Consider the following 115324-nt stretch of genomic DNA (forward strand, 5'->3'; position numbering starts at 1 on the left):
AATAGGGGATAGGGGTGATGTCAGAGGAGGGGCGGGACCACGACAGAGGAAACAGCTCCGAAGAAGTACAAAGATTGCTAGCACCACGATCTTGTTTGCAGGCTGTTCCTGGAAGGTAAACAGTGCGGGGAGGCCAGGGGGGTGGAAACTGGATGCCAGGGGGAGCCGACAGCAGCACTTCCGACTGACCATCCCCCTTGCTCTCTAAAGCAGGCGCGGCAGCTGCTGGCCAGCAAGGGCAGCGCTGCCGCTCCTGCTTTAGGGGGCGAGGGTCAGGTGAATCGGGAAGCTGATTTTTATTTTTAACTGATTCGAATCGATTCACCCGGTGAATCGATTTGAATCGTGAATCGGGCAGCACTAGTAAAAAGTGGCCTTTACATGGGCCTTTCCCACGTGCTAAGGCTATTTTTACTGCTACAGTAAAATGGTCGATTTTCCTATTTTTTTCTATTAATGGCCATGGACTAATTTTGTCATCAGTGCATGAGCCTTTACTGCCATTATTTTGTAGGAGGTAAGAGTTCACTCACTAATCTCTGTGTGGCAATCCAGGTATGCTGATTAGTGTAAACATGACCATTCTCAGATGCCCCCCTGCACAAAAATATTACTAGTACTACTATTAATCATTTCTATAGTGTTGAAAGGCTTTTGCAGTGCTGTATATGTGGAGGGGCATAATCAATAGTGTGCCTAAGTCTGAGGTGGAATGTTTCTGCAAGACATCCACAAACCCAGTAGGAAAATGTCCATTTTCAAAGCTGTGAAACATCTATCTTTTATTTTTGAAAATTAGCTAGGTATAAGTTTTGGTCCTTAGGATGTCTTCTTTTTTTGCCCATTTTCAAAATTAAAAATGTCCATGTGAAAAACGCACAAAAGCAAGTTTTGTAGACGTATCCAGCTGAGTTGGTTTTAGGGATTCCTGGTGGCTCAGCTGATGAGGATTCCTCCTGCGAGAATCAGCTGAGCCGCAGAGCCCTCCCCCCATTCCCCAACATTCTTAGGCCCACTTCCCAGACCCCTCCTTACTTTCAGATGAAAAAACAGGAGGGAATCACATTCCCTCCTGCCTACAGACCACGTGCTGCAAATGATGGGCCTTCGGCCCCTCCCACTGCATCCCAAGATGTTTTGGGAAGGGGAAGCCATCATGCAGTCCTGTAGGCAGGAGGGATTGGGCTTCCCTCCTGCTGATTTCTCATACAAAGGTACAGGGTTCCGGGGATGTGGGAGGGGGACCCAGGAATGTTGGGGAGATGTCAGGGGAGGTCCAGGATGTCAGGAGGATTTTGGAGATCTGGAAGGTCTGGAGATGTCAGGGGGAGGGGTTAGGGCGCCACAGCTCAGCTGATCCCGGCAGGAAGAATTCCCATCAGCTGAGCTGCCAGGAATCCCCGAAATTGGCTCAGCTGATGGGAAACCTACGGGTTTTTTTTGGGGGGGAGGGTTGCTCTTTGGGTGGTGGAAGGGGGTCATGACCACTAGGGAAGTAAGGGGGAGGGTTATGCCTTAAATCCTCCAGTGGTCTTGTCAATTTTGGCACTTTTGTAGAACTTACATGCAACTCTAAGTTCTAAGGTCTAAGTTCCCTCTAGGAAAACTTTGATTATAGCTGCAGTATATCCAGGTTGAAGCCTGCCCGATTCCTGCCCATAACATACCTCTCAACACACCCCTTTGATCTCTGGATGCACAGCAGCTTAGAAGTGCTGCTGCATGTCCAGAAAGTTGGTTTTTATTATCAGCACATGGACATCCCTGCTATTAGGACGTGCTGACTTAGGCTGGTTTTTGGGTGTTTAAGTTTTATGAGCTTCTTAATATATAATGATCCCTGCTCAATAGAGCTTACAATCTAATATGGACAGAGAGAACATATAGGGGTTAGGGAGTTTCTAGCAGAAAGAATGAAAGGATTAGCACACATGTCATACAGTGAGTGAGAAGAGTTGAAAGCTGCCTTGAACAATTGGGCTTTTAGCTTGGATTTAAATATTGCTAGAGACGGAGCCTGATGTAGTGACTCAGGCAGTGTATTCCAGGCATACTGAGGCTGCCTTAAAACCCAAGGCTAAGGCTTAAAACTGAAGTTTGAGGACTACATCCACTCTGCAGTCCTGCGCATCCTTCAAGACTACACCTCCCTCACTAGGGAGAGAAATCCACAGAATAACATATAAAACTTTACTCCTGATGTTGAAGATACGTAATTCTAACCTCCCAGAATTCTTTAATAGTGTCCAAATCCCTTATATTCTGTCTATAACTTTCAGCTTGCATTCCCAACACCTAACTGTTCCATCAATCCATCTTCTAAGCATAACATGAACATCAATTTTTCCTGTTATAGCACCTACATTTTGGAACACAATGCCCCTAGAACTAAGAAAAGAAACATTAGCACATTTCAAAGGCAAATTAAGAACATTTTTACTCAAGGATACCTTTAATCTCTAATAATATTTTTCCTTCCTTCAAATGTAGACACAGGATCCTCCCTTTTGTTCAACCCCTTAATGGCTTCCTATCCTATTTGACTTGCATTCCTTATTCCTATCGTTACTATACATTAGTTTATCATATTGTCTGTCACCCAGATTTATAGTTTTTAAATATGTACAAAATCTGATGAGCGTATATCAAATTTTAATGAAACTTGAGCTACCAGCAAGTCCACCTTAGGCTGGACAAATAACTGTTGAAACTCAGGAGCCATGGGATACATCCTAGTCATTGGCTTGGTCTCCTTTAAGGAGAACCTCACAATGCTCCGTAATTAGAGAAGATCTGGATGCAAAGGAAAAAATGAATTCTTTGCCTGGTAAACACATAATCGAGCACTGCACTGTCGCAGCCTGTGGAGATTCCAGGTTTAACTTTGGACTCTGGAATAAGCTCAAGCAATGCTGTCACTTCAAATAGGCAACGTTCGGAGTGTGTAAATCTATATGTGTTGGAGCTCTTCAGGATTACCTCAAGACACCAGCTCTTATTTCTCAATTCTTCCAGTCAATACACTCTAACAAACTAAGGCACCCAGTGTCTAAGCAGTCTCTTTCCACTTGGTTAGCAAACTGTATATAATATTCCTATACTTCTCCAAATTCTTCGACACCTTGAGTGACGGCTCATAAAATCAGGTCTACTGCAGTCTACCTTGTGTATTTATGTTCCGTACCTTTAATACATATTTCTGGGGTACCCACCCAGAGGCGTAGTAAGGGTGAGTGGCGCCCCTCCCCCTTCCCTTTTTAGCTTCTCTGGTGTGAGCAGCACGCTGCCCACATCGATGTCGGCTCACCCTTTGACGTTACTTCCTAGGTGTGGGTCACAAAAGTGACATCAAAGAGCGCTGATGCTGACGCAGGCAGCAACCTCGTGCCAGGGAAAGGTATGGGGGAAGGCAATGAGAGGAGCGGGTAGCGGGCGGGGGCAGAAAGGAGGTGTGCCGCCATGCCCTTAGGAAGACCGTGCCCAGGGCGAAGCACATCCCCTTTTTTTATGCCACTGCACCCACCTAGAGCTCCCCTCCCACATTTACCCATCATTATTGTGTTGATTACCAATGCCATACTATTTCCTTATCAAGTATTAATTAATAGGAACAACCTCCTCGTGTATCAGGTTGCTCCCAGTCAGGATTCAGCAGCCCTTAGCTGGGGAGTCTCCATATGGGTGGCTGTTAAAAAAAATCCTGTTTGTCCATGGAGAAAGCAAACACTGCACACCTATGTCAACCACAGGCACACCGTCCCGCCCTACCCCTCCCTTGGTTGAAGTTAGCTTTCCAATGACTGTAGCTCTCTTTAGTCTGAACATATTTTCAACTGACAGGAATGGAACGTTCGAATGGTTATGTTTAGGCGGGAACCTACTGCGCATGCTCGGAAACCTTTCCTAACGGTCCATCTGAGTTGTTCGACAAGGGCCGCTCGGCGCCTGTGACGTCACCCACGTGTGGCTGTGGTACCCTGCTGGCCAGGGAGAACGGCTGTTACAGGTGTGCAACGTTCGCTTTCTTCGTCCTGGCCGCCTCCAGAGTGGGATTTCCAGCCCTGGCTCCTTCTCTCCCTGGCCAATGAGTGCCAGAAAGTGCTGGAAATCCTCCCCTCCCCCCCTCTCTCTCAGTGCTAGGGGGCGGAATCTTCCGCTACTCTTCCAACCCCCATCAATTTTCCGACCAATCGGCATTGAAACGGGTGGAGCCAAGAAGAAAAGTCCTTCAGAAGGCGGAGCGCTGACTGAAACTCCGCCTCCCTTTCGTGATGTCATCGTTGGTGACCAACAGGAAACGCGTCTTTTCTTCTTCCTGCAATTGAGCCGAAACTTCCGGTTCCCGATCACTGCAGGAGGCCGAAGAAAAGCCTCACCTTCATTTGTGATCCTGGGAAATGGCTGCAGGAGCTTCTGCCCAGGTGGGTCTTGTTGAAAGGAGAGAGATTTGGGCTGGGACCAACCCAGAAACCCTTCAGTGCCCAGAACCCTCCTCTGGGATTGAAATCCTCTCTATCCACCCCTAAGCATCTCCCTCTGCCTCACTCAGCCCCAGCACTGGCAGCTCTTCTCAAACAGAACTACCCTGGGACTGTAAAATTAAATACATCTGGTACATTTCCCTCCACCCTAATGAGCATCAATCCTGGGAGGCCTCTCTCTGGAAGTGCTGGAAGAGGCTGAATGTGTTTCTGGTTTCTATTTCAGATGCAGGTGACATTTGAGGACATCGCTATCTCTTTCTCCCAGGAGGAGTGGGAGTATTTAAATGAAGAGCAGAAGGAGCTCTACAGGGAGGTGATGGAGGAGAACTATCAGACCCTGCTCTCACTGGGTAACAGATAAGTAGCGCTACACAGTATATTTTTATGCAAAGGTCTTTTCAGTTAGGCAGGAAACTGCTCTTTTGTTTGGTTTCCTTTCAGTTAAACAATAGTCCCAATTAAAGGGAAAAGTTAAGAGCAGTATCGGTGCAGGGTGACTCATCCAGGGGGTGTAGCTGACATCAGTTCACTTTAGAAGCACAGCTAACAAAAAAGTAATCAAGACCTTAACTGTTTCTTGTCTTGAAGAGATGCTGAGTGAGGATCAGCTAATAGGCACAGGCAGCTTCAGTTTGAACTTAGGGATAGATTCACTAAGGGCACGGATCCAATCCGTGTCTAGGGTGCTGATTCACAAATTGCCCTCATTCAAATGAGGGCAATCAGAACCGACTGCCAGGATCGTTCTCTAGCGATCCCGACACATGCGCAGACCATTTGCATTAGAGAATGACATGGGGAAAAAAATCTATCCCCGTCACCGCCCTACCGTCCCCTTCACCACCCCGTCCCCGCAGCATCCATCCTTCCCTTTCGCCAACTCACCGCCCTTCAGCAGCCTGAGAATCTCCAACCCTCCCCCTTACCTTCATGGCGCGTTAGTAAAGAAACTTAAGGAAGGAAAGACGTGCAGTCACTGATCGCACGCACAGCTCCCTCCCTATCTACCTACGGCAAAATCTATCTCCCTCTCTCCCCCTTATCTTCACGGCGCTTTCGCCTGCAGTTGTGTGTGTGTGGGGGGGGAGGAAGCTTCTCCTCTGACACAAGATCACCTGATCACCGGACTTGATGGATCCAGGGTCTGATCCGGAGATGGCAATTCTTAAGTTCTTATGTTAAGAATGCATTTTAGATCACTGATAACCAAGTCCAGTTGCCAAGTAGGCGGCATAGAGACATGTTATTGGTCAAAAGCGTCCTCAAATAAGATGATTTTGAGACCTCATTCGAATCTAATGTGCATTCCATGAGTAGGGCCAGTTACGGTGAAGATTCACGACCGAATAGAGTCATCATAGATGTTGCAGAATTAGGGTATAAGAACTAGATTTGAGTTAGCCGAGCAAAGAGCCTTAGAAGGAGTGTAGGGAATCAGCAGTCAAGAAAGTTACGACCAAGTGAGAGTGTCTTGTCTGGGTAGGAGCTGTTTTACCATTAGGAACAGACACTTTAACCAGATTGTCTGACACCAGTCATATGTGTCCATACTCCATTCACGGCTGTTCTCCCATCTGTCAGTCAGAGTGGAGACAAATATGACCCGATAGTGGCCATGTTTCAATAGGGCTCTGGATCAGGGGTTATTACTTCATGGTTGTAAAAGAAATTCCAGAGAAAACCCAAAAAACTCTGTGGAGTGACGATGTTAAGAGAAAACCCAAAAAACTCTGTGGAGTGACAATGTTGGGGTCAATTCTTTTTGTTTTTTTGTAAAAGAAATTCCCCAGTAAGAACAGATTATAATGTATTCTCATTCTTCAGAGCTCTTCCCTCTAATTCAATGCAGTCTATCAAACATTAATTGCCACTTTGGCATGTAACGTTCGTGCTAAAACGGCAGTTATGTGCCACAACAGAGGTGAAAAGGCAGATCTGCTCGTAAATAAGACAGTGCCTAAGAGCTATACCCCGTGAGAGCGAATGGGTGGTACACAAATAGGTGGGGCATGAGAGGGCTATAGGCAATTCCTAAACCTATATGCAAAACCTATAGATCACTGTCAGCGCACTCAGACGTTTGGCACCTGTGAGAGAATTGACTCCCTTTACTTTACACACTACCATTTCAAAGGAACAGCTCACAAACTCGCACTGTCTAGAGCAGTGGTCTCCAACTCCAACCCTTTGCAGGGCCACATTTTGGATTTGTAGGTACTTGGAGGGCCTCAGAAAAAAAATAGTTAATGTCTTATTAAAGAAATGCTACAACCAAATGGGGAAAGCTTACTTAGCTCTGTGATGAAATTCTTCAATCTCTTAAACAATCACAGCTCTTGTAAGGATATACATTTATAAATTAGTAAAAGTGCTCAGACCACCTAACCTTATGTTTAGTGATGACACCAAACTGCGGGTAGAATCAGGACCATCATAGCATTTTTACTGTCCCTGAGCCAACCTTTAACTTTAATTATATTCACTTTATTCTAAAAAAATATAGTCACTTATCTGTATGTCAGCAGGTTGGGTACTTTATTCACCGCAGTATTATCGTGCAAACGTGCAACTGTGCATTAAAGTGCTTTTCTACTACTGTGTCAGCTCCATGACCCCCCCCCCCTCTGAGCCAGAGCTTTTATCAGATTAATTTATGCATTTAAAGTTAAAGGAAATATTATAGAAGCTATATTGAGATTAGTGATGACCAAAAGAGAATAATGGTAAAGAGTGTTTTTAAAAATATCAAATCGTTTAAATTATGTTTTAAGAGTGCCCCCTCCTGATGAAGAGCCGAAACTCGAGTCAGGGGGTCATGGAGTTTTACCAGAGCTGACACAGTAGTAGAAAAGCACTTTAATGCACAGTTTACACAGTTGCACGTTTGCATGATAATACTGCGGTGAATAAAGTACCCAGGATACAAAATTACTTCCTATTAGTAATGCACCAAATTAGCCGTGCCTCAGTGACCGTATCATCCAATACAATGTTGCTGTACATTTGTTGCAAGTCAACGGTCTGGTCTCAATCATAGGCCACTGGCTGTTGGAAATTTAAATATAATTTTTTATAAACTTTTTTTTAAGACTTATTTTTATAAGAAATACTGTCTTTTGCTCAATTTAAATGCAAAAAAACATTAATAAGATAGTGCAAAACTGAAATAGCACTTATCTTTCTGTGGAGCACTGTGAATCCCAACGGGGCCACCGTTTCACCCGCTGTGGCTTCGTCAGGGGATCATATGACAGTGCGTTGTACTTTTGTCTATGCTCCTCACATGCTGTGCTGCTTACTGCTTACTAATTTGTATCCAGTGTATTTATCTGATACTTCCAGCAGTATTTGTTTGTTGAATAAAGTACCCAACCTGCTGACATACGTGACTATATTTTTTTTAGAATAAAGTGAATATAATTAAAGTTAAAGGTTGGCTCAGGGACAGTAAAAATGCTATGATGGTCCTGATTCTACCCGCAGTTTGGTGTCATCACTAAACATAGGGTTAGGTGGTCTGAGCACTTTTACTAATTTATAAATATATATCCTTACAAGAGCTGTGAATGTTTAAGAGATTATTAAAGAAATGACAATTTTGCATGAGATAAAACTCTTTATAGTTTATAAATCTTTCCTTTTGGCTAAGTCTTAATAATAATATTGTCATTTATAGCTAAAGAGACATATGATCAAGAAACGCTTTTATTTTACTTTTGTGATTTTGATAAACATAACGAGGGCCTCAAAATAGTACCTGGTGAGCCGCATATGGCCCCCGGGCCGTGAGTTTGAGACCACTGGTCTAGAGATAAATGCTTGAAAAATTGCTTCGCAAATAAGAAACTGACCAATTCTCAAGCCACACTTGGAAAATCCTGGTACGACATAATCTGTCCTTTCTCTTATTGTATACATGTTACATCTTAGAAACCACTGCTATTTTCTGACTCATGAATAGGACCTTCTGTTTATATCCAGCAGATCAGCAGAACTCACAAGAATGGAAGAGAGTAAAGAATGAAGAAGATCTTGAAGAAATGATACAAATCCAAACACAGTCAGAAAATGTCTATGATAATATTTCCCAGGGATCCGAGAGGATTAACACAAAAAATTGTAAGAAGAAATCAAAGGAACAGAGAGACCTTGCAAGAGACTTAATGGATGGAGTCACTAAGTGTGAGAGAAATGATAGCGAGCCCAGTAACATCCCTGAGGACAAGAGACACCTAGCAGAAAGACCCTTCCAAATTATTAATAGTGATAAAGTGACTTTTGAATTCCACCATTGCAAAAGGAAAGGAAAAAAACACCAGAAAGAACTCCAAATGCACAAAAAGGATCATAAAAATGAGAGACCATTTACATCTACAGAGCATAATAAAAATTTCATGCAGCTTTCAACTTTAAAAATCCACCAACAGACACACACAGCAGTCAAACCATTTATTTGTACTGAGTGTAATAAAAGCTTCAGTTGGCTTTCAGATCTAAAAAGACACGAAATGAGCCACACAGGGCACAAACCATTTACATGTACTGAGTGTAACAAAAGCTTCACTCAGCTTCCACATCTAAAAAGACACAAAATGGTCCACACAGGGTACAAACCATTTACATGTACTGAGTGTAATAAAAGCTTCACTCAGCTTTCAGCTCTAAAAAGACACATAATGATCCACACAGGGCACAAACCATATACATGTACTGAGTGTAATAAAAGCTTCACTCGGCTTTCACATCTAAAAAGTCACAAAATGATCCACACAGAGCACAAACTATATACATGTACTGAGTGTAACAAAAGCTTCACTCAGCTTTCAACTTTTAAAAATCACAAGATGATCCACACAGGGCACAAACGATATACATGTACTGAGTGTAATAAAAGCTTCACTCGGTTTTCAACTCTAAAAAATCACAAATTGATCCACACAGGGCACAAACCATATATATGTACTGAGTGTAATAAAAGCTTCACTCAGCTTTCAACTCTAAAAAGACACAAAATGATCCACATAGGGCATAAACCATATACATGTACTGAGTGTAATAAAAGCTTCACTCGGCATTCACATCTAAAAAGACACAAAATGATCCATACAGGGCACAAAATATATACATGTACTGAGTGTAATAAAAGCTTCACTCAGCTTTCACATCTAAAAAAACACTTAATGATGCACTCAGGGCAACCATTTACATGTACTGAGTGTAATAAAAGCTTCACTCGGCTTCCATATCTAAAAAAACACTTAATGATACATTCAGGGCAACGATTTACATGTATTGAGTGTAATAAAAGCTTCACTCGGCTTTCAGATCTAAAAAGACACAAAATGATCCACATAGGGCACAAGCCATATATGTGTACCGAGTGTAATAAAAGCTTCACTCAGCTTCCACATCTAAAAAGACACAAAATAGTCCACACAGGGCACAAACCATATACGTGTACTGAGTGTAATAAAAGCTTCACTCAGCTTTCAACTCTAAAAAGACACAAAATGATCCACACAGGGCACAAACCATATACGTGTACTGAGTGTAATAAAAGCTTCACTCGGATTTCACATCTAAAAAGACACATAATGATTCACACAGGGCACAAACCATATATGTGTACTGAGTGTAATCAAAGCTTCACTCGGCTTCTATATCTAAAAAAACACAAAATGATCCACACAGAGCAACTATTTATATGTACTGAGTGTAATAAAAGCTTCACTCTGCTTTCAGATCTAAAAAAACACAAAATGATCCACACAGAGCAACTATTTATATGTACTGAGTGTAATAAAAGCTTCACTCAGCTTCCAGATCTAAAAAAACACAAAATGATCCACACAGGGCAACCATTTACATGTACTGAGTGTAATAAAAGCTTCACTCGACTTTCAGATCTACAAAGACACAAAATGATCCACATAGGGCACAAACCATATACGTGTACTGAGTGTAATAAAAGCTTCACTCAGCTTCCACATCTAAAAAGGCACAAAATAGTCCACACAGGGCACAAACCATATACGTGTACTGAGTGTAATAAAAGCTTCACTCAGCTTTCAACTCTAAAAAGACACATAATGATCCACACAGGGCTCAAACCATATACATGTATTGAGTGTAATAAAAGCTTCACTCGGCTTTCACATCTAAAAAGACACATAATGACCCACACAGGGTACAAACCATATACGTGTACTGAGTGTAATAAAAGCTTCACTCAGCTTTCAACTCTAAAAATCCACCATCAGATCCATAAAGCAGTCGAACCATTTATGTGTATTGAGTTTAATAATATCTTCACTGAGCTTTTAACTGTTAAAAATCACAAAATGATCCACACAGGGCACAAACCATTTACATGTAGTGAATAATAAAAGCTTCACTCAGCTTTCAACTCTAAAATTCCACCAACAGACCCACACAACAGTCAAACCATTTATCTGTATTGAGTGTAATAATAGCTTCACTTGGCATTCACAAATAAAAATGCAGAAAATGATCCACACAGGGTACAAACCATTTACATGTGCTGAATATAATAATAGCTTCACTCAGCTTTCATATCTAAAATGTCACAAAATGATCCACACAGGTCACAAACCTCAAACCGTTTACATGTACAAACCGTTTACATGTACTGAGTGTAATTAAAGCTTCAATCAGCATTCAGTGTAAAAATTCACCAAAACATTCATATCAACAGATATTTCCTGCACTCTCAAATAGCTGCATTAAATCCCAAAATTGCTGCTGGAGGCCATGGCAGCCATCTTGTGAGACTGCCTCTGAAAGTCATAGCAGCCATTTTGACTTGTGACACAGGCTGGGCAGAAGCGATTGGGGATTGAGCTGGTCCGCAACATGCCACTAGATCACCAGAGCAGTTAGGTAAACTGAGGAGCAGTTTCAGCATTTGGAGAGCGCTTATGTTTGGAGAGAAGAGAGGAGGATACTCGCAGACCAGAAAAAAAAATTTGTTTTCATCTGGAAATGCTCTGTCATTTTTGATTGAAACCAAAACAAAGCCAAATGTGCATTTCGGCAGGGGTTTGGTGACAAAGCCAAACCCAAAATTCAGTCGGCCTCTAGTTGGCCTCGGTCTGAACCACCTTTATTTCTACGTATTAGGCCAGAAGAATCAAACCATCATTAATGCTTTGCAGCAGAACCATAGACCTGTCACTTCTGCCAAGGTCATGCTGTTACAGTAGAAGTATGAATATGGACATTATTCTTTTAAACTCTTTATCTATTTATAAACTTTCTCACCTGCTTAAACCTAAGCGGTTTACAAAATACAATCATAAATATGACAAGTACATAATCAGACAGTACATTAGTAAGGTTCTCTCGTAACATAATTACTCAGTTAGTGAATGCTTCCAAAAATACCGTTTTTCCCTGAAAATAAGAGTGTCTTATATTCATTTTGGGCTCAAAAAATGCATTAGGTCTTATTTTCAAGTAAGGCTTATTTTTTTCATGTATATGTTCCATCTCTCCCTCTCCTTCATCCTAATTCTTCCTCTTTCCTTTCTCTCCCCCACATGTGCAACATTTTTCCTCCTCTCACCCATCCCGTTGTGCCTTCCCTCTGCAGCATTTTTCTATCCCCCCCATCCCCCTGTGCAGAACCCTTTCCCAGCTTCCATCCCTTGTGCGGCAGAACCCTTAAGCATCCACCCCCGCCACCCAGCCATACCCCACTGACCCTCCATCCTTCCGTCCCATCTGAACCTCGCCGACTAGCCATAAATACCTTCCTCCACAGCAGTGTCAGGCTGGAATCACTTTAAACAAGCTGCTTCCTGGCATTCTCGCTGGGGAATTCCCTCTGCCGCATTACTGATGATGTCATCTGTAACGCGGCACACAGAAGGCCCTGGCGAGAAGGCCACAAAGCAGCCTGTTTAGAGTGCTGCTGGCCCGACACTGCTCTGGAGGAAGGTATTTATGACTCGCAGTCAGCATGGTTCATATGGGAGGGAAGGATGGAGGGTTAGCGGGGGTCCGATTGTTCGGCGCGGAGTCGGTGGGGGAAGTGCTGCTGCCGGCGAATCCAGGGCCTAGGGCTTATTTTTGGGGTAGGTTTTATTTTCGGGGAAACGTAGTTTTAAGTATCTTCTATGTACTATCTTCTAAGTACATGCTACAGTCCTGTTACTAGGGACTTTCTCAGTATCAAATTTAGCTATGAAGACCTCAAACGTGACAGAGTTTCCCTTATGTACAGTCAGTCATGGTAGCATTCCTCATCTGCCTTCTGTCTCCCATCACTGAGAACACGATTCATCTAACTGTCACGTGATAGTGAATGTCTGATTGGCTCTACCAGTGTTAGTGTACTTTGATTCTTCCAATCGGACAGTTTAAAGTGTACAGAGATTTGCATATTGGTTACTTGACCAATTATTTTTGTTCAGGGCTTGGTTAAGCGATATTTACAATTTGCTATTTTAAAAAATTATCACGCCATCTGAGTTAATGCTTTTTCAGTTTGGGACTCTTTAACCTGCTTTCCATCTGTCTATTTATTGGGATTTATTAATAGCATTTATGAAGAGATTCACTAGGTGCAGTTTAACATAAAACTTATAACTTTGTTAATCTAATATAATCTATTTGTGTGTCACGCATACCTAGGCAGGCTCAAGGCGATTTACAGTGAGAAGAAGGAGAAAGCAGAATATAAATTGGTGAGAAAAAAGAGAGGGGAGAAGATGAGAGAGTGACATCTAGCTAGGGGGGAACTAAGAGAAATATTAAAAATTAGGTATCAAAGAGAAGGGTTTTCAGGGGATTTTTTTCAGAATGTAGTGTGGCTAGGCTCTGTTCTGATTGTTTCTGCGAAGTCATTCCAAATTTTCACTCCTAGGAAGGTTAGCATGGCATGATAGATATGCTTGTATTGGAGATTTTTTGTAATTGGGAGATTAAGTTGTATCCTGGGAGATTACATTGTATCCTGGTTTTAAGAAAGATTTGGACAAGTTCCTGGAGGAAAAGTCCATAGTCTGTTATTGAGAAAGACATGGGGGAACCACTGCTTGCCCTGGATCGGTAGTATGGAATATTGCTACTCCTTGGATTTGGCCAGGTACTAGTGACCTGGATTGGCCACCGTGAGATCGGGCTACTGGGCTTGATGGACTATTGGTCTTGCCCAGCAAGGCTGTTCTTATATAAGAAATTCAAAGAAGAAAGCATAATTTCCTACGCAGATGACATTTTTTCCATATTCCCACAAACAAAAATCAATCGGACTTATCCAACAAAATCTCACACAATATAGAAAGAATCCAAAATTGGGCAACAACCAACAAACTGAAACTAAACACAACTAAAACCAAAGTTCTATGCTTCCACACGGCCCTGCAAACGGAACCAACAAGCATCACCCTTCGATCAGGCGAAACCCTCTCCATAGACAAGTCCTCCAAAATCCTAAGTTGCATACTGGACCACTCTAACCATGGAACCTCAAATATCTAGTCTCCGAAATAAATCCCTCTACACCCTGGGACAACTAAGACTAATCAGACTGTACGTTCACCAACACCACTTTGCCTTAATCGTACAACTGATGATCCTACCACAATTGGACTACTGCAACTCCATCTACATGGGAATCAACACTGCTCTAATTCACAAAATGCAACTCATCCAAAACACTGCCATAAGACTTATCTTCAACCTGAGAAAATACGACTCAGTCACAACCTTCATCAAACAATTGCACTGGCTACCCATCCCATCACGAATAACATTCAAAATATCTTTCATCATTCACTGCATACTTTATGGAAATTCTGCGGCCCCACTCATCCAGCTCTTCTCAATAGTGTGGTCTACTTCTCGCAGAACCCTCAACTGGATGCTACTAAATCTCCCATTCACAAAAAATCTTCACTACAAACGAGTTTTCCACTCCATGCTTACCTTTCTAGGAGTAAAAACTTAGAATGGCCTTACAGAAATGACCAGAACTGAATCTTGATACATCATCTTCCGAAGAAAACTGAAAACCCATCTGTTCAACACTTAATCTCCTTTCCCCTCTCCTCTCCTTTCCCCTCCCACCTCCATTCCCCCTCTTTTCTCTCCCCTTCCTATCCCTACCTATCCACCTCCCCTCTCTCCCCCTCCCTCCCCATCCTCTCCTCTCTTGCCTCTCTTTACAGTCGCCTTGAGCCTGTATAGGTATGAGCGACGCACAAATAGAAGATTAGATTATTCTGTTGAAGATTCTCTGAGAAGTTGACCCTGCCATTGTGAAGAGATGGATAAGCGGAGCTACTGAATGTCCATGGAGTAGGTGATGAATGATGCATGATATTTTGAATTTTATTCATGATGTGATGGGAAGCCAGTGTAGCTGTTTGATGAAGACTGTCACCGAGTCGTATTTTTTCAGGCTGAAAATGAGTCTTACTGCAGTGTTTTGAATAAGCTGCATTTTGTGAATTAATGCAGTATTAATTCCCATGTAGGCAAAGTTACAGTAGTCCAGTTGTGGTAGAATCATCATCTGTACTGTCGGGGCATAGTGATGCTGATTAAAGTACGGTCTGATGAGTCTTAATTGTCTCATGGTGTACAGGGATTTTTTCTGGAGGTTGGAGATTTGTGGTTCCATAGTAAGCGTGGAGTCTAGAATGCAGCCTAGAATTGTGGAAGTTTTATCTACTGTGAGAACGTTGCTCGACTGAAGGGTGATACTTGTCGGTGCCCTCTGTTGAGCAGTGTGGAAATAAAGAACTTTGGTTTTGGCGGCATTTAACTTTAACTTGTTGATTGTTGCCCAATTTTGGATTCTTTCAATGTTGACTGAGATTTTGTCGGCAATGTTTGATTGGTTGTTGGTTGCATGAAAGAGAAGAAGAATATCGTCAGCATAGAGCATTATGCTTTCGTCTTCGAATTTAACGTTTCCCAGGGATCTCATGAAATATTGAAATAGAATGGGGGATAGTGGAGAGCCAAATAGAAACAGAAATACAATAAATAAGGTAAACCTGAAATCAGCAAATTGAAACCTAAAAATAGGATTACCATGAAACAGTATAAAAAATATACACATTTTACGGCACTGAAATTCAAATAACCAATATAATACTAATTAAACACCTAGTAAGCACACATTAGAACATTCATGTAACTTAGATATGATGTTTTCTACAACAGAGCTGAACATATAGCCGAGAGACCAAGCGCAGATAAATAAATGAGGACAAGATGAGATAAACAGATGGGTGGCTAAACTCGAGGCAAGTTCTTTGTATAGTTAAACAAGATAAGAGGACCTGGTCTAAGTTACAGTGTGTTAAAAGCTAGTCTAGGTGCAGAATGAGGGTAAAGTCAGTCACCCTCTGTATTAAGACTTGGGAGGAGAGCCAGGCTTTCACCTGCTTCCTGAAGTAGAGTTAGTCTCGAGTTAGACGTAGTGTGGGCCTGGATTAATTGGAAATAATTAGGCTAATGTATGTATCTGTCACCCCACAGTGATAGTTTATTGTGCATCTGCAGAATTGAGGAAGTGGGAGACGGTTGAGACAACTTGGATGTAGGGCTAGTCATGGACACATCAAAATAAAGGGAATGGGACTTGCATACTGCTTTGTTTGGTTACACATTCAAAGTGGTTTACATGTCTATAGGTACTTATTCTGTACCTAAGGCAATGGAGGAGTAGGTGATTTGCCCGGGGTCACAAGAAGCAGCACTGGGTTTTGAACCCACAGTCTCTGGGAGCAGAGGCAGCTGCTCTACCACTAGGCCATTCCTCACCTAGGCTTTTGAAGGGTTATGACTATGCTTTGCTTACCTACAGCAGAATTTGCAATATGGAAGTAGGCCTAATTAGGGCTTGCAAGAAAAGGAAATATAAGCTGAGACATCTGTCATAGGGGGTTCACCCCTGTCCCCTTCTCTTTGTAACTTTATGCTCTGAAAGGTGTATGATTGTTAGTGGTGGGGGTCAGACCATTTATGTACAGTGTTCCCCCAGTCGTTTGCAGTCGGCGGTTCGCGGTCCTGGTCATTCACGATATTTTCCAACCGCGAACCGCCACAAGGAGAGGGCAGGAGAGAGCAGCCGGAGCGCCGGCGAGTGCAGGAAATCACTCACAGTATACTCCGACCACCTCTTCCTGCACTAAGCTTTGACACGCAGCTCCTGATTGGATAAGCCCTGACTTAGTGCAGGAAGAGGCGGTCAGAGCATACTATGAGTGATTTCCTGCACTCGCGGCGCTCCGGCTGCTCTCCTGCTGCCCTCTTCAGTCTCCCTCATGAAAAACCATATTTGCGTTTTATCAAGATTCTGGGGGGTTCCTCTAACGGAATATCGGGGGAGTACTGTACTTAGTTGGCCCAGAAATAGCTAAGAAGAAAAAACAAATTTAAATTGAATTAGGCTGGGCAGACTGGATGGACCATTCGGGTCTTTATCTGCTGTCATCTACTATGTTACTATGTTAGTTTGCTTGTATACTAAATAAAGAAGAAGAAGAAAAAAGGATATGTGTGTGAGTGATTATCTATAGTTATCTTTTGTGTTTCTACCCTGAGAGATTGGTAAGTTATCTTGATGTAGGCGAGTTGTAGCTTCTTGCTGGCACAATGAGAGACGCTCCCTATATCTTGGTGAGCCAGCCAGGAGAGGATTTCACAGCAGCGGTGGAAGGACCCCTAGCTATCCTCTGCAACTTGTCTCACACTAACTCTACTTTCCATCTCTGAAGATTTTACAAGGTAAGTTTAAGGCTTTTCGTATATGATGTCTACTCTCTTAGAACATCTCATGACTATCCTCCAGACTGCATAGGTTCCAAAAGAAGTCTGTTTAAAATGGCACAGAGGGTCTCATCATTGGCCCCTTATTGGGTCCTTCAATATGACTGACTTAGATACCCTTAATGTCAGCTTGAAGCTGTTAAGGTAAAAAGTAGGCAATTCCATCAGAAATGGAGTACTTTAAGAGCAAGATGACTTTACCAGCCTAAAAGATTGTTGCGCTCTGAAAATTCTGCTTTGTTGAAGGCCAATGTTAATTCAAAATACAGTCAAACCTTGGTTTACGAGTGTTTTGCAAGACGAGTGTTGACTCGATAAACGAGTTCTCCAAACCACCATCGCCAGTGCTACCTGAATAGCTTCTCTGAAAGACGTATGCACCGAATTTCCCAACATGGTCAACTTGTAACCAAGGAAACCCTGAAAGATGATGATCTGCAAAAGAAAACTTTCCTGTCACCCTCCCTTCGAAACCCACCTCCAAATTCTCGTACCCTTCTTTTCGGCAATCTCCAATTGGTGGAGAGCGAGAGCTGGCGTCCGTACCCAGATGTTGGCTCTGCAGGTGCATGCACAGGCGAGGCATACCGGATAGCGGTGCAGGTTGAAAGTGGCACTCCAAGTTAAGCGGGAGGGTGACGCGGTCATTTACAACACAGCACGTGTAGGGGGAGTGAGTTGCACCAGTGGGCGTCAAGGAGGTTTGCAAGACAATCCTGTGCATGTCATAGAAGGAGGTTGGACCCATGAGCCACTTTCTCTCCTGCTGCTTTGGAATCCATGTCAGCTGCTTTTACGGTCCTATGCTTGGCTTCTTGCTGTTGCCATCTTATGGGTCCTGGGAACGGGCCTGGCAGGGTGCTCTAACCTGCGAGGATGTGTGGGCTTGCCAGCGAAAGATGAGGACACAGACGCCGTGGGCTGCTAATGCTTTTTCATCATCAAGGTGGATTGTGGAACAAATTATGTAAACATAGTAGATGACGGCAGATAAAGACCCGAATGATCCATCCAGTCTGCCCAACCTGATTCAATTAAAATTTTTTTTTTTTTTCTTCTTCTTAGCTATTTCTGGGCAAGAATCCAAAGCTTTACCCGGTACTGTGCTTTGGTTCCAACTGCCGAAATCTCTGTTAAGACTTACTCCAGCCCATCTACACCCTCCCAGCCATTGAAGCCCTCCCCTGCCCATCCTCCACCAAACGGCCATACACAGACACGTAAACCAAGGTACCACTGTAAGTTGAAACTTGTGCAGTGACCTTTTGTTGCGCTGGGGTGAAATGGAACTCGCTGGTAGAGCAGCTGAGAAAATGTGCTGTCGGAGAGACTTTAAGAAAACTCTTCAAAACTCAATTGTTTGTTAATGCTTTTTTATAGGGTCTGATTTGTCCTGATCGAGAATTAACCGTGAACTTAACTTAAATTTTGATGATTTGTCTCTCTTTTGTACTGTTTTTAGGGATTATGTATGTGGATATACTGTAAACCAGTGGTTCCCAATCCTGTCCTGGAGGACCACCAGGCCAATCGGGTTTTCAGGCTAGCCCTAATGAATATGCATGAGAGAGTTTTGCATATAATGGAAGTGACAGGCATGCAAATCTGCTCCATGCATATTCATTAGGGCTATCCGACTGGTCTGGTGGTCCTCCAGGACAGGGTTGGAAACTAGACCAGACATGGGCAACTCCAGTCCTCGAAGGCCGGAATCCAGTCGGGTTTTCAGGATTTCCCCAATGAATATGCATTGAAAGCACTGCATGCAAATAGATAGAAACATAGAAAGATGACGGCAGATAAGGGCTACAGCCCATCAAGTCTGCCCACACTATTGACCCACCCTTTTAAGTCTACTGACCCTCTTAAGTATAATTGTAATTATACTGCCACTCTACTGACCCTCTCTTTCAAGTCTATACCCTAGTGACCCTATCCCTTGGCATGACCCTCGTAGGGATCCCACATAGGTATCCCATTTGTTCTTGAAGTCTGGGATGCTGCGTGCCTCAATCACCTGCACTGGAAGCTTGTTCCAATGCTCAATCACTCTCTCCGTGAAGAAGTACTTCCTGGCGTCTCCACAAAACTTCCCTCCCCTGAGTTTGAGCGGATGTCCTCTTATGGTCGAGGGTCCCTTGAGAAGAAAGACATCATCTTCCACCTCGACCCGTCCCGTGATGTACTTAAATGTCTCAATCATGTCTCCCCTCTCCCTACGCTCCTGGAGAGTATAGAGCTGCAGTTTGCTCAGTCTTTCTTCGTACGGGAGACCCTTTAGTCCGGATCTCATGCATATTCATTGGGGAAATCCTGAAAACCCAATTGGGTTCCGGCCCTCGAGGACCGGAGTTGCTAGTGTCTGAACTAGACGGTATAGAAATTTTAAAAATAAATAAATTTAGAAACTGTGGGAGGCAGTGGCTAAACAGTATGATATCAATAATAATAATAATAACTTTATTTCTTCTATATTGCCATAATCTTACGACTTCTAGGCGGTTCACAGTGAAGAGAGCTGAACAGTCAGCGAATTACAGAATACAAATGGCGAGGATGATACAGTTCAGTCAGTGAATTACAGATTACAATTAGTAAAATACAATACAGTTAGTACAGTATACGTATTTCTCAAGTTTATCAGCATGGAGTTAATCGTTTAGAACTGATAACTGATTAGGAGATAACTCTGTTGAATAGTGCTGTCTTAATTTCTTTCCGAAATGCGACATAGGTCAGCCTAGCTCTGTTGATGGAGTTGCCTAGCCAGGTCTGCTGTTTGCTAGCTTGAGACTTCAAAGTTCTGTCCATAAAGGACCTGTATTTGCAATCAGTGATCCTTGGGTAGGCAAAAAGATTGGACTTTCTGGTTGTCCTACTGGGAATGTGTAGCTCGAAATGTGGTAAGAGATAGGCAGGGGCCATTCCCCACACCAGTTTAAAGCATAAGCAAGAAAACTTGAACGTTATTCATAGAAACATAGAAGATAACGGCAGAAAAGGGCTATAGCCCATCAAGTCTGCCCACTCTGCTTACCCACCCCCTGTCTATGCCCTAATGACCCAATTTCCTTATCTTGACCCTCGTTGGGATCCCACATGGGTATCCCATTTATTCTTAAAGTCTGGCACGCTGTCTGCCTCGATCACCTGCACTGGAAGCTTGTTCCAATGATCAACCACTCTCTCTGTGAAGAAATACTTTCTGGTGTCGCCATGAAATTTTCCGCCCCTGAGTTTGAGCGGGTGCCCTCTTGTGGCCGAGGGTCCCTTGAGAAAGAAAATATCATCTTCCACTTCGACACGTCCCGTGAGGTACTTAAATGTTTCGATCATGTCTCCCCTCTCCCTACATTCCTCGAGAGTGTAGAGCTGCAATTTGTTCACTCTCTCTTCGTACGAGAGACCCTTGAGCCCCGAGATCATCCTGGTGGCCGTCCGCTGAACCAATTCAATTCTGCGCACATCTTTACTGTAATGTGGCCTCCAGAGTTGCACACAGTACTCCAGATGAGGTCTCACCATGGCCCTGTACAACGGCATTATGACTTCAGGCTTTCGGCTGACGAAACTTCTATTGATACAACCCAATATCTGCCTTGCCTTAGATGAAGCCTTCTCCACTTGATTGGCAGTTTTCATGTCTGCACTAATGATTACTCCTAAATCTCGTTCTGCTGAAGTCCTAGTTAAAGTTTCTCCGTTCAAGAAGTACGTCCTGCATGGACGCGCCTTCATTGGTAACCAGTGTAGCAGTTTGTAGTAGGGGCTAACATGCTCGCTTTTCTTTAGTCCGAATATTAAGCGGACAGCATGTTCTGCACTATTCTTAATTTTTTTACATTTTTTTTAGGTAAACCCACATAAATGATGTTGCAGTAGTCCAATGACTGAACCAGAAGTTTAAAAGATAGAGGGTCAAAATATATATATATATTTTTTTTTAATTTGTTTATTGAAAATTTTTCAGAAAACAATACAAAATCTCAGAGGAATTTCTTTGTGCTGTATCCTTTTCTGACTCCTGATTGGTGTTCACTGAGGATGTTGAATATGTCTAGATAATTCACTAGTTCCATATTGACCAGTCCTTCCAGTAGTTTTGTGAATCAGGGGATACTTGCTATGGGTCTGTAATTGGACTTCAGTGCGATAGAGTTTTTCTGGTCTTTAAGGATGGGTGTGATCAGGATGTGTCCCATTTTCTCATGTTATGTCCCTCTGATGAGAGTGGTTGTTATCCAGTTAAATACATCCCTTTTAAACTCAGGTACTGCCACTTTCATGATCTTAGAAGGGCATTCGTCTAGCAAGCAGTTTGATTTGGTGTATTTGTGATCAGGCAGAGTACGGTACAAGGATTCAAACAGGGATTGGATGGATTCCTGAGGGATAAAGGGATCGTGGGATACTGAGGGAGGAGCTGGGATGTAACACAAGTATAGGAAGTTAACCAGGTAATGAGTATAAACCAACCTGGTCGTGCATGTGCAAGACCGGAGGGCTAGGACTTTGATAGGAAGGCAGGACTTAAATGAGAAACCAAGGTGGCAAGGGAGCCCCTTCTGATGATTCAGACAAGTCTTGACCTGTTTTTGGGCCACCGCGGGAGCGGACTGCTGGGCAGGATGGACCTGTGGTCTGACCCGGCAGAGGCACTGCTTATGTTCTTATGTTCTAAAGTGAGGAATTGATGCCAATTAGGGAGCTCAAAATGATCCCAGAGCATGTCCCACTCTTTCATGTGGTCTGAACTGGAATTCGAATTCGGGTGTGGGTGTAGGTATTGTTGCTCTTAAGTCTAAGATTTTGTTGTTGAAGTAGCTGGCCAGGGTATCAACCGATGGGATGCGTTCATTATTCTTTTTCAGAACCTGCGTTGTGTCTGTTAACCTATTTACCAGTTTAAACAGTTCTCTGCTATTTATTTTAGTTGTTCCTATTTTCTGAGCGGAGTGTTTTGAACGCTTTTCTTTTATCAGAGTTTTGTATTTTTTCATTTTTTCTTTCATCTTCCTGTTTATTTGTTTTAAGCCATGTTCTTTCTAGTTTTCTCAATTCCCGTTTAATAACTAGTAGTTCGGAATCGAACCACTCTTTTGATACCCTCTCTTTCTTTTCGTATGTTTGAATAGGTGCTATTTGGTTTAATACTTCCTTGCTAAACTTTCCGCATTCAGCAGGGAAGTCTTGTTCTTCCTCAATTTTGGGATGTAATTCGTAATGTGCCCAGAATTCAATTGGATTTATAATGTCTCTACTGGTGACTGTTTTCTTCTTTGTGTTTTTGCATATGTGTTTTGCGAAAGATTGTTTCTTTTTTCAGCGTAAATCAAAATTGCAAATATAATGGTCTGACCATATGCATTTCTCCCATGCTCCTATACAATATTGGATCTTTGGTTCAGGGATGTCTTTGTGTGAAAAAGTGACTATGTCTAGTTGATGTCCCTTTTCATGCGTTTCCTCCGTATCTGCTATTATAAAACCGAGGGTTGTTAGGAACGTATTAATTTCTGTCACTTCTGGTTTCCCCACTTGCTCTAGATGTATGTTTATGTCGCCCAGTAGCAGATTATACGGGCCCCTTAAGGTGTTAGCCGTGAGGAATTCAAATAATTTTTCTTTGGCTCTTGTCCATTTTTTTTTTTTGGGGGGGGGATATAAAAAAGTGTCATTGCTAATGATTCTTCCAATTCGGTGTTAGTGATTTTACAAGTTAGGATTTCCAATTCTTCTGTAGTTTTAAAATCGAAGCATTCTTTTAAGATTATTGTTAGACCTCCCCCTTTTTTCCAACTTCTAGCTAGTGGAATTATTTTATAACCCTGCGGTAACATTTCTTTCATTATAACATCTGTATCAGATACCATCCATGTTTCAGTTAGGAATAGGAGGTCTGGGTTCTTTTGTTCGATCCAATCATATATCACCTGTGCCTTGTTTCTCACGAACGGGCGTTCAGATAATATTCCTTGAAATTCTGATAGTGTGTTATGGTAGGAGTTTCTGTGTATTCTAACTTTTTTAAAATTATATTCTTGGTCTTGTTTCTGTGTGCTTTGGAAGGTTTGTGGGTGGTATTTGCCACGGGGATTTGTAGCTGACCTAGTTCAGAACAATCATATAAGAATTGGTGAGCACCCGATGGTTTGTTCGTCTTAGTTGTCCTATATCAAGAAAGGTGAACTGGTATTGGTTCAGGGGGCCTTTCATCGTTGCACCAGCATCTATAACAAATTAAATAAACCAGTGGTTCCCAACCCTGTCCTGGAGGACCACCAGGCCTGTCGGGTTTTCAGGATAGCCCTAATGAATATGCATGGAACAGATTTGCATGCCTGGCACTTCCATTATATGCAAATCCCTCTCATGCATATTCATTAGGGCTACCCTGAAAACCCGATTGGCCTGGTGGTCCTCCAGGACAGAGTTGGGAACCACTGAAATAAACTATTCCCAGTATTATCTTCAATTTGGTTACAGCTAGAGAATGACACGGTGGCGGTATACCCGCGGCCACCGTGTTTAGCCGCGGGTGACCCGCCGAAACGGGGAATGAAAACTAGCAGTCACTGCGGGGACGGGGACAAGGCCATTCACTGCCCCGTGGAGCGGTGAATGGTCTTGTCCCCACAGTGAGGCATGAAGGATCGCGTGGTCCCCGCAGCCACCACCCGCCTGCCCAATCGATCCTAGTGTTTAGCCAGCTCTCTCCCTTCTCCTCACCTTAGTTTGTAGGCTTTCTTTTTTGGCGATTCGCACACAATCAAAGAGCCGCGCACCCGCTGCTGCTCAGTTTCAATCTTCTGCTCTGACGCAACCGGAAACAGGAAGTTGCAGCAGAGCAGAAGATTGAACACTAAGCAGCCGCGGGTGCAGGTCGCTGAAAAAGAAAACCTACAAACTAAGGTGAGGAGAAGGGAGAGAGCTGGCTAAACACTAGGATCGATTGGGCAGGCGGGTGGTGGCTGCGGGGACCGTGCGATCGCTCGTGTTCCCGGCTCAAACTGGAAGGAGGGAGTGAAAGGGAAAAGGAGTCTGGGCCAAGGGGATGAAGACGGAAAGAAAAACCCACAGCAGGAAAGAAAGGGAAGGACAGGCAGGTGAGCCAGATACTAGAAGCAGGGGAGGGGGAAGAAAGAGGGAAAAAAGCTAGATGGGGTTAAAAAGAAGAGACACACTGGTATGGAAGAGGAAGATAGGGGAAACCTGGACACAGGAAGGTAACAGAAAGAGGGGAAATTATGTGCATGGGGCATAGGGACAGAGACATAAAGGGGACATGCCATGGGGATGGTATATGGACACGGGGGGGGGGCAATGGCAGATACATAGGGGAGATATTAGAAATGGGGAAAATAGGAGCACAGAAGCGAGATGGTTTGTGGGGATGGGACAGGGACCGAGCTCGCAGGCTCCAGTGGCTTGCACAAATTACATTGTAACGTGCCATGAAAATAAGAGGGAGGAAGGTAGATAGATAGGCCACGCGAGAGGAGCTGAAGGGTGGTAGAAAGGAACAGATGGTAAAGGAGGGAGGGAAGGGTGGTGGTGGAAAGGAATAGGACAGACATTGAAGGAGGGTGGAGAGGAACAGACCCTGAAGGGAAATGTGGAAGACAGAGTGGGAAGAAGACAGATGCCAGACTATGGGGGAGCGGAGGGAAGAAGATGGGTACTAGACCAATTGGGGGGGGGTGAAGGGAGAGGCACAGTAACAGCAAATAGAAGACGCAGAGAGAAGACATACAGTGGATGGAAGGAATTGAATGAGAAGATGTGGAAACCAGACAACAAAGGTAGAAAAAAAATTCAATTTATTTATTTATTTTTTGCTTTAGGATAAAGTAGTATATTAGTTGTGTTGATAAAAATTTATAAACAAAGCCCTGCCAGCTGAACATCTCTTTCTCTAGTTCAGCAGCAGGAACTTTGATTTATAAGAAAGGAATAAGCTAAATATTACAGTACTAAGGCTTATATGGATAAGAACATAAGAAGTTGCCTCCACTGGGTCAGACCAGAGGTCCATCCCGCCCAGCGGTCCGCTCCCGCGGTGGCCCATCAGGTCTGCGACCTGTGAAGTGGTTTCTGACCACTTCTATAACCTACCTCAAGTTCTATCTATACCCCTCTATCCCCTTATCCTCCAGGAACCTATCCAAACCTACTTTGAACCCCTGTACAGAGTTCTGGCTTATCACCTCCTCCGGAAGCTTGTTCCATGTGTCCACCACCCTCTGCGTAAAAAAGAATTTTCTAGCATTTGTTCTAAACCTGTCCCTTTTCAACTTCTCCGAGTGACCCCTAGTGCTTGTGGCTCCCCACAGTTTGAAGAATCTGTCCTTGTTCACTTTCTCTATGCCCTTTAGGATTTTGAAGGTTTCTATCATGTCCCCTCTAAGTCTCCTCTTCTCCAGGGAGAACAGCCCCAGCATTTTTAACCTGTCAGCGTATGAAAAATTTTCCATACCTTTTATCAGTTTAGTCGGGGGACGGTGACGGGGCGGTGAATGGGATGGCAGGGGCGGTGAAAGGGATGGCGGTGACGGGGCGGTGCAGAGGATGGTGGGCCGGGGACGGGGCGGTGACGGGGACAGATTTTTTCCCCGTGTCATTCTCTAGTTACAGCTGCCATTTTGGTTGAATCTGAAAATGCCTGTGAAGTTCAGCAGGAAGATTGAATTTCTATTCTACTAGATTCTACCCGTTATTGGTCTTTATGTTAGTTAGATGTTTAGTGTTACTTTGTATTAGTTCACTTTTTTGAGTAGGAGTTGTTATGCTGCCATTTTGGCTAAGACGTTGATGCACATAATAATTCAGTATGGATTTGAAATTCTGATCAAATCTAGTACATTCTGTCAACTAATAATAGTTCTAATCTAGAACATTCTGTCAATCAATAGAAGTTCACATTAATCTAACTTTCAAAGTTCTGCTGCCATATTTCTAATCGAGTACATTCTGTCAACTAGTAGAATTTCTGAACCTAGTACATTCTGTTGACTAATAGAAGTTCATTTTAGTCAGACTTTCAAAGTTCATTACAATTCTTCTGTCGTATTTGGCTAAAAGCGTAACTGCACATGTAATCCGGTATCGAGTTTGAATTTCTAGTCTAGTACGTTCTGCCTGTTAATAGTATTTCATATTGTTAGACTTATAAAATTAAGATAATTGTACTTATCAAGTGGACTCGGTTGCGCTGAACAGCAGCGCGCCGTTCACGCTGCAGGCTTTTATCTGTTCCCCGGCTGGTTCGGGGGAAGACGGGCTCAGAGTTACATAACTTGTCCCATTGTCTTCAACCCTCACCCCCCCCAATAACTCTTAGTTTGTCTCGCTCATGAAGAGAGGGGTGGGAGTGCTAATTGTTCTTAACTATCAGATTTGTCCAGCAAATTAATCTAACCATGTGATGGGCTTCCCAGTCTTGTGAATTGGCCAGGCTTCTGTCAAGCTGGCTTGGTCTGTCGAGACAAGGGGAGGTTTTCCTGAACGATGTCGGCCATGAACTCATTCAAAGTATTAGCATCTAAAGCAAGAGTGTCAAATTTCGGTCCTCGAGGGCCGCAATCCAGTCAGGTTTTTCAGGATTTCCCCAATGAATATGCATGAGATCTATTAGCATACAATGAAAGCAGTGCATGCAAATAGATCTGCATATTCATTAAGGAAATCCTGAAAACCCGACTGGATTGCGGCCCTGGAGGACCGACATTTGACACCCCTGATCTAAAGAGTGAATATAATGCGAGACTTAACAATGAGAGAGCCAATCCAGCTCCTGCAAATAGCCAGCAAGTTGCAGATCCTGAGCTACTGAGCTAGTAGCTTATACAAGTGGGAACCCCAAGAAATTCAACTCAGCAAGGGGTCCTGGGCCCAGAATCTCCTAAAATTAGCCACCTCCCTTGCTGGTGAGGATCCGATAGCACTTCCAGTTGAAGGCCACCTTCTCTGGTCTGGCATCCAGAAATCTCCAAGCCCTGCAACCAGCAGCAGTGTCCCCGAGCTGCCACCAGCTGCAGAGCTTAGAGAGTTCTAGCTAATGGACTGAAGGAAGAAGTCTTCAGCTGCCAGGGCTTTGGGATACCCCATCTGCTTAGTTATTTCTATTTTGCAGAGAGAACATAAGAATTGCTGCTGCTGGGTCAGACCAGTGGTCCATCGTGCCCAGCAGTCCGCTTATGCGGCGGCCCCGAGGTCAAAGACTATAGCCTGCTCCTCTTCCTCTTGATCAGCGGGTTACTCAGCCCCTTTCTCTTTAATTCCTCTGTTTACTCCCAGGGCCATCATGACCGATTTCACAGGAAAGCTTGTAGCCCTCCTCCTTCTCTACCTATTAGGCACGAGAAACTGGATCTCCAAAGCCTTATCATTTTAACTTATCCCAACCTACTTCACATGAGGTAGAATCACTGGGCCTGAAAAATTACTTCGCCCCCCCCCCATATCCTCCATGACTGCATGGAAACAGGTCCATTCCCAATCGCCGTGGTCAATGCCACCCGACACTCCTCTAGACCACTGCACAAAAGAAAATGACTCCTAAAAAACTTACAATGTTCTGAACCCTCAACACCCTCAGAACACCTCACTATTTCTGGTGCATACCTGAACATTCGCTTGGTCAGGAACAAAGCTCAATTGGTCAAAGATTGGCTAGAAGAAACCCACCTAGACATCCTACTTTTAACTGAAACATGGCTTATTTCCAATCAGGACGCTATCATAGGTGATTTACTACCTTCAAATTACAAAATAATTCCTCTATCAAGAAACTCTAAAAGAGGAGGTGGTTTAGCAATAATCCTCCGAGACCACTTTCAATTTCAAACACTCGACTCTAAACTTACCAATGAATTGGAAATTCTCACCTGCAAAATATCCAAAGAGGACTGTAAAGATAACTTGTTCCTTACAGTATTCTACACCCCCCCCTCTAACAAATGGAACCTAGCTAAAGAAGATCTCTACGAATTCCTCCTCACTAACTCAGTAGCCAGGCACCTACAATCTCCTCGCCGACAATGTCAACCTACACCTCGAACAGGAAGAAAATTCTAATGTCGCAGATCTGCTTTCCTTCCTCTCATCTCTACGCTTCTCCAAACCACCTCCGACAAAAACCCACAAGAAAGGTCACCACTTAGATCTGATCACATTTTTTTCCAATGCCCCAACTAGCCCCAGTGTAAGTCTTAAAGGTGAAACCTGGGCTAACACCACCTGGTCAGACCACCTTCTATGTAATTTTAAATTACACTGGCTAAAAACAAAACAAAAAGGAAACCAAGGAACAATCACAAAGACAAAATGATATAGACAAGAGGACAACTAAACCCAGTGGAATTCTGGGTACACTATAGCTTAACATCCATCCCTGACTTAAACCCAGATTTCATCCCAGGATGGACAAATTTCAGCAATCAGGTACTGGATGAAATCGCGCCATTAAAAATACGTTAAAAAAGCCACCGATCATCAGCCAGCTGGTATGATGCCAACCTATCAGCATTAAAATGAGAAGTACGTAAATTAGAAAGAATTTGGTGCAAAACAGGTAAAGATAAAGACAGATATACTTGGCGATTAAAAGTTAAAGAGTACAAAAGAATGATTAAAGAAAAGTGTTTCAACTATTACTCTCAAACAATCAACTCTCCTTCACTGAACAGGAAAGAACTCTTCAGAATAGTCAATTCCCTATTTGACATTGAACTACATAAACGTTCCCATGCAGATCTCCCACCCTCTGCTGCAAACCTAGCCAACTACTTCGCTAAAAAAATTTGTAATTTGAAAACGTGAAAAGACAGGCTGAACATAATAAGAGAACTGGAATTTAATCAGTGAAGTCCCCCATGGGAGGGGCCTTGGGATGACAGAGTGTCTGCAGCCACTTGAGCCTTCAAAAAAGAATTGCCGAAAGCTTTTACCCCGGAGAAAGATGAAGGCAGAGAGACAGGGAGCCGGTAAGATAAGAGATGCTTTTGCAGAGTGAAAGTTGGATAACTTTTGGGAGTAGAAGGTGAATTGCTCTGGACACTTTACAAGTAAGTGGGAGTTAGGAGTAAAAGGAGTCCTAAGAGCTTTAGTGAATCCAATGCAAAATTTGGACTTCTGTGACAGATAATACGAATGTTCAAATTAGCTTTAACATACTTTACTAAAAAGTATGGTTAAAAAAAATATAAAAAAATACTTCGACCCACTATCCTTCAGAATATTGGTACAATCACTGATTTTATCCACCCTGGACTACTGTAACATTGTCTACTTGGGAATACCTAAAAAAAATGTGAGAAAACTGAGAATAGTTCAAAATACGGCCGTCTAATATTTGGACTAAAGAAGAGCAATCATGTTAGTCCATTCTACAAACTCCTTCATTGGTTACCAATTGAAGCACGAATTCTATTCAAATTCTCCTGCCTCTGCTATAAACTAATCTGGGGACTGGCCCCCAGCTACCTACTACCTCACTTCGAATTCCACTCCTCTATTAGGCCTACCAGAAACCGTAACCTCTTTACCTACCCAAATATCATAGGCTGTAGATATCGCACCTTCTTTGATAGAACATTCAAATTCCAAGCAGGTAGACTGCAAACTTGGACAGGCTACTTCACTGATGCCGCCAGAGAATCATATAGTATCTTTAGGAAAGAACTAAAAACCACCTTGTTTAAGAAATTTATAACCTAACCAGACTTCTCCCCTAAAATTGGAGCCTCCTCCCATCCCAAGGAGTCCATCTACCCTCTTCTGCCAAAATTTCTATCTTTAATTGTTACCAGTTTTTCCCACTGGCACCCGTCCTTCGTTCAAATGTACCAAGTTAACAACTTACTTCTCATCAACATCTTATGTTATCTTTTTCACCTTTCGCAGTCTTGCACCTTTGTAACTCAAAGCGCAATCTCCTTTCTCTTCTCCTACTTATGCTCTGAATATCGTCGACTGTATAATGCTACTCATTGTGAAACCGTGTAATACACAGACCCTGTAACTCTCCTGTTACTATCACTAGATGTTCAATGCTATACTCTGTAATTCGCTGTCTGTACAGTTTCTCTTCATTGTAAACTGCCTAGAAGTCGCAAGATTGTTGGCGGTATATAAGAATAAAGTTATTATTATTATTATATATTGCTTTGTGTGCACAGGAGTGGAAGGAAATTTCTGAGTATTTTACTAAGGGGCATTATTGTTCATAATTACACGCAGAAATTTGGGTGAGCTTCCAATTTCTACACTTTTGAGACGCTTCACTTCTGGCAGCAATTCTTGGCGAATTGTTGTTACCTTCAATTTTTGCGGTATATTTTATACCTTATTTACCATGGACCCCTGACGAAGGCATGTTGTCCGAAACTCGGACTGTGTCGGGTCCCTTGGTTGGTAAAAAGGTTTTATATCACTGCATTTTAATTTGGTACAATAAATTTTGCCTGCATCTTGTACACTGTCTGTAGTTTTTGCTTGTTTTTCCAATTTCTACATGCAATTTAACTGAATAATGAACCAATCAGTGGCCAGTAATTTGGGCAACAATTAGAATTTATGTGTGTTTCTTGCTAGGGTATAACAACACGTGCCTATATTCTTGTGAGTGGATCTGAAAAGGGGGCTTGTCCATGGAAAAGGCATAGGTGGGTCATGAGTTTTGCATAACTTTGTACGCACTGTTACAGAATTCACCTCATCTGTGCCTAGTTTAAGGACATATAACACAGGAGATTCAAATCCACAAACGCAAGGAGTGGAAATGTCCAAAACAGACTGGTGGACTCGGATCCTTTATTTCATCACACAAGTAACTCAATGACTCGTACTGAATGCTGGAGCACGTGGAATTGACTGTGCTCCAGCATTCAGTACGAAGCTTCCAATTTTCCATAGTTTTGTCTTTATGTGGACCACTCTCTTTCTATCAACCACGTGATTTGTCAGACTCCTGAGGCAAGCCATCTTGGCTGAAACATGTACATGTGTGATGAAATAAAGGATGTTTGTGAAATACATCCGAGTCGATTTTGGACATTTCCACTCCTTGACTTCCTAATTTAAGGATGGCATTTACACCAGGTCTCTTCCTGGTAGCGGGGACTCTGATATCAAGGGCTTATTCGCCTCTCCTAAGCCCAGCTGACTTGATTTGCTCGATTCTCCCTCCTCCTTTCCTGGGCACATAACAAAGCGATTTAAAAAGGAACATATTGCTGCCCTAAAGCATTCTCTTCTTGGCAGTGTCTGTGTTCTCTGCTCTATGCAACAAAAGAACAGGAGATGCTACCCTCCATAGGCGTCGGTAACAGGGAAGGCCACAGGGTCGCTGGCTTTAGCTCTCTCGTCCACCCTTCTCCCGGTGTTATGTTTAATTTTATGCAATACGATTGCCATTGATGGACTTCTCAAAAGCGCATTATGAAACTACGAGAGCTTCGGCTATTTCCATCATAGGAGTAACGCTGTGGAACAAATTCACTGGACCGCAAAGAGCTCTGACTGATATTCAGCAGTTTAAGAAAATGCTCAAGACTACACTTTTTATAGAAGCATTCCAATGAAAGATGTTTTCAGCCTAATTCTGGTTTCAGGATTAATGTATTGTGAAGAGTTGTGAACCAACTGTTTACATGGAATGATCTGTAATCTTTGATGTTTGTGCAAGTCTTGGAATAGGCAGTTGAGAAATGTTTTTAAATAAATATACCACCTAAGTGGTTTATATTCAGGTACTCAAGCCTTTGTCCCTAGCTGTCCTGATGGGCTGATCCTCTATCTAATGTACCTGGGTGCAACTGGGGATTAAGGAACTTGCCCAGGGTCACAAGGAGCAGTATGGGATTTGAACCCACAACTAGAGAATGACACGGGGAAAAATTCTGTCACATCACGTCCCCGGACCACCATCCTCTGCATCGCCCCGTCCCTGTCTCTGCCGTCCCCTTCACTGCCCCGTCACTGTCCCCTCTGTCTCTTTCACCGCCCCATCACCATCCCCGTCTTCTCCTCTCCATCCCCCCATCCCCAGGACCCTTCACGCGGTCCAGCAGCTCCCTCCCGCCAGCCAGCCGTGCATTTCCCTCCCTCCCTCCTTTTCCCTTACCTTTTCTTCTTGAAACTGGCGATTTCTATAAGGCTACGAGCTGTATTACAGCCGGAGCCTTGAAGTTGCGTCGGGTTGCCTGCTAGAAAAGTCTCCTCCAATGCAACCGGAAACAAGAAGTTGCGTCAGAGGAGACTTTTTCCAGCAGGCAACGCGACGTGACTTCAAGGCTCTGGCTGTAATACAGCTTGTAGCCTTATAGAAATCGCCAGTTTCAAGAAAAAAAGGTAAGGGAAAAGGAGGGAGGGAGGGAGATGCATGAACGGCCGGCGGGAGAGAGTGGGCTGCCGGATCGAACGCTCATCACCACGCGTTCACTACTTGTTCACCGCCCCATGCTACCATTCACCGCTCCACAGGGCGGTGAATGGCCTTGTCCCTGAACTCGTGGTGACCTTTTTTTTTGGTCATCATTTTGGCGAGTAACAACCACCGTGTCATTCTCTACACACAACCTCAGGGTACTGAAGCTGTAGGCGCCACACAGCCACCGCGCAGCGTCAAACTGTAACCCTGCCCCAGAACCCTTCATTCTACCACCGGGGGCAGGCACGCTCGTGGCCGCCACGTGGCGGCTGCTGAAGATTGAAAACTAAAGCGCTGGAAGGAAGTGGGTGGGGGATTCGGGAGCTTGTAAGAGGTCATGCATTAGGGCGGAGTTCCTGGTCCCACCCCCAAACATAGCACCGTTCCGCTGCCTATGCTGCCCTCCCAGGTAGACAGGCAAGAAAACCAGTGAAATCAAACTGCAGTGGTCAGTCTTTTGATTATATCTATTAAGACTCGACACATACGTGTATCGGCCAAACGACCTGCTTCAGGAGTCTAAAAACATAATGAACATAAACATACTTAAAATACATTTAGCACAAAATCAATAATGTTATGCAACTTTAATATTTTTTTTTTTACATTTTGGTGTATCACTTAGTTAAACCACAGGTGTATAAAATTAAAGAAGAAAATGAAAATAAGAATAAAATTGAATATAAATGCAACACTTAGAGCTCCTTTTACGAAAGTGCGACAATGCTAGATACTAACACCTCCATAGAGCTGGCGTTGGTATTTTCCGTGTAGCATGGGGTTAGCGCGCGGGGCGTTGTATAGTGCACTTTCGTAAAAGGAACCCTTAAACATTACTTTTCATGAAAGCCTTTGGAAACATCAAACTCATGACATGAGTAACACAAATATTCTTTTAAAATTCCATTGCTTAACATACAAACCCTCTACGCAAACGTACAGGGCTATGTTTTAAGAAGAGCAAAGATGGTCGACAAGGTGCCAGATTTTAAGAAAAGATGGGATTGGCATGTGGGATCTCTTCATGGAGGTAGTTAGGGGGTGGGCCGTTAGCGTGGGCAGACTAGATGGGCCGTGGCCCTTTTCTGCCGTCATTTTCTATGTTTCTAAGGTGGAGGAGTAGTTCTCTGGGTAAAGACCAATCTTCAAGCGACTGAAATGCAGGAGGCCTGGGGAAAGGAAGAAGCAATATGGATTGCTTTGAAAAAAACAACAACAGAAGGTGGAACTTCTATCTTCATGGGTGTCGTCTACAGACCTCTGACTCAATTGCAGCAAATTGATAAAGTTCTTGTTGCAGATGTCCAAACATTGAGAAAGAAAGGGAAGGTGCAATTGCTGGGTGATTTCCACCTGCTGGATGCAGACTGGAAAGTTCTGTCTACAGAATCAGAAAGAAATAGGGAGATCGTGGATGCCTTTCAAGGGGCTCTGCTCAGACAATTGGTGAAGGAATTGACGAGGGAAAAAGCAATATCACATCTGGTGTTCACAAATGGGGAAAGTGTCTCTAATGTCTGAGTGGGTGCCCACTTGGGCGGTAGTGATCATCAAATGGTTTGGTTTGATATAACAACTGACGTGGAAGGCAGCCACACAAAACTCAAAGTCTTAGATTTCAAACTTGTGATGGGGTAGAGTTGCTACCAGCCCAATCACCTTAAAGAGAGAGCTGCATGAAGAAGTCCTATGCTGGGTATAGGCTTTTCCCCGCAGGCCATACGAAACAGCCTCATTTGCATTTGGAGTCAAGCAGGAAAAGATCTCACACTGATAGAAATAGGAGCCTGCAGACAAGACCCAGATCCCAGAAAGCTCTGCCCTTTGAGAGAGAGTTATTGGCAAAAGGAACTAATAAGAGCAACTCTTAGGGGGCTATATGCTGACACCTGCCTAAGCCCCAGTAAGCTTAAACCCACCTTTTAGCAGTATCTGAAGTGGGGGTCACTTGAATCTTATGCCAAGCCCTAATCCTCAGCATGCTAGACTACTGCAACTTCATTTACATATCAGGTCTAAAGAAACACTTCAACAGACTCTGGACGATTCAGCACAAAGCTGTGCACTTTATCTTCGGCCTAAAACTGACAATGTCACGCCTTAGTACAAGCACCTGTACTGGCTCCCGATCGAGGCCCGCTCATTATTCAAACTGGGTTGTTTCATGTGAAAACTACATGACAGAAGTATTAGAGTTTAACCGCACCCCCCCACCCCCCTTTTGCACTCCAACTCCATTTTTGCCTACCTCTCCCTGCAAGGAAAACCTAAAAAAGCTTACGTGACTAAACTACTATCCTATTAAGCAGCTCATCTCCGTCGAGAACTACTCACCATTATAGGATCTTCTTCGTCATACATGAATTTCAGGTGAAAATTGAAAACATACTTGTTCAACAAATTCCTATTAGAGCATTAAACCATGTGCCCTTTGTGCATGTTTCACACATCAAGGCAATGGAAAAAGCTCTTACTACCTGCCCCTCCTCCTACTCACCTCTCTCGCCACCTTCTTTTGTGTCTCCGCTAGAGAATGACACGGGGAAAAAATTTGTCCCCGTCACCGCCCCGTCCCCGGCCCACCATCCTCTGCACCGCCCCGTCACCGCCATTCCCTTCACCGCCCCGTCACCGCCACTGCCATCCCTTTCACCGCTCCGTCACCGCCACTGCTACCCCATTCACCGCCCCGTCATCGTCACCGCAGCATACATTTATTCTTTCTCTGAGGTCTCCCTTTCCTGCTTTTCTTGAGCAATGCAATTTACCTTTTGTTCCATGTCAGGCAGTGATATATGAATCTCGTTTTGTGGAAGGTTTGCTGACTTAAGGCTTTACCGAAAAGGAGCAAGGTGTGTATTAGAGGGAAGAGAACAGATGACTCGTGGTTCTAATTACCAGGCCCCCTCCGCAATAACATTGCACATGGATATGAAATGATCCTTTTTCCAGTGCAGAAATGAACAAAAGGCTGTTACTGCATGATCTGCATAGTACTGTCCATTTAACAGACTGCAAAAAAATGATTGGGTCCTGATTTTCCTATGGTAATTCAGGATTTTTGCAATTAAATAAAGGATTAAATATCTCCTAAAGGTGGTGGGAAAGCATCAGGGCCAAGCATTTGCAGGTTACCGAAAATGGCTGATTTCCTGGTCTGGGAATGGCACTGCTGTGTGTTCCATTCGAGCCCCCTGTGGGCATGTCATTGCATAGTGAGCATATTTCAATATACTAAGGGTATGATGCACAAAGCTCCATCAATTCCAGTTAAAAATGCTGGGTTGGGAGCGATTTCCTTTTACCAGGCTATGCTCACACAACTAGCATGCTGTTTGTACGGTAAAAGAGGAGAGGGGCTGTGCCTTGTACTTGCTTAGCAGAGCAATCGCTAGGCACAGCTCCTCTTCCTGATCAGCTGATCACAGCTCTTGAGCCGGCAGGGGATGCCGCGAATCAAATGAGGAGCCAGTATATTGGGGGGCGGAGTCAATGCGGCAACGTGCAAGTCGGGTAGAGAGTTGGAGGAGACAGACCACATGGCGGAGACAAACATGGCCGCCGGAAAAAAAATCAAACACCCGGTCCCGAACCAAAGACACACGGTGAAGACAAGGTAAATAGCGGTACTTAGAAGGGGGTACATTGGCCTGCGGGGACAAATCTTTTCACCGTTTTTGCGGGCGGTGAAAACTTTTGTCCCCGTGTCTGCGGCGATTTGGCTATGGAGTCTCCATAACCCGCAGCCAAACCGCCACCACGCCGCGGCTCCCTGCGGGGATCGCTCCCCGTGTCATTCTCTAGTCTCCGCATCTATCTGCATTGGTATTCGAAAGCTACTTGAGTTCTTCTCGTATTATCACACCATAATTGTATTTTATCTGACCCTGTCATGATCCTAGTATCCTGACCTCTCATATATGGTCTTCTACTTAATTCCTGTTAACCTAATCAAACTTTACAGTGTATTGTGGTATGCAAATAAAATTTTATGTTATATCAACCCCAACCCTGGTCCTCCCAACCAACTCCCACCCTATTTGTGTGAATCACACCAAACTTATTTCTGTCCCCCTCCTTCCCTCCTCATCCCTGCCTGTCTCTAAACTAAACTAAACTAAACCTTAAGTTTATATACCGCATCATCTCCACAGATGTGGAGCTCGGCACGGTTTACAAGAACTTAAATATAGGAAGAGAAGGAAAAGGTTTACATGAACTTATATATAGTAAGAGAAGAATAAGGGTAGGGGTTGTGTACAGGGGAAGAGAGAATTACATTTTAGTGAAAAGCCAAGTTTTCAGTTGCTTACGGAATAATTGGAGGGAGCCCAGGTTCAGCAGCGGGATAGTAAAGTTGTTCTAAAGACCTGTGATTTTGAAGAGTAGGGATTTTCCCAGTTTACCCGCATAGAGAATACCATGTATAGAGGAGAAGGATAGTTTATATCTTTGGGCAGGTCTGGTGGAGTCAGGACTCGAGGAGTTATAAGATAGTGGGATTAGGGGAGGAAGGATGCCATGAATGATTTTAAAAGCCAAGCAGGAGCATTTGAAATGGATTCTGGAAATCACTGAGAGCCAGTGAAGTTTGGCCAGGAGTGGGGAGACATGGTCAGATTTGCGTTTTGCGAAGATCAACTTGGCCGCAGTGTTCTGGATTAGCTCGAGTCTTTGAAGACTTTTTATTTGTTAGGCTTAAGTAAATGGCATTACAGTAGTCTAGTTTGGAGAGGATGATGGATTGGACAAGGACGGCAAAATGTTGTTGGCGAAAGTAGGATCTTACTTTCCTCAGCATGTGGAGGCTGAAAAAGCATGATTTTGCCAAGGAGTTGAGATGGTCATTGAGGGAGAGGGAAGAATTGATAATGATGCCAAGGACCTTGCTTGAGAACTCAAGCTTCAGTGCAGCGCCTGAAGGTAGTGTGAAGAGGGTGGGCAGGTGTTCTAATTTTGGGCCGAGACAGATTAATTTTGGTTTAGATTCATTCAATTTCATCTGTACCAGGAGTGGAGTCTCATTATGCAAGCTGTAATGTTCTCGTGGAGGTTGGTGAGGTTCTGGTCTGTCCCAAGAAGGACAAGGATGTCATCAGCATATGTGTAGATTATTTCAAGGGGGGATAATTGGAGGAGTTTCAGGGAGGACATATAGATGTTAAAGAGAATAGGGGAAAGGGGTGATCCCTGAGGGACACCGCAAGATGGTGTCCCAGGAACGGTGCCATTTGTGTGCCAATATGCCCTGTGAAATGCCCGCTCTGTCTCCAATCAGCTTGCCTCCATACATGATCGTTCCATCTGCTTTCTCTACAATATTGCTAAAATCATACCCTTCCTTTCTGATCACACTCCTAAGACCCTCATCACCTCTTGCCTAGACTACTGCAACCTGCTTCTCATGGGCCTTCTCCCCTTCAAACTCTTCAGAACTCTGCTGCATGACTCATATTTCGCCAATGTCGTTATACCCACATTACCCCCTCTCTTCAAGTCACTTCATTGGCTCCCTATCCGTTTCCACATACAGTTCAAACTCCTCTTATTGACTTACAAGTGTATTTGCTCCGCAGCTCCTCGGTATCTCTCCTCTCTCCCCACACTCCGCCCATCGGGTAAGTCTCTCTTATCTGTACCCTTCTCCTCTACGGCCAACCACACTCCGTCCCTTCTTCTTTGCTGCACCGTATGCCTGGAACAAACTGCCTGGCTGTATTCATATCCAGACTCAAAGCCCACTTCTTTGAAGCTGCTTTCAATTCCAAACTCCAACTCACCTGCTAAGCACCAATATCTATCTTATCTGTAATTCCCCCACCTGAACACCATGTATCGATGCACCTTCTTTTCCAGTTTGTCTGTCTTGACTAGATTGTAGGCTCTTTTGGGCAGGGACTGTCTCTTCTATGTTTTGATGTACAGTGCTATGTATGTCTAGTAGCCCTTTAGAGGTGATTAATAATAGTAGAAGCTGTCAGAATGCTCAGTGATATCACAATGCATCTGGGTCACACTTGGAATTCTTGATGACATCATAATGCAACTGTATATGGTTCCCTCACCTGACCACCAGGTATTGACACACCTTATTGTCCAGTTTATATGCCTTGACTAGACTGTAAGCTCTTTTGAGCAGGGACTGTCTCTTCTCTGTTTTGATGTACAGTGTTGCACTTGTCTAGTAGCATTATGGAAATTATTATTAATAGTAGTAGAAGCTGTCTGAATGCTCAGTGACATCACAATGCATCTGGGTCTCACTCAGTATTCTTGATGACATCATAATACAGCTGTTTATAGTTCCCCCACCTGAGCAGAGTTTGTGTGTCTTGACTAGATTGTAAGCTCTTTTGGGCAGGGACTGTCTCTTCTCTGTTTTGATGTACAGCAGTGCATATAGCACTATAGAAATGATAAGTCTAGGAGTCTCAGTTGGTGCAAATCCTTGAGTCTAAAAGTCAGGTGCATGTAACTGCACATGCCCCGTCAGAGAAATTCCCTTTCTAAGTCTTCTTGGTATTGCCTTGGAGAACAGCATGGGGACAGAATGCCCACCGGGTCTTGGGTACCTGTGGATTTGGCGGCTGCATTTTGCTTTTGCCAAGACCTTTGTCTCTGCTTTCAGTTATTAGCGTCACTGTGTTATCAGTGCTGTATGCACATTTCTGCACCTTGCAAACTACCTCTCGGATTGGACCCTATTAATGTTGTCAAAATAAATCAGATATTCACTATCACTTGGCAGTTAGATGAATCATGGCCTTAAAGATGAGACAGAAGGCAGATGAGGAATGCAGTGGTACCGTGACTGATTGTAGATAATTGCAACTTTAAGCCATCTTCAAGGTTTTCGTAGCTACTTCTTTCATCATGTAGGTCTTTTAGTGAATTTTCCTCCCAATGTATCAAAAAGACAAATTATTGCTTAAGGTGCAAAGCCTCAGAACATAGTAGTGATAATGCTGAGTGAAGCTTTTATCAGTTACTACATGAAAAGGGTTTGTCTCTCCTGTTGATGACTTTTTAGAGTTGAAGGGTCTGTCTCCTCTGTGAATTGTTTGATAAACTTTTAAATTTGTACGCTGAGTGAAGCTTTTATTACACTCAAAATGGTTCGACTCCCACATGGATCATTTGGCGAAATTTTAGATCTGCAGGCGTGTGAAGCTTTTTTTAAATTCGGTGCATGTAAATGGCTTGTCTCCCTTGTGAATTCTATGTGGAGTTTTTAGACTTGAAAGCAGAATGAAGCTTTTATTACACTCAGGACAGTTAAATGGTTAGTTTCCTGTGTGGGTCTTTTGGTGACGTTTTAGAGAGGAAAGCCAAAAGAAACTTTTATTACACTCAGTACACGTAAGTCGAGCCTCTTTAGCATGACTACGTTTGTGTAGTTCGAGCTCTGAAAACAAGGGGAAGCTCTTCTCACATTTATTACAACTAAAACTGATACCCCTATTAAATACAGTACATACCAATTCTTTCTGGTCTTTGTTTCCTTTCCCCTGGTGGAGTTTAGAAGTTATTGGATCACTTTTATTAAACTCGGTACATGAATGTGGCCTGTCTCCCTTGTGGATCCTATGGTGAAATTTCAGATTTGAAAGCCGAGTGAAGCTTTTATTACACTCCGTACATGTGAATGCTTTGACTCCTGTGTGACTCTTCTGGTGAGTTTTTAGAGTTGAAAGCTGAGTAAAACTTTTATTACACTCAGTACATGTATATGGTTTGGCTCCTGTGTGGATCCTCTGATGACATTTTAGGCCTGAAACCCGAGTGAAGCTTTTATTACACTCAGTACACGTAAATGCTTTGTCTTCCGTGTGGATATTCTGGTGTCTTTTTAAATCAGAAAGCTGAGTGAAGCCTTGATTATACTCGGTACAGATATATGGTTTATCTCCCGTATGGATCCTATGGTGAAATTTTAGACATGAAAGCTTAGTGAAGCTTTTATTACACTCAGAACATGTAAATGGCTTGTCTCCCGTGTGGATCCTCTGGTGACTTTTTAGATTTGAAAGCTGAGTAAAGCTTTTATTACACTCGGTACATGCATATGGTTTGTCTCCCGTGTGAATCCTCTGGTGATCTTTTAGATTTGAAAGCCGAGAGAAGTTTTTATTACACTCAGTACATGTATATGGTTTGTTTCTCATGTGAATCCTCTCGTGAACTTTTAGATTTGAAAGCCGAGAGAAGCTTTTATTACACTCAGTACACGTATATGGTTTGTCTCTCATGTGGATCATCTGGTGAATTTTTAGATTTGAAAGCAGAATAAACATTTTATTACACTCAGTACATGTATATGGTTTGGCTCCCATGTGGATCCTCTGGTGAATTTTGAGTTCTGAAAGCCGAGTGAAGCTTTTATTACATTCAGTACAGGTAACTTGAGCCTCGTTAGTGTGACTTCTTTTGTGCATTTCAAGCTCTGAAAACAAGGGGAAGCTCTTATCACACTTATTACAACTAAAACTGAGGCCCTTACTAAATACAGTACCTGCAAATTCTTTCTGGTCTTTTTTTTCTTTCCCCTTTTCCTGGTGAAGTTTAGACGATATTGGATCAGTATTATTTGAGAGGTCTCTCTGCTGCTCAGGGATTTTAATGAGCTCGCTGTCATTTCTCTCAGAGTCAGGGCCTCCGTCCAGCGAGTCCTCTGCAGTGTGTGTCTGATCTGCTGATCCCTGCTGACAATTCCTTGCGTTAACCCTCTCACTTCTCTGGGAAATGTTTGCAAAGACATTGTGTGATTGTCTCTGGATTTGTTCCATTTCTACAGGCGGTTCTCCTTGATTCTTTTCTCTCTCCCTTTCTTGTGTGATCTGCTGATCTGTTAGTTAGAATAAGACAGTATTAATGATGTGTTAGAAGACAAAAATGGGTTCTAGATTGGCATGCAAACATTCATAAGAAACTCCCAAGTACAGAAATGGCAACAAGATTTTTCTATAACTTATGGGGTTCCAGAAATTTGTGGCAACACATCTGCATTAATACTACATCGTTAGGTAATGAATGCAGTTTAGTTTAAATATGTTAAGAAATCATTGAGCCCTATCTTTATGTTTTTCTTCTAGGAGAAATTGATGAATAGCTGGTTACTGCATGCTTCTTTGCTCCTTCAGAAAGAACTTGTGAAAGAGACAAAAACTGTCTCACTTCAAGAAAGCGTAGGACAGGCCCGTGGGATCTCTTGGGAAGAGGAGGAGATATTTCTCCCCTTCACCTTTGAGTCTCACAATGCCACTTTTGCATTCTTCCTATCTAATCTAATCTAATCTAATCTAAATCTTGGGTTTATATACCGCATCATCTCCAACAGGTGGAGCTCGACACGGTTTACATGGTTAGGAAGCAACGGAACTCCAGTGGGTTTATAAAAGTAAGTAAGAGAGAGGTTAGGTGTGATAATAATAGGGAGGGGACGGGTTACATTTTGGAGAAGAGCCAAGTCTTCAGAAGCTTACGGAATGGTAGAAGGGGGCTCAAGTTGCGGAGAGGGGAAGGGAGACTATTCCAGAGCTGAGCGATTCTGAAGTGGAGGGAGGACCCGAGTTTACCGACGAGGGAGATACCCTTTGAGGAGGGGAAGGATAGTTTTAATTTTTGCGTGGATCTGGTGGAGAGTGGATTTGAGGAATTCCAGGATAGAGGAATAAGAGGTGGAAGGATGCCGTGGAGCATCTTGAAGGTTAAGCAGGCACATTTAAAATGGACCCTGGAGATGACAGGAAGCCAGTGCAGCTTGGACAGGAGTGGAGAGGCATGGTCAAATTTGTTTTTTGAGAAGATAAGTTTGGCCGCGGTGTTCTGGATTAGTTGGAGTCTGTGGAGGCTTTTCTTTGTTAAGCTAAGGTAGATGGAATTGCAATAGTCCAATCTGGAGAGGATGATGGACTGTACGAGCACGGCAAAGTGTTTTTGGTGGAAGCAGGACCTCACTTTCCTCAGCATGTGAAGGCTGTGAAAGCATGTTTTTATCAGGGAGTTGAGGTGGTCGTTGAAGGATAGCGAGGAATCTATGGTGATGCCCAGAACTTTGCTAGAGAACTCTAGTTGTAGAGAGGTGCCTGTGGGCAGTGGGATGGAGGTGGGTAAATGATCAAGTTTGGGGCCAAGCCAGAGTAGTTTGGTTTTGGATTCATTTAGTTTCATTTGTACAGCAAGAGCCCAGGATTGAAGTTTGGCTATGCATGAAGAGATGTTTGCTGCGAGATTGGTGAGGTTTGTGTCGGTCTCGAGGAGGATCAGGATATCGTCAGCGTAAGTGTAGAGAATTTCTAGGGGGGAAAGGTGTAGGAGGTTCAGGGAGGACATATAGATGTTGAAGAGGATAGGGGATAGGGGGGAGCCTTGTGGGACTCCACATGTCGGTTTCCACGGGGAAGATGAGGTACCATTCTTGGTGACGATGTAAGAGCGAGAACGTAAGAAATTCGAGAACCAGTCCAGGACCGTGGAGCTGATGCCTATCTCGGAGAGTAGGAGGATTAAAATGTCATGATGGACAACGTTGAAGGCTGCAGAGAGGTCGAATTGGAGTAGAACGGCAAATTTTTTGTGAGAGTGGAGTTGTTGGATCTTCGAGGTTAGGGAGGCCAGGAGGGTTTCAGTACTGTAATTGGGTCTGAAGCCGTATTGATACGGTAGGAGGATAGAGAATCTTTCCAAGTAGGCTGAGAGTTGGGAGGAGACAATGGACTCAAGCAATTTGGTTAGGAGTGGGATGTTTGCTATAGGGCGATAATTGGATGGGATGGAGGGGTCTAGGTCAGCCTTCTTCAGTAGGGGGGTCAATGCAATGTGTCCCATTTCAGGTGAGAAGAGGCCTGATAATAGGGCAGAATTTATGAGTTTGGTGAGAGATGAGATGGCCTGTGTGGGTATTTTCTCAAATAGATAGGATGGAAATGGATCCAAGGTGCAGTTACAAGATTTCAATTTCAGGCAGAGTTTGAGGACCTGCGATTCGGATACTTGCTCAAAGGCAGTCCAGGATCTATTGACTGGGACAGGGGTGATGAGATTTGGAGTGGGATTAGGGGTGGTGAGTACTAGGTAGTTGTAGGAAACTGCGGGAGGGAAGGAGCTTCTTAAGGTGGTGACCTTTCCATTGAAGAAGTTTGCTAGTAGATCGGCTGATGGGGAGGAGGGGAGTATGGAAGGGTTGGTGTTGGGGATTAGGGAGCGCCAGATATTGAACAGCATGCTGTTCTGGTTGTTTGATCTCGAGATCTTGTCACCATAAAAGTTTTTCCTAGCGCTTTTGAGTGCGTTGTTGTAAAATTTAATGTTGACTCTCCAGATTTGTTTGTCTGTGGGGGATTTAGATTTTTTCCAGATGCGTTCCAGGGATCGACATTTTTGTTTTAGTACCCTGTGGTGTGGGAGGTACCAGGGGGCCTTACGGGAGTAGGTGACGGTTTTGGTGGAAAGCGGGGCAAGAGAGTGGTAGGTGGATTCTGAGAGAGTAATCCATTTGTGCCAGTTGGTTACAGAATCTGAAGGCTTAGGCTTGGATGAGAGATTGTCGAGAAATTTGGACCAGAACTGATCACTTGAAATTTTCTTGCGGAAAGTAATGGACTTAGAGGTATGGGGTGAGGTTCCAAGGTGTGACATGAAGATGGGGAGGGAGAAGGTTCCTAGGAAGTGGTCGGACCAGGGGACGTGGTCCCAACGGATGTCATCGATCGAAGTTTTGTAATCCGTGAGATCGAGGAAGCTGATGATGTCTAGTGTGTGGCCTCTATCGTGGGTTGGAGAGGGAGCGGGGGGAGAGAAGCCAAGGGAAGAGAGGAAATTATTGAAATCAGATGCATCCTTGCTGGTGGTGTCATCGAGGTGGAGGTTGATGTCACCGATGATCAGAAGTCTTTGGAACTTAAGGAACGCGTTAGATATGGTCTCGTAAACAAGCTCGGAGGAATTGCTCCAGGGGATGGGCGGGCGATATAATGATAAGATACCCAGTGGGTGAGGATGGAGCTCATCGTTGACTGAGGCTAACATGTATTCGAGTGAGCGATGGCTGCCTTTTTCGAGAAGCTGAACATCAAAGAAGGATTTGTAGAGGAGTGCCAGACCACCTCCTTTTCGGTTTAATCTAGGAGAAAAAAGGCCTTGGTAGCCCAGGGGGCTATCACTGTTATAGCTTTAAAAAAAAAAAAAAAAAGTCTTGTCTCCCCGTTTTAGCATGTCAGCTATTTTTTCTTCCATTAGCATCTTTGCTTTCCTGACTACTCAACCAGCCTCTCTTAACTTTTCCAGATATTTTTGCCTGGCTTCCTCTTTCTATAATCTAACCTATAATTACCTTCTTAGCTACATTTGAGAACCAAAGCAGCCTTCTTTACCCTTTACTTTAACTTACTTTCCTTACAAAATGGTTTGTTGCCCTTACAATCGCTCTTTCAGTTTTGCCCACTGCTTTCCTATTCTTCCAGATGTTCCCATCCAGGCAACAATTCCTTGACGGAATCCATCCGAACAAAGTTATTTTTTTCAAAGTCTAGAACCGTTTTTTTGAATGAGCCCTTCCTATACCTGTCTTAATATTAAACCACACCATGCGGTGTTCACTGGATGCCAGGTGATCATCAGAAATATCATCCCCATTTGTAAGCACTAAGTTCAACCCACCTGCTAAGCACCAATAGCTTATTTATTTCATCCATTTTCTATCCCGTTCTCCCCAATGAGCTCAGAACTAGTTACAGGTTAACATACATAATATACAGGCAACAGGTTACAATTTACCAGTTATCATGCAAGATATTTCAATACAAGATTTTATCCTAAGGCAACACATACTGAGGATCAAGTACCAATATACATATCTTTGTAATCCACCAGCCAAAGGCAAGGGCGTTAGGTGAAGAGGTATGTTTTTATTGATTTCCAAGCTTCTTTATTTTTGATATACTGTTTATCATACAGGTGTCTCAACGGTTAGCAATAAAATATAATTAAAAATTAAAACCGTGTCTAGGCTAAAAGGAGGGAAGCATTTACGTACTGACTTACATGAAACGAGAGGGAAGTGATTAAACACATTGAAGTAGAAAATAAAACAAAAAGGAAGGTCCACCTTAGGGATTAGCGCCCAAGAAAAAGATCTGGGTGTCATCGTAGACAATACGATGAAATCTTCCGCACAATGTGTGGCGGTGGCCACAAAAACAAATAGGATGCTAGGAATTATTAAAAAGGGGATGGTTAACCCGACTAAGAATGTTAGAATGCCCCTGTAGCGTTCCATGGTGCGACCTCATCTGGAGTATTGTGTTCAATTCTGTTCTCCTTATCTCAAGAAAGATATAGTGGCGCTAGAAAAGGTTCAAAGAAGGGCGACCAAGATGGTAAAGGGGTTGAAACTCCTCTTGTATCAGGAAAGACTAAAATGGTTAGGGCTCTTCAGCTTGGAAAAGAGACGGCTGAGGGGAGATAGGATTGAAGTGGAGTAGAACGGGTGCAGGTGGATCGATTTTTCACTCTGTCAAAAATTACAACTAGGGGACACTCGAAGTTACAGGGAAATAGTTAAAAAAATGAAAATCAATAGGAGGAAATTTTTTTTTCACTCAGAGAATAGTTAAGCTCTGGAACACGTTGCCAGAGGATGAGATAAGAGCGGAGAGCGTAGCTGGTTTTAAGAAAGGTTTGGACAAGTTCCTGGAGGAAAAGTCCATAGTCTGTTATTGAGAAAGACATGGGGAAAGCCACTGCTTGCCCTGGATTGGTAGCAGGGAATAGTGCTACTCCTTGGGTTTGAGAATGGGCTACTGGGCTTGATGGACCCAGTAAGGCTATTTTTATGTTCTTAAGTGGTAAGGGGAAATACATTTAGGGAGGGCGGTCTCGCTTAAAAAGAAGCGTTTTGATTTCCAAAAGGGTTCTGCAAAAATAAAGGACGATTTGTCAAGAAGGACAGAGATTAAAGAGAAGAGGCATCTTTAAAAAGAAAGTTTCCTATAGCTCAGGAGTTCTTCAAGAGATCTGATCTGTGGGGAGCAGTTGATTCCAGCGGCTTGGTTTGAAGTAGGAGTAGGAACGTCATTTGGCAATTTACGGTTCTACTTCCCCCACCTGAACACTGTATTGATGCACCTTCTTGTCCAGTTTGTCTGTCTTGACTAGATTGTAAGCTCTTTTGAGCAGGGACTGTTTCTTCTAAGTTTGGATTAGAGAATGGCAGGCGGACAATTTTGTCCTCGTGAGTCCCCTTGAGTCCCCGTGAGTTTTGGCGCTGTCCCTGTCCCATTCCTGTAAGCTCTGCCTTAACTGCACAAGTCTTGAACACTTATGATTTTAAAGCGTTTGAGGCTTGTGCAGGTGAGGAGGACGCGAGGGAATTGCGAAGATCTGCAACATAGAAACATAGAAAAAAGCGGCAGAAAAGGACTATAGCCCACCAAGTCTGCCCATTCCAAGTATCCCCCCCCTGAATTTACTCCCTTAAAGATCCCACAAGAGTATCCCATTTTTTCTTAAAATCCGTCACGCTGCTGGCCTTTATCACCTGGAGTGGGAGTCTGTTCCAATGATCTACCACTCTTTCGGTGAAGAAGTACTTCCTGGAGTCGCCATGAAACTTCCCTCCCCTTTTCAGCGGATGCCCTCTGGTGGTCGAGGGTCCCATGAGCCAGAAGATATCATCTTCTGACTCGATGCGTCCCGTGATGTATTTATAGGTTTCAATCATATCTCCCCGTTCTCTTCTTTCCTCGAGTGAGTACAGTCGCAATTTCTTTAGTCTTTCTTCATACGTGAGATCCTTGAGCCCCATGACCATCCTGGTGGCCGTTCGCTGAACCGACACGATCCTCAGCACGTCCTTTCGGTAGTTTGGTCTCCAAAACTGAACACAGTACTCCAAGTGTGGCCTCACCATGGCTCTGTACAACGGCATCATAACTTCAGGTCTCCTGCTGACGAAACTTCTGCGGATACACCCCAACATTTGTCTTGCCCTGGAGGAAGCCTTCTCCACTTGATTGGCAACTTTCATGTCTTCGCTAATGATCACTCCTAGATCGCGTTCCTCTGTGGTCCTAACCAAGGTCTCACCATTTAGTACATAAGTTCTACGCGGGTTTCTCTTGCCCAAGTGCATTATCTTGCATTTTTTAGCATTGAAGGCTAGCTGCCAAGTAGTTGACCATTGTTCCAGCAGCAAATGAGGTTCAACGTGGATATGTGTAAAGTGATGCATGTCGGTAACAAAAATCTCATGCACGAATACAGGAAGTCCAGGGCGCTACTTGGAGAGACCTCCCAGGAAAGAGATTTGGGAGTTCTGATCGACAAGTCAATGAAGCCGTCCGCGCAATGTGCGGTGGTGGCAAAAAGGGCAAACAGAATGCTAGGAATGATTAAGAAGGGGATCACGAACAGATCGGAGAAGGTTATCATGCCATTGTACCAGGCCATGGCACCCCCCCCCCCCCACCTGGAATACTGCGTCCAGCACAGTTCACCACACTTGAAGAAGGACACAGTACTACTCAAAAGAATCCAAAGAGCAACTAAAATGGTTAAGGGGCTGGAGGAGTTGCCATACAGTAAGAGATTGGAGAAACTGGCCCTCTTCTCCCTTGCAAAGAGGAGACTTAGTGGGGACATGATCGAAACGTTCAAGATACTGAAGGAAATAGACTTAGTAGATAAAAACAGATTGTTCACCCTCTCCAAGGTAGGAAGAACGAGACGGCACTCTCTAAAGCTGAAAGGGGATAGATTCCATACAAACGTACGGAAGTTCTTCTTCACCAATAATAATTTATTTCTTATATACCGCTAAAGCTGTAGTAGTTCGAGGCAATTTACAACAAATAAGGACTGGACAATTAGTGAATATAGGTACAGTCAGAGAAAATAGGTACAATAAAGAAAGGCAGGACAGTCTGCGTAAAGGTTCAATCCATGAATGTAGGTATAACAGAGAGGGGGTTGGAAAGAGAATGGTAGACAACTGGAATGCTCTTCCGGAATCTGTTATAGAGGAAAACACCCTCCAGGGATTCAAGACAAAGTTGGACAAGGCAGGTGAGGCTGGACTCGTTTAGAGCACTGGTCTTTGACCTAAAGGCTGCCGCTTGAGTGGACTGCTGGGCAGGATGGACCACCGGTCCGACCCAGCAGCGGCAATTCTTATGTTCTTATGTGCTTGCAGAAATGGGGCACGGACGGGAAAAGAATTTGTGGGGGATAGGCTGGGAAAATTAGTTCCCGTGGGGATGGGGAAAAATTTGTCCCTGGGTCATTCTCTACTTGTGAGAACAGCATAGAAAATTGAATAAATAAATGGTGTGAACTGTTTCAGCCTTTGATCACCAGAGCTGGTATTGTGATGTCATAATGCCTCATTCCAGCAATGTCTAACAGCCAACCTCATCAGTGGCTTCATTGTCCGATACTTGGCTCACTTCTACTACATTTTGATTTCTAGAGTGGTGCAGTGTAGAGAATGACACGGGGACAGATTTTTCCCCGCCCCCCCCAGGAACTCAATTTCCCTGTCCTGTCCCCAATTCCTGTAAGCTCTGCCTTAACCGCACAAGCCTTGAATGCTTATGATTTTAAAGTGTTTGAGGCTTGTGCAGATGAGGACGGAGCTTGCAGGAATGGGGCAGGGACAGGAAAATAACTCGCTGGAATGGGAAAATGAGTTCTGACGGGGACCGTTTTGTCCCTGTGTCATTCTCTAGTTTGGATATACATCAATGGGTATGTCTAGTATAGAAATGATAAGTAGTAATAGCAGTAGTAAGTCCTCCATGATCCCCATCCCATCCCATGTGGGTTCCATCGCCAACTGCTGGAAAAGTTCTTCTTGTCAAGGTTCCAGGATCTCCTTACTTAAAGAAGACCCCACAATAGGGATACCTAAGGTGATCATACGTCCCGTTATTCGACCGGCCATCCGGTTGTGCGACCCACTGCTTCGGGATGCCAAAAGGTCCCGTTTTCAGGGACAGCGTCCCGAAGCTGTGCGCGGGGACAACGGGACAGGCGATTGCTTCCCCTCCCTCCAGCACCGATTCAAACCCTCGTCCCCCCGCTGCCCCTTGTTCTTGCCACCCAGAAGCCTTCTTCCCGACGTCAATTCTGACATCGGAGAGGAAGTTCCGGACCAGCCAATCTCTGCCTGGCTGGCCCGGAACTTCCTTTCCGACGTCAGAATTGACATCGGGAAGAAGGCTTCTGGGTGGCAAGAAGAAGGTTCAGCGACGGCAGGAAGACGGTGGTTTGAATCGGTGCTGGAGGGAGGGTAGGAGGGAGGCTGGCAGGCAGGGAGGGAGGTAGGCAGGCAGGCTTTGGCGCGGCAGGGAGGGAGGCAGGCAGGCTTCGAGGGAGGGGGTGTGACAAAGGCTAGTAGGCAGTGAGGGGAACAAAGGAAGGAGGCACTGAGGACACTAAGGATATAGGAAGGAGGCACTGGGGGCACTAAGAACACAGGAAGGGGCACTAAGGACATAGGAAGGAGGCACTGGGGGCACTAAGGACATAGGAAGGGGCACTAAGGACATAGGAACGAGGCACTGGGAGCACTAAGGACACAGGAAGGAGGCACTAGGGGCACTAAGGACATGGGAAGAAAGGAGGGAGGGAATAGAAAGGGACAATTGTTGAGCCTGAGTGCAGAAAGAAAGAAAGAATGCACAGTCAGAAGGAAACGCAACCAGAGACTCATGAAATCACCAGACAGCAAAGGTAGGAAAAATGATTTTATTTTCAATTTAGTGATCAAAAGTGTCAGTTTTGAGAATTTATATCTGCTGTCTATATTTTGCACTATATTTGTCTATTTTTCTAGTTACTGAGGTGACATTGCATATTTTAAAGTCATTTGCCTTGACATCTTTGAAACCCCCAAAATATAAATGATAATTAACATTTTCTCAGCGTATAGTTTTTTTAGAATTTTATGGTTACCATTATGAATTAATAAGATATTATGTGTACATGAAAAATGAATGGAAGAAATTGTGGGAGAGATTGGGGCAGGACTAGGGCGGGATTGGGGGGTGGGACGCTCAGTGACATCACAATGCATCTGGGTCACACTCAGTATTCTTGATGACATCATAATACAGCTGTATATGGTTCCCCCACCTGAGCAGAGTTTGTGTGTCTTGACTAGATTGTAAGCTCTTTTGGGCAGGGACTGTCTCTTCTCTGTTTTGATGTACAGCATTGCATATAGCAGTATAGAAATGATAAGTCTAGGAGTCTCAGTTGGTGCAAATCCTTGAGTCTAAAAGTCAGGTGCATGTAACTGCACATGCCCCGTCAGAGAAATTCCCTTTCTAAGTCTTCTTGGTATTGCCTTGGAGAACAGCATGGGGACAGAATGCCCACCAGGTCTTGGGTACCTGTGGATTTGGCGGCTGCATTTTGCTTTTGCCAAGACCTTTGTCTCTGCTTTCAGTTATTAGCTTCACTGTGTTATCAGTGCTGTATGCACATTTCTGCACCTACTTTGCAAATTGGACCCTATTAATGTTGCCAAAATAAATCAGATATTCACTATCACTTGGCAGTTAGATGAATCATGGCCTTAAAGATGAGACAGAAGGCAGATGAGGAATGCAGTGGTACCGTGACTGATTGCAGATAATTGCAACTTTATGCCATCTTCAAGGTTTTCGTAGCTACATATTTTGGGGAAACCCTTGGTACCAAGTTTGTAGCATGTACACAGAACCCCCCCCCCCATACACACACACATAATATATATATTTAACCTCCACATTCTGGAAGTGTGGCCTTGGCTACAATGACAAGTCCATAGAGCTGTCACCGTTTTCTTCTCCACCACCTCCCTCGGAATGCGCTCCTGAGGGAGGTGATCAGGAAAAAAACAGTGACAGAGTTCAAACAAGCGTGGGATAAACACAGAGGATTTCTAATCAGAAAATAATGGGCATATATTGAAGGAACTAAGGCCTAGATTCAATAAACCCACCGATCCGATCCGAGGGCGATCCATGGCCGGGCAACCGATTCACTAAAGAGTCCCCAAGCAAATTATCTGATCGGATGCAGGCCCCACGGATCGCTGTAGAGCGATCGCCGCGCATGCGCAGATCATCCTGGTTGGCTCTAGATGCGATCCACGCCTGCGTTTGGTCTTCAAGGTCAAAACAAAGGGGGAGGGGTGGCTGTAGTACTACAGAGCACCAATACTGAAAGCATAATAGAGCACCGAGCAGGGAAAGCGGCCAGACTGGAACAGAACACGCCTAGTGCAGCCCCGCTTTAAACCACGGGCTCACAGAAAGGAGGGCACTTTTTGCACAAGGGAGACAGATGTTTTATTTCAGGGCTGGGATTTCAGGGCGGCAGAGAGCAGGATAGTCAGAAAGGACATCAACATAGAAATTAAAAGAGTTCTTTTAATCTTACATTTCTTTCTTTTCTATCAAAACATCTTTTTTTTTCTTTCTCTCTTTCTTTCCTTCATCACTTTTCTCACCTACCCTACCCTTATGTATAAACCTTAATTGTTAAAAATTTTTTTTTTTTAAATTGTAATTCCATTTTTTCTTTACCCACTTGTTTCAGTTTGTATTAATAATACATAATGATTAGTTTGTATAATTTTGTCTTATTTGTATTTGTCACCCCAGGTTTTTTTTTTTATTGTACATTTCAATTATGTAATACGCATTGAAATATTTGATATTGCGTAAAATCAAAATTTAATAAACTTGAAACTTGACATGAGCGACTGGTCCTCAGCAGTCACTTCTTTTTGGATCGGCCAGCCCAATTGGTGTTCCTTCTTCTGTTTAGTGGATCGCTGCCTTCCTATTTTGCATTTCCCCTCATTTGCATAGGTGGATCAGAGGTTGATTAACCAGGTGAGTGAATCGGGTCGGGGGTCAGTAAACGCTCACCAACTGGTTGGGACACGATTGGTGAGCTTAGTGAATCTAGCCCCAAGGTTTGTACTGGGCAGACTTGCATGGTCTGTGTCCTATATATGGGCATTCAGTTGAGAACGGGCTGGGGAGGGCTTCGACAACTGGGATGGTTTAGATAGGCTGAAGTGAGCTTTGACAGAGACTCCAGTATATAGAACCTTAGCACACTACCAGGCAGGGCTCTGGGTTTCTGGCCCAGAAATATCTAAGAGCAAGGACCATTTAAGAACATAAGAATTGCCGCTGCTGGGTCAGACCAGTGGTGTATCGTGCCCAGCAATCCGCTCATGCGGCAACCCCCAGGTCAAAGACCAGTACCCTAACTGAGACTAGCCCTACCAGCGCACTTCTTGTTCAGCAGGAACCTGTCCAACCCTGTCTTGAATCCCTGGAGGGTGCTCTCCCCTACGACAGACTCTGGAAGAGCGTCCAGTTTTCCACCACTCTCTGGGTGAAGAAGAACTTCCTTACATTCGTCCGGAATCTATCCCCTTTCAATTTTAGAGAGTCCCCTCTCGTTCTCCCTACTTGGAGAGGGTGAACAACCTGTCCTTATCTACTAAGTCTAATCCCCTTCAGTACCTTGAATGTTTTGATCATGCCCCTCTTAATCTCCTCTGTTCGAGGGAGAAGAGGCCCAGTTTCTCCAATCTTTCGTTGTACGGCAGCTCCTCCAACCCCTTAACCATCTTGGTTGCTCTTCTCTGGACCCTCTCGAGTAGTACTGTGTCCTTCTTCATGTACGGCGACCAGTGCTGTACACAGTACTCCGGGCGAGGGCGCACCATGGCCCGGTACAGCGGTATGATAACCTTCTCCAATCTGTTCGTGATCCCCTTCTTTATCATTCCTAGCATTCTGTTTGCCCTTTTTGCTGCCGCCGCACATTTTACAGACGGCTTCATCGACTTGTTGATCAGAACTCCCAGGTCCCTTTCCTGGGAGGTCTCTCCAAGTACTGCCCCGGACATCCTGTATTCATGCCTGAGATTTTTGTTACCTACAAGCATCACTTTACACTTATCCACGTTGAACCTCATCTGCCATGTCAATGCCCATTCCTCGAGCCTGATTATGTCACGTTGCAGATCTTCGTAGTCCCCCTGCGTCTTCACTACTCTGAATAACTTCGTATCGTCTGCAAATTTAATCACCTCGCTCGTTGTACCTATGTCCAGATCGTTTATAAAGATGTTGAAGAGCACGGGTCCAAGCACCGAGCCCTGTGGCACCCCACTGGTGACGCTCTTCCAGTCCGAGTACTGTCCATTTACCCCCCACCCTCTGTTTCCTATCCGCCAGACAGTTTTTAATCCACATGAGTATTTCACCCTCGATTCCATGGCTCGCAATCTTCCAAAGTATTCTTTCATGCGGAACCTTGTCGAACGCCTTCTGAAAATCCAGATATACAATGTCGACTGGGTCGCCCTTGTCTATCTGCCTGTTTACTCCCTTGAAGAAGTGCAGCAAGTTCGTCAAGCAAGATGGTCATTTGCTGAAGCTGTGCTGACTGGTCATCAGATTGTGTCCGTCGAGGTGATCAATGATGCGGTCTTTTATCAGCGCCTCTACCATCTTTCCCGGTACCGAGGTCAGACTCACTGGTCTGTAGTTTCCTGGATCTCCCTTCAAACTTTTTTTGAAGATCGATGTAACATTCGCCACCTTCCAGTCCTCTGGAATCTTTCCCGATTTTATTGACAGATTGGCTATTAGTTGAAGTAGTTCAGCTATAGTCCCTTTCACTTCTTTTATAACCCTCGGATGGATGCCATCCGGTCCTGGGGATTTGTCACTCTTAAGCCTATCTGCCTGCATACTTCTTCTAGACTGACCGTCAACCTTGTCAGTTTCCCGTCTTCGCCTCCAACGTATAGCCTGTTGGGTTCTGGTATATTGTGTATATCCTCTTTTGTAAATACAGATGCAAAAAATGTTTTCAGTTTATCGGCAATGGCTTTGTCTTCCTTTAGCACTCCCTTTATTCCATGATCATCCAACGGTCCCACTGCTTCCTTTGTGGGTCGTTTTCCTTTAATATATCGAAAGTGGAGGTCACGTGATGATATGAGCGAGTGAGGACGTCTCCTCGTTCGCTCCGGGGCAGCCCTGCAAAATCGTGCCTGATTTCTTGCCCATCTGACTTCCACCGCAGCTTGTAAACTCTCCGAAGCGCATCGCCGTTGCATGGACCGGTATCTCGCCAGGTCGCCCGACTCTATGCCGCCGAAATTAACGAAAAAAGAAAAAGAACGTGCCCGACCCGTGGAACGCCGTGAGATACTGGATTTGTCGTCCAAATCTGGACGTCTCTATTATCAATGCTGGCACCTATTTAGTTTGACTTTTACTGCTTATGTTCAATCCCAAATTTGGCCTGTTTGAATTCCTTAGATTCATTTGTTTTTTGATTACACCGCTGCTGCCGGGGTGGGGGGGGGGGGGGGGTGGGAGGGTGGGGGGTTTGGTTGGGTGGGTGGGGCTTGGATTTCTGGTATGTTTTGAAAAATGTTTTGCTGTGCCTGTTGTTCTGCAAATTCTGTTTAATAAAAATGATTCAAACATAATATATCGAAAGAATGGCTTGAAGTTTTTCGCTTCCTTGGCTATTTACCCTCATAGTCTCTTTTACCGTTTTATGGCATCTGCGTTGATGCTGTTTGTGCTCTTCCAGTTTTCGTCCGTTTTTGACCTTTTCCATTCCTTGAATGAAGTCTTCTTGTCTCTGATCACTTCCTTCACTGTTACAGTGAGCCACGCCAATTCTTTGTTCTTTTTCCTCTTGGATCCCTTGTTGATACACGGTATATATAGATTTTGCATCTCGGTGACCATGTCTTTAAAAAGGGTCCATGCCTGCTCTAGCGTTTTTACAGTGCTTATCCTCTTTTTGATCTTCTTCCCCACCATGAGTTTCATCCTTTCGTAATTCTCTTTTCTGAAGTTCAGTGCCGTGGCCGTCGTTCTGTATCGATGCTTCGCCTCTGCATCCAGGTCAAAGTGGATCATATTGTGATCACTAGTTCCTAGCGTCCCCTCTACTACTACACCTTGTGCCTGTCCTCGTAGTCCATTTAGAATTAAGTCCAGAATTGCATTTCCTCTCGTGTTTTCCTTGACAAGTTGTTCCAGGAAGCAATCGCCCACAGCATCTAGGAACTTGGTCTCCCTACCACAGCTGGAGGTGCCTAGGTTCCAATCTATTCCAGGATAGTTGAAATCACTCATGATAACTGCGTTGCCTCCCTTGCAGTTGCGCTTGATCTCATCTATCATTTCTCCATCAATTTCTTCGGACTGCCCTGGGGGTCGATAGTAGATGCCAATCTTTATTTCCAATCCATTAGCTCCTGGAATTTTGACCCATAGAGATTCTAATTTATTCGTCATTTCAGGTGTGTTCCCTCCAGTAGATTCAATTCCTTCATTGACATATAGGGCGACGCCCCCACCTTTTTGACCCACTCTGTCTCTGCGGTATAGTTTGTATCCTGGTAGCACAATGTCTCAGATGTTTTCTTCGGTCCACCATGTTTCCGTGATGCCGATGATGTCAAAGTTATCCATTTGTGTTATAGCTTCTAATTCACCCATCTTGTCCTTAGGCTCCTTGCGTTCGTGTATATACATTTGAGATTGTGGCTTGCTCTTTTCTTGCATTTCCTTACCTCTTATATCCCCTTAGATTTGTCTTTCCTGAGATCCGGTGAGTCTTCCCTGCTATCTTCCTGCACGGTATCCTCTGGGTATACCGGTTCCCAAACCATCGACGTTCTCACTTGGTTGACTGTCGGCTCTCCCCTTCTTCCTAGTTTAAAAATTTCTCAATTATTAATTTATAGAGCGTGTACGGTTGAGCAGACTGGATGGATCACTTGGGTCTTTATCTGCCGTCATTTACTATGTTACTATGAGCATTGTAGCAGAAGGTTTGGTTTTAGCCATTTACACACACAAAAAGGGTGATCAGGAAATGGGACCAGCCCTTTTTTTGGCTCCGAATTCGGTTGTAGAAGATTACACCGTAGAATTGACTTGAGAATATTTATCCAAAAAACACTTGATATTACTTCAAAGACTATCATGACTCCTGAAGCAGGCCTGTTGGCCAAAACATGTACATGTCAAGTCATTGAGTTAGTGGATGAATAAAGTCATTTGAACCATTGGATGAGTAAAAAGACATTTTTTATGATAGTTTGTGATCATCAGTCTAATTAGGACAATTCCACTCCTTACTTTATACCAGTGTTCTTCAACCTTTTTACACCTATGGACCGGCAGAAATAAAAGAATTATTCTGTGGACCAGCGGTTGAAGAACACTGGGCTAGGTCGTGGGCCAGACCCCGCCCATCTCTACCGATTCTCCACCCCAGACCCCGCCCCCATAATAGTACTAATTGTAACACTATTTTTTGTATTCATTTTTCACTGATACACAATATAATCTTATTAACAACACATAATGGTTAACCACAAAATTAAACTACACAAAGCACACTGACAGCATATGTAAATTCTCAAAATTGACATAATTCAATCACTAAATTCAAAAATAAAATCATTCCCCCCTACCTTTGTTGTCTCCTTCCCTCCATGCTATGCCTTACTTACCTTCTGGCCTGCTCCCGCCTGGTCATTTTATGCTAGCCTGGTATTATCTTCAGGCCGGCTCCCTCTTCCTCACTGATTCAGTGCACAAAGCTATGGGCAGCGGCTCCTTGTGCCTCATCTGGAAGCCTTTCCTCTGACGTTGCAACGTCAGAAAGAAGGCTTCTGGTTCAGGCGCAGGATGCGCGTAGGAGCCACTGCCTGTGGCTTTGTGCACTGAATCAAGTGAGGAAGAGGGAGCTGGCTCGAAGATAACGCCTCATCGATCGCATCGTGGATCAGCGGTTGAAGAACACTGTTTTGGGCCTGATGCACGTGCTGGCCCTGTGGACCGGCAGGAAATTTCTGTGGACCGGCACCGGTCCACGGACCGGTGGTTGAAGAACACTGCTTTATACTATGAGCATTGCAGCAGAAGGTTTGGTTCTGGCCATTTACACACACACAAAAGGTGATCAGGAAATGGGCCTACAATATACTGGGGACATTTTCCGCTCTCCCTCTCCCTCCCCCCTCCCTATTCCACCTGAACTTACAGCACTGTTATAAATATAATCTGTTATCTTCATCTTATCGTAACTTTACGTTGCTATTTATCCCCAACAGGTCCTGTTGGACATTACCTACTAAAATGTACATATCACATTTTCGCTCAGCAAATTGTATTTCTATACTATTGCTTCCTGAGGTCTCTGATCTCTGTATTTCCTCTGAATATCTACTTATTGTATTTCGCTGAATGTCCAGCACTCTTGATTGTAAACCGCCTAGAAGTCGCAAGATTGTGGCGGTGTAGAAGAATAAAGCTATTATTATTATTTTTCTGCCATATCTTTGACTCAGACTGCACTATCTTTTTAATCTGCAGGGATCCACTTAAATGTAGTTAATGTCTCTCACGTGGGTCTTTGGGTAAATTTCTAGATTTAAAATCCAAGTGAAGATTTTATTACACTCATATATGCAAATGGTTTTTCATCCATGTGGATCTTTTAGTGAAATTTAAGTTTCACCCAAAGTATCTAAACAACAAATTATTCCTTAAGGAGGAAAAGTCTCGGAGCATACTAGTGTTAATGCCGAGTGAAGCTTTTATCAGTTACTACATGTAAAAGGTTTGTCTCTCCTGTTGAGTTTTTTGATGAATTTTTTTTAGAGTTGGAAGCCTTTATTACATCCTGTACCTGTAAAGTGTTTGCCTCCTCTGTGAACTGTTTGGTGAATTTTTAGATTTGTAAGCCGAGTGAAGCTTTTATTACTCTCTGAGGACTTTCTTAGGGATCAGACTCCACAGGTGACCCTTGAGGGGAAGAATGCCGGCCTAGTGCCTAATCCTCAGTAAGCCTGATTCTAAGAGAGAGGTTGTAGAGGCTCAGCATTAAAGATAGTTTTGGGTTTTTTGTTTTTTTTAATAGTCGGGCAATAATGCAGCCTTTCGAGCAGACATGGGCAACTCCAGTCCTCGAGGGCAGGAATCCAATCAGATTTTCAGGATTTCCCCAATGAATATCCATGCTTTTAATGCATATCCATTGGGGAAATCCTGAAAATCCAGTTGGATTCCGGCCCTCGAGGACCGGAGTTGCCCATGTCTGGTATAGATCAGTATTTTAGGTTGCATTTCAGGGCATAAGATCAGATTAGGGCACAAATAGCTATCGAGGAAAGTCTGATGTTAGGTTTAACAGTTTTTATTGATGACTACAAAGTTCAATAAAAATGAAAGAATATAACATTCGTCACCCATATATATTATTCCAGAAACAACCCCCCACCACCACCAAATACAGTATAGGTCAGGGATCTCTAAGTCCCTCCTTGAGGGCTGCAATCCCAGTCGGGCTTTCAGGATTTCCCCAATGAATATGCATTGAAGTAGTGCATGCACATAGATCTCATGCATATTCATTGCGGAAATCCTGAAAACTCGACTGGATTGCGGCCCTCAAGGAGGACTTTGAGACCCCTGGTATAGGTGGGACAATGCACAGTAAGATCAGAAAGAGATAACATCCCAAACTAGACCAACAGGGTCTGTAATATCAGAAACATGACAATTCTCCCCCTTCCAAGGAGAGCAAATACCGTGGAAACAAACAGAAATCATGTACAGTGCTCCCCCACAAATTTACGGTCGGCGGTTCGCGATCCCGGTCATTCGCGGTATTTTCTGACCACGAATGACTGGGCAGGAGAGGACAGTTTGAGAGGCAGGAAAGGCCAGCCGGAGCACCGGCAAGTGAAGGAAATCACTCGCTGTATGCTCCGACCGCCTCTTCCTGTACTAAAGTCGGGCCTTACCAATTAGGAGTTGTGTGTCAAAGCAGCTCCTGATTGGTGAGGCCCGACTTTAGTACAGGAAGAGGCAGTCGGAGCATACAGCGAGTGATTTCCTTCACTTGCCGGCGCTCCGGTTGCCCTCTCTTGCCTCTCCAGCTGCCCTCTCCTGTCTCCCCTGCCTTAAAAACCATATTTATGGTTTTTTGAAATTTGCGGGGGTTCCTGGAATTAAAGGAGTCCAATTAGCTCAAGCAGCAATATCTATACAGGGACAGAGCAAACATAAGGTATAGAGGGCTATGTATGTTAATGCCCACAGTTTGGGCAATAAGATTCTGGAATTAGAGACGGAAATGAGGAATGCCAAACTAGTTGTGGTGGCGATATCTGAGACTTGGTTCACAGACTCCCATGGGTGGGATATGGCTATACCGGGATACAACTTACTTCGTTGAGACAGAGAGGGCAAAATAGGAGGAGGGGTAGCACTATACACTAAAGAGGACATCAAAGTTACCAAAATCACAGATGTCAAGTACACCGGGGAATCCCTCTGGGTGAATTTGGCTAGGGGAAAGGACAAATGCCTGTGTCTTGGCGTAGTATACAGACCTCCAAGACAACAGGAGGACATGGATATAGAATTAGTCGAAGACATAGAGAATATCACTTTGCGTGGACACACAGTATTGCTAGGAGACTTCAATATGCCTGATGTGGATTGGAAAAAACTTTCCACTACGACCAGCAGCAGCAGGAAGCTATTAACCTCTATAAAGGGAGCGAGACTTAGACAAATGGTATTAGAGCCCACTAGGGACCGGGCGATACTGGACCTGATACTCACCAACGGAGAAAGTGTCACAGAGGTCTCGGTAGGCGAAACGTTGGCCTCCAGTGACCACAACATGATATGGTTCAACCTCAGGAAAGGGTTCACTAAGTCAAACACATCAACCAAGGTCCTCAACTTTAAGGGCACAAACTTCGAAAGCATGGGAGATTTCGTCCATCGGGCACTGCAAAACCAAGCCGAAACAGATAATGTAGAGGAAATGTGGTCAGCTCTGAAATCAACCATACACGAAGCAACCAACCGCTACATAAAATCAGTAAGTAAACGGCGAAGAAACAATAGACCACAGTGGTTCTCTGCGGAAATCTCAGACCTCATAAAAAGAAGAAAAGAGTGTTTATCTTCTACAAACAATCAGGGAAGCAAGAATCTAAGGAAGACTATCTGGCCAAGTCTATAGCAGTCAAAACAGCAGTCAGAAAGGCCAATCTCCGAATGGAGGAGAATCTAGCGAAGAACATCAAGAAGGGCGATAAATCCTTCTTCAGGTATGCTAGTGACAGAAAAAGAAACTCAGATGGGATAGTACGCCTTAGGAAACCCGATGGGAACGATGTAGAATCAGACTCCGATAAAGCCAAACTTTTAAATGAATACTTCTGCTCAGTCTTCACTTGCGAGGCGCCAAGATCCGGCCCTCAGCTGCAGACAAGGGAAAGCTCGGAAGACCCGTTTCGTAATTTTGAGTTTACGCCCAGCAGTGTCTACTATGAGCTATCAAGACTCAAGGTGAACAAAGCTATGGGACCAGACAAACTACACCCCAGGGTGCTCAGGGAGTTAATTGACGTCCTGGCGGAACTATTATCCGCGCTCTTCAATCTTTCCCTAAGTACAGGAAGAGTCCTGTTGGATTGGAAAATGGCTAACGTCATTCCTCTCCACAAAAAGGGATGCAAGATGGAGGCTGCGAATTACAGACCGGTGAGTCTCACATCAATAGTGAGTAAACTTATGGAAACACTAATCAAACGCCAATTAGATGCAATCCTGAATGAGGAGAATCTACGAGATCCCCGTCAACATGGTTTTACGAAGGGAAGGTCCTACCAATCAAATCTGATCAGCTTCTTCGACTGGGTAACAAGAAAGCTGGATATAGGGGAGTCCCTGGACGTCGTGTACTTGGACATCAGCAAAGCGTTTGATAGCGTCCCACACCGCAGGATATTGAGCAAGATGAGTTCAATGGGATTAGGTGAAACATTAACTGCATGGGTTAAGGCAGGGGTAGGGAACTCCAGTCCTCGAGAGCCATATTTCAGTCAGGTTTTTAGGATTTCCCCAATGAATATGCATGAGATCTATTTGCATGTACTGCTTTCAATGCATATTCATTGGGGAAAATCTGACTGGAATACGGCTCTCGAGGACTGGGTTAAGGACCCTGGGTTAAGGACTGGCTTAGAGGTAGACTTCAGAGGGTAGTGGTAAACGGTACCCTCTCCAATACGACGGAGGTGATCAGCAGAGTACCGCAGGGCTCGGACTTGGGCCCGATCCTATTTAACATCTTCGTAAGAGACTTGGCTAAAGGGCTTCAAGGTAAAATTACATTATTCGCCGATGACCCCAAACTATGCAACATAGTAGGCAAAAGCACAATAGGCAAAAGCACAGTGCCCGACAAAAGCTCAATGCCCAACAGTATGACGCAGGACCTACTCCTGCTGGAGCATTGGTCAAAGACTTGGCAACTAAGTTTCAATGCCAAAAAATGCAAGGTCATGCACCTTGGTGGCAAAAATCCATGCAGGACTTACACCCTAAATGGTGAGATCCTAGCAAGGACTGTAGCAGAACGTGACTTGGGGGTGATCATTAGCGAAGACATGAAGACTGTCAATCAAGTGCAGAAAGCTTCATCCAAGGCCAGACAAATCATGGGTTGAATCCGTAGAAGCTTCGTCAGCCATAAGCCCGAGGTCATAATGTCGTTGTACAGATCCATGGTGAGACCCCATCTGGAATATTGTATACAATTCTGGAGGCCACATTATCAAAAAGAAGTGCTGAGAGTTGAGTAGGTTCAGCGAATGGCCACCAGGATGGTCTCAGGACTCAAGGATCTCCTGTATGAGGAACGGCTGGGTAAGTTGCAGCTATACTCACTCGAGGAACGCAGAGAGAGGGGAGACATGATTGAGACGTTCAAATATGTCACGGGCCGTATCGAGGTGGAAAAAGATCTCTTTTTTCTTAAAGGACCCACGGCAACAAGAGGGCATCCGTTGAAAATCAGGGGAAGGAAATTTCATGACGACACCAGAAAATATTTCTTCACCGAAAGGGTGGTTGATCGCTGGAATAATCTTCCACTACAGGTAATTGAGGCCAGCAGCGTGCCAGATTTTAAGAAAAGATGGGATTGGCATGTGGGATCTCTTCATGGAGGAAGTTAGGGGGTGGGTCATTAGTGTGGGCAGACTAGATGGGCCTTGGCCCTTTTCTGCCATCATTTTCTATGTTTCTATGATGTGGTGTATTTAGATTTTAACAAAGCATTTGACAGTGTTCCACACATAAGTCTAATAAATAAACTGAGTGCCCTTGGGATGGGTCCCAAAGTGATGGACTGGGTCATGAACTGGTTGAGTGAAAGGCGACAGAGGGTAGTAATCAATGGAGATCACTCTGAGGAAAGGGATGTTACCAGTGGTGTGCCTAAAGGTTCTGTTCTTGAGCCTGTTCTCTTTAACATTTTTATAAATATTGCTGAAGGGCTGTCACGTAAGATTTGCCAACTGCGGATGATACTAAAATTTGCAATAGAGTAGACACCCCGGATGGTGTGAATAACATGAAGAAAGACCTAGTGAAGCTTGAAGAATGGTCTGAAATTTGGCAGCTAAAATATGCAAGGTCATGCATTTGGGCTGCAAAAACCTGAGGGAACGGTACAGTTTAGGGCAGGGGTGTCTAATGTCGGTCCTCGAGGGTCGCAATCTAGTCGGGTTTTCAGGATTTCCCTAATGAATATGCATTGAAAGCAGTGCATGCACATAGATCTCATGCATATTCATTGGGGAAATCCTGAAAACCCGACTGGATTGCGGCCCTCGAGGACCGACACTGGACACCCCTGGTTTAGGGGGTAAAGAACTTATGTGCAAGACCGAAGAATGGGACTTGGGTGTGATTGTATGTGATGATCTTAAGGTGGCCAAAGGGGTTGAAAAGGTGACGGTGAAAGCTAAAAGGATGATAGGTTGCATAGGGAAAGGTATGGCCAGTAGGAAAAAGGAGGTATTGATGCCCCTGTAGAATATTGTGTATCATTCTGGAGACCGCATCTTCAAAAAGATATAAAAAGGATGGAGTTGGACCAGAGAAAGGCTACTAAAATGGTGCGTGGTCTTCGTCAGAAGGCATATGGGGACAGACTTAAAATTTGTATACTTTGGAGGGAGAGGGGAGATACGATAGAGACATTTAAATACCTATGAGGTGTAAATGCGCAGCCTCTTCAATTTGAAAGGAAACTCTGGAATGAGATGGCATAGGATGAAGGCTCAGTAGTAATCTAAGGAAATACTTTTTCCACAGAAAGGGTGGTAAATGCGTGGAACAGTCTCCCGGAAGAGATGGTGGAGACAGAGACTGTCTCTGAATTCAGGAAAGTGTGGGATAGGCACGCGAGATCTGAGAGAGAAGAAGAGATAATGGTTACTGCCGATGGGAAGACTGACTTTGCCATTTGGTCTTTATCTGCCATCATGTTTCTAAAATGGTTCGACTCCCACATGGATCATTTGGCGAAATTTTAGATCTGCAGCCGTGTGAAGCTTTTTTTAAATTCGGTGCATGTAAATGGCTTGTCTCCCTTGTGAATTCTATGTGGAGTTTTTAGACTTGAAAGCAGAATGAAGCTTTTATTACACTCAGGACAGTTATATGGTTAGTTTCCTGTGTGGGTCTTTTGGTGACGTTTTAGAGAGGAAAGCCAAAAGAAACTTTTATTACACTCAGTACACGTAAGTCGAGCCTCTTTAGAATGACTACTTTTGTGTAGTTCGAGCTCTGAAAAATAGGGGAAGCTCTTATCACATTTATTACAACTAAAACCGATACGTTCTTTTTTCCTTTCCCCTCTCCCTGGTGGAGTTTAGAAGTTATTTGATCACTTTAATCAGTTCATGCATATGGTTTGTCTTCTGTGTGAATCCTCTGGTGAACTTTTAGATCTGAAAGCCGAGAGAAGCTTTTATTACACTTAGTGCATGAAACTTGAGCCTCTTCAGCATGACTTCTTTTGTATATTTCAAGCTCTGAAAACATGGGGAAGCTCTTATCACATTTATTACATAAGCATAGGGAGATCAGTACCTCAGGAGCTGATTAAACTGGATTTTTCAGGTCTTCTGACCACCTCACCTTCCCTGTCACCACAGATCACGACCACCAGGACCCCTCAGGGAAATTAAGGAAGACACACGGTCCGATTCCAATCCCGGCATACCTCCACGGAACCGCAGCAGTCTACACTCTACCCCTGTGCGGATGAACCAGGGGAGAGATGTCTCCCGATCCAATCTGCAGGCTGTCCAGAGGGGTTACTGCAGTTTCAGGCTTACAGAGCACCCTCCAGAAGCAGACAAACTTTAAAATGTCTACAATCTCCCACCGAAGGATCACTCGTACAGAGTTGATCTGCAGCACGTGGGCAAACCTGCGGTACCGAGGAAAATAAAAGACTAGGAATTGAGAAACAAAATCACGAGCAGAAGACAACTAGAAGTTCTCAGCAAGGCTGCAGAAACAAACTGGACTTGAAGAGGAGTGGCCAGAGAGGTGACCTCGCAGAGGGGGTTGGTTGTATTTCTAAGTTCTGCAGCCAAGGCTGGAATAAATGCACACAGGTACAGCTTCCACAGGTGAAGCTTACAGAAGTTATTGTACATATCACATCACATTTATTACAATTAAAACTGATACCCCTATTAAATATAGTACCTGCAAATTATTTCTGTTCTTTGTTTCCCTTCCCCTCTCCCTGGTGGAGTTTAGAAGTTATTTCTTCACTTTTATTATGCTCAGTACATATATATGTTTTGTCTCCTGTGTGGATCCTCTGGTGAAATCTTAGACTTGAAAGCCGATAGAAGCTTTTATTACACTCAGTACATGTAAATGGTTTGTGTCCCGTGTGGATCCTCTGGTGATCTTTTAGATCCGAGAGCCGAGTGAAGCTTTTATTACACTCAAAACATGTAAATGGTTTGTCTCCCGTGTGGATCTTCTGATGACTTTTTAGATTTGAAAGCTGAGAAAAAGTTTTATTACACTCAGTACAAGTATATGGTTTGGCTCCCGTATGGATCCTCTCGTGACTTTTTAGATTTGAAAACTGAGAGAAGCTTTTATTACACTCGGTACAAGTATATGGTTTGTCTCCCGTATGGATCCTCTCGTGAATTTTTAGATTTGAAAGCTGAGAGAAGCTTTTATTGCATTCAGTACAGGTAAATGGTTTGTCTCTCGTGTGGATCATCTGGTGAATTTTTAGATTTGAAAGCAAAATAAACATTTTATTACACTCAGTACATATATGCGGTTTGTCTCCCGTGTGGGTCCGCTCGTGACTTTTTAGATTTGAAAACTGAGAGAAGCTTTTATTACACTCAGTACACGTATATGGTTTGTCTCTCATGTGGATCATCTGGTGAATTTTTAGATTTGAAAGCAGAATAAACATTTTATTACACTCAGTACATGTATATGGTTTGGCTCCCATGTGGATCCTCTGGTGAATTTTGAGTTCTGAAAGCCGAGTGAAGCTTTTATTACATTCAGTACAGGTAACTTGAGCCTCGTTAGTGTGACTTCTTTTGTGCATTTCAAGCTCTGAAAACAAGGGGAAGCTCTTATCACACTTATTACAACTAAAACTGAGGCCCTTACTAAATACAGTACCTGCAAATTCTTTCTGGTCTTTTTTTTCTTTCCCCTTTTCCTGGTGAAGTTTAGACGATATTGGATCAGTATTATTTGAGAGGTCTCTCTGCTGCTCAGGGATTTTAATGAGCTCGCTGTCATTTCTCTCAGAGTCAGGGCCTCCGTCCAGCGAGTCCTCTGCAGTGTGTGTCTGATCTGCTGATCCCTGCTGACAATTCTTTGCGTTAACCCTCTCACTTCTCTGGGAAATGTTTGCAAAGACATTGTGTGATTGTCTCTGGATTTGTTCCATTTCTACAGGAGGTTCTCCTTGATTCTTTTCTCTCTCCCTTTCTTGTGTGAACTGCCGATCTGCTATTTAGAAACAGACGATATTAACGTGTTAGAAGATAGCAATGGTTTCTAAGATATTACCTGTGTATACACTGGGCAACATGATTTTTGTTTCCATAATGAGATTGGCATGCAAACATTTATAAGAAACACCCAATCACAAAAATGATAAGATTTCTCTATAAAGCACAGTAACTTACCCGTAACAAGTGTTATCCAGGGACAGCAGGCAGATATTATCATTCACATGTGAGTGACATCATCCATGGAGCCCGGTACGAACATTCCTACAGTGTAGTATCACTAACTCTTCAGAAGTCTCGAGACGGTCCATAATGATCCCGCCCGATATCGGCTCATGGGACCATCGGTTCAGTAAACAAGCTAAGAAGCCAACTAGGGGAGGAGGGAGGGTTGTGAGAATATCTGCCTGGAATCCCTGGATAACACCTGTTACAGGTAAGTTATCCGAGGACAAGCAGGCAGCATATTCTTACAAGTGGGACTCTCTAGCTGATATGTAAGGAATGGAGGGAAGTTGGCCTCTAAACAGAGAATAAATTTCGCAGAACTGCTTGCCTGAACAGACTATCCCATCTGGAATGAGTCTCCAGACCAGTGTTCCCTCTAAGCGGGCGGGTGTTATGAGCAAACTTTTTTCACCGTGAGCCAAAAATATCGGGCGCCAGCAAGTTATGAGCCAACTCGCCCGATTCTCCTCTCGCCGCCCTGCCATCTGCCGTACGCCTCTTCCGATCGTGCGCTGTGACGAGAAACGTGTGCGCTGCGATGTAATATTTTGTGCGCCAGCGCACGCCAGCGCAGCTTAGCGGGAACACTGGTTCAAATGGTTTTATTTATTTCCCCAAATTTATTTTTGTTATACGCATTGAAAATATTTGATATTGCGTTTAAATCAAAATCTCAATAAACTTGAAACGAGTGCCCGTGAGATTGTGGGAGGGTTAAATACTCAAAACTTAGAAGTTTTTGCTACGCCAGCTTTCTGGTATCTTTACATACAGTGGCGTACCTAGCATATGTAACATCCGGGGCCCATCATTTTTTGGCACCCCCCCCCATCTGTAAGAAAAACATGATTTTTAGTAACAAACCACACGTCACACATGAGTACCTAGGAAAAGGCAGCATCTTACATATTGCAGTGAGCAGTACATCAATACACCCATTGTAAAACTAAACAAGCCAGACCAGCACAGATCAATCCTACACCGTCAATCCTAACAGAAAACCATGTCTTTCGAACACACAGAACACAGAAAACACCTTCGCCTAGTAAGGAATATGTAATCACAAACTAACCCCTCCCTCTTTTACAAAACTGTAGTGTGGATTTTAGCTACGGAGGTAACAGCTCTGATGCTCATAAAATTCTGAGCATCAGAGCTGCTACCACCAAGGCTGGTGCTAAAAACGCTTCACAGTTTTGTAAAAGGGGGGATAAAATAAAAATACATAGACAAAGGTTAAATTGAACCAGCAAGAAGCTGGACTCTGCATACAATGCTTCACAGAAACAGTGACACATGTCTCCTAAAGCAATAAATAAATAGAAATTTTTTTCTACCTTTGTCTTCTGTGGTTTCTCCTTTCCTCATCTTCTTGTAACTCTCTTCCTTCCATTCACTGTCTGCCGTCTCTCTTCCCCTATATGGCATCTTCTCTCCTTCTATGCCCCTTCCAGAAACTGTATGCCTCCCCCTTCCATCTCTCCTTTCACCCCATTGGTCTGGCATCTCTCTCCTCACCTTCCCTCTCCCACACCTCTCCTCATAGTCTGGTATCTCCCCTTCCCTGATTCTCTGGCATCTCTCTCCTTTCCTTTTCTTCCATCTTTCGTTCCCCCTCCATGCTCTCCCATCTCCCCCTTCCTTTTCCCTTAGACTGGCATACCTTCCTCCTATGCTCCAAGCCCTGGCATCTCCTTTAATTCCCTCCCTCATCTTCCTTCTCCCTCCAGCTGGGTACCGCAACACTCTTCCCTGCAGCTCTGCACTTCCCCACAATTGCCATGCTTCGGTTCCTCTTCTTCCTTCCTTCCTCCCCCCCCCCCCCCGCGGGACCCTGCGGCACCATCAACTCTTACTCCCTCTAATGTCGGCCCTGCAGCTCCAGACTTCCTCGCACCTTCTCCCCTCCCCCTTTGGATCGCTATTATTTTAAATGTTATAGCCGCGGAGCTGTATCCATCAGTGGAGATGTCTAACCTCGGCCTGCCCCGGAACTCTTACTGCAGCAGCCGCCCGTCTAGGCAGGAACAGGAAGTCACTGTTGCAGTAAGAGTTCCGGGGCAGGCCGAGGTTAGACATCTCCACTGATGGATACAGCTCCGCGGCTATAACATTTAAAATAATAGCGATCCAAAGGGGGAGGGGAGAAGGTGCGAGGAAGTCTGGAGCTGCAGGGCCGACATTAGAGGGAGTAAGAGTTGATGGTGCCGCAGGGTCCCGCGGGGTGGGGGGGGGGGGGGGGAGGAAGGAAGGAAGAAGAGGAACCGAAGCATGGCAATTGTGGGGAAGTGCAATCCCCCCAATGCGTCCCCTTACCTTACCTCCCCTTACCTTTGCGACGCGTGTGTGCGCTGTGAAGAGAAACTTTGCGCTGCGATGTAATATTTTGTGCGCGCGCGCAGGCCAGCGCACCTTAGCGGGAACACTGCTCCAGACAGTAATGGGATGTAAAGGTAATGGCTGCTTTGCAAATATTCTCAATGGTAGTGGAATGGAGAAAAGCTACTGAGGCTTCCATTGCTCTTACTTTGTGTGCTGTTAAACGACCCTCCAGCGGCAGCCCAGCCTGAGCATAGCAGAATGAGATGCAGTCCGCCAACCAGCTACAGATCGTTCTCTTGGTTTGGGAGTTCGCAGTCTCTTAGGATCGAAGGACAGGAACAGTACAGATGTAGAACTGTGAGGTTTGGTTCAATCCAGATAGTAAACTATCTGGATTGAACATTTACACACATTTACAGTCCAATGAGTGACGTGCAGCTTCCCCAGAATGAGAATGTGGTTTTTGGAAGAAAACACGTAGACTGGTTGAGATGAAATTCTGAGATGACCCTTGAAAGGAATTTGGGATGAGTTCGAAGAACAACTCTATCATGATGAAATGTTGTGTAAGGAGGTTCAGATACTAGTGCCTCTAGTTCAATAACTCAGCGTAAAGAAGCAATACAAATTAAGAAGACTACTTTCCAAGTGAGATATTTAAGTAGTGTAGTCGCAAGAGGTTCATATGGAAGCTTCATCAAAATAGTGAGAACAACATTGAGATTCCAAGGAATTGGAGGAGGCTTGATTTGAGGTTTTGAATTCATAAGCCCTTTCATAAACTTCAAAACCAATGGGTATGTCGCTAGAGGTTTGTTGTTGAGAGGTACATGAAATGCACTGATAGCACTTAGATGGACACAAACTGAAATGGTCTTAAGACCAGTGTTAGAAAGATGTAAAAGATAATCCGGCACTGATGAAAGAGAACAAATGTCTGGAGTCAATGTTTGCAGGCGACACCAGAGGATTAAACGTCTCCAACTGAAGAGGTAGAATCGCCTCTGGAGGTTTTCCTTGAAGCTGCTATGATGGCTGACACTGGAACCATGCTGTGAGATGTAGAGATTGTAGACTGGGATGAAGCAGGGATCCTTCGTTCTGAGTTGGAAAGATCTTTAGTTGAAGTAGATAAGGAAACCAGGGTTGTCCAGGCCACCTTGGAGCTTTGAGAACCATGGTGGCTAGTTCCTGTTGTAGCTTGAATGGAGTTTTGCCTATCAGAAGAATTGGAGGGAAGGCATACAGGAACTTGTCTGTCCAATTCAAAAGGAAGTTTAAGTTTCAAGTTTATTAGCTTTTTAATATACCGACCATCAACAAATATCTGGCCGGTTAACAATAAAATATTAAAAGGGTAAGAAAGAAGAAAAATAAGATAATATATATTTAGAAATAAATAGAGTGAACATTAATGACATTAACTAGACAAACTTGAAAGTGAGGGTGAAAGGGAAAGGAGAGGGGAAGTTACATATTTGAGAAGAAAAGGAGAAAGTGGGAATGGGATAAAACATATAGGGTAGGGTCGCTTTGTTAAAGCGGTTGGTTGCTTAAAAGAGAAAAAGAAGTAATAAAAAAAAAAAAAAGGAAAACAGAAGGTAAATCTAAACACAACCGAATGCGTCACAAAATAAAAAAAAAGGAAAACAGAAGGTAAATCTAAACACAACCGAATGCGTCACAAAATAAAAAAGTCTTTAGGCTTATCTTGAATTTGTCTAGATGTTGTTCATCGTGGAGTTGCTGTGGCAGAGAGTTCCACAACGTTGGGGCAGCTACTGCAAAATTTATTTTCCGGGTGTAATAGAAGTCTTTTATGGAGGGAATAAACAGAAGCTTTTGATCTGTTGACCTTAGAGTACGTGAAGAACATTGAGGAATGAGAAGCTTATCAAGAAATGAAGGCTGGTGAGAGAGTTTTATTTTGAAGGTCAGTAAGATGATTTTATAGGTGATACGATGAGTGACGGGGAGCCAATGTGCCTCTTTCAGAAGTGGAGTAACATGATCAAATTTGCCTGTTTTATAAATGAGTTTTATTGCTGTATTTTGTATTAATTGTAGGTGTCGGATTTCTTTTTGGGGGAGACCGTTGAGAAGAGAGTTGCAATAATCTAAGTGGGAGATGACTAAAGAATGAACCAGGATATTGATTGAGTCGGTCTCTAGAATTGAAATTAGTGAACGAATGATGCGAAGTTTGAAGAAACAGATTTTTACAACCGAACTAATATGGTCGTGGAAAGTAAGGTCCCTATCAATGATGACTCCTAATAGTTTTATTTTTGTTTCCATTTGTATTGGAGTGGATTTGATAGAAATTTTTCCTGATAAGTATTCGCAGGTTTTGATTGGAAGTAGGAGGCCACGGGATTTATCAATATTGAGGGAGAGTTTATTTGAGTAGAGCCAGTCATTTATGGTGTCCAATTTATTGTTTATGTCTTTTATATCTGAAATGTTTGAAGTGTTGACTGGGTGAAGAAATTGTATGTCATCTGCATAGGCAAAGATTGTGAATCCAATAGATTGTGCTAATGTAAGAAGAGGAGACAGAAAGATATTGAATAATAATGGGGATAGAATCGAACCTTGCGGGACACCCTAAGTTTGTGATATAGATGAAGAAGTTTCATTCTTTACATGGACTTTAAAGCTACGTTCGTTAAAGTAAGATGTGAACCATGAAAGAGCTGGACCTGTAATACCGCAGTCTTTGAGTCTGTTAATGAAGAGAGAGTGGTCGATAGTATCAAAGGCTGCAGACAGTTCAAGGGAAATAAGAATAACAGATTTTTGGTGATCATGGTAGTAATGTATGGTTGAAGGCATCTGTTTCCAAGCGATGAGGAGTGTATAGATGGGAGCAGAAGTGCGGAAGTTTGTGATTGTTGGAAGATGCAAATAGATTTGTGGAGTTTCTAAGTTGAGAATATTTGATGTAACGTAGTTGAACTGAGTGACCACTCATGAAATTGAAGTACCTGCTCAATTTGTTGGCTAGAGTATTCTGTTTGTCCGCAAGATATACCACTTTGAGAAAGATGTCGCATGAGATTGCCCAAGACCAGATGTTCATCACCTCATGACATAGTGGATGAGAGCCTGTACCTCCTTGTTTGTTTATGTAGTACATGGCTACTTTATTGCTCATTCTGATTAGAATTACTTAGTTCAGGAGACGATCTTGAAAGGTGTGAAGGGCATTGCCAATGGCTCTGAGTTAAGGAGGTTGATATGAAGGGATTTTTCCTGTGGACTCCAGGAATCCTGAGTGTGATGGCCATCCAGTTGAGCTCCCCATGCATACATGGAAACATCTGTTGTTAGTATCTTCTGATGCTGAGGAACATGGTATAGGAGACCTCTGAATAGGTTTGCTGGTTGCAACCACCACTGAAGAGATTGAAGGAGAGGGGAGCTTACCTGGATATGTTGTGAAAGCGGATCTGTGGCCTACAACCACTAAGAGAATAGTCCATTGAGCATCTCCGATATGAAGCCATGCAAATAGGGTTACATGAACTGTGGCGGCCATGTGACCTAACAGACACATTAACTGTTGAGCTGTAATGGTCTGTAGAGTAGAGACCCGTTTGCAAAGGTGAAGTAGAGTGTCTAGTCTCTGTTGAGGGAGGTAAGCACGAGTCTGAATTTTATCCAGATGACCCTCTATGTCTGTGTAGGTTGAAGATGGGGCTTCTGGTAATTGACTGCAAACCCTAGAAGCTCCAAGAGACATATTGTCAAGTTGGTTGCTGACTGGACTGCTTCAGGGGATGATCCTTTTATTAACCAGTCGTCCAGATAGGAAAACACATGAAAGCCATAAGAGCAGAGTGTTGCAGCCACTACAACTAAACACTTTGTGAATTCTCTAGGTGCCGACGCTAGGCCAAAAGGCAGTATCATGTATTGGAAGTAATGCTGGTCTATTCAAAAGTGCAGGTACTGCCAGTGGGCTGGAAGAATGGGAATATGAGTGTAAGCTTCTTTGAGATCCGGAGAGAAAAGCCAATCGTTCTTCTCCAGAAAGGGATATAAAGTTCCTTGGGAAAGCATTCAGAACTTTTCCTTGACTAAGTATTTTTGAGAGCATGGAGGTTGAGAATAGGTCGTAGACCTCCCATCTTCTTTGGTATGAAGAAATACTTAGATTAGAACCTCTGGCCCTGCTGCTGAGGAGGTACTAGTTCGATTGCACTGAGTTGCAGAAGGGCTGAGAGTTCCTGAAGGAGGGAAATCTGCAGGGAACTAAAAGAAGACTCTCTTGGTGGTTTGTTTGAAGGGATTTCTGGCAAATGAAGAACAAATCTTTCTTTTACCACATGCAAAAGGGTCAGTGGTGATGAGAGTCCAATGTTGATGGAAGTGAGTTAAACGACCTCCGAGGGGTTGAGGAGGTGGTAAAACATTGGCTAGGCTCTCTAGAAGCGCGACAATAAGACTGAGTTGACGTCTGCTGAGTAGGAGCCTGAGATTTCTGAGAATATTGGTTTCTAGGGCACTTTTGAGCCAGAGTTCTGGAAGTTGTTGGTGGTAAAGTGTAGTGCAATTTGAAAGATGTAGTGGACTGCTTAAGAGTGTAGTAATGCCTAGGAGCCTGGGGTTTTGTGGACTTAAAAGGCTGAAAGAGTAGTCATATTTGTTCATGCCCAATAATCTTGTGTGTGGCTTCTTCAAATTTATCTCCAGAAAGTTTGTCTCCTAAACAAAGAATATTTGTAGCCTGGTTACCATGAGAGTGATAAAAAAAAAGTCTTGTACCTGCGGCAAAAAAAAAAAAAATTGCACCTGGGATGGATTCTGCATCTCGTTCCCAGCTCCTCTTGTGCTGATTTTACTTTCAGGAGCCAGCCATGCCACGATGAAGACAAAAGGAAACCAAAACCAGAGCCTGAGACCAATGTGATTTGAAGAATACAATGACCAGACAACAAAAGGTAGAAAAATAATTTTCTTTTCCATTTTGTGATTAGACTATATCAGATTTGAAATGTTTATCATGCCAGAGCTGGTGTTAGACATAACTGGGGAACACAAAGCTCACTATCTGGCTGTGCTTCTTTAGCTTCCAGCAGGCTTAAGGCTCTCTCTGGCTAGGGGGCAGTTGCCCTAGTTGCTCGATAACAGTGATCATAACATGATCAGATTTGATATAATCCTTGGAAAAGGTTCACACAGGAAATCCAACAGTATAATAACTGATGATTTCAATTACCCCAACATTGACTGGTTAAATGTTACATCGAGGAGTTTTAGGGAGATAAAATTCCTAGACGTCATAAATGATTGCTTCTTGGAGCAACTGGTCCAGGAACCGACAAAAGGGGGAGCTATTTTAGATTTGGCCCTTAGTGGAATGCAAGACATAGTACAGGAGTTAACTGTGCTGGGTCCGCTGGGAAGCAGTGATCATAACATGATCAAATTTGAGCTGATACCGGGAGTGACGTTGCAAAAGAAATCTACTGTAAAGGCATTTAATTTTCAAAAGGGTGACTATGATAAAATGAGGAAAATGGTTAAAATGGATCAGTTGCAAAGGTTAGGACTGTAAACCAGGCATGGATGTTACTTAAAAATGCCATCATGGAAGCCCAGACCAGATGTATTCCACATATCGGCAAAGGTGGAAAGAAGAGGAAACGAGAGCCGGCATGATATAAAGGTAAGTGAAAGAGGCTATTAGAGCCAAAAAAAAATCCTTTAAAGAATGGAAAAAGGATTTGAATGAAGAAAATAAGAAAGCTAAGAAAGAAAAGAAACTAGCAAAAGAGGCAAAAACTCATAAATTTTTTTAGGTACATTAGAAGCATAAAACCTGTGAGGGAATCCATGGGACTATTGGATGATCAAGGAGCAAAAGGGGAGCTCAGGGATGATAAGGCCATAATGGAGAGACTGAATGAACTCTTTGCTTTGGTCTTTACGGAAGAAGATGTAAGAGATCTACCTGAACTGGAAATTGTTTTCAAGGGTGATGATGCGGAGGAACTGAAAGAAATCTTGGTGAATCTGGAAGGCATACTAAGCCAAATCGACAAGTTTAAAAGTGATAAATCACCTGGACTGGATGGTATACATCCCAGGGTACTAAAAGAACTCATACAAGAAATTGCTGACCTGCTGTTAGTGATCTGTAACCTGTCGCTAAAATCATCTGTAATACCTGAAGATTGGAGGGTAGCCAATGTTTTGCCAATTTTTAAAATGGATTCCAGGGGATATCCGGGAAATTAAAGACTTCAGTGCCAGACAAAATGGTGGAAACAACTATAAAAAAATAAAATTGTGGAACACAGACAACATGATTTAATGAAATGGAGTCAGCAACAAACACAGTGCCAGCTGCGGAAAGCCTTAAAGAACAGTCAGTATGGGTTCAGCCGAGGGAGATCTTGCCTCACCAATTTGCTTGACTTCTTTGAAGGTGTGAATAAACATTTGGATAAAGGTGAGCTGGTTGATGTAGTATATCTGGATTTTCAAAAAGTTTTTGACAAAGTTCCTCATGAGAGGTTCCTGAGAAAATTAAAGAGTCATGGGATAGGTGGTAAAGTTCAGTTGTGGATTAGGAATTGGTTATTGACGGTAGGATTAAATGGTCATTTTTTCTCAATGGAGGAGAGTAAACAGTGGAGTGCCGCAGAGATTTGTACTGGGACTGTTGCTATTTAAATTATTTATAAATGATCTGGAAATTGGAACGACGAGTGAGGTGATTAAATATGCAGATGACACTAAACTGTGACACTAAACGGATTGTGAAAAATTGCAGGCGGACCTTAGGAAATTGGAAGACTAGGCGTCCAAGTGGCAAATGAGATTTAATGTGGACAAATTCAAAGTGATGCACATAGGGAAGAATAATTAAATTAGAGTTACCGGGATGCTAGGGTCTACCTTAGGGATTAGCGCCCAAGAAAAGGATCTGGGTATCATCTTAGACAATATGATGAAACCTTCTGTCCAATGTACGGCAGCAGCCTAAAAAGCAAACAGGATGCTAGGAATTATTAAAAAGGGATGGTTAACAAGCTTAAGAATGTTGTAATGCCCCTGTATCACTCCATGGTGCAACCTCATCTGGAGTATTGTGTTCAGTTCTGGTCTCCTTATCTCAAGAAAGATATAATAGCGCTAGAAAAGGTTCAAAGAAGAGCACTCAAGATGATAAAAGGGATGGAACTCCTCCCGTATCAGGAAAGACAAAATAAGGTTAGGGCTCTTCAGCTTGGAAAAGAGACGGATGAGGGGAGATATGATTGAAATCTACAAAATCCTAAGTGGAGTGAACAGGTACAAGTGGATCACTTTTTCACTCCATCAAAAATTACAAAGACTAGGGGACACTCGAAGTTACAGAGAAATACTTAAAAAACCAATAGGAGGAAATATTTTTTAACTTAGAATAGTTAACTCAAAAGACATCAACACCTTTTCTCACATCAGGCAGCAATATGGGGTAAAGATCTAGAACAATTGCTTACGCCTACTACTTATGGGGAATTTAGGAAATGCCTAAAAATGTATGTTCCTGAAGTATCTAGGCAGCTGACCCATGCAATTCTTTCTCCACAATAACTGATCCATAGAGCTGTTAATCATTAGCTTTTAACTCTGTTAAGTTCATCCAATTTGTACCATCTTTTAATCATTGTAAACCGCATAGAACTTCATGGTCCTGTGGTATATAAACTGTTATTATTATTAAGCTCTGGAACGCATTGCCAGAGGTTGTGGTAAAAGCGGATAGTGTAGCTGATTTTAATAAAGGTTTGGACAAATTCCTGGAGAAAAAGTCCATACTCCAATCAATATCTAGCATGTTAGAAATCACCTATTAGTAATACGTTCCCTTTTACAGCTATATTATGCTATGTTAATCAGATTTTCTATTCTACCTCTACCTGTTCCAGTTCAAAGTCAGATTATATTACAAGAGGTTGGGTCAGATTCCCAGAAAATGACAATGGTAAAATTGAGTGCTCCAAATAAATGCTTTTCATACAAAAAGTTTAGCAGGAATTTGTCTATAAATTTGGCATGATAAGCTCCTTAGGAATTAGCCTTTCTATGGAGATATGACATCAGCTGTCTCTCCAAATGTGGCACAGAGTCAGTCATTGTAAAAAGCACCCTTGCTTTTAGTTTCAGTTTTCATTAGCTGTAAACTATGTAGAGGTTATTTTGCTAGGAGGTAAAATACAACCTTTCAGTAATTATCATATACTAGTATATTCTGGTTTGGGTACTATTTGGGTGATTCTAAAGAATTTCTAGGCTCTGCTGGGTACGATGAAGATGCAGCATTTTAATCAAATTTGCAGCATGCAGAAGCTTAATTCTATGAGAAGGGAACCTGCAGCAATTGTTTTCAAGCACAAGTACCGGTCAGCTTATAGTGTTAGTAGGAAAATGATATGAAACTGAAATGAAATTTAATCGAGCCCATTTTCAAAAGGCATCCAAATCACCCTTTTTGAAGCCAATATTCTAGAAGGTTTTCTCTGCCGTTTGTCAGTTGGCATAAACCTTGTCCTGACGTTCTATATCTGAATTGGCACAAAAGTCTGACAAAAAATAATTTCTGTCTGTCTCCGCACCTGTTTTTACAACTAATTAACCTTTAGCAGAATGTGCTACCTTGGATTTTTGCACACAGGTTACAGACCTCCCAAAAAACCAGTCTGATCAAAACATATCATAAGGATATGCAGCAGACGAACCAGACTGGGCTGCATCCAGAAATGTGGATGATCAGAGAGCTGTTGTTGTTCGTCAGAGACACTAAATGAACCATACAAGGTATATGACCTGACAGGTGCTTAACTGTCAGGATGCTTACAGTAGGAAACTTAAAGACGGCAGAAAAAGTTGGAACTCGTTAGTCTCATTTTCCAGCTACGCTTTAGCAAGAATTATGAATATGCATTATTCAAGGTTTTTAGCTTGCTGGCTCCTCCCCCAAAATTACATCAGCTTGCATAGAGAAATCGCTGATTCCCAGCACTTTCTTCACCGTGTTTTGCCTCTCCTTCAGGAACAGACCAGGTCTCTCCATGTTATTCACGGTTTCACTATATTCCCAATGGTTTTTAATAAAAAAAAGCGAACAACATATGAAAAAGTTATTCACGTTTTTTCTGTATTTGCGGTTCTGTTCATCCCCTATCACAGCGAATACGGAGGGAGATGTGTATAAAGCACAGTTACTTACTATAACAAGTGTTATCCGGGGACAGCAGGCAAATATTCTCACATGTGGGTGACGTCATCCAAGGAGTATGGAACGGACAGTGCTTTGAGACTGCCTGCACCGCAAATGCACCTTCACACCCAACGTCGGCTCATGGTACCTCAGTTCTTTAAACAAGCTAAGAAGCCAACCAGGGGAGGCGGGAGGGACGTGAGACTATCTGCTTGCTGTCCCCCAGATAACATTCATTACGGTAAGGAACTGTGCTTTATCCTAGGAGATAGATTTTGCAACTGATGGACGGATGGAGCAGTGCCAGAAGCACGTCATGTTTACGATTCATCTCAGCCCTGAAGAAAGAGAGTGAAACCAATGTTCTTTGGATGAGGTGCCATTGCAAAAATTAAGTAATAACATAAATCATTATTACTTTACTATAAAACTAAAAATAACAAAAAAGAACCCACAAAAAGCAAAATAACTAAGAACATAAGAATAGCCTTACTGGGTTAGACTAATGGTCCATCAAGCCCGGTAGCCCATTCTCATGGTGGCCAATCCAGGACCTGGCCAAAACCCAAGGTATAGCAACATTCCATGCTACCAATCCAGGGCAAGCAGTGGCTTCCCCCATGTCTTTCTCAATAACAGACTATGGATTTTTCCTCCAGCAACCTTTCTTAAAACCAGCTACTAAGAAAATGGTGTGTTGATAAGAAAGTATGAATCATTCACTGCAGCAAACGGATCGATGAAGTTATATTACTTTGCTGGTAACTCTGAAGATCCAGCTGAAGTTGAATTAATAGTTGCAAATATATATTGATGGTGGACTTGATTGAATATATGGTCTAATATTTATTCTAGGACAAGCAGGCAACATATTCTCACATGTGGGACTCCCTAGCTTACTGAAAAGGAATGGAGGGAGAGTTGGCCTTCAAGAAGAAAATAAATTCTGTAGTACTGCTCGGCTGAACCGACCATCTTGTCTGGAATAAGCGTCCAGACAGCCGTGGGATGTAAATGCGTGAATTGAGAACCAAGTACCGTATTTGCCGGCGTATAAGACGACTTTTTAGTACCTTAAAATCCTCCCCAAAGTCGGGGGTCGTCTTATACGTCGGGTACAGTTTACATGCCCTTACTTGCGGGGCTGGATGTACTCAGTCGCGCGGCTCTTCTTCTCCCTACCTTCTCTGCTTGCAGCACAGAGCCGAACGGAAGTCTTCCCGACGTCAGCGCTGACGTCGGAGGGGAGGGAGGGCTTAAACAAAGCTTAAACAAAGCCCTCCCTCCCTCCGACGTCAGCGCTGACGTCGGGAAGACTTCCGTTCGGCTCTGCTGCAGGCATGGCAGGTAAGGAGAGAGAGAGTACCAAGAGAGAGGGGCGGCCGCCCCGCCCCGGTTGCAGCACAGCCGGCCAGGTCCCCTTACTTTTGTGGCACTTCCCCGACCGACCAATAACAGCCCGGGTCCGACAATCCTCCCTGCCCTGTAGCCGCGAATCTAAATTACCTTCTTACAGCAACTGTAAGAAGGTAATTTAGATTCGCGGTTAAGGGCAGGGAAGTTTGTCGGACCCGGGCTGTTGTCGGTCGGTCGGGGAAGTGCCACAAAAGTAAGGGGACCTGGCTGGCTGTGCTGCACCCGGGGCGGTAGAGAAGGGGGGGGGGAAGGACTCTGAAAGCACTTGAAGACAGAGGAGGGAGAAGAACGCTGAAAGCACATGGGGGAATACAAAGGGGTGGAGAAGGAAGAAGGGGTCGTCTTATACGGCGAGTATAACACAAAACTCTATTTTTTAACTAAAAGTTGGGGGGTCGTCTTATACGCCCAGTCGTCCTATACGCCGGCAAATACGGTAGCTGCTTTGCAAATATCCTCAATGGGAGTAGAACGTAGAAAGGCCACCGATGCTGCCATTCCTCGGACTTTGAGCGCTGCAATAGGTCCCTTGAGTGGCGCAGTCTCCCGGTAGAGGTGGTGGAGACAGAGACTATGTGTGATTGGTAGCCAGTGGGATTTTATTAGAAGTGGGGCAACTTGGTCAATTTTTTTTTTTTTGCATCATGGATTAATTTAAGTACAGTGTTTTGGATAATTTGTAACCTTCTGATTTATTTATTTTTTTTTTAGTTATTCCTTGATATAGGGAGTTACAGTAATCAATTTTGTGAGATCAAAAGGAAGTGTAATAAAATATTTGCTTCCGGTTTCATCCTACATTAGTCTATTCAAAGGGAACCACCCTTTCTTTTTGATTTTCCAATTTTTGCTTTTTTCCCTTTCATTTCTTTTTTTAAGTTTTTAAAATTATACATTCAAGATTAACTTGTACAGAAAGAAGGTTCAAGACATAGAAAACAAAATGATATTCATCAATCCTTACAAAGCAATAAGAATAATTTAAATCTTCTCAAGTCCTCAAAGGGATCCAAAATGTAAATTAAAGCGAGAGAAAGAAGAAAATACTTAGCTAAGAGCGGTTAGGGCATCTAATTTTCATAGAGCACGGTCCTTCTCCAGAAGAGATAGGGACAGGAATGTCGTCAACTGGGGAGGCTCAAAGAAAACAAATTTCTGAGTTTTATAATGAATTACACACTTGCACGGATGGCGAAGAAAAAAAGTAGCCCCCTAAGGCCAAAACATCAGGTTTTAGTAATAGAAATTCTCTTCTACGCCTTTGTCTATCTCTTGCTAAATTTGTATCTTATAACCTAAGAATTCTTTTTTGCTTATTTTTATTCCCTTTCATTTCTTGTGTTCTCAAGCTAGGAAATGAGTGGCTTTCTGGCATTTCTTCATCTGCCACTCCTATTTATTTAAAACTTTATATACCACATATCACATCCATAAAATCTTGTTTCCCTGCGATTACCACATATAACATAGACATGTCCAAACATCATCATTAATGGTCCTATGTGTGCCATTTTCTATTACCCTTTTTACTAGTTCTCCTCGAGTCCTTGTGGCATCTCCCTCGCCATTCCGAGGTCGTTTCCTTTTTTTTAGAGCCTCCCTGCATGTTGCAATTCTTACCCTTTCCTCTTTCTGAGGACGGGCTGTACGTCAATTTTTCTCTTGTCTTTTCCTTCTCTTGCTCTTCCTGCTCGGATAGGACAATGTACCTCCCTTTCGGGCGGAGACCTACATATTTGCGTTTTATTTAGAAGCCAACACTCCCTCCATCCCATTTCATAAGCTAGGGAATCCCACATGTGAGAATATGTTACCCACTTGTCCTAGGATAAAGCACAGTTACTTGCTGTAACAGGTGTTATCCGGGGACAGCAGGCAGATATTTTCACATCCCACCCACCTCTCCTGGTTGGCTTCTTTTCTTGGGCACAGGACTAACGATCTTGCGAACCAGCGTCAGGCGGGAAGGCACTCACACAGGCGCGGTGCAGGCAGTCTTAAAGCTTAAAGCGACAGTACACGTTAACACTGTCCGTACTGGGCTCCGTGGATGACGTCACCCACATGTGAGAATATCTGCTTATGATAGGTAACTGTGCTTCTCTAGCAGAATACCTGGCCTTGGTCACACATGCAGAACACAAATAAATGCTATGCAAATACAGGACCACAAACTAAAAGTCGTAATATACATAAACAAAATCCCAGACTCTGCATGCAGTACATCAGACACCAATGCATTTCCTCCTGAACAGTATAAATTCTCAAAACCGCCATCTTTTAATCAACATCGGCCCTGCAGTCAAGTGATGTCCCCAAAATATCGGGGTGACCTCGGGCTCCCACAGCACTGACGCCTGTGAGCGACAGTACACTTTAGCACTGTCCGTACCGGGCTCCGTGGATGACGTCACCCACGTGTGAGAAGATGCTTGTCCCAGGATAATCACTGCTAACGCTCCATTCTGCCCAGCGGCATTTTGCCCAGGTAGGTCCTCTCTCTCTCTCAAACCTTGTCTTTATAACTTTGTGCCTTAGTATGTATGCTGAGGGATTGTTGGTTGGGGTCAGCCAAAACCTTTATTTTTATGTTCTAACTTTCTTCTCTGGTAGTCTGAATAAAATAAGGAAAAAGATATAGTGGTGGGTTATTTTAGCCCCCCTCTGGCCATGAGCTCTGTAACTGAGCCTTCTTGAGCCTCTGATTGGATGTCCCGTGACCTCTTTAGGCTTCCTTTATTGTTATCCTGGTCAGCTACATTAGTGTAAGGGTTCGAGCCTCTTGCTTGTGACCCTCAGTAGGAGGTGCCCTATATACAGGTACTTGTCGACTTACGACCACAATTGGTTCCGACTGACAGGTCGTAAGTTGATTGGGACGTAAGTCGGCCTATGTTAAACTAAGGTAAGAATACAAATCATCTTAAAGTCATATTTTATCAACATTTTCTTACTTTTTAAGTCAAGCACAGCATAATCCCTTTGTGGTGAACATTCGTTGTGGGGCCTCCTCCTCTTTATATTATTACTGCTGCGTAGTGAGACTTGGGAGTGCGGGGGAAACTGTAGTAAATGCGTCGTAAAGTCGAACAAGTCGTAACTTGAATAGGTCGTAAGTCGACGAGTACCTGTATAGATAAAAGACTTTGGAGGAGATTATTGACCTATTTCTATGCAGTTTGGATGAAGAGGATACCATTACGAGCAGATTCAGCTGGTTTCAAACTATGTACCGGATTTTTCGTGCCATAAGACGCACCTAGGTTTAGAAGAGGAAAACAAGAAAAACAAAATATTCTGAACCAAATGGTATACAGTACTCCCCCGAGATTCGCGGGGGTTCCATTCCAGGAACCCCCGCGAATCTTGAAAAACTGCGAATACGGTTTTTACTGGGAGAGGCAGGAGAGAGCAGCCGGAAAGGCAGCGAGTGAAGGAAATCACTCACGGTATGCTCCGACCGCCTCTTCCTGCACTAAAGTCGGGCCTCACCAATCAGGAGCTGCGTGTCAAAGCAGCTCCTGATTGGTGAGGCCCGACTTTAGTGCAGGAAGAGGCGGTTGGAGCATCGTGCGAGTGATTTCCTTCACTCGCCGGCACTCCGGCTGCTCTCTCCGGCCTGGTCATTCGCGGTTGGGAAATACCCCGAATGACTGGGACCGCGAATCGCTGACCGCGAATAACCGTACTGTACTAATATATTTAATAAAATATAGCAGAATAATGCTTCATCCGTGTAAAGTCAATAGCAGTCTTAAGAACCATCATCACTGTCACTAACAAATGAGGACAGACTTTAAGGTTCAAGCGCTCATCTAGTTTTCTGGAAACCCCAAGAACTCATCATCACTAGTGTCAGAATTTATGAAGCTCAGTTGCTCACAGTCACCAATATCACTTTCTTCGCTATCTTCAAATGTGATACTATCTTCATTTCCATCTAAGGCTTTACTAACAGCACATTTTTTTTGAATGACCGTTCAACGGTTTCGTCCTGCACCGAGTGCCGTGATGTTTTAACCCATTCACAAACTTGAGTGAGTGACAGTGGGCTCCTTCATTCGGCCAGTAGGCGTCGGATCACGATTCCAGCGGCCATCCATTGGTTCCACTCTTCTCGCATAAAGACTTTAAATGGTTTGTTGAGGGAAACGTAGAGAGGTTGCAACTGGCTAGTAAGACCCCCCAGGAATTACAGCTAGATGAGTCTTTACTTCTTTAAAACGCTTTTATGAAGTTTCGCTAATATGTGCTCTAAACTGGTCAAGCACTAATAAAGCAGGTTTTTTCAGAAGCCCTCCCCGACGTTTGGACCGCACTTTTTCAACCCGTGCCCTCATTCCATTTTCTCGGCCATCCATCCTTTCTCACGAACATGCACAACTTCTCCTTGTGGAATCACCTCTTTTGGAAAGTTTTTTCCTTTTGAAAAATTAACATCGGTGGCAATTTGGTGCCGTCCACACAGCAGGACAACACAACTGTGTAATGCGTTTTCTCTTGTCCTGAGGTTTTCACGGTTATGGTTTTGGTACCTTTCAGATCAACAGTCTTATTAGATGGCACGTCAAAGGTTGTTTTTTATTTTAATAATCTTTATTAAGGAGTCAACATTGAACAGGAACAAAAATCCGCAAGAAGCCCTTTCGCAGAAGGTCTCCAGCAGAAACAATACAGTAAAATATCAATCATGTATACAAAGGAATATCGCCTTCCTCAAACAAGAGATATCCCATTCATGCAGACCCCACTTTTCTCCTCTTTTAAGTAACCCCAATTCTCCTCAGCACACCACCAAGGAGGACAACACCCACTCATACCAGCTTACACCCCATCAATCATACCCCAAAAGACATTCACCCATTCACTCACCCCCCCCTTCGCCCACCCCCATGCGAGAGACCAGAGGAAGATGGAAATATGCTTTCTATAAAGCTATGTAAGCTCAAAACAACCTACAGCAAGCATTTGATGAACCTAGCTCTCAAGTGGTACGGCCTCGTTCAATGTAGCACAATAGTTTTCTTTACTGTTAACAATGTCATATAAATGAAATGCCGCTGTGGCACAGTCAAGCCCTGCTCCTCCAACAAAGTCTGATCCCCCAATAACAGAGTTTTATAATCCCATTCCAAATTCCGCTGTACTACCAACTGGATCTGTGTAAAGCAGCAACTCCATAAGTGCAAAGTGTAAGAGCATGCCCGGGGCTTGTTTGCACTTATTACACAGCTCGTCGTTGCATACGGCACCCTTTGCTTTAGTGATATATGCCCTATGCAGAATTTTAAATTGGGTTTCCCGCAGCGCTACAGACTTTACATACGTAGTAAGGTGCAAAAAAAGAGTCAAAAATTCCTCAGGAATGTAACGAGCAGTAAGGTCCCTATTCGAGTGAGAATGAAATGTCCCTTAGGTACTAAGCTGTGAAATACCCCATACCATAAAGAGAGAGAATTCAAAGTAAGTAAGCTCCAAAGCAGAACAAAGACTCAGCATTCCCGCAGGGAGATCCCTCCGAATGAGTACAGCGTACAAAAGATCCTATAGCCATTTCCTACCTCAGCTATGGAACCGACTACCCACACAGATCAGGTCGCTAGACTCACTAATGACCTTCCGCAGAGCAGTAAAGACCTTCCTCTTCCGCCAAGCGGGCCTCCTCAATAGACTTCTCCTCGTACTCTTCGCTATGACCAGTCTGGTCTCTAGAATAAGCTCTGTTTATTGTCATGACTAGTCTGTTTTCAAACGATTGTGAATGTCTCCTTGTAACCCGTTCTGAGCTTCTGGGAGAACGGGATAGAAATCGAAATAAATAAATAAGCATCCCTGGGCCCACTTCCCCAGCGAGCTCCATACTCATAATAATGGCGCGCTTGCAGATATGCAAAAAATTGAATCTGAGGGATCCCCCCAGCGCTCCTGACAGGAAGAAAAAGCAGGGAAGGCCCCTGGCACATCAAAGGTTAGCGGCACTTCATCCATATTCCTAATCTGGCCAATTTCAAAATCATTTTTCTTCCTTACATCAATTACAAATTGATGAAAAGATAGAATACCTTAGATTCATATTCTTTTGGCATATTTTTTGCGCAATTCTAGTTTTGATATACATAGCAAGGCCACATTGCCTCATAAATCTGTAGCGCCACAATGGTGATCCAGTAAAACCCTGAAAGCCTTTCTCTACAGCAATGCGTTTGGCTTCATGTATTATAAGAATAGCCTTACTGGGTCAGACCAATGGTCCACCAAGCCCAGTAGCCCGCTCTCACGGTGGCCAATCCAGAACCCAAGGAGTAGCAACATTCCATGCTACCGATCCAGGGTAAGCAGTGGCTTCCCCCATGTGTTCTCAATAACAGACTAGGGACTTTTCCTCCAGGAACTTGTCCAAAACTTTATTAAAACCAGCTACGCTATCCGCTCTTACCACATCCTCTGGCAACGCGTTCCAGAGCTTAACTATTCTCTGAGTGAACAAAAATTTCCTCCTATTAGTTTTAAGAGTATTTCCCTGTAACTTCATCGAGTGTGCCCTATAATTAATAGCAGTAGTATTCTTGGATGGGTTGCAGCATTGGAGAGATCAATCTGCCTGCTTTTAAATATCAGCAGCAGTGGAGATCAACTGCTTGTACACCTAAGCAGCAATGAGACCAGCCACAACCACCGAGAGCACACAGACCCGATCCTACCAAGAGTGTGAACTCTTCCCCCCCTGCAATCCGCTAAGAAGATCGACTGTCGGCTCCGGGCGGCTTTCCCGCAGAGGAGAGAATCCTGCATTCACCGTGGGCCTCATCTGGGGCAGCCTCCTTGGAGCGGCTGGGGCACGGGCAGTGTGTCTGGAGGGAATGCATGGATGGGAGAACATCGCAGGGGAGGAGACATAGGCATCCTGGGACTGTCGGCCAAGTCTCTTCCCTGAAGAAGTCCTTTCTGGAAACGTCAATCGCTCCTCCTAAACTTACTTGCTCCACTTCATCACTGACGCTGACCCATTCTGCTTCTATTCCTTTCTTTCCTCTCTTCTACCTTCCAAAGTATTTAGATCAATGCTGTCTTGTTAAAATGTTTATTTTATTTTTATTTTTCCTCTAACTCTACTTTTCACTTCTCTATTACCCTCCAGGTACTTTAGTTAGATTGTGAGCCTTAGGGACAGTAAGGGAATTTTCCAAGTACCTTTCTTATTTCTAATCTTAATGTATATTTTCTGTAAACCGCTTAGAACCTAACGGATGTAGCGGTATATAAGAAATAAATTACATTACATTACATTCACATAAAATGCATCTTTGCCCCTCATATAAAACCCGGAGTATCTCATGCATGCTCAGATAAAGATGTTACAACTTCACATTTCACCTCATCAGTTTTACCCAGTCTCTCTTATTAATGCACTCGCCTGAGCAGCTGCGGCTCCCAGTTTCTCTTTCCTCTGATCCTGGCTCTTCCCCTTGTTCAAAATGGGATACAACGTCAGTGATGACGGCAGGAAAGCCTTCTCCTGGGGAAACAAAATTGCATTAGTTTCCCAAAAGTTTTTATTGTTGGGATTCCTTCAAATTCAAGACTTCACTCCATTGCCAACATCAAGAATTTCACCAACTTCAATCAACAAAAATACTCAAACCCCTCAGAGGAACTTTTTTTAGACCCTGCAAATCTCAGCAAATCACATAAATCCTCTCTACTCATCCAGATAGACTAGTCCCCGCTCTCAATACTCCAAAACATTTCAATGTGTGTGAGCTTCCTTATCCTTTATATAACACGCAGATCTCCATCTTATCCAGAACATATGAGCATAGAGGGACAGACCGAAAGTCCATCAAGCCCAATATCCTGTTTCCAACAGGGGCCAACCCATGTCTCAAGTTCCTAGCAAGATCCCAAGTAGTAAAACAGATTTTATGCTGCTTATCCTAGGAATAAGCAGTGAATTTCTCCAAGCCATCTCAATAATGGCCTATGGACTTCTCTTTTAGGAAATTCTCCAAACTTTTTTTAAACCCTGTTAAGCTAACTGATTTCACCACATTCTCCGGCAACGAATTCCAGAGTTTAATTACATGCTGTGTGAAGAAAAGACTCATGCTTTTCTACTATAAAAATTAAGTACCTAATCTTCCCTTCTAGCGCAAAAGGCACACGAGTCTTGACCAGTGGCTCATACCAAAGCAGTTCCTTGAGTTTAAGGCAGGCCAAAGGAGCCTGCTGACAAAACAGAAGACCCAAAAGTGGTGTCCGCATGAGCTGCCACATCCACTTTATAAAACTTAGTAAAAAGTAGGGAGAGTGGACCCACATGGCTGTCCTACAGATAATGTCAGGCGGCAACACTCGCGACTCTGCCCAGAAAGAAACCACCCCTCTAGAAGAGTGTGTTTGCAAAGACAATGGAGGCTGCTTACCACACCCAATATACGCTGAGGAAATAGCTGCACAAACCCACCATGCAACAGTACCTTAGAGGCCGGCTTCCCTAAATGGCTAAGATTAGTCAACACAAAGAGATGATCCGAAAGATGAAAGGGACTTGTCACTTCCAGGTACCAGATGAGAACTCTATGGACATCTAGCAATTTCAACACCTTATCCCTTTTCATTGAGCCCGTTAAACAAAAAGTGGATAGTCGAACCTCCTGGTTCACATGGAAATCGGAAAACGAAACCCAACTTTTGGAAGAAAAGATGGCAACATGCACATTGACACACCTGCCTCGGTAAATCGAAGAAATGGCTTCCTGCACAACAGGGCCTTCAATTCTGACACTTGGTGAGGAAATAGCCACCAGAGATACAGTCTTGATAGTGAAATCCATGAGCGTCGCTTCCTCTGAAGGCTCATAAAGGGTCTTTGGAGAGGGAATGAAGGACAAGGTTAAGATTCCATACCAGAAATGGCTGCCACGCCCCTTTCAAAAACCTAACCATGTCTGGAAGCGAAGCCAGAGAAACATCCTCCAGCCAACTTCTGAAACATGACAGATCTTGCCACTTGTATAAGAGAATCGACCATTAGTGCTTTTGCTAGTCCATCCTGAAGAAACACTAGACTGGCCAAAAGAGAAGCCTGAGATGGTTTGACTCCCTCTCCATCACATCAGCTCTGGAAAGACTTCCAAGCCTGGGCATGTGCCATCACCGTCGCAGGCTTCTTGGCTCTTAAAAGAGGTGGAATGACTACATCTGACTAACCATTTCGCAATAAGACCATGCACTCAAGAGCCATGCTGTAAGACCAAAGCATTCCCGGTCCCCTACGGCTACTGTACCCTGAGAGAACAGACCTGGATGCAGTGGAAGCTTGAACTGCTGAGCCAACTGCACCCTGATCAGATCCATGTACCAGGGGCGATGCGGCCAATCCGGGACGACAAGAATCACCAACCTCCAAATGATCCTGCCTATCATGGGCCAAGGAGGAAAGATATATAACAGCTTCATCTGAGGCCAGGGCTGCACTAGCGTCATCAACTCCATCACTTCCTGGTTTGATTTCTTCTATCAATCTGAGTTCATCTTTTTTAAGAGAGTGATATGGGAGTGTGTGGTGCAGTGGCTAGAGCTCCAGCCCCAGCACCCTGGGGTTGTGGGTTCAAATCCTGCACTGCTCCTTGTGACCCTGGGCAAGTCACTTACTCCGTAATGCAAAAACTTGAAGATAGAAAGGTGAGGTAAATAGAATAACTTCCAACCAAACAAATCCTCACTCAGCAGGAAAAAGTATAAAATGGAGAGACAGACCAACTTGTATCTTTCTTCTCATTTCTTTATTGAAAATTCTTCATTAAACATTCTTGCTCCAAGCAATACTGCCCGACGGGACCCGTTTCGCCTACAATGGCTTTTTCAAGGGTTCCAGCAGGGAGCACTAAAATATACAAATTACAATATTGAATAAATTTTAAAATAAACAAATTGTTATACCATAATATCCTACAAATGACTGTGTTTTAACCTTATATCTAGATATAGAACATATTTAATTTATATAGTTCATCTGTATTTAAGTAGATTATAGATATTCTATTGATGAATTACTCTTTTATATAATTGTTGTTTTACATAATTGTACAGATATGTCTTATAAATTTATTTGTTATGACTCAATAAATACCTTCAAATTAGACATAATGTTATAATGTTACTAGAATAATACATAAAAATTAAATTGATACCTCTCCCATCATCCTAACATACTATTACCTAAATAGTGTAAAAAATTAATGTATAAAAATTAAGTTGATACCTCTCCAATCATAATTATTTAAATAATTCAATTACTAAATATTAGATAAAAAATTTTAAATATTAAATAATAAATCTGAGCAATTTAAGTATGGATAATAATATTATATATATAATTAAATATAAATATACCATAAATAATTCAATACATTAAATTTAATAGTAATAAAGAATTAATTCTAGATCTTATATAGCATATAATTTTAATTTAAAATAAAATTTTTAAATTAATATTCAGAATTTTTAATAAAGAATATCCATTACCCATCAGAAAACCATTGTGTTTGATTATAAGAGTTGATAAAAAATATATTAACCAGTAATTAACTTTAACTAATTCATTTAACAATTAATTAAAAAATCCCTTAACCAATTCAAAAGACACCTGTGTTCAATTATAAAAATTAATCAGTTAATTAACTTTAAACACTAAATAAATAACATCTTTAGTTTATATTAATATCGAAATAAATTATTTAATCTCTAAAAATCCAAATTATCTCAAATTAATCAATTAATTAACTCAACATAAATTTTTAAATACATCTTTATTAAAAATTCTGAATATTAATTTAAAAATTTTATTTTAAATTAAAATTATTTAAATAATTATGATTGGAGAGGTATCAACTTAATTTTTATACATTAATTTTTATACATTAATTTTTTACACTATTTAGGTAATAGTATGTTAGGATGATGGGAGAGGTATCAATTTAATTTTTATGTATTATTCTAGTAACATTATAACATTATGTCTAATTTGAAGGTATTTATTGAGTCATAACAAATAAATTTATAAGACATATCTGTACAATTATGTAAAACAACAATTATATAAAAGAGTAATTCATCAATAGAATATCTATAATCTACTTAAATACAGATGAACTATATAAATTAAATATGTTCTATATCTAGATATAAGGTTAAAACACAGTAATTTGTAGGATATTATGGTATAACAATTTGTTTATTTTAAAATTTATTCAATATTGTAATTTGTATATTTTAGTGCTCCCTGCTGGAACCCTTGAAAAAGCCATTGTAGGCGAAACGGGTCCCGTCGGGCAGTATTGCTTGGAGCAAGAATGTTTAATGAAGAATTTTCAATAAAGAAATGAGAAGAAAGATACAAGTTGGTCTGTCTCTCCATTTATACTTTTTCCTGCTGAGTGAGGATTTGTTTGGTTGCAAGTCACTTACTCCCCCAGTGCCCTGGGTATATAAGATAAGAGTGTGAACCTGCTGGGACAGATAGGGAAAAATGCCAGAGTACCCGAATAATTTGTACTACATGGGACCTGAGTTGGACCCTGTTGGCTTGAAGGGCCTTTGGTCTGTCCCAGTATGGCAATTCTTATGTTTTTAAGAGAGTGTTTGATGCAAAGTTCTGTATATCCACAAACTTTTATTAGAGTTTTCTAAGCCTTTTCTGCACTAGGCCAAGCAGGACTTGTATCTAAACTAAACTAAACTAAATTAAACTAAACCTTAGGTTTGTATACCGCGCCATCTCCACAAGCGTAGAGCTCGGCACGGTTTACAGGGTTAGGTTGAAAAGGAGCTACAATGAAGGGTTATAGGAAAGGAGCTAGGAAGATAAAGAGGGACAGGGTACCAGAGAGAGGGAGGTGATTAGATTTTAGAAAAGAGTCAAGTTTTCAGGTGTTTGTGGAAGGATTGGAGGGAGCTTGAAATTCTGAGCGGGGATGTGAGGTTGTTCCAGAGTTCTGTGGTTCTAAAGGGGAGGGATGTTCCTAGTTTTCCTACGCGGGATATACCTTTTGCAGAGGGGAATGATAGTTTCAGTTTTTGGGAGGATCTAGTGGAATTAGGGTTAGAGGAGTTCCAGAAGAGTGGGATATCCCGCTAACCAAAGAGAAAAACTGTTGCAGGTAAGTAATTTGGCTTTACTCTGGTGTAACACTAGTACCTCCTCTTCCTCTGTTCAGTATCTATTACTCACCGGAGTATGAATGAGTAACTTCTCTCTCTCCTGATTCCTGGGGATCCCAGAAAGTCATATCTTCTTCTTGTCTAACTCTTGATAATATATCAGGATCGATCCCTTCATAGTCTGCTGCAAGGAATAAAACAGAAACTTGAGGTATATTTCCATTACAGTCACAGTTACATACACAGCAGCGGATCTCAGGGGAGCAACACATGGCGAGGAGGAAAGGGAGGATCTATTACTACCTCCGTCATAAAGCAGCGGGATCTGGGAGTTATCACACCTCACCTCAAATACCCTAGTGGTTGAAAAAACCTTAGGGCTAGATTCACCACAGACATCGATCGTGTCCCGACCACTTTGCGACCTGATTGTTCCCCGACCCGATTCAATAACCTTGGTGCCGATCAACCTCCGGTCCGATCCACGCATGCAATTGAGGGGGAACGGCATGCAAATGTAGGAACACCGACTGGGCTGGCCAAACAAAAAATAAGCGACTGCTGAGGACCAGTCGCTCAGGTCCTTTCCGACAGCCCTGCTCTCTGCCGCCCTGCCAGCGCTTATCTTAGAAATCGCTACAGAGCATCTACGTTTCACATACGGCTTCTTCAGGGGTAAAGGTGCCCGGGAAGTTGTATATTGAGGTGGCAGAGCAAAAAAAAAAAATAAGGCGCATACATTACTATTGGATAACAGACAGCACCTTAACATAGTAACATAGTAGATGACGGCAGATAAAGACCCAAATGGTCCATCCAGTCTGCCCAACCTGATTCAATTTAAATTTTTAATTTTTTCTTCTTAGCTATTTCTGGGCAAGAATCCAAAGCTTTACCCGGTACTGTGCTTGGGTTCCAACTGCCGAAATCTCTGTTAAGACTTACTCCAGCCCATCTACACCCTCCCAGCCATTGAAGCCCTCCCCTGCCCATCCCCCACCAAACGGCCATGCACAGACACAGACCGTGCAAGTCTGCCCAGTAACTGGCCTAGTTCAATATTTAATATTATTTTCTGATTCTAAATCTTCTGTGTTCATCCCACGCTTCTTTGAACTCAGTCACAGTTTTACTCTCCACCACCTCTCTCGGGAGCGCATTCCAGGCATCCACCACCCTCTCCGTAAAGTAGAATTTCCTAATATTGCCCCTGAAGAAGCTGTATTGCTCCGTATCGATTTCTAAGATAAGTGCTGTTTCATAATAGGGGTTTTTTTTTGCATCGAGTGCAGACATTGAGGTTTTTGACCTATGATTCGATTCAATTTGGCTTATGCAGCACTGCAGAACGATACTCATCGGCGCAGTTCAATGACGTAGCGAGGGCGAGGCGCACCCGGGGCGGCGGTGCACCTCCCCCACCCTTTTCTTCACCCCCCCAACCACTCCTTCCCCCCACGCGCCCCTTCCCATCCCCCGTACCTCTTTAATGTTCTCGGCATGAGCAGCAAACCCAACCCGTTGTTGGTGCCAGCATCGGCTCTTCCTGGGCGCGGGTCCATCTTCCATCTGCCTCTCCAGAACTAACATTGCGTGACCCATAGCCTTCACTTACAGACCAAGTGACTAAACCTCATCTCTAAATGGGCAGCACCCCCAGCGCTTACCCTACCAAAGGGGTCTAGAGAAGGCATTTTTACCCCAGTCCCTCACCCGAGCAGCTGCTTTTTCCGGTTTCTCTTTCCTCTGATCCAGGCTCACCCCTGATGTACGGCTCTTCCCCTCGTTCGATGTGGGATATAATGTCAGGAATAGCAGCTGGAGAACCTGTTTCTGGGGGGGATAAGAAAACCGCATTAGGTTGCACAAAATCATTAAGTGGGATTCCCTCAAACTCGAGACTTAGCGGTTTTTAGCGCAGGCCGGCACACTGAATGCTCTGCACTGTTCCCGATGCACATAAGAACTCTATGAGCGTTGGGAGCAGCGCAAAGCATTCAGTGCGCCGGCCTGAGGTAAAAACAGCTATCGCAGTTTTGTAAAAAAAAAAAAAAAAAAAGGGGGGGTTAGATAAAATTTCCTGCACAAAGAATTTTACCAACTTCAGTGAATAAAAAATATTCTAATCTTCAGTTGGAGCAGTTGTTTCGAACAGTGGCGTAACAAGGGCGGGGCAGACCACACCGGGTGCATGCCCAGCTAGGTCCAGAACCTCCTGGAACCTGCACTTCAGCATGGCTGCCGGTCCACCCCCACGGCCAAGAAAAAGGCTAAGAAGCTTGCGGGAGCGGCGAAAGCGCCATTTAAGGAATGCCCTCCCGATCTGGCTCTATCCCGTCCCCTTCGTGATGCCACCGGACAGCGTTCTCAGCCATTGGTCGACCCTGCCTTGGCGCTGCGACTCCAGGCGCCAGAACGCTGATCGCTTTGGGTTTCTATCCCCCATGCGGCCGAGAGAGGCTCCATCTACCATCTTCGGCCCTCCTCAACAGCCCTTTAAAGGGCCGCTCAACAGGCTGGCCTGTATCTCCCACACTAATGGGCCATGCCAAAGGGCCTTTTGTTTGGCCCTTCATGTGTTCCAAAAGGACTGTGAGTCGAGGAAACATCTATTAAATATAGTTAACTTTAAATGTAGTGTGTACTCAAATTAATTGCTTAAAGTATCTGATTAAGAATCTATAACTTTGTAGTAATAGACTCTACTAGAAGAGATTTAACTAGGAAGTCTAAGCTAGAAATGATCGCCCTTGGTTTTCTGCTCAAAAGATTTTAAGTTTAAAAAGAACGTATCTGTAGCAGCTCCACTGCCATCAGGAGCTGCCTGACTTACACAGCTAGGAAAATTGGGAAAATCTCTCTTCTTCAGAATTACAGGGCTTTGGAATAACCTTACTAACCCACTGCGGACTCAGGTCTCCTTCCAACTATTCCGTAAGCACTGAAAACCAGTCTTTTCACAAAAACGTAACGCTCTCCTCCCTCCCTATTCTCAATCCACCAAACTCAATGTGCTATTCTTTTCCTTTATTAAGCTCTTGTAAACCGTGCCGAGCTCTATTTTCGTGGAGAGGATGCGGTATATAAACTTAAGGTTTAGTTTAGTTTAGCTAGAAGCCAGGAGGGACAGGGAGTCGAACCAATGTGGGAGACTTGCTCCGACCTCCAAAAGGTGACAATTTTAAAATACTAACTAGGGCAGCTTCACTGCCACTGAAAAACAACCCAACTGACACTGCCGGATGCTGGGAGGAACTGGCCGGCATGGGAGACACTCCGCCCCCTTACGTCCCTACCAACCACTCATTAATCAGGGCATTCTTCAGGCAGGATCCAACCAACCACCCAACATGCTCTACCTCACCTCACATGGTGTGGTGATAAGGAATGGGCCACAGTGAGTTCTAGGCAAATAAATCCCTGTCCACTAATTGATCATCAGACCTAACACATATCTTGGACCTCCACCAACATTCAGAACCATTACAGGCTGCCATGAAGCTGTCACAAAACCAATTCAACTTTACACAACCATCGAAACAAAGCCACACACTCCAGACCCAGGAAAGGCAGAACCTTATTTACTCTGCCGCCATCTTCAGGTAACCATCTCATGTGATTACACCAATGTAAGGTCTGTCAGGAACAAGGCCAACTTCATCAGAGACTGGCTCATGGAGGAAAAATTAGGCTGTTTATTCCTAACAGAAACGTGGCTACCTTCAGCAGAAGATCCACTCATTAAAGACCTTTGTCCTCCAAGCTACAAAATAATACCGCTATGTAGGAAAAACAAAAGAGGAGGTGGCCTTGCACTCACAGTGAAAGAATTTCAAGTTCAATACACTAGAGTTCGATCAAAACGAAAACTTTGAAATCTTATTATGTCAGTTGTCCAGCCCAACTCTAAAAGATCCCCTCACATGCATCCTCTTCTAAGTGGCACCCAAAAGCTGGCCCAATGGAGCCCGGGAGAGACCCTTCAGAACTACACTGAGGTCTCAAGCCGTAAACGGCTTACGCAATCTGAGTACCCCTCTTAGGAACCTAGTAACGTCCAGATGGAACACCAGGGACTGAAACCCATTTCAAGCCCTAAACCTCGAGAGGCCAGCAACCTGCACCTTGAGAGATGAAACCGTTTGACCCTTTTCCAGGCCTGCTTGTAAGAAGGCAAGAACATGGAAACCCTCTCAGGCTTCACCAACATCTCAATACACAGCACTTGGAAAGCCTTCCAGGCCTTAGCATAAGGCACAAATGTCAACAGACTCTTTGCTTGAAGAAGAGTTGCAATGACCACTTCTGAGTACCCCTTGCAGGTTAGGGCCTTGTACTCAAGAGCCATGCCATAAGACCAAAGCATCCTGGATTCTCCATAGGAATAGGACCCTGGCTGAGAAGGTCAGGATGAACCAGCATCTTGAGAGATCTGTCTCTCTGGATACAGACTAAATCCACACACCAAGGTCGAAAAGGCCAACCCAGAGCTACCAGAATTACCAGATCCTGGTGACTTGCAATCTTGTGGACGACAAGACCCACAGAGGGAACACATAGAGAAGTAACTTGGTGGGCCAGGGCTGAACGAGGGCATCCAGCCCTGCACTTCCCGGTTCGGCTCTGAGACTGCAGAAGCAGTCTACTTTTGTATTCTTGGCTGAGGCCATGGGATTCACAGCCGGCATCGCAAAATGCAGGAGAAGACCCTCGACGAGAGGGCCAACTCCATAGATCCAGCGTCTGCCTGCTGAGGAAGTCGGCCTGAACATTCTCTATGTCTACCACATGGGCAGCCGAAAGGGCGTTTCAATGGACCTCCGTCCACTTAAATAGTCACTGCGAGAGGGAGATGTTGGATCCAGGATCAGAAGGGAGTGAAAGCGTGGGAGAAATGTTGGACCACGAGGGAGAGTGCAGCAGGGAAGAAAGAAAGGACAATCAGATGTCAGGCTACGAAGGTGGGGAGGGAAGGAAGAGGAAGCAGATGATGGACTATAAGAGTGAAGGAAGAAAGACCCTGAGAGTGGTAGAACCATAAGGGAGAGGTCAGGAGGGGAAGGAAACAGATGAGAGAACAGCTATTACAGAGAGTAGAAATATGGACATGGGGAATATGTTGAAGTTGAAATGAAATGGAGGGCTGAGGAGAGAATAAGATGGGAAATGGGATAAAGAAATTTTGGGGTTGGCAGTTGCAGAAACTTTGCCCATAACAAACATATTATATTCTACAGAAAAAGAAAGTTTCTGCAGAATTAGGAGTAGACCAGTTGGAACAGATGGAGTTTGATCTAACTGGTTTCCTGGAAGATTCACAGGACATGATTCCAAACTAGGTCTGCCCTATTGGTGACTTGTGCGAGAGAGACAGATAAGTCCTTAATTATGAAAGCTTATTTTCAAAATAAACTTGTAAAATTTTGTGGAGATAATGCACTAATTTTTCCAGATGTGGCCCAGGCAACCCAATTAAGAAGGAAAGCATTTTTAGTTTTGAAACCAAGGGTGTTGGCCTTGGAAGCCACATTTTACTTGAAGTTTCCATGCAAATGTCTTGTGAAATTTAAGGAATGTGAATACTTATTTTGGGATTCGGTACAGCTGGAACAGTTGCTGCAGCTTCATGAAACTAGTCCCACTTGAATTAATTATAATTGGAGTTCAGATATATTTTGCACCATTAATAGTTGATCTTAGATCATGATTATATTTAATTGTATTTTCTAAGCTATATCAGGATAAATTCTCTCGTTATGTGGGCTAGAGGAGATAGTGGTTATTGCTGTAGGGGAATCTCCCTTAATTTCTATAAAAGTTTTGTAAATCCTTTCTTTATTATTGTATAAACGATAATGTTTAAATTTGATAAGTAAAAAATTTTTTTAAAAAGATGGGGAATGTTTGCCTCTTCTACATAGGATTAAATATAAAATTGCTCTCTTGACCTTTAAAACTAATACCTCAGCATTCATAGATAGACTACTGATCCCCTATGACCCTCCCAGAACCTTAAGATCAACCTCACAGCATTCCCTTAATGTCCCATCCCTAATGATAGTTGGTACACTTCATAGCCTCCTTTCTTCAGTTGCCGCCCCTTTAATTTGAAACTCTCTCCTCTACTTAAAGCTGAACGAAACTTGCAGAAATTGAAAAGCAGCCTAAAATGCTTGCTTTTTAAAAAGATGCCTATAACTGATTTTTATACACTTATCTACTCCAGCAATTTTTTTACTTTTTCCCTTTTCTTATTGTATTTTCCTTTTATGTATTCTTTCTATAAAACTGTAGTTCTTCCCTCTTTTCTCATTGTTTTCAAATCATAAGTTTGTTTGTTTAGTTCGTGTATGTCTAATAATTAGTTCATGTATGTCTAATTACCGTATTTTCTCGCATATAACGCGCGCGTTATACGTGGTTTTTACGTACCGCGCATACCCTTGCATGTTATACGCGATATTGTCGGGGAGTTGGGGAGTCGGCGGGGCAAGAGGGCTTGGGCTCCCTTTTGCCCCGATCGTGTCGGGGAGTCGGGGGGGGGGCAAGAGGGCTTGAGCTCCCTCTTGCCCCGATCGTGTCGGGGGTGCCGCGGTTGGCTGGGGCAAGAGGGCTTGAGCTCCCTCTTGCCCCGATCGTGTCGGGGGTGCGCGGTTGGCTGGGGCAAGAGGGCTTGAGCTCCCTCTTGCCCTGATCGTGTTGGGGAGTCGGGACCGCCAAGAGGAAGCAGCAGGACACCGGTAGGAGCTTCTACATGATGGGGGGGTTGGGAGGCTGTGGGGGTGCGAGCGGTCCTTCAGGGTGGGGGTGGGAGTGCGTGCAAGCGGTCCTTCGGGGTGGGGGTGCATGCGCGCGGTCCTTCAGGGTGGGGGTGCGAGCGGTCCTGCGGGGGGGGGGGGGTGAATCGGACGTCGGGGGGGCATCAGGCTTTCAGGGTGGGGACAGGACTTCAAGGGGGAGAGGAGAGTTGGGGCGAGCGAAAGGAGAGTCGGGGTGGCCGGAGGAGAGTCGGGGCGGGCGAAAGGAGAGTCGGGCAGCATGCGCGGTATACGGGTGTGCGCGGTATATAAAAATTTCTGTACATAAATTTGTGTTTTTCGCGTGCTATACCGTGTGCACGTTTTACACGGGTGCGCGTTATCTACGTGAAAATACGGTAATTTTTAAAAATGTTCATCTCCCAGCTATTTTTAAATACTTTGTACAACGCTTTGTATTTTTGGATAAGAGCATTTAATCAAAACTTAAATAAACTATGAAACTATAAATGGGAGAGAAGATAGAAATTTGATAGATAGCTGAAAAATGAAAAAGAGGAATCAGGTAAGAAAAAGGCAGAAAAGAGTTAAAAAGGAATGTTCACTATGTCAGAGGCAGGTGTAGTGAGGGAATAGGAGAAAGGAGAAAAGACAAATGGATAGCAACTGCTTGAAGGAGAATTAACAAACAATAGACAGAAAAGGAAAAAAAGAGAAACTGGAAACAACATGACAAAAAAATAAAATGTCCAGGTAAAGGAAGGAAAAACCCCATTTTATTTTGAATGTTTTAAATGGAATATTAATAATTAGCAAAAATATTGTTTAAATTTTAACAAATAAACGTACAGAATTTGCTCATTTTATCAAGCTGTATTGGGGTTTTTATCACCAGCCATTGTGGTAAAAGCTTCTATTCTCACAGGAATTCTATGAGTATTGGAGCTTTTACTGCCACGGCCAGTGATTAAAAGAACCCTAATATAGTTTGTGTGCAGAATTTTGCATTTTTTTGCACAGAATTCCACCAGGAGTAAATCCTGCAGTATTATTGCTAGGGGTCAGATTTCCATATGTGGGCATCAGTATTATAGACCCATCAAGGAAACTCCCTCTCGCCCACCCTAACTTGAATGTCAATTCCCTGGTGGTGAACCTGGACACAGTTGTACTTCAAGTTATTTTCAAATTTCTTTAAAATGTATTTTTTTTTTTTTCGACTCCATCCGCAGTACAGTCGCCAAAAATTCCATTTGCAAAAAAAAATGTATTATACCACCCACTCAAACCTTCTAGGCGGTGTACAAAAATGCCTTAACAATTAAAATGCAATATTATCAAAAACAAACAGGGAAAAGACAATTTAATTACAAGAACGAATGGGAACAAAAGGGGAGAAGGGATTGGAACTACCATGTACTGTTTATGTAGTTTAAACACTGTCATGAAAATTTTTTTTGATTAATATACTTAACTGGTTTAACAGGAGATATACTGGAGTGTTTTTTACCTGTGATTGATAGGTGATGGGAGATTGTCAATTGCTGGCTATTTTTTTCACTAATCTGATCAATTTGAGTGAGCCATTACATTTTCTATGCAATTTTTTTTTCTCTCTCTTTGCATTTTGGCTTTATAATGAAAACTAGATGCTGCTAATAAAAATGTAAAAATTTCCCTTACCTAGTGAGATCAAGGTCTGATAATTCTCCTTCATCACCTCCTTGTAAAGCTCCTTCTGCTCTTCATCTAAATACTCCCACTCCTCCTGGGAGAAAGAGAAAGCGATGTCTTCAAATGTGATCTGCATCTGAAATATAAACAACACATTCAAAATATTTTGCATTGCACAGATCAAGAAAATCGCCCCATATCGGTTCCCATTGGGATAGGGAAATGTTTGCTGGATGCACATAATTTAGAATTGCCTGAGAGTTTTAGTTCAGACCACCCAGTACTGGGGCTCAGCAGAGGAACAGATTTTAGTGTGTATATCATTTGCACTGTCACCAGATGGGATTCTAGCAACTGGAAACCACGTGTTACAGAAAATCTCCCTTTGAGGGACTCTGATTTCTCCCCACAGTGCCATCCCCTAGGTCCAGTTAGAAAGCGGTGGCAGTTGGGGAAAAACCTCCTACCTGAGCACAAACTCCTGCAGGCATTTTCCTCTCTGCTTTTGCTGCCAATCTTTCTCTGAAGATCTGTCTCTTGTAACCCTCGGAGAAGAGCCCAAAGGGCAGAAGCTGAGGCTCAGCCCAAGGAAATCGGCACGTTAACGGAGCAAAGACTTCACTTCCTGCTCGGCACAGACTGATGACATCACAAAAGAGGGGGGTGGAGCTCAGCCGGTTGCGGCTTCTCCTAGCTCTACCCCTTTGAGTGCCGATTGGTCAGAATGGTCTCTGGGGCGGGAAGAGAAAGAGTGGCAGCTCATTGGTCAGAATGTTCCTGGGGCGGGAAGAGGAGGAGTTTGAGCTTTGGCCCGGGGGCGCGTGAGGAAAGAGGGCGGGAGGGAGCAGGGGCTGGCGCTGGGTTTGCTGAAGGGAAAGTTCTGTTGCCCCTTTCCGGCTCTGAGGCGCAGCTTTAGGTCCCAGCGTTCAGGGTTGCCAGATAGTAAAAAAAAAAAAATTCATGCCCAAAAAGTTGTTTAATATTGCAACCAATAAAAGAACATGGTACATAGTTCCAGTGGTGTTGCGAGGGCGAGAGGCGCCCCTCCCCTGCCTCACACTCCTTCCCGAATCCCGCCCCTCCCCCCACAGCTGCGCCTTGGATTTCCAGTATTTTTCTCAAGCCTTATTCTCATCCAGGAGACGCGGCTCTTCATCCTCCAGACTGCAAAGGGAACAAAAAATCAATCACACAGATCATCTCCACAACTTTTTTTTAGATTCAAACAATTTTTATTGATGCAAACATCATCAAATACGCAAGAGCAAAGTGGAAATGTCCAATCAGATTGGTGCACAAAAAAAGTGTCTTTCAACTCATCTGATAAATCCAATGGTCTTTATTAATCCAAATTAGCTCATACATCCAAAGCAACTCAACGACTCGACATGATCATGTTTCGGCCACCCGGCCTGCATCAGGAGTCTTAGGAGTCTTTGGGTATCAAATAGTCTCAAATGGTCTAAAGCAAAACGAACAAACCGTTGCTCCGAATCTGTAACATCACAGAATAACACAGCTTCGGAGCAACGGTTTGTTCATTTTGCTTTAGACCATTTGAGACTATTTGATACCCAGAGACTCCTAAGACTCCTGATGCAGGCCGGGCAGAAGCCCCAATGTTTTTTGATGATTTTCTTTACTTGTGAACTGGATGTTGAATGTTTCAAAACACAAGTAGTGCAAGGATCATCTATGGAAGAGCCATGGTATTTTTCTTCATTTAATAAAAGGTCCCTATTGTTATATTTGGCTCTTCTATAGGCATTTTTTATGATATGGACAGGATATCCTCTTGCTTTTAGTTTACTACTCAGATGGTTGGCCTGAATTTTAAATTCTGACTGGAGAATGCAATTCCGTCGTAGTCTGAGCATCTGGGAAAAGGGCAAGCTGTTTTTCAAATGTCTGGGATGACAACTAGAGTATTCGAGAAAAATGTTTTTCGCCAAAGGTTTCTCATACGTTCGTGTGGTGAAGCCTTGATGTTCATTGGTAACTTCAATGTCTAAATAGTGAATGCGTGTTGCAGATTGCGAGAAAGTAAACTGTATATTCATATTGCAGGTGTTAAGCCATGCGACGAAAAAGTTTAGTTGTTGTTCAGAACCCTTCCATAAAAGGAAAACATCGTCGATGTATCTCCACCATATATGAATAAGATGGTCAAAAGGAGATTGTTCGATCCAAATTTTTTCAAATGTTATCATAAAAAGATTGGCCACCGAGGGGGCAAAGGTTGCCCCTATGGCCACCCCTTGTATTTGTTTAAAGAGGGTGCCATCAAAATTGAAAAAAAATTTCTTGCATAGCTAAAGTCGCTAGAGCAACAATTAATTCTGTAGGCACAGATTGTGGCTTGGATTGAGCTTCTAACACATTCCTGATAATTTCAATTGCGTCCTGTTGTGGAATTGACGTATACAGTGAGGATGCGTCCAACGTGACCATTAAAAATGGACCCTCACTGAAATCCACCGAATCCAATTTATTAAGAAAATCCCTGGAGTCTCGAACATATGATTTGCATTTTGGAACCTCATGTTTGATAAATTCATCCACAAATCTTGATAACGGTTCAAGGACTGAACCACGAGTTGACGTGATCGGTCTAAAGGGAGGATTGACTGGATCCTTATGTAGCTTAGGAAGAAAATAAATGGTGGACGTGACTGGATGTTTGGTGTTCAAAAACCGATAGTCACGGTTTGTTAAAAAACCTGCCTTTAGTCCAGCATCAGTGATTTTTCGAATTCTGTTTTGTATCCTCTTAGTAGGATCAAGTTTAATCTGCATGTATGCCATGGGATCCTGAAGATGTTCTAAAGCTTTCATTTTGTACGATGACGTGTCCTGAATTACAATCGCACCACCTTTGTCAGCTGGCTTTATGGTAATGTTAGGGTTATTTTGTAAATTCCCTAAAGCTTTATGTTCTTCGGCTGTCAGATTAGATCTAAATTTGGTCTGTGAGGACTGTTTGAATAATTTTTGGCAGTCTTGATACACCAATTATTTGAACACACTAAGGCCCTGATTCTCCAAAAGTGCGTCCTGATTTTAGGCAGCTGTAGACGTCCTACAGCTGTCTAATCAGCCAATCGGGATGCACGTTTTTTTTTTTTTAAATGCTCCCCAGGCAGGCCTGAAGGCGCCTCCGGGAGCCTAGGGAGACCCGCAAGATGCCTAAGCTCGCCTACAGGCCTTAGGCGAACTTAGGCGGCCCTACGCTTCTCCCTAGTAGAGGAAGAGACGCTTAAAATGTAGGCCAGCAAAATGCTGGTCTACATTGTAAGTAGACGCGGCCACTATACTGATCGCGGCAAGGGATCTCCCTGCTGCAATAAAGTATAGCGGCCGCGGCCGCCTGTCCCATCACCGACAGGAGGATGCCTAACTCCTCCTGTCGGAACCCTGAACCCCGGAACCCCCTCCCCCCCCCAAACTCGTAATTGTCGACAGGAGGATGCCCAACTCCTCCTGTCGGAACCCCGGAACCCCCTCCCCCCCCCAAACTCGTAATCGCCGACAGGAGGATGCCCAACTCCTCCTGTCGGAACCCCGGAACCCCCTCCCCCCCCAAACTCGTAATCGCCGACAGGAGGATGCCCAACTCCTCCTGTCGGAACCCCGGAACCCCCTCCCCCCCCCAAACTCGTAATCGCCGACAGGAGGATGCCCAACTCCTCCTGTCGGAACCCCGGAACCCCCTCCCCCCCCAAACTAGTAATCGCCGACAGGAGGATGCCCAACTCCTCCTGCCGGAAAGCCCAACGACCCCCCGCCCCAACTAATCTCCCTCCCCCAACTAACCTTTCAATGTTGGTCAGCTGGACGGGTCTTGCTGCCGTCCAGCCGACAGGTCTGCCTCGTGGAAATGAGACGGCACGCCCCTTCCCGGCCCATCCCCGCTAAATCTAAGGCCTGATTGGCCTAGGCTGTAGAAGCCTGGACCAATCAGGCCTTAGGCATAGCGGGTCCGCCCATCCCCACTAATCCTAAGGCCTGATTGGCGAAGGTGCCTAGCCTGGGCCAATCAGGCCTTAGATTTAGCGGGGATGGGCCGGGATGGGGCGTGCCATCTCATTTCCACGAGGCAGACCCGTCGGCTGGACGGCAGCAAGACCCGTCCAGCTGACCAACATTGAAAGGTTAGTTGGGGGAGGGAGATTAGTTGGGGCGGGGGGTCGTTGGGCTTTCCGGCAGGAGGAGTTGGGCATCCTCCTGTCGGTGATTACGAGTTTGGGGGGGAGGGGGCTCGGGGTTCCAACAGGAGGAGTTAGGCATTCTCCTGTCGGTGATGGGACAGGCGGCCGCAACAACCGCGGCCGCTATACATATTGCAGCAGGGAGATCCCTTGCTGCCATAAGTATAGTGGCCGCGTCGAATTTAACCCGATTCTCTAAAGACGCCGGTTACAGAATCGGCATTTAGTATAGGACGCCTCTCCCGGGCGGCCTACCTGGGGAGCATTTTTTTTAAAAAAACGTGCATCCCGATTGGCTGATTAGACAGCTGTAGGACGTCTACAGCTGCCTAAAATCGGGACGCACTTTTGGAGAATCAGGGCCTAAGTGTTGCATCCAAAAGACCCGAAGGTTTCCAAGTGGATTTGGGTGCTATAATGGTTTTATCTGCATAATCTGGTTTTGATGCGAAGAATAATTTAATTTCTAGAAGTCTGGTGAATCTCTCAAAATCTATATTGAATTGAAATTCATTGTTCGGTACAGTAGGTACGAACGATAATCCATGATTAAGCAATTCTATATCTGAAGAATTCAAATTGTATTGTGAAAGATTCACAGTTACTGTTAGTTTTTCTGTTGAGATCTTGTCCACGGTCTGCCTCTGATTTGATTTCTGCCTCGCCTGCTCTTCCGAGGTTGATATCCTCCTCTTGTCCCTAAAAAAGGTTTCACTGAACTGGAGCTACCAGAAGAACTAAGGCTAATAGAGGACGTACTGGGATCCACATTGTTTACTGGAACTGTAGGGTTCTGCACTTCATTGGTGTTCATCCAGTGATATACCCTATTGTTGAGATAATCTTTCTCGTCTCTGAAGAATTTTTTTAGTTTGAATTTCTTAATGCTTTCTTTAAATTTATCTATGTTTTCGTTGGTTTTGATTAACTGATTTTGGAAAGCTTCTAAAGTTAATGTGGATGTGGTCTTCTCAAGTTCCAACTTATGACTTTCGACTTGTTGTCTGCTTTTTTCAATAATGAGCAGCATCAAGTCGAAGGAACATTTGTTTAAAATCATGTTCCATTTGAGTAAAAATTCGGCATCTTCCTTGAAGTTTTGAGGTTCTTTATTGATTCTCAGTCCTCTAGGAATTCTTTCGCATTTGCAGTATTCTATGAGAATGCCACTATTCAATTCCGTTTTTATAATTTTTTTGTTTTGATTGAAAAAAAGTGTCCAATCTGTGGACAAGTTATCATTATCGGCAGAATTAATTTCAAACTGGGAAGGTGCACTAAGAATGGATTCCGCTTGTTCTAAATTGAACCCAAAGGTCGTGTTCCAATTGCTAGAAGACATAGTAGTACAATATGGTAGAACCAAAAATCAAATACTAGGGAAGTACAGTATATATCCAATATTGATCATACAAAATTACTTCCAACTACAACGCTGTAGTCAAATCACAAACTGTGTATTATGCCATGCCTCAGAGACCGAGTATACCAGCAAAAGCTGCTAGAAATAGTTTGTCGCGGTTAAGGGAGACACATTGGGACACATAACATAAGAATTGCTGCTACTGGGTCAGACCAGTGGTCCATCATGCTCAGCAGTCCGCTCATGCGACGGCCCTCTGGTCAAAGACCAGTGCCCTAACTGAGACTAGCCCTACCTGCGAACGTTACTGTTCAGCAGGAACTTGTCCAATTTTGTCTTGAATCCCTGGAGGGTGTTTTCCCCTATGACAGACTCCGGAAGAGTGTTCCAGCTTTCTACCACTCTCTGGGTGAAGAAGAACTTCCTTCTTCTCTGGATCCTTTCGAGTAGTGTCCTTCTTCTGTGTCCTTCTTCTGGTCTACGACCAGTGCTGGACGTAGTACTCCAGGTGAGGACGCGCCATGGCCCGGTACAGCGGCATGATAACCTTCTCCGATCTATTTGTGATCCCCTTCTTTATCATTCCTAGCATTCTGTTCGCCCTTTTCGCCACCGCCGCAACACATTGTGTGGATGGCTTCATCCACTTGTCAAGCAAAACTCCCAAGTCCCTTTCCTGGGAGGTCTCTCCAATTACCGCCCTGGACATCCTGTATTTGTGCATGAGATTTTTGTTACTGACATGCATCACTTTGCATTTATTCACGTTGAACCTCATCTGCCATGTCGATGCCCATTTCTCGAGCCTGATTATGTCACGTTGCAGATCTTCGCAATCCCCCTGCGTCTTCACTACTCTGAATAGTTTTGTGTCGTCCGCAAATTTAATCACCTCGCTTGTACCTATGTCCGGTTCATTTATAAAGATGTTGATGCTATTCCACTCCGAGTATTGTCCATTTACCCCCACTCTCTGTTTCCTATGCTCCAGCCAGGTTTTAATCCATGTGAGTATTTCACCCTCGATTCCATGGCTCGCAATTTTCCAAAGTAGTCGTTCATGCGGAACCTTGTCGAACACCTTCTGAAAGTCCAGATATACAATGTCAACTGGATCGCCCTTATCTATTTACCTGTTTACTCCCTCAAAGAAGTGCAGCAAGTTTGTCAAACAAGATCTACCCTTGCTGAAACCGTGCTGGCTGGTCCTCATCAGACCGTGTCCGTTAAGGTGATCAATGATGCGGTCCTTTATCAGCGCCTCTACCATGTTTCCTGGTACCAAGGTCAGACTCACCGGTCTGTAGTTTCCTGGGTCTCTCTTCAAACTTTTTTTGAAGATCGGCGTAACATTCGTCACCTTCTAGTCCTCCTGAATCTTTCCTGCTTTGATCAACAGATTGGCTATTAGTTGAATTAGTTCAGCTATGGTCCCTTTCAGTTCCTTGATGACCCTCAAATGGATGCCATCCGGTCCCGGGGATTTATCGTTCTTAAGCCTATCAATCTGCCTGCATACCTCTTCTAGACTGACTGTTAATGCTGTCAGTTTCCCGTTTTCACTTCCAGCATATAGCCTGATGAGTTCCGGTATGCTGGGTATATCCTCTTCTGTAAATACAGACGCAAAAAATGTGTTGTCTGTCGGCGATTTCTTTGTCCTCCTTTAGCGCTCCCTTTATTCCTTGCTCATCCAACGTTCCCACCGCTTCCTTTGCAGGTCGTTTCCCTTTAATATATCGAAAGAACGCCTTTAAGTTTTTGCCTCCTTGGCTATTTTTTCCTCTTAATCTCTTTTGGCTCCTTTTACTGCTTATGGCACCTGCGTTGATGATGTTTATGCTTATTCTAGTTTTCATCCATTTTTTATCTTTTCCATTCCTTAAACGAGGTTTTTTTGTCTTTGATCGCTTCCTTAACCTCTACAGTGAGCCATGCCAGTTCTTTATTCATTTTCCTTTTTGATCCCTTGTAGATACACGGTATATATAGATTTTGCGCCTCGATGACCATATCCTTAAAAAGAGACCAAGCTTGCTTTAGCGTATTTACAGTGTTTATCCTCTTAATCTTCTTCCCCACCATGCTTCTCATCCCTTCGTAATTTCCTTTTTGGAAGTTTAGCTCCGTGGCCATCGTTCTGGACTGATGTTTCGCCCCCTATTTCCAGGTTGAGGTGGATCATATTGTGATCGCTGTTTCCCAGCGTCCCTTCTACTTCGTCATCCTGTGCCGGTCCTTGCAGTCCATTTAGAATTAAGTCCAGAATTGCGTTTCCTCTAGTGTTTTCCTTGACAAGTTGTTCTAGGAAGCAATCGCCTACTGTTTCCAGGAACTTGGTCTCTCTAGCACAGACCAAGGTGCCTAGGTTCCATTCTATCCCCGAATAGTTAAAGTCGCCCATGATAACTGCATTGCCTCCCTTGTAGTTGCATTTAATCTCATCTGTTATTTCTCCATCAATTTCTTCAAACTGTCCTGGGGGTCAGCAGTAGATGCCTATCCTCGTTTCCGGTCCATTTGTTCCCGGAATTTTGACCCATAGAGACTCTAACTTATCCATCTGTTGTGGCATGTTCTCTCCAGTAGATTCAATTCCCTCCTCCTTTTTGAGTCACTCTGTCTCTGCGGTATAGTTTGTATCCCGGTAGCACCGTGTCCCAGGCATTTTCCTCAGTCCACCATGTTTCTGTGATGCCAATGATGTCAATGTTATCCTTTTGTGCCACAGCTTCTAATTCACCCATCTTATTTCTAAGGCTCCTTGCATTTGTGTACATACACTTGAGTTTGCAGCCTGTTCCCTTCTTGCGTGTCCTTCCCTCTTGTGTTCCTTTCGGTCTATCTTGTCTGCGATCTGGTGAATCTTCCCCTCCATCTTCCTGCACGGTATCCTCCGGGTATACCGGTTCCCGAATCATCGACTCTCTCTCTCGGTCGACTGTCGGCTTTCCCCTTCTTCCTAATTTAAAAACTTCTCAACTTCTCTCTTGATGTTTCTTGCAAGTAGCCTTGTTCCATCTCTGCTGAGGTGGAGTCCTTCCTGAATAAACTAAACTAAACTAAACCTTAAGTTTATATACCGCGTCATCTCCACAGAAGTGGAGCTCGACACGGTTTACAGGAATTAAAAACAAAGAAAGGAACTCCAATGGAAGGAAGGAGGGCTTGGTAAATAGGAAGGAGAGGGGGGGAGGGAGGGGGAAGTTACATTTTGGCGAAAAGCCAGGTTTTTAGATGTTTTCTGAAGTGTTGGAGGGAGGTCGAACTCTGGAGATGGGTAGTAAAGCTGTTCCACAGCTCGGTGATCCTGAAGAGGAGGGATGTTCCAAGCTTTCCTGTATGGGAGATGCCATTTAGAGAAGGGAAGGATAGTTTGAATTTCTGAGTGGATCTGGTGGAATGAGTACTCGAGAGCCAAGATAAAGGAAAGAGGGGAGGAAGGATGCCGTGAAGAGATTTGAAGGTAAGACAGGCACATTTGTAACGAACCCTGAGGAAGACTGGGAGCCAGTGAAGCTTAGACAGAAGCGGGGAGACATGGTCGAATTTGCCTTTTGCGAAGATTAGTTTAGCTGTGGTGTTCTGAATCCGTTGGAGTCTGATAAGATTTTTCTTTGTTAGGCTTAGGTAGATGGAATTGCTGTAGTCAAGTCTGGAGAGAATGATGGATTGGACAAGGACAGCAAAATGTTGCTGGTGGAAGCAGGATCTGACTTTCCTTAGCATATGAAGATTGAAAAAGCATTTTTTTACTAGGGAGTTGATGTGGTCGTTAAAGGACAATGTAGAGTCAATGATGATTCCCAGAACTTTGCTAGAGTGCTCAAGCTGTAGATTGGTGCCAGAGGAAAGAGGGATGAGGGAGGGTAGATGATCCAATTTCGGGCCAAGCCAAAGAAGTTTTGTTTTGGTCTCATTTAGTTTCATCTGAACGGAGAGAGCCCAGGATTGGAGATTAGTTATGCAAGTTGAGATGTTATCAGAGAGGTTGGTGAGGTTCGAGTCAGTTTCGAGAAGGACAAGGATGTCATCGGCGTAGGTGTAGAGTGTCGCAGAGGTAGATAGTTGGAGGAGTTTCAGGGAGGACATATAGACATTGAAAAGAATCGGGGATAGAGGTGAACCCTGGGGGACTCCGCAGAGCAGTTTCCAAGGGGAGGATGAGGTGCCATTCATGTTGACGAAGTAGGAGCGGGAGCGTAAGAATTTTGAGAACCAATCTAGGACTGTGGAGTTTATGCCAATATCGGAAAGTTGGAGGATTAGTATGTCGTGGTGGACAATGTCGAAAGCAGCAGAGAGGTCGAATTGAAGAAGGACAGTGAACTTGTTGCAGGAGTGGAGTTGTTGGACCTTTGAAATTAAAGAGGATAAAAGAGATTCAGTGCTATAGTTGGGTCTGAATCCATGTTGGTAGGGTAGGAGAATGGAGAATCTCTCAAGATAGGATGAGAGTTGGGTGGCTATGATGGATTCCAGCATTTTGGTCAGAAGTGGAATGTTGGCTATTGGGCGATAGCTGGAAGGAGTGGAGGGGTCCAGATCAGCTTTTCTCAAGAGAGGGGATAGGGAAATGTGTCCCATTTTGGTTGAAAATAGGCCTGAGTGCAGGGCGGAGTTTAAGAGTTTGGTGAGAGATGAGATGGCCTGTGCTGGAATGTTCTCGTATAAGTAGGAGGGGAAAGGATCCAAGGTGCAGTTGCAAGATTTTAATTTGAGGCAGAGTTTAGAGACTTGGGAGTCAGAAACGAGCTCAAAGGCAGTCCAGGATCTATCGGCTGGGATATGGTTGGCCTCGTTTAGATTAGGGGTGGAGGTAGTGAGAACCAGAGAGTTGTAAGCAGGGGTTGGGGGAAAGGAGCATCGTAGGGTGGTTACTTTCTCATTGAAGAATGTTGCTAGATCGTTAGCAGATGGAGAGGAGGGGAGTGAGGAGGAGTCGTGTTTAGAGGATATGGAACGCCAGATATTGAACAAAGTGTTACTTTGGTTGTTGGAGCTGCAGATTTTGTTGCCGTAGTAGTTCTTCCTTGATTTTTTTAATTCGGTGTTGTAGAACTTAATGGAAGTCCTCCAGGACTGTCTGTCAGTGGGGGATTTAGATTTTTTTCCATTTTCGTTCTAGTGTACGACATTTCTGTTTTAGTTGTCTGTGGAGGGGAAGGTACCAGGGGGCCTTGCGGGTGTAGGAGACCGTTTTAGTGGAAAGTGGAGCAAGGGAGTGGTAGGTGGTCTCAGAGAGGGTGATCCAGTTGTGCCAGTTGGATTCAGGGTTAGGAGGTTTGGGGATGGTGGGAATTAGGTTGAGGAATTTGGCCCAGAACAAATCGCTCGCAATTTTTTTCCGGAAGGTAATAGGATTGGGGGAACGAGGGGGGGGTTTGATGCGGGACATGAAAATGGGGAGGCAGAAAGCCCCTAGGAAGTGGTCGGACCAGGGGACGGCGTCCCAGCGAGTGTCATCGATCGAAGTTTTGTATTCGGTGAGGTCAATGAAGCTGATGATGTCTAATGCATGCCCTTTTTCATGGGTTGGGGAGGGGGCTGGGGGGGGGAAGCCTAAAGAGGTGAGGAAGTTGATGAGATCAGATGCATCCTTGTTGGTAGTGTCGTTTAAGTGAAGATTAATATCCCCAATGATTAGTAATCTTTGGAATCTGAGGAAGGCGTTTGTAATGGTCTCAAGGACGAGGTCGGAGAATTTGTTCCAGGGGGACGAAGGTGGGCGATATAGAAGCAGGATACCTAGTGGGTGCGGGTGAAGCTCATCGTTGACAGAGGCTAGCATGTATTCTAGGGAAGCCTGGCTACCCTTATCAAGGAGCTGGACGTTGAGGAATGATTTATGGAGGAGTGCTGGACCACCTCCTTTCCGGTTAAATCTGGGGGAGAAGAGGCCTTGGTAGCCGTGAGAGCAGAGTTCATTTTGAGAGAAGAAGTCGTCTTTTGCGATCCAAGTTTTGGTGATGAATAAGAAACCGGGATTGAGATCTTCAAGAAGGTCCTTCAGAATTTGGGTTTTGTTGCATGCGGATCTGGCGTTGCAGTATAGAGATGGGACTGGGGTGAGGGAGTCTGAGGTGGGGTTGGGAGGGTTGGCAGGGGGGATGGGCTTTAGGGAGGCGAGATTGATTCTTCGGGGTTTTTTTTTGGAGGGGTAGGTTCTGGTGCGCAAAAGCGTGGGGATTTTGGCACCAGGGTGGATAGGACTGACAGAGATGGGGTTCAGCAAGTAAGGGGGGGGGAGGGTTCAGGCAGAGGGAGATGTTGGAGGATGAGCAGATAAGGATAAGAAGGATCCATAGGTGTGGCTTCATGGTGGGGGTTTGGAGGGCCTTCGGGGGAGAGGGAGGCGAGAGTAGCGGAAGGTTTGCAATTGAGGAGGGCAGGATGATTGGGCAGGACTGAAGCAGTTGAATAGAATCAGGTGGGGCTTAGTAGTTAGGCAAGGACGTTAACAGTTGGGAGGAATCAGGAGGTCCTAAGCAGGGGATGGACAGTTGAAATAAAATTTGGGGATCATTTAGCAAACTAAAGCAATTAAGTAGAATCAATTGAGTAGCAGAGCATAAAACAGTTGAAAAGAAACAGGTAATCCTTGGCAGATTTAAACAGTGTATAGAGTCAGGAGAAACTTAGCCAGGCTTGAGTAGTGATTGTAGACTAGGACAGGATGGAACTTGACAGGTGTAATGAGACTTGATAGGAATAAGATCAAGAAGTTTGAGCTGCAGGAGGCCTCGGGTGACGGAGCTGGACTCCCACGCGGCCCAAGGTTCTCTCTCTGCAGCTGAGGGAGGAGTCTCGCATTGGGGCAGCTCCCGGTATCGATGGGGCTGCCCTGAAGAGTAGCGCTGGAGAGAGCTTGGTTGCAGGAGGTTTCGGGAGGCGGAGCTGGACTCCCACACGTCCCGAAGCTTCGTCCCTGCAGCTGGAGGGTCGGACAGTGATGGGGCAGCTCCGGATTCAATGGAGCTGCCTGAGAAATGTAATAGAAAATAAACCAAAAACAAAACAAAGGTTAAGCCGCAGGAGGCCTCGGGTGACGGAGCTAGACTCCAACGCGGCCGAGGTTCTCTCTCTGCAGCTGAGAGACGAGTCTCGCGTTGGGGCAGCTCCCGGTATTGATGGGGCTGCCCTGAAGAGTAGCGCTGGAGAGAGCTTGGTTGCAGGAGGTTTCGGGAGGCGGAGCTGGACTCCCACGCGTCCTGAAGCTTCGTCCCTGCAGCCGGAGGGTCGGACAGTGATGGGGCAGCTCCGGATTCAATGGAGCTGCCTGAGAAGTGTAATAGAAAATAAACCAAAAACAAAACAAAGGTTAAGCCGCAGGAGGCCTCAGGTGACGGAGCTGGACTCCCACGCGGCCCGAGGTTCTCTCTCTGCAGCTGAGGGACGAGTCTCGCGTTGGGGCAGCTCCCGGTATCAATAGCTTGCTCTTCCCCCAGAACGTCGTCCAGTTGCGCACGAAGTGGAATTCTTCTTCCTCACACCAGTGCTGCATCTACGCGTTGACTGCTTGCAGCTCCATCTGTCTCTTCTCAACTGCCCTGGGTACCGGCAGGATCTCTGAGAATGCTATCCTCTGCGTTCTAGTCTTCAGCTTCCTTCCTAGCATCCAGAACTGGTCCTTCAGTACTTCTCTTTTGTAGTTCCTGTTGCTCACATTGTTCATTCCCACATAGATCACCACTGCCGACGATCCTGTCAATGTGGCTCACTATGTCTTCTACCTTGGCTCCCGGTAGGCAGGTCACCAGTCGATCCAGCCTTCCTCCCGCTATGTGGCTGTCAATTTGTCTGATAGAGTCCCCCACGATGATTGCAGTCCTTTCTATCTTCTCTTGATTCTCCAGCCGCAGGTCCGTGTCCCTGGTGTACGGCCTTCTCTCCAACCATAGGTCCGTGTCCTTCGTTCCTATCCATGTCCTTTCACCCAAGGTAATGTGTGGTTGTGGTTTCGCCTGGTAATGGCCTTGGGTGAGCTTAAGCAGCACTAGGTGACTCCCTAGGGCTGCTACAGACTTCTTAAATTTATTTATTTAGTCAAATTTGTAGCCCGTCCTCCCAGAATGGGTTACAAGTTTACATATATAGTAGAAGGTTTAGCAACAAGGTTACAACTTCATATACAGCAGATAAACAGAACTAATCAAAGGATGAAGAGAATTAGTAGAAATTCCTATGTATATATTTTGGGTACTGAGCACGGTTGCATGGCAAACGATGGGCAACAAGGATGCAAATTCACACAAGCTATTCAGAACAGATTAAGGAGAAGAACAGCAGCAAAATGCTGGACTACATTTCAAACATATGTGGCTGCTGAGCTGATTGCGGCAAGGAATTCCCCCTGCCGTGATCAGCTGAGTGGCTGCAGCAGGGAACCCCCTCCATGTGACGGCTGGCAGGAGGTATGCCTACTTCCTCCTGCCCCTGAACCTGTCGAGAAGTGCCCCCCAGCAGGAGGGATGCCCACTCCTGCTACCACCCCCCCAACACACCTAAGTCTACCCTGATAACCCTCTTCCCCCCCTCCTCCTGTATCTGTATGAAGAAAGTCCAGCTGGAGAGATGCTCACACCCTCTGATCAGCAGGCCCGCCATTCTAAAATGACAGACCTTCCCTTATTTTGCAAGGGGGGGGGGGGGGATCATGCCACAGCGTTCAGCTGATTGCAGCAAGGGGATTTCCTTGCCACGATCAGTTGATGTCAACACGATTTTCTAACTAGTGCCTGTGGACATGGGTGCGGGTTAGCAGTGGGGCAGGAGCGTGGAAAACTCGCTCCAGCCCCGCTACAATGGACAGGGCAGGGAGGGGGGACAGGGTGCAGAGCCTGGCGTCCCAGTGGCGACCTGCAATAAGTCTGGGAGGGGAGCAGGTGGGTCCTGGCCTGAATATAAATTGGGACCCCCATTTGTGGGCCACTTTTGGGCCAAAAAAATCCCATTTATATTTGCGTATATATGGTATGCTTAGTTGCATTATATCCAGGTCATTTGGAATAGCTTTCCATTCTGTCTATTATGATATTGTTTGTACTGACATTTATCATATTTCTGTTATGATTGTCCTTCAGTGCTGTTCTATGTGTACTCATATATTTCTTATATTGTTTCATGTTATTCCTATTAGATTTCAATTTGCTGTTTCCAGGTTTACCTCATTTATTTTATTTACTGTATTTGATCATTTTACTAGTGTTATGCTGTTCACAAGGTGTACGTTTCATGTTAAACTGGACCTGGACTCGTCATAAAGGTGTTTAAGAAATCCAGATCAACAAAGAGAATTCCTAAGAT

General features: G+C 43.9%; 2 protein-coding genes across 2 annotated transcripts; one reads left to right on the forward strand and one right to left on the reverse strand.

The window, feature by feature from the left end:
- Positions 1 to 9530: 9530 nt before the first annotated feature.
- On the forward strand, positions 9531 to 10105 carry LOC117354979 (gastrula zinc finger protein xLCGF3.1-like; the record flags this gene model as incomplete). The annotated part of the gene is made up of 1 exon (XM_033932937.1): positions 9531 to 10105. A coding segment is annotated over exon 1 (525 nt), but the record flags the coding sequence as incomplete, so codon positions are not given.
- A 28923-nt stretch (positions 10106 to 39028) lies between these two features.
- On the reverse strand, positions 39029 to 101093 carry LOC117354627 (zinc finger protein 383-like). The gene is made up of 7 exons (XM_033932434.1): positions 100915 to 101093; positions 100457 to 100583; positions 93729 to 93848; positions 92086 to 92199; positions 87268 to 87369; positions 66333 to 66668; positions 39029 to 41566 (listed from the first exon to the last, which is right to left on the reverse strand). Exons 1-7 carry the CDS (start codon positions 100936 to 100938, stop codon positions 40005 to 40007), a joined length of 2385 nt encoding a protein of 794 aa, XP_033788325.1. The 5' UTR covers positions 100939 to 101093; the 3' UTR covers positions 39029 to 40004.
- Positions 101094 to 115324: the final 14231 nt, after the last annotated feature.

The sequence above is a fragment of the Geotrypetes seraphini genome, chromosome 2 (genome assembly GCF_902459505.1).
Source record: "Geotrypetes seraphini chromosome 2, aGeoSer1.1, whole genome shotgun sequence".
Lineage (NCBI taxonomy): Eukaryota > Metazoa > Chordata > Amphibia > Gymnophiona > Dermophiidae > Geotrypetes > Geotrypetes seraphini.

Coding starts and splice junctions, on each gene's coding strand:
- LOC117354627 (XM_033932434.1), bottom strand. CDS start 100,938: ATGCCTGCAGGAGTTTGTGCTCAG. Junction 93,849..100,456: donor TCAGACCTTGATCTCACTAG/GTAAGGGAAATT, acceptor TATCCCCCCCAG/AAACAGGTTCTCCAGCTGCT. Junction 66,669..87,267: donor TGGGAGCCGCAGCTGCTCAG/GCGAGTGCATTA, acceptor GTTTCTAAATAG/CAGATCGGCAGTTCACACAA.